At 43.5% G+C, this 144,179-nt stretch overlaps 1 protein-coding gene across 2 annotated transcripts; it reads left to right on the top strand.

Annotated features, from left to right (window-relative positions):
• Positions 1-53,395: 53,395 nt before the first annotated feature.
• SNX14 (sorting nexin 14) lies at positions 53,396-138,580 on the top strand. 2 transcript variants are annotated; one of them, XM_075862107.1, is made up of 29 exons: positions 53,397-53,585; positions 57,952-58,072; positions 59,773-59,846; positions 59,920-59,998; positions 61,573-61,616; positions 64,561-64,648; positions 67,017-67,101; positions 68,504-68,660; positions 69,372-69,447; positions 70,741-70,785; positions 70,873-70,953; positions 77,683-77,797; positions 79,738-79,893; positions 81,201-81,325; positions 92,157-92,215; positions 92,546-92,572; positions 94,857-94,992; positions 102,656-102,863; positions 102,988-103,071; positions 103,330-103,430; positions 104,206-104,317; positions 108,862-108,902; positions 108,982-109,101; positions 109,203-109,326; positions 123,996-124,160; positions 127,588-127,683; positions 134,427-134,518; positions 135,518-135,574; positions 138,263-138,580. In XM_075862107.1, the coding sequence occupies exons 1-29, from the start codon at positions 53,464-53,466 to the stop codon at positions 138,299-138,301; spliced, it is 2,829 nt and encodes a 942-aa protein (XP_075718222.1). In that variant the 5' UTR covers positions 53,397-53,463; the 3' UTR covers positions 138,302-138,580. The 2 variants fall into 2 exon arrangements, with proteins under 2 accessions (XP_075718223.1, XP_075718222.1); XM_075862108.1 differs by lacking the exon at positions 92,546-92,572 and having other exon boundaries at positions 53,396-53,585.
• The last annotated feature ends 5,599 nt before the right edge of the window (positions 138,581-144,179 follow it).

Here is a 144,179-nt window from a genome sequence, read left to right as displayed (position 1 = left end):
ATCTACTGTCCCTGCTGTGACCAGCTCTTGCAGTAGACTATTCCATAGATTCACAGTTCTCACAGTAAAGAAGGCTTGTCGTCTCTGCAGATTGAACGTTTTTTTCTCCAGATGGAGGGAGTGCCCCCTTGTTTTTTTTAGGGGGTTTTACATGGAACAGGATTTCACCTATGTGCCATTCATATATTTATATAAGTTAATCATGTCCCCCCTTAGTCGTCTTTTTTCAAGGCTAAATAGGTTTAATTCTTTTCATCTTTCCTGGTAACTTAGATTCTCCATGCCCCTTATTAGCTTCGTTGCTCTTCTTTTATATTTTTTCCAACTCCAGGGCATCCTTTCTATGAACTGGAGCCCAGAACTGAACTGCTTATTCTAGATAAGGCCTCACTTATGCTTTGTAAAGTGGTAATATTATATCCCTGTCCCGCGAGTCCATGCCTCTTTTACTACACGACAATATCTTGCTGGCCTCTGAAGCAGCTGATTGACATTGCCTGCTGTTATTTAGTTTATGATCTATAAGTACACCCAACATTTCTACACCTATAAATAAAGATAAAGTTCTCATTATACCACACACTACGCCCCTAAATATAATAGCGCCATACACTGCACCTCTTATAATAGCACCACACACACACACACACACACACACACACACACACTCTGTGCCCCCTGTAGATAGTGCCCCCATAGAGCCCACTGTAGATTGTGCCCCCATATAGCCCACCCCTGTATATAGTGTCCCACAAATAGCTCCCCCTATAGTGCTCTACAGATAGCCCACCCCTGTATATAGCCCCCCAGTAGATATAGCCCACCCCTGTATATAGTGCTCCACATATAGTCCACCCCTGTATATAGTGCTCCACATATAGTCCACCCCTGTATATAGCCCCCCTGTAGATATAGCCCACCCCTGTATATAGTGCTCCATAGATCGCCCACCCCTGTATATAGCCCCCCTGTAGATATAGCCCACCCCTGTATATAGCCCCCCTGTAGATATAACCCACCCCTGTATATAGTATCCGACAAATAGCTCCCCCTATAGTGCTCCACAGAAAGCCCACCCCTGTATATAGCCCCCTGTAGATATAGCCCACCCCTGTATATAGTGCTCCACATATAGTCCACCCCTGTATATAGTGCTCCACAGATAGCCCACCCCTGTATATAGCCCCCCTGTAGATATAGCCCACCCCTGTATATAGTGCTCCATAGATCGCCCACCCCTGTATATAGCCCCCCTGTAGATATAGCCCACCCCTGTATATGGTGCACCATAGATAGCCCACACCAGTATATAGCCCCCCCTGTACATAGACACCCCCCCATAGATAAAGTCCCCCCGTAGATAAAGTCCCCCTTGTAGATAAAGTCCCCCTTGTAGATAGAGCCACACACTTTTTTATTACAATAAAAAAAAAATGATTCAAACTCACCTTAATCCCGTTCCCATGCCGGCCAGCAGCAATGGAGACCTGCTCTCTTCTGCGCAGGTCTCCTGGGGGTTGAACGTAGTGTCTATGAAAGGTGCTGATTGGCTGGGCAGAATGACTTTGCCTGTCATTCAGCGCCTTTCAGAGACAGAAGCGCGACTCGCACAAAAGAGCTGAAACGACAGGCACGGAACGTACCCGGCCATTCATTGCTTCTAATTGTACCTGTGTCCTATAGACACAGGTACAATTATAGTGCAGGAGGAGGTGGCGCTGGCGCCCCCCTCTAAGTTGCGCCCGGGGCACATGCCCGCCTGCCCCTCCCCCAGCTACGCCCCTGACTTTACATTTATCTACATTAAACTTAATTTGCCAAGTGGATGCCTAACCACTTAGTGTGTTCAAATCAGCTTGCAATTTACGAATATAGACTGAACAATACTGCATAGCTTGGTGTCATCTGCAAAAATAGAAATAGTGCTATTAATCCCATCCTCTATATCATTAATAAATTAGTTGAAAAATAGTGGTCCCAGCACGGAACCCTGGGGAACACCACTTATAACCGGGGACCATTCAGAGTAGGAATCATTGACCACAACACTCTGGATACAGTCCTTGAGCCAATTCTCAATCTAAGTACAAACTATACATTCTAAAGTCTTTAATTGACCCATTAGACGTCTATGAGGGACAGGGTCAAATGCCTTTGCAAAGTCCAAAAACACTATATCCACAGCGGCCCCTCTGACTAGGCTTCTGCTCACCGCTTCATAAAAACAAATGAGGTTGGTTTGACAACTTCTGTCCTTAGTAAAACCGTGGGGGCTGTCACTTATAATACTATTTTTTTGTCATTTTCCCCACGATGGATGTTAAGCTTACTGGTATATAATTACCCGTGGAAGACCTAGAGCCCTTTTTAAAAATAGGCACCACATTTGCCCTGCGCCAGTCCCTTGCCACTATACCAGTCACTAGAGAATCTCTAAATATGATGAAGAGGAGGACAGAAATAACTGAACTAAGCTCTTTAAGAACTCTAGGGTGTAACCCATCTGGTCCCGGAGCCTTGTGTACATTTATTTTATTTAACTTGGATTGGACCATATCTACATTCATCCAATTCAGTATATCAACTGATATATTAACAGCATCGGCTACATTAGCTGCTCTTTCTTCTGTTGTATATACGGAGCTAAAGAACCCATTTAGTAACTCTGCCTTCTCTTGATCCGCTGTGACCAACTCCCCATTACCACTATTTAGGGGTCCTACATGTTCAGACCTTGGCTTTTTTGCATTTACATACACTACCGTTCAAAAGTTTAGGGTCACTTAGAAATTTCCTTATTTTTGCAAGAAAAGCACAGTTTTTTTCAATGAAGATAACATTAAATTAATCAGAAATACACTCTATACATTGTTAATGTGCTAAATGACTATTCTAGCTGCAAACGTCTGGTTTTTAATGCAATATCTACATAGGTGTATAGAGGCCCATTTCCAGCAACCATCACTCCAGTGTTCTAATGGTACATTGTGTTTGCTAACTGTGTTAGAAGGCTAATGGATGATTAGAAAACACTTGAAAACCCTTGTGCAATTATGTTAGCACCGCTATAAACAGTTTTGCTGTTTAGAGGAGCTATAAAACTGACCTTCCTTTGAGCTAGTTGAGAATCTGGAGCATTACATTTGTGGGTTCGATTAAATTCTCAAAATGGCTAGAAAAAGAGAGCTTTCATGTGAAACTCGACAGTCTATTCATGTTATTGGAAATGAAGGCTATTACATGCGAGAAATTGGCAAGAAACTGAAGATTTCCTACAACGGTGTGTACTACTCCCTTCAGAGGACAGCACACACAGGCTCTAACCAGAGTAGAAAGAGAATTGGGAGACCCCGCTGCACAACTGAGCAACAAGACAAGTACATTAGAGTCTCTAGTTTGAGAAATAGACGCCTCACACGTCTTCAACTGGCAGCTTCATTAAAGAGTACACGCAAAACGCCAGTGTCAACGTCTACAGTGAAGAGGCGACTCCGGGATGCTGGCCTTCAGGGCAGAGTGGCAAAGAAAAAGCCATATCTGAGACTGGCTAATAAAAGGAAAAGATTAATATGGGCAAAAGCACACAGACATTGGACAGAGGAAGATTGGAAAAAAGTGTTATGGACAGACGAATCGAAGTTTGAGGTGTTTGGATCACACAGAAGAACATTTGTGAGACGCAGTACAACTGAAAAGATGCTGGAAGAGTGCCTGATGCCATCTGCCAAGCATGGTGGAGGTAATGTGTTGTTCTGGGGTTGCTTTGGTGCTGGTAAAGTGGGAGATTTGTACAAGGTAAAAGGGATTTTGAATAAGGAAGGCTATCACTCCATTTTGCAACGCCATGCCATACCCTATGGACAGCGCTTGATTGGAGCCAATTTCATCCTACAACAGGACAATAACCCAAAGCACACCCCCAAATTATGCAAGAACTATTTAGGGAAGAAGCAGGCAGCTGGTATTCTATCTGTAATGGAGTGGTGCCAGCGCAGTCACCAGATCTCAACCCCATGGAGCTGTTGTGGGAGCAGCTTGACCGTATGGTACGCAAGAAGTGCCCATCAAGCCAATCCAACTTGTGGGAGGGGCTTTTGGAAGCATGGGGTGAAATTTCTCCCGATTGCCTCAGCAAAACGAAAGTTTGAAGGAGAAAATTATTATTTGAAATAAAAATCATTATTTCTAACCTTGTCAATGTCTTGACTATATTTTCTAGTCATTTTGCAACTCATGTGATAAATATAAGTGTGAGTTTTCATGGAAAACACAAAATTGTCTGGGTGACCCCAAACTTTTGAACGGTAGTGTACGTAAAGAATTTTTGGGGATTTGTTTTACTATCATTGGCCACCTGCCTTTCATTTTGTATTTTTGCTGATTATATTACATTTTTACAGATTTTATTAAAGGGAATGTGTCGCAAATTAAACCTTTTTTCTTTAAGTGTCGTTACTTATTTCTATTATATTGTTTAAGTTTTTTGCTGTATTTTATTTTTTTTCCGTATGGTGGAAAGTATTAAAAATTAAATAATAATTTGACATGTTTTCCAATGTTGGCCACCAGGGGGAGCACTTCCCAGAATTACAGCAAGGTGAATAAGGCAAAGCAACCTGACTCACAGCTGCTGTAAATGTGGGAGGGAACCTCACCCCCCCTCTCACAAGCCAGGTAAAGGTGTCTTCAAATTGCTAAGCAGTGTCTGGCAGCCATATTGGGTGTGATTCTGCAGCTGGAAGAAGTTATAGGACACACCAAAAGGCTAAGTGTATGTTCACACGCTTACTAAACAAAGGGAAAACCGATCCTGATTTTCAGCCATTTTTTAATCAAACTCGCGTTTTTTAACGGCCGTTTTTGGAGCTGTTTTTCTATAAAGTCAATGAAAAACGGCTCCAAAAACGTCCCAAGAAGTGATGTGCACTTCATTTTGTTCGGGCGTCTTTTTACGTGCCGTTTTTGGAAAACTACCACGTAAAAAACGCCCTGTCGGAACAGAACGCCGTATTTCCCATTGAAACCAATGAGCAGATGCTTGTAGGCGTTCTGCTTCCGATTTTTTCAGCTGAAAACATTGTGTGTGCACATACCCCTAGGGTATGTGCACACACTAACTGCATTTACGTCTGAAATGACGGAGCTGTTTTCAGGAGAAAACAGCTCCGTCATTTCAGACGTAATTGCTCGTACTCGCGTTTTGCGAGGCGTCAATTACGGCCGTAATTTGGAGCTGTTCTTCATTGAATTCAATGAAAAACGGCTCAAATTACGTCCCAAGAAGTGTCCTGCATATAATGTATATAAGTGTCCTGCACTTCTTTGCCGAGGCTGTTATTTTACGTGCCGTCTTTTGACAGTGACGCGTAAAATTACAGGTCGTCGGCACAGTACGTCGGCAAACCCATTCAAATGAATGGGCAGATGTTTGCCGACGTATTGGAGCCGTCTTTTCAGGCGTAAATCGAGGCGTAAAACGCCTCGTTTACGCCTGAAAATAGGTCGTGTGAACCCAGCCTTAGAATGATGAAAGTGAAGTGAATGACTTTTCAGTTGACCGGTTCACACGCCATGTATTTGATATGTTTTTTTTTGTGCACATTTTACGTGCAAAAAAACCACATAAAAAACGCTTGATTACACTTGATTTTGTGTGTTTGGGGGATGTGTGTGTGTGTGTGTGTGTGTTCTCGTCGCTGATTCTTCAAAACAGCTGATAAGCGGCTATGAAGTATCAGCGGCGCCCGTGCACACTCCACTCTGACACACACACGGGAAAAGTCTTAAAGGGGTCGTCCAGGAAAACATGGCGCCGCACCTTTCCTCAGGTCGTGTGTGGTATTACAGCTCTGTCCTATTCACTTCAATGGAGGTGAACTGCAATACCAGACACAACCTGAGGACAGGTGCGGCGCTGTGTCTCCAATCCGGACACCCCTTCTGTCCTGAGATGACCCGACGGGGGAGGCGGGTGTCAGAGCCACCCACCGCCATCACCGCAGACAGAACCACAGAACTATGGCATGAGGGCAGGGCTTGTGCTGAGTGCACGGTCTCTTGTTATGGACAGAGTTATACTCACATGAACCCCGTCTGATGAACCGGTAACCTAGGTCCGATCACATGACGGGGGGGATCACCAAAAACCCTGTGCACCCTCAGCCCGTCCATCCAGCCCTTTCCTGGTTATATCTGCGTCTGGGAAAGCTGGGTGACCACCATTACCCCTCATACTGGAGTGTTTAGGGATGTGACTAATGAACCTCTCACACTCCAGTAGGAGGGGTAATGGTGGTCACCCAGCTTTCCCAGACCCCTGAACGGTAAATTTCTCTAGTTGTCCTGAGACTGTTTCGGGATGTGACTAATGAACCTCTCAGTCTCAGCACAACTTGAGAGATTTATCATTCAGGGGTCTGGGAAAGCTGGGTGACCACCATTACCCCTCCAAGTGGAGTGTGTTTGGGGATGTGACTAATGAATATCACACTCCAGTAGGAGGGGTAATGGTGGTCACCCAGCTTTCCCAGACCCCTGAACGGTAAATCTCTCTAATTGTGCTGAGACTGAGAAGTTCATTAGTCACATCCCCAAACAGTCTCAGCACAACTAGAGAGATTTACCATTCAGGGCTTTCCCAGTACAGTTTCATCGTGTGTCCTTCACACAAGGGAGGGGGGGGCCGTTGGCGGAGGGGGGGCGTCGGGTGGGGGGCCCGTCGGGGGTCACGAGAGCAGGGGTCTGTAAGGTAGAGAGTGGGACATGCAGAGACACACATCTTACCTGCAGTGCAGCTGGTCTTCAAGATGGCGCCTGCTCTCTCCCTGCAAACAGCTGCTCTGCGCTGTCTGACTCTGACCTGCGTCTGCGCAGGACAGAGCCATAGTGCAAAGTCAATGGGACGGGTCCCGTTCATTGACTCCTATGGACTGGAGCTGCCGTATTCCATGTCTGTATGTGTCGTTAATCGACACATACAGAAATGGAGATAAAAAATGGCAGCCCCCATAGGGAAGAAAAAGTGTAAAAATAAAAAAAAGTAACACACAAACACACAAATTAATACAAACGTTTTTAATAAAACACTAACATCAAACTGATATAAAAAAAAATTTTTTGGTGCCACTGTTCCTTTAAGCTCTTTATAATTACCAAAGGCTACAGCTGTACCATAAGATTTGTATTTTTCAAATGCCCTTTTTCTGTCAAGTATTGCCCTTCTTGCAGAAGGTGTAAGCCATGTGGCGTTTATTTTAGTCGTTTATACTTGTTACCTATAGGAATAAATTTTGCACTATAAATTACCCAAAGTAGATTTTAAAATCTCCCATTTATCATTTGTACCGTTATTTGACATTAGTTCTTCCCAGTCTATAACCTGAATTGCTGCCCTCATCCTGGGGAAATTGGCTTTCTTAAAATTAAGTGTTTTTGCCCTCCCAGCCTGCGTTTGTTTTTTACAGTATAGGTAAAATGTAACTATATTATGATCAGTGTTACCAAGGTTTTCACGAACATTGACATTCCCAACAAGCTCTGCATTATTAGAAATGACAAGATCCAACAGAGCTTCACCTCTAGTCGGGTCTTCCACAAAATGGCCCATAAAATTTTCCTGCATCAGGTTGAGGAAATTTCTCCCCTTTGCAGTTGAAGCCGAACCATGACACCAATTAATATCCCGGTAATTAAAATCTCCCATTATCAGTAGTGTACCCGCCTGTGCAGCCCGCTCCATCTGTTTATACAGCTAACCTTCCATCTCAGTTATATTGGGAGATCTATAGATTACACCAAAAGTAAATTTTTTCAGTGTTTACCTCCATTTGTAATTCCACCCACAAAGTTTCAATCTCCTCAGAATCTTCACCCACTAATGTCTCATTCATACTCACCTGCATATCACTTCTCACATACTGTGAAGGATTTGCCTCATACAGCTTCTGTGTTGATGCCCGTGGTTAATCAGCCTGCATCTGTTCCTAGGTCTGCTAGAGTGACTCGATCTGCTACTACTCAGGCTGGTAGGCTGAGGAGTGGGAGAGGCTATAGCAGCCTGGCCAGACGGTTCTAGCTCCCGCTCTTGGTCCACTTATACCTTCATTTGCTGCTTGTCCTTTGCCTGTGATTCTCCTGTTTCCTGGCTCTGCTGTTCCTGCTGTTACTATTGACCTCTGCTTCATATTGACCCTGGCTTGACTGACTATTCTCCTGCTCTGCATTTGTTACCACGTACACTCCTGGTTTGACTAGGCTCGTCCACTACTCTTTTGCTCACGGTGTTGCCGTGGGCAACTGCCCCACATTCCTTTGCTTTTGTGTTCCCTTGTCTTGTTTGTCTGTCGTGCACTTATTGAGCGTAGGGACCGTCGCCAAGTTGTACGCCGTCGCCTAGTACGGGCTGTGCAAGTAGGCAGGGACTGAGTGGCAGGTAGATTAGGGCTCACCTGTCTGTCTCCCTATCCTGACATTACATAATCAGAGGCCCAAATACCTTTTCTACCCCGGTCCCTGACACACTATGGACCCCCTTGAGGCCCTGGCTCAGCAAATGCAGGGTCTCTCCCTACAGGTCCAAGACCTGGCTCAGAGGTGCAACCTGCGTGATGCTACGCAGGTAGTGCCCTCCACCCCACCTCTTGAACCCCTCCTCAAGTTGCCTGACTGGTTCTCAGGGGACCGGAAGACTTTTTTCTCCTTTCGGGAAAGTTGTAGGCTCTATTTCCGTTTAAGGCCCCACTCCTCAGGTTCTGAGAGCCAGCGAGTGGGTATAATTATGTCCCGGCTCCAGGACGGCCCCCAGGAATGGGCCTTGTCCTTGGCCCCTGACGCTCCTGAACTCTCTTCTGTTGACCTTTTTTGCTCTCGGACTCATCTATGACGAGACTGACAAGACTGCCTTTGCCGAGAGTCAGCTGGTGACCTTACGTCAGGGTAAGAGACCCGTTGAGGAGTACTGTTCTGACTTTAGGAAGTGGTGTGTAGCTTCTCGGTGGAATGACCCTGCATTGAGGTGCCAGTTTAGATTGGGTCTGTCGAACGCTCTGAAAGACCTGTTAGTTAGCTATCCCTCTTCTGACTCTCTAGATCAGGTTATGGCTTTAGCGGTACGTCTTGACCAACTTCTCAGGGAACGGCGACTTGAACGTTTTTGTGCATTCTCCTCTGGCTCCCCTCTGATGGCCCCCGAGGCTCCGTTGCTTTGTTCTTCCATGGAAAACTCGGATGAACCAATGCAACTCGGGGCCTCCGTGTGTAATGACGGGGGTAAGGAAAAAGACAAGTGAGCCCTAATCTACCCGCCACTCAGTCCCTGCCTACTTGCAACGACCCGCCCTAGGCGACGGGGTACAACTGGGCGACAGTCCCTACGCTCAATATGTGCACGACAGACAAACAGACAAGGGTACACAGAAGCAAGGGAAAAGGGGCAGTTACCCACGGCAACACCGAGAGCAACAAGAGTGGTGAACGAGCCGAGTCAAACCAGGAGTGTACGAGGTACCAAACGCAGAGCAGGAGAGTAGAGAATGAGCCGAGTCAAACCAGGAGTGTACGAGGTACCCAAACGCAGAGCAGGAGAGTAGTCAGTAAGCCAGGGTCAATATGAAGCAGGGTGAAATAGATCAAAAAGCTGCAGCAGGGCCAGGAAACCAAATGAGAAGAATCACAAGCAAGGAGGAACAGGAAAGGCAGGTATAAATAGACAGAGGGCGGGAGCTAGCTCCGTCTGGCCAGGCTATGATAGGCTCTCCCACTCCTAAGCCTGCCATCCTGAGTGGTGGAAGATGGAGTCAGTCTCCCAGACATAGAAGCAGGTGCAGACTGATTACCTATGTGCGTGGATACAGAAGCTGTGCCTGGCAGATCCTTAACAGTACCCCCCCTTTTATGAGGGGCCACCGGACCCTTTCTAGATGGACCTGGTTTATTGGGGAAACGAAGGTGGAACCTCCTGACCAATACCCCAGCGTGAACATCCCGGGCGGGTACCCAAGTCCTCTCCTCAGGCCCGTATCCTCTCCAATGGACCAGGTACTGGAGGGAGCCTTGGACCATCTTGCTGTCCACAATCTTGGCCACCTCGAATTCTACCCCCTCAGGGGTGAGAACGGGGACAGGAGGTTTCCTCGAGGGAGCCAAGGATGGAGAGCAGCGTTTAAGGAGGGAGGCATGAAACACGTCGTGTACTCGAAAAGATGTGGGCAACTCCAGTCGGAAGGAGACAGGATTGAGGACTTCAATGACCTTGTGCGGCCCTATAAACCGGGGAGCAAACTTCTTGGACGGGACTTTAAGGCGCAAATTCTTTGACGATGGCCACACCAGATCCCCAACCATAAACAAGGGGTTAGCAGAACGTCTTCTATCTGCCTGAGTTTTTTGTATGCTCTGGGACTCCTCTAGGTTCTTCTGAACCTGGGCCCAGACTGTGCACAGTTCCCGATGAACGACCTCTACCTCAGGATTGTTGGAACTACCAGGTGAAACGGAGGAGAACCGTGGATTAAACCCAAAATTACAGAAAAAGGGGGAGACCCCTGACGAGTTACTGACCCGGTTATTAAGGGAAAATTCGGCGAGGGGGACGAATGAGACCCAATCATATTGACAGTCAGAGATAAAACACCTTAAATATTGCTCTAGAGACTTATTAGTCCTCTCAGTTTGGCCATTAGTTTCAGGATGGAAGGCAGAGGAGAAGGACAGATCAATCTCCAACTTTTTACAGAAGGCTCTCCAAAACAAGGAAGCAAATTGTACCCCTCTGTCAGAAACAATATTGACAGGGACCCCATGGAGGCGCAGGATATGTTTGACAAACAAGGTAGCTAACGTCTTAGCATTGGGTAGTTTTTTGAGGGGCGCAAAGTGGCACATCTTACTGAAGCGGTCTACTATAACCCACACCACCTACTTGCCTTGAGATGGAGGCAAATCGGTGATAAAAATCCATGGAGATATGGGTCCAAGGTCTCTGGGGAATGGGCAAAGAACGTAGTAAGCCCGCTGGTCGGGACCTGGGAGTCTTGGACCTAGCACAAACCTCACAAGCGGCGACGTAGGCCTTAACGTCCTTAGGCAACCCAGGCCACCAATAGTTTCTGGCAATGAGGTGCTTGGTACCCAGGATGCCTGGATGACCAGATAGAGCGGAGTCATGATTTTTCCTAAGTACCCTTAGACGGAATTGCAGGGGAACAAACAGCTTGTTCTCAGGAAGGTTCCCGGGAGCTGAACCTTGATCAGCAGCAATTTCTGAAACTAAATCAGAATCAATAGAGGAAATGATTATACCTGGAGGCAAAATACAAGCAGGATCTTCCTCCAAAGGAGGGCTGGCCATGAAGCTACGCGACAGTGCATCAGCCTTAATATTTTTAGACCCAGCCCTATAGGTAACCAAAAAGTTGAATCTGGTAAAAAATAACGCCCATCAAGCTTGTCTCGGTTTTAGCCTCCGGGCAGATTCTAGGAAAACCAGATTATTTTGGTCGGTAAGGACCGTTACCTGGTGCCTAGCCCCCTCCAGGAAGTGGTGCCACTCTTCAAATGCCCATTTAATGGCTAATAGTTCGCGGTTGCCAATATCATAGTTACTCTCAGTGGGCGAAAACTTCCTGGAGAAGTAGGCACAGGGACGGAGATGGGTGAGGGACCTGGTACCCTGGGACAAGACAGCCCCCACTCCCACCTCGGACGCGTCAACCTCCACGATAAATGGCTCCATTTGGTTGCACTGAACCAACACCGGGGCCGAGATAAAGCACTTCTTAAGGACCTCAAAAGCCTGGACAGCCTCAGGAGGCCAGCGGAGGAGATCAGCACCCTTGCGAGTGAGATCCGTAAGAGGCTTAGCGATGACCGAGAAGTTAGCAATAAATCTGCTGTAATAATTAGCGAACCCCAAGAATCACTGTAACGCCTTCAGGGAGGCAGGTTGGACCCATTCCGCCACAGCCTGGACCTTGGCGGGGTCCATGCGGAAATCATGAGGAGTGAGGATTTGACCCAAAAATGGTATCTCCTGCACCCCAAACACACATTTTTCGGTCTTCGCAAACAGTTTGTTTTCCCGAAGGACCTGGAGCACCTTCCCGACATGCTCAATGTGGGAGTACCAGTCCTTGGAAAACACAAGTATGTCATCAAGGTACACTACAAGAAATACCCCCAGGTAATCTCTTAAAATCTCATTTATGAACTTCAGGAAGACCGCGGGAGCATTACACAGCCCAAAGGGCATGACGAGGTATTCGAAATGACCTTCGGGCGTGTTAAACGCAGTCTTCCACTCATCCCCCTCTTTGATGCGGATAAGGTTATACTCCCCCCGTAGATCAAACTTAGAGAACCATTGGGCCCCCTGAACCTGATTAAAGAGATGAGGAATCAAAGGAAGGGGATACTGGTTCCTTACAGTGACCTTATTCAAGTTACGGTAGTCAATGCATGGCCTAAGACCACCATCCTTCTTCCCTACGAAGAAGAAGCCAGCACCTACCGGAGAAGTAGAGGGACGAATGTAACCCTTGGCCAGGCATTCCTGGATATACTCTCTCATGGCTTCACGTTCGGGACAAGGGAGATTAAATATCCTACCCTTAGGGAGCTTAGCTCCTGGTACCAAATCGATAGCGCAATCGTATTCTCTATGAGGAGGTAACACTTCGGAGGCCTCCTTAGAGAAAACATCAGCGAAGTCCTGAACAAACTCAGGTAGCGTGTTCACCTCCTCAGGGGGAGAAATAGAATTAACTGAAAAACATGACGTCATGTATTCATTACCCCATTTGGTAAGATCCCCAGTATTCCAGTCAAACGTGGGATTATGCAACTGCAACCAGGTAAGGCCTAAAACCAAATCGGACGATAATGCCTGCATCAACAGTCCCTACGCTCAATATGTGCACGACAGACAAACAGACAAAGGTACGCAGAAGCAAGGGAAAAAGGGCAGTTACCCACGGCAACACCGAGAGCAACAAGAGTGGTGAACGAGCCGAGTCAAACCAGGATTGTACGAGGTACCAAACGCAGAGCAGGAGAGTAGTGAACAAGCCGAGTCAAACCAGGAGTGTACGAGGTACCCAAACGCAGAGCAGGAGAGTAGTCAGTAAGCCAGGGTCAATATGAAGCAGGGTCAAATAGATCAAGAAGCTGCAGCAGGGCCAGGAAACCAAATGAGAAGAATCACAAGCAAGGAGGAACAGGAAAGGCAGGTATAAATAGACAGAGGGCGGGAGCTAGCTCCGTCTGGCCAGGCTATGATAGGCTCTCCCACTCCTAAGCCTGCCATCCTGAGTGGTGGAAGATGGAGTCAGTCTCCCAGACATAGAAGGAGGTGCAGACTGATTACTTATGTGCGTGGATACAGAAGCTGTGCCTGGCAGATCCTTAACACCGTGTCTCCCCAACAACGTAGAGAGTTCCGCAGGAAGAATGGTCTCTGCTTCTACTGTGGGGATGGCAAGCATCAAGTGAACGACTGTCCTAGACGTAAGAATAAGCAGCCGAAAGAACTTCCGCGCCTAAGTGACCATCGGGGAGGTCGCTTGGGCGCACATGTATTTCCCGTATACATGAAACCTAATAAGATCTCGCTTCCCTTTCAGGTCTCTTTTTACGGTAGGTCTGCCACCAGCAGTGCCTTCGTGGATTCAGGGTCTTCTGCTAATATTATGTCTGTGGAGTTTGCTATGTCTCTAGCTATGCCATTGATTGATTTACCTAAACCTGTCCCAGTAGTGGGTATCGACTCCACCCCACTTGCTAATGGTTATTTTACGCAGCATACCCCTGTTTTTGAACTCATTGTGGGCTCCATTCATTCGGAGCAGTGTTCGGTGTTGGTGATGCAGGGATTATCGTCCGATTTGGTTTTAGGCCTTCCTTGATTGCAGATGCATAATCCCACGTTTAACTGGAATACTGGGGATCTTACTAAATGGGGTAATGAATGCATGACGTCCTGTTTTTATATTAATTTGGTTTCTCTCGCTGAGGAAGTGAACACTCTACCTGAGTTTATTCAAGATTTCGCTGATGTTTTTTCTAAAAAAGCTTCCGAAGAGTTACCTCCTCATAGAGAGTACGATTGCGCTATCGATTTGGTACCAGGAGCTAAGCTTCCTAAGGGTAGGATATTTAATCTCTCTTGTCCCGAACGTGAAGCCATGAGAGAATATATCCAGGAAAGCCTGGCCAAGGGTTACATTCGTCCCTCTACTTCTCGTGTAGGTGCTGGCTTCTTCTTCGTAGGGAAGAAGGGTGGTTACAACAATCCCGAGGTAGATGTCTTTCATCGGGAACTGTGCACAGTCTGGGCCCAGGTTCAGAAGAACCTTGAGGCGTCCCAAAGCATACAAAAGACTCAGGCAGATAAAAGACATTCTGCTAACCCCTTGTTTGCGGTCGGGGATCGGGTGTGGCTGTCTTAAAAAAATTTGCGCCTTAAAGTTCCGTCCCAAAAATGTACTCCCCGGTATATAGAGCCGTACAAGGTCATTGAGGTCATTAACCCTGTCTCCTTCCGGCTGGAGTTACCCCCGTCTTTTCAAATACACAACGTGTTCCATGCCTCCCTCCTGAAATGCTGCTCCCCGTCCTTGGCTACCTCAAGGAAACCTCCGGTCCCTGTTCTTACCCCTGAAGGGGTAGAACTCGAGATGGCCAAGATTGTGGACAGCAGGATGGTCCAAGGCTCCCTCCAGTACCTGGTCCATTGGAGAGGATACGGGCCTGAGGAGAGGACTTGGGTACCCGCCCGGGATGTTCACGCCGGGTTATTACTCAGGAAGTTCCATCTTCGGTTCCCCAACAAGCCAGGTCCACCTAGGAAGGGTCCAGTGGCCCCTCATAAAAGGGGGGGTACTATGAAGGATTTGCCTGACATAGCTTCTGTGTCGACGCCCGTGGTTAATCAGCCTGGATCTGTTCCTAGGTCTGCTAGAGTGACTCGATCTGCTACCACTCAGGCTGGTAGGCTCTCCCACTCCTCAGCCTATCGTAGCCTGGCCAGACGGTTCTAGCTCCCGCCCTTGGTCCACTTATAACTTCATTTGCTGCTTGTCCTTTGCCTGTGATTCTCCTGTTTCCTGGCTCTGCTGTTCCTGCTGTTACTATTAACCTCTGCTTCATATTGACCCTGGCTTGACTGACTATTCTCCTGCTCTGCATTTGTTACCACGTACTCTCGTGTTTTGACTCGGCTCGTCCACTACTCTGTTGCTCACGGTGTTGCCGTGGGCAACTGCCCCACATTCCTTTGCATTTGTGTTCTCTTGTCTTGTTTGTCTGTCATGCACTTATTAAGCATAGGGACTGTCGCCCAGTTGTACGACATCGCCTAGGACGGGCTGTGCAAGTAGGCAGGGACTGAGTGGCGGGTAGATTAGGGCTCACCTGTCTGTCTGCCTATCCTGACATTACACATACAGACATACACCACCGCCTTTCCTATATGTCCTGTCTTTCCGAAACAGTGTAAAACCCTGTCGATTTACAGCCCAGTTATGAGAAGAGTCTAGCCATGTGTCAGCAACACCAACTATATCTATATCTTCCTCCAATACCAAGGCTTCTCCAATTTTGCTTTCTAGACTTCTGCCATTTGTGAACATACACTTTAACTTGCCTTTCAGAAATGTGATTATAGTATCAGAAATGTGATCACAATGGGGTTTAGATCCATACAATGACTTGGCAATTTAAAGAGGCTCTGTCACCACATTTTATCTGCTACATAATGTGATCAGCGCTGTAATGTAGATAACAACAGTGTTTTTTTATTTTGAAAACATTTTTGAGCAAGTTATGCACAAGTTATGCACAATTTTAGATTTATGCTAATTACTTTCTTAATAGACAACTGGGCGTGTTTCTACGTTTTTACCAACTGGGCGTTGTAAAGAGAAGTGTATGACGCTGAGATCACACAGTGCTGTCACATACTCCCACATTAACTTTACCAAAGTGTCTTGAGAGTGAATACACTTCGGTAAAGTTTCTTGGGGACTTACACAGCACGGAGTGGACTTGCGAGATCGCGCTGTGCTGTCGTTCACAGAAACTTTACAAAAGTGTCGGGAGTGTGAATAGACATTGCGTCCTGGCTGGAGGCAATGTCTATTCACTCTCAAGACACTTCGGTAAAGTTAATGTGGGAGTATGTGACTGCACAGCAAGATCACTCTGTGTTGCGAGTACTGCTAAAAATGAATGGAGAGAAGTGTATAACGCTGATTGGTCAGCGTCATACACTTCTCTGCCCAGTTGTCTATTAAGAAAGTAATTAGCATAAATCAAAAATTGTGCATAACTTGCTCAAAATTTATAGTTTTTCAAAATAAAAAACACTGTTGTTATCTACATTACAGCGCCGATCACATTATGTAGGAGATAGGGCACTTATAATCTGGTGACAGAGCCTCTTTATGAACCTTCTTTTTCTCAGCCATTCCTTGGTGGGTTTACTGGTGTGTTTAGGATTAGACTGTTTGAGTAAATTCAGCCCCAAAGGAAGAACGCAAGATGCTGAGAGAAGTCTCTAAGAATCCTGGAATTTCATTATAGGACCTACAGGTAGCTGTACTATCTATGTCAAAGTGCCTGAGTCTTCTATTAGATTAATCGAACTGTTAGAACCCATGCACACGACCGTAGTTTTCATCCATAATTACAGATCAGGTAATTACGGATGAAATTGCGAACCCATTAATTTCTATAGGCCACGGAGACCCTTCCGTATATTTAAAGATGCGTGTCCGGGCCGTAGAAATGATCCGCAAAATACAGAACATGTCCTATTCTTGTCCGCATTTGTGGCACATACTTCCACAATTGCGGATGGCTAAGCATGTGCATCCAAATTTGCGGACAGTAAAAATCCTTATGGTTGTGTTCATAAGCCTAAGGGTAAGTTCACACAGGACGAATACGATGTATAAAGATGCACAGCGTTTCCGCCCTGTTGCCCGCAGGGAATCCAGGGTGAAAAACCACACCAAATTGTGGTGCAGTTTTTCGCCCGGAATGTCTGGTGCAGAAATTCTGCAATGAAAAGAAAAATGGATATACTTACCATGGTGACGCATCCCTCTGACATCCTGACGTTCTGCAGCCCTGGGATGACGTTTCATCCAATGTGACTGCTGCAGCCTGTGATTGGCTGCAGCGGTCACATGGGATAAACCCTCCTCCCAGGAGGCCGGCCTGGATGAAGAAGCAGATTTCTGGGTAAGTATAAGATTTGTATTGTTTTTCCTAGAGTTGCGATCTTTGCAGTGGAACCGCAGCTTTTCCGCCACAAAAATTGTGACATCTGCGGGTTTTACCTCCCCATTCAATTCAAAGGGGAAAACCTGCAACAACAAAAAAGCAGCGATTTCGCAAATACAGATGACATGCTGCGGATTAAAAAACTGCACTGCAGGTCAATTTCTGAGCGGTTTCCCCGCTTATCATTTGCACAGCATTTGCATGATATTTGTTAAACTCTTATCTACTTTGCAGCTACTGTATTATGCTGCGGATTTTCCGCAACCAAATCGGTTGCAGAAAATCTGCAGTATTTACGCTACATGTGAACTTGATTTTGCTTGATAAAGACCTCATGGAGGTTGAAACGTTGTACATGTTTGAGTGAATAAATGACTCACTTTTGATCTATATATAGAGTGCTACGGTGTTTCTCTGCAGGAGGTCAGGGTATAGTGGCTGTTATGAATGCTAAAATACGCCAAAAATTACAGCAAGATAGGATTGAGCAATGCAAATATATTCAGTTTTGGAAGGCTTTGCTGTAGTTTCCATAACAACAAGAAATTCATGCTTATACCAATAATCTGTGTGTCATATACATCAATACGATCACTCATAAGTTGTCACCTTACACTGTGCTGTATTCCTCAGAATCATACAGAATGGGACTTACATTAAAGATTACAGGGATATTTTAGTTTCCACAATTAAGCTTAATAGTTTTATAATAAAAAGTTTCATTTATTTATTTATAACAAACTTGCGTACTGTGCTGGAAAAATAGATATCTTTCAATAGGAAAGGCAAATCTTCTGCAAAGGCTACTGGTAGCAGCCACTTGGTGGAGCTAGCTGCCTATGTAGACCAGTGGGAACAGTATAAATCAGTAAGTTTCAGCCTAGTGACAGCTGCAGACAACAAGAATTTTATTATTTCATTATATGGCTTTGCAAAGCAGAAGATATGGAGCTCTGTAACAGAAACACAGAGCTCCATCCCATATAAAGATAAATTATTAAATTCAAAAGCTCAGTTTACAATCCAAAACACCAGTACCACTTAATGCACAGTTGTGAGAAATCTCATGGATAGCCATGGTCATTGAAAGGCTGAAACAGCTTCCAACATACAGTTAGGTCCAGAATTATTTGGACAGTGACGCAATCTTCATGATTTGGGTTCTGCATGCCACCACATTGGATTTGAAATGAAACAACTGAGATGCAATTGAAATGCAGACTTTCAGGTTCAATTCAAGGGGTAGAACAAAAATATCCTGTGAAACGTTTATGAATTGCAAACATTTTTCTACACAGCCTCCTCATTTCAGGGTCTCAAAAGTAATTGGACAAATTAACATTACCATAAATAAAAAAAATTGTTTTAATACTTTGTAGAGAATCCTTTGCAGGCAATGACTGCCTGAAGTCTGGAACCCGTGGACGTCACCAAACGCTGGGTTTCCTCCTTTGTGATGCTTTGCCCAGCCTTTTCTGCAGCTGTCTTCAGTTGTTGCTTGCTTGTGAATCTTTCTACCTTAAGTTTTGTCTTAAGCAAGTGAAATGCAGCTCGATCGGGTTGAGATCTGGTGATTGACTTGGTAATTGCAGAATATTCCACTTCTTTGCCTTAAAAAAAACTCCTGGGTTACCTCCACAGTATGTTTTAGGTCATTGTCCATCTGTACTGTGAATCGACGTCCAATCAACCTTGCTGCATTTGGTTGAATGGGGGCAGAAAGTATATCCTTGAACACTTCAGAATTCATCCGGCTGCTTCTGTCTTCAGTCACATCATCAATAAACACTAGTGACCCAGTGCCTTTGGCAGCCATGTATGCCCATGCCATCACACTGCCTCCATCATGTTTTACAGAGGATGTGGTGTGCTTGGGATCATGAGCCGTTCCAAGCCTTCTCCATACTTTCTTACTCTCATCATTCTGGTACAGGTTGGTCTTAGTTTCATCTGTCCAAAGAATGCGTTCCAGAACTGGGCTGGCTTCTTTAGATGTTGTTTGGCAAAGTCTAATCTGGCCTCTCTATTTTTGAGGCAGATTAATGGTTTGCACCTAGTGGTGAACTCCCTGTATTTGCTCTCATGCAGTCTTCTCTTTATGGTAGACTTAGATACTGACACACCTGCTTCCAGGAGAGTGTTCTTCCCTTGGGTAGATGTTGTGAAGGGGTTTTTCTTCACCATGGAAAGGAATCTGCGATCATCCACCACTGTTGTCTTCCGTGGATGTCCAGGCCTTTTGGGCTTCACGAGATCACCAGTGCGCTTTTTTTTTTTTTCAAGAATGTAACAGTTGATTTGGCCCCTCCTAACATTTGTGCTATCTCTCTGATGGATTTCTTAATTTTTTTCAGCCTAACGATGGCCTGTTTCACTTGCATTGAGAGCTAATTTGACCTCATGTTGTGTGTTCACATCAAAAGCTTGCAAGTGCCACACCTGGAATCAACTCCAGACCTTTTACCTGCTTAATTGATGATGGATCAATGAGGTAATAGCCCATGCAGCCCATTGAATAGCTTTTGAGATAATTGTCCAATTACCTTTTGGTCCCTTGAAAAAGAGGCAGCTACATATTAAAGAACTGTAATTCCTAAACCCTTCCTCAAATTAGGATGTGAATACCCTCAAATTAAAGCTGAGAGTCTGCACTTTAAGCCCATATTGATTATATAACTATATATTTAATATGTTTTGGTAAACAGCTAAAATAACACCTACTAAGATAGTTGGGCTAATACATGCATATAGCAACTCAAATGAACTGTGTTATACACGAATATGATCACCTATATAAGAAATCACACATGAACCATTATTAGCGAAAAATAGACAATATTTTATTGAAAGACAAAATAGTTAAAAATAAGTACATTGGCAGTAACATTATCCATAGAAAAAGGATCCCCACATAGGTCGAGTCCCACAGCCTCTATAGTAAAGTGCAAATAGTGCATGCAAAGACTGGTACATAAGTAATACAATGAGTATGGATAGAAACCATCCAAAGCAAAGTAGTATAAAAAAAAAACAGACAGCAGAAAGGTACAATTAAGGAGCCATACAGACCAGAACTATGGGGGGATCAACCCCAACACGTGTTTCGCACGTTGCTTCTTCCAGGGGCTATACCAAGGAGCACAGATATGTGGGTATATAAAGCACAAGCCACCAGTGAATGGCTAAAACATACAGCTGGTAACATAAACCGCAATTTACCTTTAAAGTCCTACATGATATAATCCCATTGGTAGATACCTCCCAAGTGTCATTGCATGGAAACAAGAGGGTGTGGATCTGTGAGTTTGTTCACAGAACAAAACCCAGGTGCAGCTAACCGCACACACGGGCCTGTCCCTCACAAAGGGAGGGGCAGGCGAGTGGGAGCACAGTCATCCGCCCGGGAAATACTGATCATAAGCACATTGTCAAAATGTGTGCATTGGAACGCAGGCAATTTTGCCACCATCACTAGATGCCGTCCCACCACGAGGGTGGACGGAGGGGTGAATGGGAGGGCGGCCAGGATGCCGTGCATTCACATAAAGTACAAGAAAAAACAGGAAAACATAGAATGAATGTCACGATTAATATAAGATCCGAACATCAGGATTAATGTGACCGCTAATGAAAAAATTGTTTTTCATCCACCGATATCCGAATACACAGCGTATAACATTATATACAGTCATTATTACACATTCAGGACACACTAATACAGATCTGATGACAATAAGTAAGATAAAAGTCCCCGTGCTGGTAGAATAAAATATTAAAATTCAATCCAAAATAAACAAACGCGGAACAATTAGTGTGTGCATAGGGACATGTAATGCAGCATCATATTATACATCATGTCCAATCCATATTTAATGTGTACAAAATTTGGTAAAAACATATATTTATAATAATGCATAATATGGTACTCAACAGTACAATCAAATAATAGTGCATAATAATAATAAACAAAATATGTTTACCAATAAGAAGTGAAACACAAATAAGTGAACATGCAGTGAAACACACAGTGATAAAAACCCATAAATAATCACAATAGTAGAAAAAACATAAAATACAGTGATCTTAGTGAGAGTCACCCAAACCGAAGTATAAACATAAAATTAAGATCCAATATACCAAACGGGTATTTAAAATGAGAATTGTCCCATGAAGAATGGTGACAAAAATGTCAGATGTCGAGGATCCTACGCCATATCCATCATACACGTAATAGAGGAAGAAAAATAGGGCAACACAAAGGGGTGGAGCCATATTAAACTTGAATATATCTGTAGGACAAAGATAATAAATTAAAAAATACAGAGATTAGTAAAATAAAAACATATAAAACCAACTTAAAAAGCCATTTCCAAAGACCTTAGTAATGGTGTTATGAAGCACTGATAACATAGATTCTATCAATTAAACATGGACATACAGGGTGGTTATGAGTGTAAGAAAATAAATAAAGGGATCTGTAGAGCAATAAACCACTATCAGTAGCAGATAATTCCCGTATTCAAAAATATCTTAGTCAAAATAAGATGTTATAAAGCTATAGAAACGGCGCAAAACAAATTTTCTCATTTAGTCCTTTAGGGGAAGCAGTATCAAGTGTATAAATCCCTCTAGCCTCCTCCTGGGCCAGAATTCTCTTCCAATCCCCTCCCCTACCATTAATCAATACCCGATCAATCCCCCTTACCTGTAAGTATTTACTGTTGCAGTTATGATGTATCTTGAAATGCCTAGCTAGAGCCTTCAACTTCGATAAATCAGTTTCATTTTCTGCTGCTTCAATATCCAGAACATGTTCCCTTACACGACGTCTTAATTCACATGATATCCGACATAGACTTTATCACACAGGCACGTTGCATAATATATTACACAAATTGTGTTGCATCCAATGGAATGTTTGATTTAAAATTCTCTGTTCCTACATGAATTGAGGAAATGATCAGCAGTTTCCACATTTGGACATGCAACACATTTACCACAAGGCTTACAGCCCCATTTGGGGCCTTTTGTCCCAAATATTTTACCTGGGAACTTACCTGGGTAATAACTCCGGACCGATAGATCTTTCAAATTTTTCGATCTTCGATAACTTATCGACGGTACCTTTGGTATGTATCGGTTCAGTATTTTATCTGAAACATATACTGGATCCAAGCCATTTGAGGAGTTGGAAAATAGTCCAAAATCTACTATCTCAGAATTGGAATCTGCTATCACTAAAAGCAAAAAATTTAAATTTCAAAGAGATCTTTTTGATTACAATACGGATGCAGTATACGAATGGGGTCGTTGGGAGAAATATACCCCTAAATCTATCCTCGAAAAACAAACACGCAAACAATTGCAATCAATAGATAATGTGAGAAAGTCTGTTAATTTCAGCTCACGGAAGCAGAAAAGGGTCAATCTGACCATTCCCCTATGTCTATGAATTTACAGAAACCCCCCTCCTACTACAACAAGTCAAAGAAAGGACAAAAAAAATCAAAAAACTACTAAGTAGGGCGGTGAGAAAGCATCGCAGGAAGATATCCGCAGAGGAATCGCACGTGAGCGAAGAACAATAAATAAATGTCATTAACCATTCACAGATCTTGAACATGGATGAAATATCTATTTTGTCCAAAGGACTTTCGTTTGCTCCAACTAATCACTTTAATCTGTACAATACTATCGTGGATGTCAATCGATTTATTAGGCTACTTACTGTCAAAAGACACTTATTGGATCATGACTCATATACCAATAACATGGACGACTCCAAGGACTACATGCACATGACCCAGGAGTTGTCTTTTACTAATGATATGCCATTTTTTTCATTCCAAGATCATATATGTGTCACAAAGCGGGTTAGTGGACCCACTAGGCCGTACCGCCGTAGCGGGGAGGCAGCTGGCCAAACAACAGGAAACCCCAGCAATACAATGTCCCGCACAAGGGTACCTGGATAGTCCGGACAGTGGCCGCAGCTCTGGCACTGATGTAGATGGGTGCAGCAGGTAACGCCAAACCTGGCGGATGACAGAGGTGCCTCAGGTTGCGCCAGACGTGGCGGATTCCTCCAGACGTGGCAGATGACACAGATGCCGCAGGTTGCGCCAGACGTGGCGGATTCCTCCGGACATGGCAGATGACACAGGACGTGGTGGATTCGTCCAGACGTGGCAGATGACACAAGACGTGGCGGAATCCTCCGGACGTGGCAGATGACACAGGACGTGGTGGATTCCTCCGGACGTGGCAGATGACACAGGACGTGGCAGACTCAATACTAAAGGCACAACACGGGAAACAGGAACTAGGCACGGGTAACAACTGGAATTGGAAACACTGAGGTACCATTTGCAAGACAGGCTGGGAAAACTAACAACGCTCAGGCAAGGATCAGAAGGCCTGGGGCCTTCTTATAGACCAGGAAATCATGGCAGTTGATGATGATGACGATTTCCTAAGTGCGCGCGCTGGCCCTTTAACGGGACACAGCCGAACGGAGCGGAAGTGAGCGCTGGCGTTTCCTAGGAAGGAGATGGGGACCAGCGCTCACGGATACATGGGAGGTGAGTAAACCCGACGGCCCGCGGCCATGGACGCTACAGTATCCCCCCTCTTACGCCCCCTCTTCTTGGGGCCAGAGCGAGAGAGGAATTTCTTAATAAGTGCAGGGGCACTGAGGTTCTCTTCTGGCTCCCAGGACCTCTCCTCAGGACCAAACCCTCTCCAGTCCACCAAATAGAAAATCCTTCCTCCTACCCTCTTGCAGTCCAGGATCTCCCTCACCTTGAATATATCAGAAGAACCGCTGGGAGCAACTGTGGAACTAGAAGTCTTGCTGTAGCGGTTCAGGACCACTGGCTTCCAGAGGGACACATGAAAGGAGTAGGGGATTCTGAGGGTAGGAGGCAGCCGTAGCTTATAGGAGACCGGGTTTATCTGTTGCAGAATCTCGAAAGGACCAAGGAACCTGGGAGCAAACTTGTATGAGGGTAACTTCAAGCGAAAGTTCAGAGAGGACAGCCAGACTTTAGTCCCCGGAAGATACTGAGGCGGTTCTCTTCTCCTAGTATCTGCTTTTAGCTTCATGCGATCGACTGCCAGTAAAATAGAGGACCGGGTCTGTTGCCAGATTTGCAAAAAGTCCCCATATGCAGAGTCAGCAGCGGGTACTTGAGATGTGGTCGACACTGGAAGAGGGATTCCTGAGGGGACAAAACAGTGGAAACCCCCCACAAGTGACCCCATTTTGGAAACTACACCCATTGAGGAAATTATCTAGGGGTATAGGGAGCGTTTTGACCCCACAGGTTTTTTGCAGAAATTATTGGAAGTAGGTCCTGAAAATGATAATCTAAATTTTTTCAAAGAAAATGTAGGGTTAGCTAATTTTTTCTCATTTCTGCAAGGACTGAAGGAGAAAAAGCACTGTAAAATTTGTAAAGCTATTTCTCCCGAGTAAAACAATACCTCACATGTGGTAATAAACGGCTGTTTGGACACACGGCAGGGCTTAGAAGGGAAAGAGCGCTATTTGGCTTTTGGAGCTCAAATTTAGCAGGAATTGTTTGCGGAGGCCATGTCACATTTACAAAGCCCCTGAGGGGACAAAACAGTGGAAACCCCCCACAAGTGACCCCATTTTGGAGACTAGACCCATTGAGGAAATTATCTAGGGGTATAATGAGCGTTTTGACCACACAGTTTTTTTGCAGAAATTATTGGAAGTAGGCCCTGAAAATAAAAATCTACCTTTTTTTCAAAGAAAATTTAGGTTTAGCTAATTTTTTCTCATTTCCACAAGGACTGAAGGAGAAAAAGCTAAATTTGTAAAGCAATTTCTCCCGAGTAAAACAATACCCCACATGTGGTAATAAACGGCTGTTTGGACAACCGGCAGGCTTAGAAGGGAAAGAGCGCTATTTGGCTTTTGGAGATCACATTTAGCAGGAATAGTTTGCGGAGGCCAGGTCGTATTTGCAGAGCCCCTGAGGGGACAAAACAATGAAAACGCCCGAAAAGTGACTCCATTTCGGAAACTACACCTCTTGAGGAATTCATCTAGGGGTGTAGTAAGCATTTTGACCACACAGATGTTTCATAGAATTTATTAGAATTGGGCAGTGAAAATAAAAACAATCCTTTTTCTAAAATAAGACGTAGCTTTAGCGCAAAATTTTTCATTTTCTCAACAAATAAAGGAAAAAAAGAACCCAACATTTGTAAAGCAATATCTCCCGAGTACGGCAATACCCCATATGTGGTCATAAACTGCTGTTTGGGCACACGGCAGGGCTCAGAAGGGAAGGAGCGCCATTTGGAGTTCAGATGTTGCTGGATTGGTTTCTGGGCTCCTGTGGGCCCAAAACAGTGGATACCCCCCAGAAGTGACCCAATTTTGGAAAATACACCCCTCAATGCATTTACCTAGGGGTGTAGTGAGCATTTTAACCCTGCAGATGTTTTGTAGAAATTAGTGTGCACTCGATGTTGCAGAGTGAAAATGGGATTTTTTTCCATAGATATGCCAATATGTGGTGCCCAGCTTGTGCCACCATAACAAGACAGCTCTCTAATTATTATGCAGTGTTTCCCGGTTTTAGAAACACCCTACATGGGGCACTAATCTTTTGCCTGGACATTCGACCAGGCTCAGGAGTGAAAGCGTGCCATGTAAAATTGAGGCCTAATTTGGTGATTTACAAAGTATTGGTTCACAAATGCAGAGCCTCAGATGTGAAATAATAAAAAGAAATCCCTGAGAAGTGACCCCATTTGGAAACTACACCCCTCAAGGCATTTATTAAGGGGTGTAGTAAGCATTTTCACCCCACAGGTCTTTTCCATAAATGATTGCACTGCGAATGGTGCAAATTAAAAATTTATATTTTTCCCTAGATATGCCATTTCAGTGACAAATATGTCATGCCCAGCTTATGCCACTGGAGACACACACCCCAAAAATTGTTAAAAGGTTTCTCCTGGGTATGATGATGCCATATATGTGGAAGGAAACTGCTGTTTGGGCACATTGTAGGGTTCAGAGCGGAGGGAGCGCCATTTGCCTTTTGGAGAGCGGATTTTGCTTGGTAGTAGATTTGTTTGAGTATTGATGGTGTTTCCATTTATAATGTGGGGGTACATGTAAGCCGGGCGGAGTATATAAGGGGCATAGTCAGGTGGTATAATAATGGGGTAAAAAAACAATAAAATGATCCATAGATGTGTGTTACGCTGTGACACAATCCTTTCTGCACAGGCCGGTGTCGCACTGATATATGGCGTCCTTTCTTATGCCCCTTTTGGTCCACACTCCGCACCTTTGCTCTTTGGGGAATTTTGCTGGGAAAGTGTTGTCCTAGTATAATACGGGCACCCTTCCAGCAGATATGTTTGGACCCTCCCCTTCCTGGTTCCCTAATTTTAGGTCCTTGATAAATCGCCTCTTGAAACAGAAGAAATGTTCCCCTCGGGCCGGCACAACTGCATAGTTTTTTATTTCCTGACTTATTGGAGCCTTAACTAATTTTATTTTTTCATAGACGTAATGGTTTGAGGGCTTTTTTTTGCGGGACGAGCTGTAGTTATTATTGGTACCATTTTGGGGTACATGCGACTTTTTGATCACCTTTTATCCTATTTTTTGGGAGGCCAGGTATACAAAAAACTGCAATTCTGCCATTGGTTTTTTTTATACAGCGTTCGCCACGCATTATAAACTACATGTTCACGTTATTCTGCGGGTCAGTACGATTCCGGCGATATCTAATTTATAGAACTTTTTTATGTTTTACAACTTTTTGCAAAATAAAATTACTTTTGGAAAAAGAATGTATTTTTTCTGTCTCCAAGTTGGGAGAACCATAACTTTTTAATTTTTTTGTCGACGGAGGGATTGTTTTTTGCCAGACATGCTATAGTTTTTATAGGTACCATTTTTGGATACGTGCGACTTTTTGATCACTTTTTATTCCAATATTTGTAGGGCAAAGTGACCAAAAAACAGAAACTCTGGTATAGTTTTTTACGTTTTTTTTCACGCTGTTCACCGCGTGCAATAAATAATATAATATTTTGATACCTCAGTTAGTTACGGTGATACCAAATACGTATGGTTTATTATTATTTTTTCAATAGTAAAGGACTTGATAAGGGAAAAAGGGCGATTGTGTTTTATCTTATTACTTGAAACTTTTATTGTTTTCAAACTGTTATTTTTTTCACTTTTTTTTACATTTTTTTTCAAGTCCCACTAGGGGACTTGAAGTTCCAACAGTCTGATGTTTTTTTTCTAATACATTGCACTACCTACGTAGTGCAATGTATTACATCTGTCAGTTATTCATTGACAGCAAGCCGAGCAGGCTTTGCCTCCCGGCAGGGCCTAGTCGGCTTCCGTAATGGCAGAGCAGGAGGCCATTGTGTCTCCTGTTGCCATAGCAGCAGTCGCCAGTCCTGATTGCCTGTCACGGCTGGCGATCTGCTAGTAACCGCTACGATGCAGCAATCGCTTTCGATTGCTGCATAGAAGGGGTTAATGGCAGGGGTCGGAGCTAGCTCCGGTTCCTGCCATTACAGGTGGATGTCAGCTGTAACATACAGCTGACTTCCACCGCTGATAACGCCGGATCAGCTCCTGAGCTGGCGCCATCTTGCCGGCGGCTACGGAAGCCGATCAGGCTTCGCCGCCGGGCGGATCTTGACCGGCTTCCATGCTAGGCAGACCGGGAGGCCAGTATTAGGCCTCCGGTTGCCATTGCAGGCACCGGAACCCCGGCAATTTCATTGCTGGGGTTCCGATGAGCTGCAAACAGCTTAAATGTAGCTGTAATGGCAGGAAGGAGGTGAAGGGAAAGTGAGCCCTAATCTACCCACCGCCCTGTCCCTGCCTACTTGCAACGACCCGCCCTAGGCGACGAGGTACAACTGGGCGGCGGTCCCTACGCTGGCTAAGTGCACAGGAAGACAAACAGGGAACACGCAAGGGAAGGGGCAGTAGCCACGGAACGCCACGAGGAAACGGGGCGGCGAACGAACAGTCAGGACCAGGACGAAGTGAGTACACCCGAGCAGGCACGGAGACAGAAGCAAGCCAGGGCAAGCAAGCAGGTCAAGCAGAACTGCAGCAAGGCAGAAGCACGGCAGAAGCAGGCTGGAGCAAGCAGCAGTGGGGCCAGGAATCCAAAAGAATTACAAGCACTGAGGGAGAGCACAGGGCAGGTAATAAAGGGCAGGGGGCGGAGCTAACTCCGAGAGACCAGGCCGCGATAGGCTCTCCCACTCCTGAGCCTGCCACCCTGGTTGGTGGGAGATGGTGTCAGTCGAGCAGGTCTGGCCTCAGGTGTGGATTGATTAATCCCAGGAGTATAGCTAGATGAAGTACCTGGCAGATCCCTAACAGTACTCCCCCTTTTATGAGGGGCCACCGGACCCTTACTAAGGGGACCCGGTTTAGTGGGGAAGAGGAGGTGGAACCTCCTGATCAATACCCCAGCGTGAACATCACGGGCAGGTACCCAAGTCCTCTCCTCTGGCCCGTATCCTCTCCAATGGACCAGGTACTGGAGGGAGCCCTGGACCATCCTACTGTCCATAATCTTGGCCACCTCGAATTCCACCCCCTCAGGGGTGAGAACGGGAACAGGAGGTATCCTCGAGGGGGACCAGGACGGGGAGCAGCGTTTAAGGAGGGAGGCATGGAAGACGTCATGTATGCGAAAGGATGGGGGGAGCTCCAGACGGAAGGATACAGGGTTGAGGACTTCAATGATCTTATAAGGTCCAATAAATCGGGGAGCAAACTTCCTGGACGGGACCTTAAGGCGCAAGTTCCTGGACGACAACCAGACCAAATCCCCGACGACAAACCGGGGGTTAGCAGAACGTCTACTATCCGCCTGAATCTTTTGTGCGCTCTGGGACGCCTCTAGGTTCTTCTGAACCTGGGCCCAGACAGTGCACAGTTCCCGATGAACCTCCTCTACCTCAGGATTATTGGAACAACCAGGGGAGACGGAGGAGAACCTTGGGTTAAACCCGAAATTACAGAAAAACGGGGAGACCCCTGACGAGTTACTGACCCGGTTATTCAGGGAAAATTCAGCAAGGGGAAGGAATGAGACCCAATCGAATTGACAGTCAGAGATGAAACACCTTAAATATTGTTCCAGGGATTGGTTGGTCCTTTCCGTTTGGCCGTTAGTTTCGGGATGGAAGGCGGAGGAGAAGGACAGATCAATCTCCAACTTTTTACAAAAAGCTCTCCAAAATAAGGAAACAAATTGTACCCCTCTGTCAGAAACGATATTGACTGGGGCCCCATGGAGACGCAGGATGTGTTTCACAAACAAAGAAGCTAACGTCTTGGCGTTAGGTAGCTTCTTAAGGGGCACAAAGTGGCACATCTTGCTGAAGCGGTCGACTACCACCCACACCACCGACTTGCCCTGAGATGGAGGCAAATCGGTGATAAAATCCATGGAGATATGGGTCCAAGGTCTCTGGGGAATGGGCAAGGAACGTAGTAGGCCCGCAGGTCGGGACCTAGGGGTTTTGGACCTAGCGCAAACCTCACAAGCGGCGACGTAAGCCCTAACATCTTTAGGCAACCCAGGCCACCAATAGTTTCTGGTAATGAGGTGTTTGGTGCCCAAGATGCCAGGATGACCAGATAGAGCGGAGTCATGGTTTTCCCTGAGTACCCTCAGCCGGTATTGCAGGGGAACAAACAGTTTGTCCCCAGGGACGTTCCCGGGAGCTGCACCCTGATCAGCCGCGATATCAGAAGCTAAATCAGAATCCGTGGCAGAGACGATTATACCAGGGGGTAAAATACAAGCGGGATCCTTCTCGGAAGGAGGATTGGCCATGAAACTACGTGACAGAGCGTCAGCCTTAATATTCTTGGACCCAGCCCTATAGGTAACCAAGAAATTAAATCTGGTAAAGAATAGTGCCCACCGAGCTTGTCTAGGATTAAGCCTCCGGGCCGATTCTAGGAAAACCAGATTCTTGTGATCCGTAAGGACCGTTACCTGGTGTCTGGCCCCCTCCAGGAAGTGCCGCCACTCCTCAAAAGCCCATTTAATGGCTAGAAGTTCGCGGTTACCAATATCATAGTTACTCTCCGTGGGCGAAAACTTCCTAGAGAAGTAAGCACAGGGGCGGAGATGGGTGAGGGAGCTGGTACCCTGGGACAAGACGGCCCCCACTCCCACCTCGGAAGCGTCAACCTCCACAATAAATGGCTCCTCTTGGTTGGGCTGAATCAGCACGGGGGCCGAGATAAAGCACTTCTTGAGAGTCTCAAAGGCCTGGACGGCCTCAGGGGGCCAATGGAGGACATCGGCACCCTTGCGGGTAAGGTCCGTAAGAGGCTTAGCGACGACCGAGAAGTTGGCAATAAATCTCCTGTAATAGTTGGCGAACCCTAAAAAACACTGTAACGCCTTAAGGGAGGCAGGTTGGACCCATTCCGCCACAGCTTGAACCTTGGCAGGGTCCATGCGGAATTCATGAGGAGTGAGGATTTGCCCTAAAAATGGTATCTCCTGTACCCCAAAGACACATTTTTCAGTCTTAGCAAACAGATTATTCTCCCGAAGGACCTGGAGCACCTTCCTGACATGCTCCACGTGGGAGGACCAGTCCTTGGAAAACACCAGTATGTCATCAAGGTACACAACAAGAAAATTACCCAGGTACTCTCTCAGGATTTCATTAATAAAATTCTGGAAGACAGCAGGGGCATTACACAACCCAAAGGGCATGACCAGGTATTCGAAATGACCCTCGGGTGTGTTGAACGCAGTTTTCCACTCATCCCCCTCTTTGATGCGGATAAGGTTATATGCCCCCCGTAGATCGAACTTAGAAAACCATTGGGCTCCCTGAACCTGATTAAAAAGATCCGGAATCAAAGGAAGTGGGTACTGGTTCCTTACGGTGACCTTATTCAGGTTACGATAATCAATGCAGGGCCTAAGACCACCATCCTTCTTCCCCACGAAGAAGAAGCCAGCACCTACAGGAGAAGTCGAGGGGCGAATGAAACCCTTGGCCAGGCATTCTTGGATATACACCCTCATCGCTTCACGTTCAGGACATGAAAGATTAAATATCCTACCCTTAGGAAGCTTGGCACCAGGCACCAAATCGATAGCGCAATCGTAATCTCTATGGGGGGGCAACACCTCGGAGGCCTCCTTAGAAAACACATCGGCGAAGTCCTGAACAAACTCAGGAAGCGTGTTTACCTCCTCCCGGGGAGAAATAGAGTTAACAGAAAGACATGACATAAGACATTCATTACCCCATTTGGTGAGATCCCCAGTATTCCAATCAAATGTGGGATTATGCAACTGCAACCAGGGGAGACCTAATACCAGATCAGACGATAATCCCTGCATCACCAGTACAGAGCACTGCTCCAAATGCATGGAGCCAACCAGGAGTTCAAAAACAGGAGTATGCTGAGTAAAATGACCATTAGCAAGGGGGGTTGAGTCGATTCCTACTACAGGGATGGGATAAGGTAAATCAATACAAGGCATCTTTAGAGACATAGCAAAATCCACAGACATGATATTAGCAGATGAGCCAGAATCCACGAAAGCACTGCCTGTGGCAGACCGGCCAGCAAACAAGACCTGAAAGGGAAGCAAAATTTTATTGCGTTTCACATTAACGGGAAATACCTGTGCGCCCAAGTGACCTCCCCGATGATCACTTAGGCGCGGAAGTTTTCCGGCTTCTTATTCTTGCGCCTGGGACAGGTGTTCAGTAGATGCTTGTCGTCCCCACAGTAGAAGCAGAGACCATTCATTCTGCGAAACTCCCTACGTTGTCGAGGGGACATGGAGGCCCCGAGTTGCATAGGTACCTCCGAGTCCTCCGTGGAGGGGCGAGGAGACGGGACCTCGGGGGGAATCGCAGAAAAGTCAGAGGGGAGCACACTGAAGCGTTCTAGCTGACGTTCCCTGAGACGTCGGTCAAGTCGTACTGCTAGGGCCATAACCTGGTCAAGGGAGTCAGGCGAGGGGTAGCTAACCAGCAGCTCCTTCAGGGCGTCAGATAATCCTAACCTAAACTGGCACCTTAGGGCCGGATCGTTCCACTGAGAAGCTACGCACCACTTCCTAAAATCAGAACAGTATTCCTCAACCGGTCTCCTACCCTGACGTAAGGTCACCAGCTGACTCTCGGCTAAAGCAGTCCTGTCAGTCTCGTCATAAATGAGTCCGAGGGCAGAGAAAAAACGATCAACAGAGGAAAGTTCAGGGGCGTCAGGAGCCAAGGAGAAGGCCCACTCTTGGGGCCCTTCCTGGAGTCGGGATATGATGATACCCACCCGCTGGTTCTCGGAACCTGAGGAGTGGGGCTTTAGGCGGAAATACAGTCTGCAACTCTCCCGGAAGGAGAGAAACGTCTTACGGTCCCCTGAAAACCGGTCAGGTAACTTGAGGTCGGGTTCTAGAGGTGAGGTGAGGGGTACTACTAAAGCAGCGTCACCCTGATTGACCCTTTGGGCCAGGGCCTGGACCTGTAGGGAGAGGCCCTGCATCTGCTGGGTCAGGGTCTCAAGGGGGTCCATGATAGCGTCAGCGTAGGAGAAATGGTAGACTAGGTAAGGGCTTGTAATTATGTAATGGCAGGAAGGAGGTGAAGGGAAAGTGAGCCCTAATCTACCCACCGCCCTGTCCCTGCCTACTTGCAACGACCCGCCCTAGGCGACGAGGTACAACTGGGCGGCGGTCCCTACGCTGGCTAAGTGCACAGGAAGACAAACAGGGAACACGCAAGGGAAGGGGCAGTAGCCACGGAACGCCACGAGGAAACGGGGCGGCGAACGAACAGTCAGGACCAGGACGAAGTGAGTACACCCGAGCAGGCACGGAGACAGAAGCAAGCCAGGGCAAGCAAGCAGGTCAAGCAGAACTGCAGTAAGGCAGAAGCACGGCAGAAGCAGGCTGGAGCAAGCAGCAGTGGGGCCAGGAATCCAAAAGAATTACAAGCACTGAGGGAGAGCACAGGGCAGGTAATAAAGGGCAGGGGGCGGAGCTAACTCCGAGAGACCAGGCCGCGATAGGCTCTCCCACTCCTGAGCCTGCCACCCTGGTTGGTGGGAGATGGTGTCAGTCGAGCAGGTCTGGCCTCAGGTGTGGATTGATTAATCCCAGGAGTATAGCTAGATGAAGTACCTGGCAGATCCCTAACAGTAGCGATCACGTTTGAACGCTGCATTGAAGGGGTTAATGGCGGGGATCGAAGCTAATTTAGGTCCCCGCCATTACAGTCGGATGTCAGCTGTAAGATACAGCTGAGATCCGGCGATAATAGCATCGGCTCAGCTTCTGAGCCGGTGCCAAACATTTGTCGTAAGTATACAACATTTTGTGGGAAGCACTGGCTTTCCATGACGTATACTTACGACAAATGTCGGGAAGGGGTTAAAGGGAAGGTGTCACAAAAAAACATTTTTTTTATATGTTTTTGCTTTTAGTATGTTATTAAAATAAATTTTATTTATTTGTGTTTTACTTTTTTCTTTCTTTTACTTCTCTATGGGTGCCTGCCATTTTTTTTTTCATCTCCGTATGTGTCGATTAACGACACATAGAGATGGAATACGTCACATACATCCCCATACTGAATGCGAACGGGAGCCGTTCCATTCACTATAGCGTGGGAACGTATTCACTACTGTGTGGGAACGGCGCATGCGGGGATTGTTTGAGTACACTAGAGCGAGTGTGTCTTCTCCAATTTTGCAGCATAAAGCAATGAGGTTGCTTTACCACATGCCAATGCTGCAATTTTGGGAATTGCTCCCTCTAGTGACCAGCACATGGAAATGTTATAAATTAGAATCTAATTTATAATATTTCCTGACTTGTGAAAAAAATAAAAAAAATTAGAACAATGTGTAATCATTTATATACTAACAGTTTAGCAAAAAAAATAATATTTTTCTAGCGACACATTCCCTTTAGGACAAGTATATTAATGCTGATTTCGTATGATATTAAAATTAGTTATTTTTTACCTTGGTTCTCATGCGAAACTCAAAGGGAAGAAATATTGCTTAGTGATTATTGATGTATTCACCAAATGGGTAGACCATTTGTAATACCACAGTTAAATGTATTCTCTAGGATGGATGAAGAGTTTGATTTTACACTTGCTAAATATATGGCAAAAATGCTAACCAACAGGGAAGTTTATATATCTAATTGTATTCCAGGGGACCCTGAACCTGAACCTGTGAAGCCAGGAAATTGGATATTATTTTGATTGAAAAAGACCATATTAGGTTCTGCTTACCACACCTACGGCCATAAAGATAGCGGAACATACCTCTTGGATACACTTATCACACTGTAGGGTCGTTAGGGAATTGCCACTATGCTCCTAGGCTACAAAAGACTGATTACAAAGGGTGGTCATTTGTTAGAAGTGACTGGTCTCAAACGTCAGCGAAGAAAACATCCAGAGCCTGGGAGGAGACAGGGCAAAATGTTATTAGTTATTCTAGGTATCCTATGGGGGTACAAGTTGTGTTTACCTAAGGTATGGGATCCCTGGGAAACAGGGTGGAAGTATGATTCCCTAAAGACTTAGCCTGGAGAGTTACATTTTTTCATTTCACTGACGGTAAGACTGCAACATATGAAATAGATTTCTGCGCTGTGTTATAGATCAATGCAAGGATAGAAACATAGCTTATAAACTAGCATATTCAGATAAGTACATTTGTACTATCTATGTAAATACCCTAATAAAAAGGATAAGGGACTATATGCTATAGGAGCTGATGTTTCAGGTATAGACCCTATATGGCATTTCCTTATTGAAGTTAATAAGATAGACCTACTGTCTATAGTCTATCTGGCCAATTTCACTTATGAAGATAAATTGGCATTAGAAACAGGTTACAGTGATAAAAATGAATGATTAGTCTGGATGAGATGCACTGAAATACAAAATAATAGAACTAACTGTATTCTTGTGTAAAAGCTAGGCCACATCTGGCTACTATACCTTTCAGGCTATCAGATAAGGAGAACCCACAGGGTCTGCAATGCATGTTATCTTTATATAATGCATCATATAATACAGGTGATAAATGATGTATATATATATATATATATATATATATATATATATATATATATATATTCACATGTAGAGCAAAAGGAAGATGTTTGCATGTGGTTTATCATTTGTATATAATATAGCCTAAAGTTGAAAGCTGTTAGTATCATTCACAAATAATTATGTCAAAGTTTCTAGAGAAGCTGTAGATGAAGGAAATGAAGTAGTGCTCAAGGACATTTTTCTGACTTTATGTTGTGATCCTATTGAAAAATACACTGTGTTTTCTGTGAGAATTTTTGCCAGAAGAACATTTGTAAGGTCAGACACTGATGTTGAATAAGAGGGCCTGGCTCACAATCTCTGTTCTAGTTCATTCCAAAGTTATATACGGGTTTGACTTCAGGGCTCTGTGCGGATCAGTCAAGTTCTTCCACACAAAACTCCCCCAACCATGCTTTATGGACCTTGCTTTGTGCACAGGGGCACAGTCATGCTGGAAAAGACAAGGGCCTTCCCTAAACTGTTCCCAGAAAGTTGGAAGCAAACAAGTGTCCAAAATGTCTTGATTTTGTCATGACTACGGGGTATGTGGACCTGTAGCGGAGTAGCAGCTGGCCAGACAACTACCAACGATAGTCTTTAGGACAAGAATACCTGGATAGAAGATTTAGCAAAAACTCGGCATAGCAGACACTTGGCGTAGCAGACACTTGGCACAGATGACCCTTGGCACAGATGACACTCTCAACTCCGACACTAGATTCTCTCTATTGTAACCAACTGTGTGGAGAGATGAAATCCCTCCCTTAGTGGTTGCTTACCCAGGCAACTGCACCTGCTTTCTCAGGAATGGGCAAGGTAAGAAAGTAGGGAACCTCACTGAAGAGTTTTGTGACCGATAATGGTAATTACTCCTCTAATTCGTTTACCAACCAGACAAGGGCAAGGACTGATCTCTGGTGGCTATGTGGAGACAAGAAGGCCAAGTGGCGGGGAAGTTGTACTCTGTTTCAGCTTCTGACGCCAATCCACTTGTTTTCAGCCGCAGAGTTTCAGAGAATGAGAAAAAGCCCTGGAGACTATCAGAATCACTACAAGCGGTCTATCCCTGGAGCTTCCCTTTACCATAGAATATACATAGATGGAATAGGAGTACCCCGAGTGGTGCTAAATGAGCTTAAGGCCCGAAATCAGATTGCATCAGGCTTCGAGTCTGTATTTTGCTGGTGGTCTACGATAAATGAGAATGTCGACTGGATTAATTATATTTATCACAATCAACAGAGAGTTGTTAATTATACCTGAGATGCAATAAAGGGCATTGCAGATCAGTTGGGACCTACATCTTTAGTGACATGGTGAAATAGAATGGCCCCTGGATTTGTTACTAGCTGAAAAAGTGGGTATTTGCAAAATGTTTGGTATCTTCTGTTGTACTTTTATTCCCAATAATACAGCTCCTGATTGCAGTATTACAAAGGCATTGGAAGGACTCAATTTACTGTCCAAAGAGCTTGCGGAAAACTCTGGAATAAATGACATCTTCACCTCATGGATTGATGGGTAGTTTGGAAAATGGACTGGCCTGGTAACGTCTGTACTCATGACCATTGCAGTGGTTGCCAGTATATTGACTGTTTGTGGATGTTGTGTGATACCCTGCATAAGAGGATTGATCCAAAGGTTAATTGAGACCTCAGTGACAAAGACAATGTGCCAAAAGATTCAAAAGAAGAGTACCTATCCTGGATATTTTACAGAATATTTCTTGATAAATCTACAACAAGGGGGGATTGTTAGGAAAGTTTTATTATACATTTTTTTCTTACTTCATGTAATAGATACTAAATGTGCATGCAAGCTTCTCAGAAAATGCTTTAGTTGACAGAGTTAAATATGCTTTAGTTTTAAGTGGGTGAGACGGTTGAACTTCTGAATAAAGATTGCAATCTCCAGAGGAAGTCCAACTGTGGCCTAATCTCATTCTGTGGTGTAAAATATTTCATATGACAGGAAAGCCACAAAAGGTTTTCAGTTAGTCTGTATTGCAAATATGCCTTGATATGTGTATATAAACCTGTGCTCATGTAATGAAGTCAGACAACTGCTGATCTGCCACTTGTCTCCTCGCCGGCGAGAATAAAGCTCTTATTGAGGTGAAAACTTGAATCATTTTTTATGAGTATGGAAAATTCTTCTAACATCTACTGTCTGGGTGGTGGTGGACCGGTTTTCGAAGATGGCACATTTTATCCCACTGACCGGCCTACCTTTGGCTCCCCAACTGGCGAGTCTCTTCATTCAGCACATCTTCCGATTGCATGACTTGCTCCTTCACATCGTGTCCGATCGGGGGTTCAATTTACCTCTAAATTCTGGAGAGCCCTTTGTAAGCTCCTGGATGTGAGATTGGACTTTTCCTCAGCCTATCATCCCCAGTCCAATGGGCAAGTAGAGAGGATGAACCAGATCATGGAGAATTATCTCCGCCACTTCATCTCCTTGCAGCATGATAACTGGGTACAGCTTCTTCCATGGGCCGAGTTCTCGTATAACAACCACACGAGTGAGTCCACCCCTTCCACACCATTCTACATTGCGTACAGTCAACATCCTAGTGTCCCTCTTCCTGTGTTGACTACTTCGCAGGTACCTGCTGCTGACTTTCTGCAAATCTGGCAACAGATTCCTCTATTTTGCTGGCAGTAGAACGCATGAAGCGAAAAGCGGACAGAATAAGAAGGGAGACGCTTCAGTATATTCCAGGTACCAAAGTCTGGCTGTCCTCACGGAACATTAGTTTAAAGGTGCCTTCTTACAAGTTTGCTCCCAGGTTCCTCGGACCTTTTGAGATATTCCAACAAATAAACCCTGTCTCCTATAAGCTTCGGCTGCCTCCTACCCTCAGAATCCCCAACTCCTTTCATGTGTCCCTCCTGAATCCTGTTGTCCTGAACCGCTACAGTAAGACTCCCAGTCCCGCAATTGCTCCCAGCGGTTCATCTGATGTGTTTGAGGTGAGGGAGATCCTAAACTGCAAAAGGGTAGGAGGAAGGACTTTCTATTTGGGGGACTAGAGAGGGTTTTAGTCTTGAGGAGAGGTCCTGGGAGCCGGAAGAGAACCTCAGTACCCCTGCTCTCATTAAGAAGTTCCTCTCTCGCTCTGGCTCCAAGAAGAGGGGGCATAAGAGGGGGGATACTGTAGCGGGCATGGCCGCGGACTGTCGGGTTTACTCATCCCCCTGCAGCCATGGATCTGTGAGTGCTGGCTCACATTTCCTTCTCAGAAGACGCCAGCGCTCACTTCCGCTCCTCCAGTCCGATGTATCCCGTAGGGTGCGCGTGCACAAATGGAATCATCATCATCAACTGCCCATGATTCCCTGGACTATAAAAAGGGCTCTGCCTTTCTGATCCTTGCCTGAGCATTGTTAGTATTCCCATGTTAGTCTTGCAAATGGTCCCTTAGTGTTATCCCGTTCCTGTTGTTACCCGTGCCCTGTTATCTGTATCCCATGCTGTGTTCTTGTTCCTGAGCATGTAAGTGTTGGAGTCGTGTCCCACTGCATCTGTCGTCTGCCACGTCCAGTGTCATCTTCCACGTCCAGTGTGATTCGCCATGTCTGGCGCAACCTGCTGCACCTGTTGTCATCCGCCACGTCTGGCGTAACCTGCTGCACCCACCTCCATCCGTGCCAAAGCCTCGGCCACTGTCTGGAATATTCAGGTACCCTAGAGCGGGACTTTATATTGCTGGGGTGCTCTGTTGTTGGGCTAGCTGCCTCCCCGCTACAGAGGTGCGGCCTAGTGGATCCATGTACCCACAGACCGTGACAGTTGGCTTTGCGCCAAACAAACCTTTTGGAATTATGGCCAAAAAGTTCAACCTTGGTCTCATCAGACCATAACACATTTCCCCACATGCTTTTGGCAGACTTGATGTAGGTCTTTGCAAAACATAGCCGGGCTTGGATGTTTTTTTTTTTGCTAGAAAAGGCTTTTGTCTTGCCACCCTACCCCACATTTCAGACATATGAATACAAGAGATCGTTCTCACATGCACTACACAACCAGTATCTGCCAGAAAGTCCTGCAGCTCCTTTAATGTTGCTGTAGACCTCTTGGTAGCCTCCCGAACCATTTATCGTCTTGTCTTTTCATCAAGTTGTGAGGGACGCCCTGTTCTTGGTCACTGTTCTGCCAAACGTAATACACTTCTTGATGACCGTCTTCACTGTGTTCCATGGTATATCTAATGCCTTGGAAATTCTTTGGCACCCTTCTCCTGACTGATGCCTTTCAAAAATCAGATCCCTTTGATGTGTTGTAAGCTCTTTACGGACCATGGTTTTTGCTGTCACTTGCAACAAAGAAAATGTCAGAAAAATGCTAATAGAACAGCTGAACTTTATATATACTTTATACACTACCGTTCAAAAGTTTAGGGTCACTCAGAAATTTCCTTATTTTTGAAATAAAAGCACAGTTTTTTTCAATGAAGATAACATTAAATTAATCAGAAATACACTCTATACATTGTTAATGTGCTAAATGACTATTCTAGCTGCAAACGTCTGGTTTTTAATGCAATATCTACATAGGTTTATAGAGGCCCATTTCCAGCAACCATCACTCCAGTGTTCTAATGGTACATTGTGTTTGCTAACTGTGTTAGAAGGCTAATGGATGATTAGAAAACACTTGAAAAGCCTTGTGCAATTATGTTAGCACCACTGTAAACAGTTTTGCTGTTTAGAGGAGCTATAAAGCTGTCTTTCCTTTGAGCTAGTTGAGAATCTGGAGCATTACATTTGTGGGTTCGATTAAACTCTCAAAATGGCTAGAAAAAGAGAGCTTTCATGTGAAACTCGACAGTCTATGCTTTTCTTAGAAATGAAGGCTATTCCATGCGAGAAATTGCCAAGAAACTGAAGATTTCCTACAACGGTGTGTACTACTCCCTTCAGAGGACAGCACACATAGGCTCTAACCAGAGTAGAAAGAGAAGTGGGAGGCCCCGCTGCACAACTGGGCAACAAGACAAGTACATTAGAGTCTCTAGTTTGAGAAATAGACGTCTCACAGGTCCTCAACTGGCAGCTTCATTAAATAGTACCCGCAAAACGCCAGTGTCAACGTCTAAAGTGAAGAGGCGACTCCGGGATGCTGGCCTTCAGGGCAGAGTGGCAAAGAAAAAGCCATATCTGACACTGGCTAATAAAAGGAAAAGATTAATATGGGCAAAAGCACACAGACATTGGACAGAGGAAGATTGGAAAAAAGTGTTATGGACAGACGAATCGAAGTTTGAGGTGTTTGGATCACACAGAAGAACATTTGTGAGACGCAGAATAACTGAAAAGATGCTGGAAGAGTGCCTGACGCCATCTGTCAAGCATGGTGGAGGTAATGTGATGGTCTGGGGTTGCTTTGGTGCTGGTAAAGTGGGAGATTTGTACAAGGTAAAAGGTATTTTTAATAAGGAAGGCTATCACTCCATTTTGCAACGCCATGCCATACCCTGTGGACAGCGCTTGATTGGAGCCAATTTCATCCTACAACAGGACAATGACCCAAAGCACACCTCCAAATTATGCAAGAACTATTTAGGGAAGAAGCAGGCAGCTGATATTCTATCTGTAATGGAGTGGCCAGCGCAGTCACCAGATCTCAACCCCATAGAGCTGTTGTGGGAGCAGCTTGACCGTATGGTACGCAAGAAGTGCCCATCAAGCCAATCCAACTTGTGGGAGGGGCTTCTGGAAGCATGGGGTGAAATTCCTCCCGATTACTTCAGCCAATTAACAGCTAGAATGCCAAAGGTCTGCAATGCTGTAATTGCTGCAAATGGAGAATTCTTTGACGAAAGCAAAGTTTGAAGGAGAAAATTATTATTTGAAATAAAAATCATTATTTCTAACCTTGTCAATGTCTTGACTATATTTTCTAGTCATTTTGCAACTCATTTGATAAATATAAGTGTGAGTTTTCATGGAAAACACAAAATTGTCTGGGTGACCCCAAACTTTTGAACGGTAGTGTATATACAACCACATCCCCAATTATAAGAGGGTGTTCACACATATGCAACCGCAGTATTTTTTTATTATAAATCTAAAATATTTCAGTTTGTTTTTCAATGTAATTGTACAGATTACACATTAAAGGTGGAAAAAGTTCTGAAATGATTAATCTTGTACTGATTTTTTGACGTGACAAAACCCGGCATTTTAACAGGGGTGTGTAAACTTTTTATATCCACTCTATCTATCTATCTATCTATCTATCTATCTATCTATCTATCTATCTATCTATCTATCTATCTATCTATCTATCTATCTATCTATCTATCTATCTATCATTTTTTGGTTATACAAATATAGATGATTATTATTTATATCTACCTATCTCTTTGTATATCTTCCATATCATATCTATATACATATATATATATATATATATATATACACACACACACACACACACACACATATATATATATATATATATATATATATATATATATATATATATATATATATAAAGTGTAAACTTTGGGTGTCTGTACATTGCAGATATTTTGGGAAAAAAATAATTGGGGGGTTAAAGGATAAGTGATAGAATGCATTAAGATCATTTTCGGAATTTTTATCTGTTTGTGCACTCATCACGTAAAAACTACTGACCCAATTCGGATGGTTCAGCAATCACAATCGGTTCACTCATTCAGAAGATATGCGAATTTAATATTTTCAAAAATTCATTTACATTGCATTAGTATAACAACAACAACAAACACATGGAAACCATGGCAACAAATCACATTTTTACTTTAATTTTGTATTTTGTATTGTCTTGGAAAAATAGACACCAGTAGGTTGCTATGGGCAACTGCTCCAATTTCAGTTATACTGATTGTTATATAAGAGAGAGGTTGCAATCAATCAATCAGATTGCTGCAAATTTTTCAAGCTGCCTCAGACAAATTACAGCTGTGATCTGATTGGTTGCTAAGGACAACAACTCCAACTTTCGTCTATATTGGGTTTTTTTATGCATCGGAGGCATCGTCTATATTGGTTGTTATGGACAACAGCTCCAACATTTGTCTACATTGATTTTTACACATAGTAAGGAGATATAGCAACCAATCAGATCGCTGATATCATTCACCTGCTGCCTCACGAGAATGTAAACTACAATCTGATTGGTTGCTATGGACAAAAGTTCCAACATTTGTTTATTTTGGTTCTTACACATAGAAGGGAGATAAAATAACCAATTAGGTTGCTGCTTTCATTCTCCTAGCTGCCTCACAAGAATCTAAACTGTAATCTGATTGGTTGCTATGGACAACAGTTCCAACATTTGTCTGTATTGTATATTACACATAGAAGAGGCACCTAGCTGCCTCAAAAAACTGTAATTTGATTGGTTGGCTCAAAGGGCTCGGACAGCGGCCTCTCGGTCTCAAGAGAGTAAATGCCTTCCAGAAAAAGATAAAATATTTCTCAATATAGCAGAAATGCAAAATGAATGAGACTAATTAGGTCTCAAGAATCTGAAGACGATCATGAGGCGACACTTACTGCAGCTCAAGAACGTCAGGCCAGTAGTCGCGCATCAGAAGCTCCTACCCAGCGTGAGTCTTGGTTAAGTACACAGCATGCTCGCATGGCGGCCTCTCGGTCTCTGGAGAGTAACGAGGAACACGAAGCACGACTATCTGCTGACCGACAGTGCCATGCATCGTCACGCGAGTCTGAAACTTTCTCCCTTCAGTTGTCAGAGAGCTTGAAAGTAGTGAAGAACGTGAAGCGCGATTAACCGCTGATTGCAAACGTCACAACTATGCCAGAGCTCTCGAAAATGAAGACCAATATCAGCGACGATTGGAATCAGCTAGAGAGAATTATGAAAGCAAGCGCCAAGATAATGAAAGTTATTTATTGACTGAAAGGGAAAGTGTAGATGAAATATGGCAGGCAGAAACAGCAGAACAACATCAATCACGCTTAGAGGCAGATCGAATTTGACACTCTCTCAATAGAATGTCTATTTTATCAGAAGATTCAGATGAGTCTCAGGAGTATGGTGTTGCAAACAATGTTGTTCCTTGGGTCAATTCTTTAATTTATTGCCACGGCGAAGATGGGTACAATTTTGGACTCTACCAAGTTAATCCTACTACTAGGGTAACAAATTTTCATTAAAATATATCAGCCCAGCAATTTTATTCATCCCTGCTGCCCTACTAAGGCGTAATCGTTTTATCTATTTGCAACGATTTCGAGGATTGTTCATCCAATTTGTTGTGGACATGTATGCGAAAATGGAGCGTTTAGTGTACATACGCACTAACCAGACATGTTTACGCACTGAAGATTACATGCATCTGCGAGACGCCATGCAACAAGATAATAACGTGGAAAACCTAGGGCGATTAGTTATCCTGCCATCCAGTTTAACCGGTGGTCCACGTTACATGCATGAACGTACACAAGATGCTTTCTGCTACGTCCGAAAATACGGCCGGCCTGACCTTTTCATAACGTTCACAACTAATCCAAAATGGTACGAAATTTCCAAAGAACTTCTCGCAGGACAGGCGTCTTATGATAGGCATGATATTATAACCAGAGCTTTCCACTTAAAACTAAAGTTAATGATCGACCTGATCACAAAACATAAAGTTTTCGGTTCAGCTCTTTGTTTCATGTACAGCGTTGAGTGGCAAAAGCGTGGCTTGTCACACGCCCACATTCTCCTGTGGCTGCAAGGAAAAAATTAGTCACGATGCTGTTGACACGGTCATAAGTGCTGAATTTGCTGACCGGATCAAGGATTCGATATTGCATGAGATTGTAAAGACGCACATGGTTCATGGGCCATGCAGCGCTTTAAATAGAAACTCTGCTTGCATGCAGGAGGGTCATTGCTCTAAAAGATACCCTAGAGCGCTATTAGAGCAAACGATGTGGGGGGAAAATGGGTATCCGTTGTATCGTCGAAGATCACCCCTGCAAGGCGGTTTCACAGCTACAGTCAGGTTACATGATCAAGAAATTGTTTTGGACAATCGATGGGTTGTACCCTATTCACCGGTGTTATCAAGAACATTTCACTAGAATACTGGAAAGACCCCAGTAGTTGGCAGGTATATGAATGAATCAAAGAACTAATGTGCCAATGGCACAATGAAACCCAATTTCCCAACTACTAACTGAACAATAGTAAAATATTACTTTTAATGATATGCTATAAAAATGTCCAAGGAAAGACAAACGACTGACACAAAGAATTAAAATTTATAGCTAAAGTTAGCTGGCACATACTCTGTAGGAACTATGCCTTCACTGTGGCAGGATAGAGTGTGATAAATGCAAGAGTATAAGTGCTTAGATCAGCAGTTGAGAGAATATATCCAGGAAAGCCTGGCTAAGGGTTACATCCGCCCCTCTACTTCTCCGGTAGGTGCTGGCTTCTTCTTCGTAGGGAAGGATGGTGGTCTTAGGCCATGCATCGATTACCGGAACTTGAATAAGGTCACTGTAAGGAACCAATATCCCCTTCCTTTGATTCCTGATCTCTTCAATCAGGTTCAGGGGGCCCAATGGTTCTCTAAGTTTGATCTTCCTGGGGCTGATAACCTTATCCGATTCAGGGTAGAGGATGAGTGGAAGACTGGGTTTAACACGCCCGAAGGGTTATTGCTTAGGAAGTTCCATCTTCGATTCCCCAACAAGCCAGGTCCACCTAGGAAGGGTCCAGTGGCACCTCATAAAAGGGGGGGTACTGTAATCGATTTGCCTGACACAGCTTCTTTGTCGACGCCCGTGGTTAATCAGCCTGCATCTGTGCCTAGGTCTGTTAGAGTGACTCGATCTGCTACTACTCAGGCTGGGAGGCTGAGGAGTGGGAGAATCTATCATAGCCTGCCCAGACGGAGCTAGCTCCCGCCCTCTGTCTATTTATACCTTCATTTCCTGCTCCTCCTTTGCCTGTGATTCTGTCTGCTTCCTGGCTCTGCTGCTCCTGCTAATACTATTGACCTCTGCTTCAAATTGACCCTAGCTTTACTGACTACTCTCCTGCTCTGCGTTTGGTACCTCATACACTCCTGGTTTGACTCGACTCGTTCACTACTCTTGTTGCTCACGGTGTTGCCGTGGGCAACTGCCCCATTTCCCTTAGCTTCTGTGTACCCTTGTCTGTTGTGCACTTATTGAGCGTAGGAACCGTCGCCCAGTTGTATGCCGTCGCCTAGGACGGGCCGTGCAAGTAGGCAGGGACTGAGTGGCGGGTAGATTAGGGCTCACCTGTCTGTCTCCCTACCCCGCCATTACAGCAGAAAGGTGTTTTCAACCGTAGAAGACATGGAAAAGCTGTGACTGGTGAGCCCGGCATCTTAAAAGAACACGTCATTGGGAGAGTCTAGAAGGTGCATCCAAACAACTCCGAATGCTATTACTTACACTTACTTCTACATACAGTGCGAGGACCTACTTCTTTTGCCGAATTGCGAAAAGGTTGACGATATTGAATATCCTACTTATGAGGCTGTTTGCCGAGTGTGTCACTTGCTAGATGGTGATCAGCATTGGGTTGGCGCAGGCTGCTTGCCGAGTGCGTCACTTGCTAGATGGTGATCAGCATTGGGATGGCGCTCTGGCTGACGCATGCGTCAGCAATAGCCCACATCGCTTGCTTCATTTGTTTGCCATTTTGCTGTTTTTTTGTGGACTTTCGGATGCTGCACAGTTGCGGCAAAAATATCGGGAAAAATTTGTTTCATTATTTTTTAGGGATGCACAACTAAACAATAACGGCGAACTAAATGACACGTTGCGTGAAAGTAATATGAATCGATGTTTTCTGGCTATCCAAGACATAGTTACATCTATAGGGGTAATCCTGTCTCTCAATATGGTATGCCCGCACCAGCTTTAGACGGGGAACGCATTAACAGGGAGTATGCGGCAGAAATAAACTATAATCCAGCGGAACTGGCTGAAAGATTGCAAAATGGTGTCTCGAGTCTGACAGCGGAACAGCGTATGATATTCGATCACGTGTGTCATAGCGTAGATGGTACTTTGGGAGAAATCCTGTTTTCAGATGCACCCGGTGGAACGGAAAAAACATTTCTCACCAAAGTCATCTTGGCCCAAATACGCAATCAAAGCAAAATTGCTCTTGCTGTCGCTTGATCGGGCATAGCAGCCACATTGTTGCCCGAAGGCAAAACCGCCCATGCAATGTTCAAGATTCCGATTGACTTGAATTTTACGGAAAGCTCAGTGTGTAATGTTTCTAGAAGCAGCGATAAAGCAAGGGTTCTACGCGATTGCTGCTTAGTAATATGGGACAAGTGCACTATGGCAAACCGTAAAGCGGTAGAAGCAGTAGATAGAACCTCGCAAGATATCAGACAAAATGACCAGCCCACGGGTGGTATGACAATGCTTTTCTGTGGCGATTTTAGGTAGACTTTGACAGTCATACCACGAGGAACGAGGGCAGATGAAATTAGAGCCTGCCTAAAGAGCTCAAGTCTGTGGTGCAACGTTATACCGATGCATTTAACAATAAATATGCGAGCGCGAACAGGGAGCAACCCAAATGCACAAGAGTTTTCAGATTTATTATTAAAATTGGTGACGGCACCTATCCACAAGAAGAAGGGAAAGTTATTTTGCCTGATAATTTATGTTGTACTGTTACATCCCTGCAAGGCCTCATTTCTTTTGTGTATGGTGACCCAACGCAAATAACAAATCATGAAAACTCTTGGCTATGCAAAAGAGCTATTTTGACCACTAACAACGACCAGGCAGCAGCGATAAATGCTGAAATATTGATGTGTGTTCATGGGGAAAGTGCAGAATATATCTCTATCAACAGAGTCATTGAACAACAAGACGCTACCAACTATCCAGTGGAATTTTTACATTTCCTAAGCACAAAATTAATTTAAAAGTCGGCGTCCCCATAATTCTCCTTAGAAATTTAAGCCCACCAAAACAATGTAATGGCACTCAACTAAAATTCACAAATCTACAACAAAACGTGATAGAAGCTGAGATTTTAACAGGATGCGGCGCAGGTGATAGCGTTTTTATACCCCGAATCCTCCTCATTCCAAATAATTTTCCCTTCAGTTTTAAACGTGTACAGCTTATGTTACACTATGACCATCAACAAAGCGCAGGGCCAAACGCTGCGCGTTGCGGGCGTGGACCTCAGTTTTAGCTGCTTTGCGCACGTCCAGCTCTATGTGGCTCTCTCCCGTGTTAGCAACTCCACCAATCTTTATGCACACATCCCTGGTGGTTCTACTGATAACATTGTTTACAGGGAAGCGTTGTCGTAGTGAACCTACTGAAAGAAAACTATTTTTATTGAAGTTTGTTTATTGTCTTTGTTTTTTTTTCACTTTGTTTTGAGTGTGGTCCCAGGCTAGGAGTATATTTATAAAAAAAACGGCATCGGTACGTTTTTCAGTGGTCTGCGTGTACGAAGTCGCGGGCACAGTTTTTCAGTGGTCCACGCGTACAAAGTCACGGGCACAGCTAGTATATATATATATATATATATGGATGTAGATCATATGTAGATGTACAGTTGTAGGCCCCATGAAAACGGCCATGAGTACGGACACATTAATTTCTATTACTCAGGGACGCCTTCCGGTATATTTACGGGAAGGTTTCCGGGCCATAGAAATGACCCGCAAAAAAAGGACATGTCCTATATTTTGATTTTACGAGCCGTGCTCCTGATTTTACGGTCTGCTAATGCGAGTGTCTGTCTGTCTGCGGCTGGTCATGCCTGTAATCACCGGACAAATGCTGGGGCTACACGGCGACTTTGGCCGCGACACTGGTCGCATACACAAAGATCACTTTAGAATCAGGTTTGGAAAATATGCTCTCCAAAAGCCAGTTTGCGCACCCTTCATTGTAAGCTCCGCCTTGCGCCCGGTGTGTAAGAAATGCGCGCTCATTTAGTATTGCTGAAGTTGCCAAATATGTATTCAGGTGTGTTCACCCAGTGGCATGCACCAGATGTAAAAAATAATCACCTAAAATCACACATTCACATTTCTTTAATTTTTTTTCCCTTTTTTCCTTTGACATTTTTAAAAAAGTAAAATATAGCTATTATTTTTTTTATACAATATGGAAGCTCAACATGTTCTGAGAAAAACAAGACCAAATACAGGTAGGTTGGAAGAGTAATAGAAGAACAATTCGCTTTTAAATTGGCACATTGGCTAAAACTTGAAAATGGGTCTGGTCGGGAAGGGGGGTAAAGCCTCTAGTCAGGAAGTGGTTAAAGGGAATGTGTCGCTAGAAAAAAAAATAATTTTTTTTTAGTTAAACTGTTAGGCTTCATGCACACGACCGTAAAAACTCCCGTTATTACGGGTCGTAATTACGACCCGTAATAACGGGCTCATAGACTTCTATTGCCCACGGGTACCTTCCTGTTTTCTTACGGGAAGGTGCCCGTGCCGTTGAAAAAGACAGAACATGTCCTATTTCAGGGTGTAATAACGGCACGGACAGCCAATAGAAGTCTATGGAGCTCCCGTAATGACGGATTTTCTACATGTGTGCACCCGTCATTACGGCAGCGTTGCTGGGCGACGTCAGTAAATAGTCACTGTCCATGGTGCTGAAAGAGTTAACTGATCGGCAGTAACTCTTTCAGCACCCTGGAGAGTGAATTCCGATCAGAATATAGAGCAACCTGTAAAAAAAAACAAAAAAAACGTTCATACTTACCGTGAACTTCCAGCTTCCTCCAGTCCGGTCTCCCGGCCGTTGCCTTGGTGACGCGTCCCTCTCGACATCCGGCCCGACACCCCTGGATGACGTTTCAGCCCATGTGACCGCTGCAGCCAATCACAGGCCACATGCTGCAGCGGTCACATGGACTGCTGCATCATCCAGGGATGTCGGGCTGGATGTCAAGAGAGGGACGCGTCACCAAGACAACGGCCGGGTAAGTATGAATTTCTTTTACTTTTACCTCGGAAAGGGCTACTCCTTCTCTCTATCCTGCACTGATAGAGAGAAGGGGCTGCCGATTAGTGCACTGCAATTTTGCATCGAAAACGTGCCCGTAAATATGGGTGGAATACTGGTGACACCGGAACCGTATTTACAGGCACGGGTCCGTAAATACTGGTGCAAAACGGGTCGAATACGTGTGACATCAAACCTGTATTTACGCCAGTATTTACGGGTGGGAAAAAATACGGTCGTGTGCATGAGGCCTTAGTCAATAAATGATTACACATTGTTCTAGTTTTTTCACAAGTCAGGAAATATTATAAATTAGATTCTAATTTATAACATTTCCATGTGCTGGTCACTAGAGGGAGCAATTCCCAAAATTGCAGCATTGCAATGTGGTAAAGCAACCTCATTGCTTTATGCTGCAAATTTGGTGTAGACACACACGCTCTAGTGTGCTCACACAATGCCCCCTCCTTTAAAGGAGTGGGTTGAATGTTCAAATCTCCTACACTGTGTGCCGCCATTTTTTGAGCGAATGCAGTGTAGGAGGATTAGATACAGTGTAATCACACAGTATAACACGAACATACACAAACATAACTTACCTGCTCCTGCCGCCGCCGCTGCCTCCGCTCCTAGTCCTTGCTTCTGAACATATGGACAGAAGCCGCGACTGGAAGTAGTCATCTTACTGTCCGGCCGCGGCTTCCGGTCCACATGAAAATGGCGCCAGATGTCGCTCGGCCGAAGACCTTCCTTTTGGACTGTGTGGGACACAGACGGCGTACGCTATAGTGAATGGAACGGCTCCCGTTCGCATTCACTATGGGGATGTATGTGCCGTATTCCATCTCTGTATGTGTTGTTAATCGACACATACAGAGATGAAAAAAAAATGGCAGCCCCCATAGAGAAGTAAAAGAAAGAAAAAAGAAAAAAGTAAAACAAAAACACAAATAAATAAAATTTATTTTAATAACATACTAAAAGCAAAAACATAGAAAAAATATTTTTTTCGCGACACCTGTCCTTAAGATGGTACATTGGATAATGGAGATAGTTTAAAGCAAAATTTAGCAAAGAATTCTTTATAGGGGTCGGATCTCCTCTTTTTTTTTTATAAAAAGCTCCAAATCCCGAAACAGCAAAAGTGTAACATGATAAAATTCTGTCTGCCCGCAACCAATAGAGGGAGCTCACTGCAAATGGATTTATACAGTTCTCATTGATCTCAATAATAAAGTAGTATGCAGTGAGATCCCCCTAGTGGCAGCAAAAATAATAAAAATAAATAAAATAAAATGCAGGGAGTCAAAAAATTATCCAGTCGCTAATAGAGGTTGTATGAGATTTTAAAAATACGGCTGCTTTCTTCCCGAAACAGCACCACACCAGTCCATGGGCTGTGTCTGAAATAGCAGCTCAAGAGAATGGGCATCAATTCCACAAACAGCCAGTGGCGTAACTACCGCTGTAGCAGCCATAGCGGCTGCTTCGGGCCAGCGGCACGAGGGGATGGACGGAGACAGGCCCCCCCCATGCCCGGTGGCGCCGCTAGCAGCCGCTATGGCTGCTACAGCAGTAGCGACGTCACATTCAATAGTATCTGCGTCCTTAGGATGCAGATACTATTGTCCACTATCACAGAGCATCACTATCACAGAGCAGGGCAGTATCTCCCTGGTCTGCTATAGGCTACAGGCCAAATTCGGTCTGCAGCCTATAAGGCACATGGTCAGGATCCCTGTGCAGGCCGGCGTGATGACGTCACTGGATCACGCCGGCCTACGCAATGATCCCATCGGTGTTGAGAATCTGCTCCGTTCGTCGGGGAATGGGGCCTAGGTGAGTATCATTTTTGTTTGTGGGCGATATATTGCACTATATACAAGGGAGCGCTATCTACAAGGGGGGGCTGTATAGGGAGGTGTCTATGGCACTGTACAGGTGGGACTGTATAGCACTGTCTACGGGGGGTTGTATAGTACTGTCTACAGGAGGACGGGCTGTATAGTACTGTCTACAGGAAGACGGGCTGTATAGCACTGTCTACAGGGGGCGGGCTGTATAACACTGTCTACAGGGGGGTGGGCTGTATAGCACTGTCTACACGGGGGCGGGCTGTATAGCACTGTCTACACGGGGGCGGGCTGTATAGCACTGTCTACAGGGGGGCGGGCTGTATAACACTATCTACAGGGGGGCGGGCTGTATAGCACTGTCTACAGGGGGTGGGCTGTATAGCACTATCTACAGGGGGTGGGCTGTATAGCACTATCTACAGGGGGGGCGGGCTGTATAGCACTGTCTATAGGGGGGCGGGCTGTATAGCACTGTCTACACGGGGCGGGCTGTATAGCACTGTCTACAGGGGATGGGCTGTATAGCAGTCTACAGGGGGGCGGGCTGTATAACACTATCTACAGGGGGGCGGGCTGTATAGCACGGTCTACAGGGGGTGGGCTGTATAGCACTATCTACAGGGGGCGGGCTGTATAGCACTGTCTATAGGGGGGCGAGCTGTATAGCACTGTCTACAGGGGGGTGGGCTGTATAGCACTGTCTACAGGGGGCGGGCTGTATAGCACTGTCTACAGGGGGGCGGGCTGTATAGCACTGTCTACAGGGGGGCGGGCTGCATAGGGCGGGCTGCATAGCACTGTGTACAGGGGGGCGGACTGTATAGCACTGTCTACAGGGGGCGGGCTGTATAGCACTATCTACAGGGGGGCGGTATTGTACAGTACTGTCTACAGGGGGGGCGGGCTGTGTGGCACTATCTACAGGGGGGTGGACTGCATAGCACTGTCCACAGGGGGGCCGGCTGCATAGCACTGTCTACAGGGGACGGGCTGCATAGCACTGTCTTCAGGGGGCGGGCTGTATAGCACAGTCTACAGGGGGGCGGGCTGTGTAGCACTATCTACAGGGGGGCGGGCTGTATAGCACTATCTACAGGGGGCGGTACTGTATAGTACTGTCTACAGGGGGGGGCGGGCTGTGTGGCACTATCTACAGGGGGGTGGACTGCATAGCACTGTCCACAGGGGGCCGGTTGCATAGCACTGTCTATAGGGGACGGGCTGCATAGCACTGTCTACAGGGGACGGGCTGCATAGCACTGTCTTCAGGGGGCGGGCTGTATAGCACTGTCTACAGGGGGGCGGGCTGTGTAGCACTATCTACAGGGGGGGCGGGCTGTATAGCACTGTCTACAGGGGAGCGGGCTGCATAGCACTGTCTACAGGGGGGCGGGCTGAATAGCACTGTCTACAGGGGGGGCGGGCTGAATAGCACTGTCTACAGGGGACGGGCTGTATAGCACTGTCTACAGGGGGGCGTGCTGCATAGCACTGTCTACAGGGGGCGGGCTGCATAGCACCGTCTACAAGGGGGCGGGCTGCATAGAACCGTCTACAGGGGGGCGGGCTGAATAGCACTGTCTACAGGGGGGGCTGTATAGCACTGTCTACAGGGGGCGGGCTGCATAGCACTGTCTACAGGAGGGTGGGCTGCATATCACTGTCTATAGGGGGCGGGCTGCATTGCACTGTCTGCAGGGGGCGGGCTGCATAGCACTGTCTACAGGGGGGCGGGCTGCATAGCACTGTCTACAGGTGGGGGCGGGCTTATGGCACTATCTATAGGAGGCGCTATCTACAAGGCTGTGTGTGGCACCCAGGGGAGGGGGACCCAGTCAAACGTTTGCTATGGGGCCCAGTGTTTCCTTGTTACGCCCCTGCAAACAGTCTATGGAATGGCGCAGTTCACAGAGGAAATCGGCATGGTTTTTTTTTCTTTATATCTCATACCTCTATTACATTTCATCAAAGTTTTTCTTCTTTGACGAAAAAACAATAAAAACCGTAGCAGCAAAACGCCACATTATAGCCCATACGTCCGTGTATTATTAGCGTATTTGTCTCTACAGTGAGGGTTCGTGAAGCAACTACATACACACGCTTAGGGGGCGGCGCCTCAGGTAGTGACGTATGTGGTCACGTTCCAGGAAGAAGGGAGCCGAGAGTTACGGTCGGGCGCCGTCATGTCCGCGGCCTGGAAGATGTGGCTGGATGGGAGGCAGCGGCTGCGGGACATATGCCGGCAGTATCCTGTGCTGTGCTTTATTCTGGTCGTCCTCTCGTTGTCCACCGTCCTGCTCCTAAGGTAACGTGGACCCGAGCTGTGTGCGCTGCATCTGATGTCAGCCGGGTTGTGTTCTGGAGGATCACTTTTTGGCAGTGTGTGGATTGCCCCTATACTACTGCAATGGTAATGGGATATTCATATTTACATGTGGATGGATTACTGTACAGTGATGATCCCACAACTCTTGGCCGGCCATCGACTATAATATGCTGATCTTGTGGTACAGCGGTTTCCTAGCACCACTGCCTGCGATCAACCTAATGAGACAAAGGTACTTGAATCTGTCAGATCTTCGTCCACCAAACTGCTGACAGAGCTGCAGGTCCTGTGGAGTTTACACGTTTCTATATCGATGATCCTAATGCACTGAAAAACAAAAAGTTAACTTCCATGCAATGTATGTTGTATTATCAGGCAAGTGTCCGCTGGGCGTTCCTGAAACCCTAAAGCATCCTGACTCTTATGCTATGAAGCCGCCCTAACACCTCCTATGTGCTGTTGATTGACGTAGCTAAGGGTGCGCAGCATCCATACGCCCTGCTTTGTGGCGAGGGTTAAAACAGGCTTACAGGAGAAGAGTCAGGACACTTCAAAGTTTCAGGAACACTTAGCGGGACGCTTGCTAATTTGCGTGTGGCGTGTAAGGTATTAAAACTTTATTTTCCAATTATTCAGTTCATCATTATTCAGGACCTATGAGCTGTCCGCAGTCTGCTGGGCTAAGATCTGCTGACAGATTCCCTTCAATTAAGTAGTAAATTTTGCTCCATCATGGTACGTTTTTGTATCCAAGCCCCTGTGATGCATCTTTTTTAAAAACTGTCAACCGATGTGCTGCAGCCCTATAGTAGTGGCCACCCACATTCAGCTCCTACATGTCCGACAAGACCGTAGTGGCCAGAACAGGAGAAGTATTATCCATTTTTTAATTGCAGATCAGAGTTGTCTGTCTTTGCTCCATAGTTATAACATGTAAGGCTGTGTTCACAACCGTGTCCTGGGCCCATTCCGTCACGCATCTTTGCTCTTGAAGGGAAAATTACTTAGGCCCCATGCACACGACCGTATTTTTGTCCACCCGTAAATACGGGTCCTGGGTCACACTTATTAGACCCGTACTGTACCAGTATTTACGGACCCGTGCCTGTAAATACGGGTCCGGTGTCACCGGTATTCCACCCGTATTTACCGGCACGTTTTTGCTGCAAAATTACACTGCAGTAATCGGCAGCCCCTTCTCTATATCAGTGCAGGATAGAGAGAAGGGACAGCCCTTTCCGCAGTAAAAGAAATTCATACTTACCCGGCCGTTGTCTTGGTGACGCGTCCCTCTCTTGACATCCAGCCCGACCTCTCTGGATGACGCGGCAGTCCATGTGACCGCTGCAGCCAGTGATTGGCTGCAGCGGTCACATGGGCTGTAACGTCATCCAGAGAGGTCGGGCTGGAGGAAGAAGCAGGGAGCTCTGGGTAAGTATGAACGTAATTTTTTTTTTTTTTTACAGCTTTATCTGTATTGCGATCGGTAGCCACTGTCCCTGGTGCTGAAAGAGCTACTGCCCATCGTTAACTCTTTCAGCACCCTGGACAGTGACTATACACTGACGTCGCCTAGCAACGCTCCCGTAATTACGGGTGCACACACGTAGTCACCCGTAATTACGGGAGCCCCATAGACCTTCTATGGGCCTGCCCGTGCCATAATTATGGCCTTGAATAGGACATGTTCTATATTTTTCAACGGCACGGGCACATTCCCGTAAGCATACGGGGAGGTACCCGGGGCCAATAGAAGTCTATGGGCCCGTAATTACGGCCCGTGATTACGGGCGTTTTTACGTTCGTGTGCATGGGGCCTTAGTCTGTGGCAACATTTTACCTGGTTATAAAAAAGAATGGAAACCTGAGTGACCTATGATAAATCAATAGGATTTGACAGTATTTATTAGACAACGGATCCGTCATATCTGTCAGGGATTCTGTTTTATAACGGCACCAGTGACCCCATGATGAACAAAGCCCGACAACTTGTAACAAGTGATAACTCATAAAATGTATATTCAGGTGTTCCAGATTAATGAGGAGTTATATGTATATTTTACAGAACATTAATTCAGGATCTATTCTTTAGTTCTATTTTTACACGATTCCTTTTGATCTGTTTTGCAGTGGATCGTAACAGATCCTATTGAGTACATCTGGTGTCATTTTCTAAAATGTCTGTCTGAAAACCTAAATGGAATCATTTCTTGCTCCAATTGAAACAATTCTTTCATGACAATTTAGTAATTTTAATTTTAGTAATTCCCAACATGGAAAATTCTTGATCTGACCCGCGCAGCTCTCTCCATTCTATTGTACGGGAGTTACGGAAACAGCCGAGCAGCGTAGCTCTCATTAAACGGAATAGAGAGAGAAGAGCGCATGCGCGGCCGCCTCTATACTAGTCTCCGCCTGGAATCAGCAGCTTGTGGTCACCACACCAGGCAAAACGGGGGTCAGCTGACCCCCGTTCCCAATATAGGTGCGGGTCTCAGAGCTGGTACCCACATCTATCAAACGTTTCTGGCGTATTCTGTGGATATGCCATAAATGTCTAAGTTGGGAATACCCCTTTAAGGGGATTTTCCAGGAAAACACCTCAATAGCTTTACCAGTAAACACCCTTCAATAATTGTTCTTTAATGTCTTGTTTGCTGTAGTAGCTAGTCATATTACATATATACACTACCGTTCAAAAGTTTGCGGTCACCCAGACAATTTTGTGTTTTCCATGAAAACTCACACTTATATTTATCAAATGAGTTTCAAAATGACTAGAAAATATGGCCAAGACATTGACAAGGTTAGAAATAATGATTTTTATTTGAAATAATAATTTTCTCCTTCAAACTTTGCTTTCGTCAAAGAATGCTCCATTTGCAGCAATTACAGCATTGCAGACCTTTGGCATTCTAGCTCTTAATTTGCTGAGGTAATTGGGAGAAATTTCACCCCATGCTTCCAGAAGCCCCTCCCACAAGTTGGATTGGCTTGATGGGCACTTCTGGCGTACCATACGGTCAAGCTGCTCCCACAACAGCTTTATGGGGTTGAGATTTGGTGACGGCGCTGGCCACTCCATTACAGATAGAATACCAGCTGCCTGCTTCTTCCCTAAATAGTTCTTGCATAATTTGGAGGTGTGCTTTGGGTCATTGTCCTGTTGTAGGATGAAATTGGCTCCAATCAAGCGCTGTCCACAGGGTATGGCATGGCGTTGCAAAATGGAGTGATAGCCTTCCTTATTCAAAATCCCTTTTACCTTGTACAAATCTCCCACTTTACCAGCACCAAAGCAACCCCAGACCATCACATTACCTCCACCATGCATGACAGATGGCGTCAGGCACTCTTCCAGCATCTTTTCAGTTGTTCTGCGTCTCACAAATGTTCTCCTGTGTGATCCAAACACCTCAAACTTCGATTCGTCTGTCCATAACACTTTTTTCCAATCTTCCTCTGTCGAATGTCTGTGTGCTTTTGCCCATATTAATATTTTCCTTTTATTAGCCAGTGTCAGATATGGCTTTTTCTTTGCCACTCTGCCCTGAAGGCCAGCATCCCGGAGTCGCCTCTTCACTGTAGACGTTGATACTGGCGTTTTGTGGGTACTATTTAATGAAGCTGCCAGTTGAGGATCTGTGAGGCGTCTATTTCTCAAACTAGAGACTCTAATGTACTTGTCTTGTTGCTCAGTTGTGCAGCGGTGCCTCCCACTTCTCTTTCTACTCTGGTTAGAGCCTGTTTGTGCTGTCCTCTGAAGGGAGTAGTACACACCGTTGTAGGAAATCTTCAGTTTCTTGGCAATTTCTCGCATGGAATAGCCTTCATTTCTAAGAACAAGAATAGACTGTCGAGTTTCACATGAAAGCTCTCTTTTTCTAGCCATTTGGAGAGTTTAATCGAACCCACAAATGTAATGCTCCAGATTCTCAACTAGCTCAAAGAAAGGTCCGTTTTATAGCTCCTCTAAACAGCAAAACTGTTTACAGCGGTGCTAACATAATTGCACAAGTGTTTTCAAGTGTTTTCTAATCATCCATTAGCCTTCTAACACCGTTAGCAAACACAATGTACCATTAGAACACTGGAGTAATGGTTGCTGGAAATGGGTCTCTATACACCTATGTAGATATTGCATTAAAAACCAGACGTTTGCAGCTAGAATAGTCATTTAGCACATTAACAATGTATAGAGTGTATTTCTGATTAATTTAATGTTATCTTCATTGAAAAAAACGGTGCTTTTCTTGCAAAAATAAGAAAATTACTAAGTGACCCTAAACTTTTGAACGGTAGTGTATATCATACTTCATTTAACCATGTTCTTTCCTTTTTGCAGGTACCTCCATATTCTTATGATTTTCTGGTCGTTCCTTGCTGGAGTTGTTACATTATACTGTACTCTGGAACCTGAATCTCTCCTTCCTAATATTCTTTTTAATATAAAACATAAGCCCAAGGTACAGTATTTAAATACATTCTTCTTGCACTTTTGAGCTTCTATTGAAAATAATGTGTCATAAGGCTGGGTTCATACGATGCCGTCAAAACACGTAAAAAAAAACAGTCTTAGGGCCTTATAGAGGCAGTCCGTCTCTAACTCCATGGCCTAGTTCACACAGAGTTTTTTCGTTCTGTTTTTGACACAGAAACCGCACCAAAAAAGGCTAAAATCGCCTCCCATTGATTTAGAAAAGCGTCATGCTCTTTCTTTCCGCAGTTCCGTCTCTGACCTTCCATTGAAATCAATAGGAGGCAGAGAAAGAGCAGGCCAGGCAGGTCAAAATCTACCACAAAATTCCTGAAGGAATTTTGAGGCAGATTTTTCTGCCTGCAAAAAACTGTGTGAGCATGCCCTAAGGCCCTGTTCACGGGAAACCGCACCAAAAAACGGCCGAAAATGCTTCCCATTGATTTCAATGGGAGGCGGAGGCATTTTTTTTTTGTCCTGCGAGCGGAAAAAAACGCTCACGGGTAAAAGCGTCATGACCTTTCTTAAAGCGTTTCCGTCTCTGACCTGCCATTGACATCAATGGGAGGCAGAGAAAGTGATTTTCGCTGCGTTTTTTTGCCCGTGGCGCTCAATGGCCGCAGCCGAGAAACGCGGCGAACGGAGTGCAGTCAGGTCCTGAAGGAATTTGGAGGCAGATTTTTCCACCTGCAAAAAAACTCTGTGTGAACATACCCTAAAAGTCTCATTAGTTCTAACAATACATAGTCTCTCATAGACTACAAAGACATTATCCCAGTAAGCCAATCACAAGCCTCTGATTGTCTAAGCTGCTCTGTGATTGGCTGATATCTGTGACTGTAGACTGCATCAGTTGAGGGGCTTGCAGCCTTTAGTACCGATAGTTAACCCCTTCACCACACTATCCTAGACCACTAGGGATATTTTCATTAACTTCTTTTAATATTTAGACCACAGTGGGTTGCTGTCATGAACCTTTTCACTGCCTTAACCCACCATGGATTTGTGCCAGGAAGACCTGTCGCTTGTACAAAATAAAAGTACATCTATTTACTTGGGCCCTGAAAGACTAAGGGACTGTCTAATAAAGTAACCAATCCAATCGAGTCCAATAGGAAAGTGCCTCTCCAGAAATGTAAATAAAATAACAGAAGAATTTATTATTTTTCTACGCCAGTTTTCTGGTGTAGAGAAGTCACACGGCCTAAGTCGCAATATGAGGGAACAATTGCAACTTTTGTGCCATTTCTGCTTTTTCGAAACAGTGGGTAGAACTTAATGGAAGGGAGAGGGGCCGTCTGCTTGCCGACATATTTACTATAAATTAGGCCAGCTACTAGGTGGTGTAGATTTGACTCTGTGTATAAAACGCTAGTCTGAATATATTTCACCCAATCTGTTCTTGTTCGTTTCTGTCATGATATGATAAATTAGCTTGTCGTGACATTAAAAAAGGGCACCGACAAGAGTTCACAAAAATAATAAAAACAGCAGGCCCTCAGGGCGGTGTTGGATGGGGGGGGGGGGGGGCGGCTGAAAAGGATATGCAAGATGCGGTTTGGAGAGAGAGCTCAGTCTGGCATCCGCTCTCTTCCGATAAGTGTTGCCATTTATTGCAATATTTCTTTTAGTAGCTCTTTAGTTCCAATAAAGTTTCACATAATAGAGCGTGTAAATCTTCTCTCTCAGACAGAACTACAAGAGCTTTTCCCACAAGGCCACAGCTGTGCAGTGTGTGGTAAAGTGAAGTGCAAAAGACATAGGTACGTCATGTCACATGAAGCCAAATCTTATTCAGCAATGGTGTTCTACAATTAAATGATGTCATGATTTCAGGCCAACGCTGCAGCTGGAGAACTATCAGCCGTGGCTGGACCTGAAGGTTCCTTCCAAAGTTGATGCATCTCTTTCTGAGGTATTACCGTTTTCTGTGTGTGTCTACATTCATTATACTTGCAAAGCAATTGAGTTTACCTAGAAAGGCTAAGTATTTTCCCAATATCACCATTTGCCTATTCTTAACCCCTTACTGACCAGCCTATTTTAGGCACTAATGACCAAGCTATTTTATTAGTTTTTCTATAGTCGCATTCAAAGAGCTATAACTTTTTTTTATTTTATTTTTCCGTCGACATAGCTGTAGGAGGACTTGTTTTTTTGCGGGATTAGTTGTACTTTTTAATAGCACCATTTTAGGGTACATATAATTTTTTGATTGACTTTTGTTAACTTTTTTTTAGGGGGATTAGAAAAAAAACCTGAAATTCCACCATTGTTCTATGCGTTTTAAATTGACGCCGTTCACTGTGCGGCGTAAATAACACGTTACCTTTATTCTATGGGTCGGTACGATTACGGCGATACCACATATGTAGAGTTTTTTTTGTTTTACGACTTTTGCACAATAAAAACTTTTGAACTAAAATTATTTGTTTTTTGCATCGTCGCTTTCCAAGAGCCGTAATTTTTTTTTATTTTTCCGTCAATCTAGTGATTTTTTTTTTAGCTTGTTTTTTGCGAGACGTAGTTTTGATTGGTACTGTTTTGGGGTACATGGGACTTATTGATTAATTTTTATTATGACTTTTTTGGGGGGGCAATGGAAAAAAATAGCAATTTCGCCATGGTTTTTTGCGTTTTCTTTTTACGGTGTTCACCTTGCGGTTTAAATTACATGTTAACTTTAATTGAGTCATTACGGTCGCGGCGATACCACATATGTGTACTTTTATTTATTTTTTTACACTTTTATTAACTAAAACCACTTATGGAAAAAAAATGTTTTCTTTTTTTTTTTTTTACTGTCCTTTTTATTAATAATCTTTATTTCACGTTAATGATTTTTTCAGTCTCACTAGGAGACTTCACTATGCGATCTTCAGATCGCTGCTATAATGCTGTGGTATACTTCGTATACCAGAGCATTATTGCCTGTCAGTGTAAATCTAACAGGCAATCTATTAGGACATGCCTCCGGCTCATCCTAATAGGCATATGCCATGGGCAGACCCAGGGGCCTTTATCAGGCCCCCGGCTGCCATGACACCCCATTGGAGACCCGCGATTGCATTTGCGGTCCGCCGATGGGTGACAGAGGGAGCTCACTCCCTGTGCAAACAAGTTAAATGCCGCAGTCGCTATTGATGGCTACATTTAACGGGTTAAACGGCTGCGATCGAAGTAAACTTCGATCGCGGGTGTTGGAGCAGGAGCCCAGCTGTCATCAGACAGCTGAGCCCCGGCTCCAGCCTGCACGGGAGACCCGTGCAGGACTTAGACTAGGCTAACGTGAAAAGGCGGCAGCCTAGCCTAAAGCCCCTTAGTGACCAACGTGAAAAGGCGTATTGGTGGATGCTCTGGGCAAAACCATAAATAGTCTTGGTTATGCCTAGTACAGAACTTCAGGGGGCAGGTATATAAGATATATAAATATATGCTAAAGTTGTGGGGTCATGACTGTTCATAGGTTTATCATCATTTTCTTTGTAGGTGTTTGAACTTGTGCTGGAAAACTTTGTTTATCCCTGGTATCGGTATGTAGATCTACACAATAGTTACATAATCGATTAACTTGTGCACCACTTTAAAGGGGTTGTCCAGTCCCTAAAAATTAATGGCCTATTCTCAGGATAAGCCATCAATAACTGATGGGTCAGAGTCAGACTCCCAGGGTTCCCGCTGATCAGTTGTTCTCGAGGGCGTGCAGCGCTTGTGCAAGCACTGCTTCCCCTTAATTTCTACTTGCTCACTGTGAATCGTCAACATGGATGTAGCAGCGAGTCACAGGTATTGCAGCCTTCTCCTCCATTCACTTAAATGGGAGAAGAGGCTGCAATACCTGTGAATCGCTGCTACATGCGCGTCAATGATTCACAGTGAGCAAGTAGAAATGAAGTTGAAGCAGCGCGCGTAAGAGCACTGCACCCCCTTCAAAACAGCTGATCGTGGAGGTCCTGGGAGTTAGACCCCGATCCCATCGGTTATTGATGGCCTATCCTGGACTGGACAACCCCTTTTTTAATTGTTTTTTTGTTTTATTTAAATACATCTGTCTAAAGGGTTATACATGTGGTGCTGTTTGGTTTTGATACATGTCCTGCAATTATTTTATAATGCAAGCCTAAACCAGCGCTGATATCAATGTTCAGCACTAGTAAACCCACTCGCGTAATCCTGACTTGTGAAAAAATTAGAACAATGTCTAATCATGTATATAATAACTGTTTAACTAAAAAAATATATATATATTTTCTAGCGACACATTCCCTTTAAAGAGGTTATCCACGACAGGACAACTGATGACCTATCCACAGGGTAGGTCATCAGTATATGACCGGTGGGGCTCAGACACCCAGACCCGCACCGATCAGCCACTCCGCCTGCCTCCAGGTGTCGGATGTTTTGAACGATATGCAGTATTTGGAGCTGGAAGGAGATGGCACCGTTCACGGAATAGCGGCCGATCTACAGTACAGCAGCTCTGCTCCTATTCTAGGAGCAGAGCTGCAGCTCTGCCGCTATTCAGTTACTCGGAGCCATCGTATCCGGCACACGGAGGTAGACTGAGAAGCTAATCGGTGCGGGGTCCCGGTGTCATACCCTCACCGATCATATACTGATGACCTACATTGTGGATAGGTAATCAGTTGTCCAATCATGGAAAACCCCTTTAAGGATGCCGCTATTTTGGGCCTTTAAGGCACACCGATTTTTTTGTTTTTTCATCGATGCGTTCTAAGAACCATAACTTTTTTTAAATGTGTTTGTCGGACTTGTGTTCTTTGTATTTTTTGGGGTACATATAATGTATTGCAAACTTTTACACATTTTTTTTTTTGGTGGGGGGGATGGAGAAACCCCCCCCCCCCCCCCCCCAGCAACTTAGCCATTCTTCGGGAATTTCGTTTAAACGGCCTTCACCGTGCAATATAAATCACATGTTTTATATATTCTGCAGGTTATTATGATTACTGCGAGATGAAACTTCTATATAGACCAGGGGTCCTATAGAAGGCCGTCTGTCATAGTTGCTATTGAGGCGACATCTGAGAGGGTTAAACAGCTGGGGCTAGTCATCGCCGATCCCCGCTGTTGCAGTGGAGTGTAAGCTGTAATATACAGATGACCCCCAACTGCAAGATGCACAGCTCCTGAGCCCACACCATCATCACCCCGTACATTTATGGCGATTGGCATTAACTACATACGATTTGTCACTTAAAGAGAACCTTTCACCTGCCCATACATGTGCATCTGAGTGCAGCATGTAATGGGCAAGGCTTCACAAGCACTGTCTCACTTTACACTTTTTTACTATCTTCCTCCGTTATTGACATATCGGTGCTGTTATATTTGGAGCCCGATATGTAAATAAGCCCCTAAACTCTCAATGGGGGGTTTCTAACTAAATGGCAAGGGGGCGTAAACTCTTCGCTCTGACACTGTCCAATCAGCTACGGACAGTGTCGGGACGACTTGCGCTTTGCTTGCTTCCGCGAGAACACACACAGACTGGTGGTTCTGCAGAGAGCGCTCTCGCAGTCTGTGTGTTCCCGCGGGAGGGAACACAGCGCAAGCCGACCTGACACTGTCCGTAGCTGACTGGACAGTATCAGAGCGAAGACATCACGCCCCTTTGCCATTTAGTTAGATAGAAACGCCCCATTGACAGTTCAGGGGCTTATTTACATATCGTGCGCCAAATATAACGGCAAAAATCTGTAAATAACGGAGGAAGATAGGAAAATTATTTCAAGTGAGACAGTGTTTGTGAAGCCCTGCATATGTACGGGCAGGTGAAAGGTTCTCTATAATTCTTTTTCCTTTATTGCCAGCGAGAGGAGCGAATATCCCAAAATAAGTGCCCCTGATTGCCATGAAAACTCGTGTCTGACTCTCTGAGGTCTTTAAGGACTGTATCCAACCACTAGCATTTCCTGTTTGGGCTTTTTATAGTGGATATGAGGCATTCACCTATACCTCTCATGATTGGCTGTGCTAGAGGGAGGGATAGCCACTGTATTATGGGAAAGCCTGCCAGGGCCATGTTACCCTTTTTAATCTGTAAAATGGCAGCTGGGTGATTTTGCGAATCTGAAACTTGTGAAATTGAGACCAAATTAGATTAGTGTAGAATCGATTCACTCATCTCTATTGCCAATTATTCTTTGGCAGCTCCCTATTACAGCATTTTCTGGCCGCATTGTGTGGGCTTGTAATAAATGGGTGCCCATATAACCTTCTGTTGGACGCCTGATTAAGGCCTTGTCCACACGTAACGAAATTGCGGCCTATTTTCCATCTGGAATTGCAGACGGAAAATACGCAGCAGAATACAGTAGAGTAGCAGCAAAGTGGATGAAATTAAACAAATCTCATCCACACGCTGTGTAAAATTTGGAGCAGATATTGACCTGCATAGATTGCTTTTATCCGTGCCAGTATGCTTTATTATGATTTTGCTTTAACTCATGGCAGGGACATAACTGAAGATGAATCCTCGGTGGATGAACTGAGGTTGACATTGAGATTCTTTGCATCAGTTCTCGTGCGAAGGATACAGAAGGTGATTTTGTTTTTTATGCTTTAACAATACTATTGGTTTTTATACTAAAATAGACCGTGTATTTTTAACTTGTTTGTAGGATTATTATTTTTTAGGACATTTATGTGCCCGTGTACAACATAATCACTGCATTCTTTTGTTATATATGTCCTCGGCTGCCAGCTCTAAGCCTTTTAGGTAAATTGAAATGGTAGGAAGAGCTGTCTACGTCTTCCCTCACCGATGTCTCTATTAAGTAAAACTTCCCAGCAGTCCTTGTTTTTAAACATAATGACTGCTCTGTCTGACCAGATGGACCTCATGCAGAACTTTCGATCACTAGTACCGGATGTTTCATAGTCTACAGACATAGATTCGCTCATGTCTGCACTGTGAAAGTGATGAGAGAGGATGTTCTCTCCTGGCAACTAACTACCAAGGATATCTCAGGGAGGGAGGGTAATACTCTGGGGAACAAATAAGGACTAATATAACTGCCAGTGGTTCATGTCAGCCAGCTACTTCCTGTCTAAAAGACACCGCACAAATAAATTAACTTGCAAGAAAAAGTAACTACAAGTAGTGATTCAATAGGACGGTCAAGTTTTTGTGTTTTTTTTTAGCTGCAGGTACTCTTCAAAGTGAATTTCCACCTTTTTATAGTTATCATTTTTATTAAAAAATTTTTATGGACCCTGTGCTGATTAATTTCTTCAAATATCTGATATCGAACTCCAAATCTCCTTCATGGACATAGATTTAAAAAATACCATTCTGACTGCCTGCAGCTTAAGGGGGCTCTATCACCATATTATAAGTGCCCTATCTCCTACATAATGAGATTGGCGCTGTACTTTAGGTAACAGCAGTGTTTTTTTATTTAGAAAAACGATCTATTTTCACCAAGTTATTAGCGATTTTAGCTTTATGCTAATGACTTTCTTAATGCCCAACTGGGCGTGTTTTTACTTTTGACCAAGTGGGCGTTGTGGAGAGAAGTCTATGACGTGGACCAATCAGCGTCATACACTTCTCCCCATTCATTTACTCTGCACATAGTGATCCTGCGTTGTTCACTATGTACAGTCACATACTCACACTTTAACGTTACTAAAGTGTCTTGACAGTGAATAGACATCACCTCCAGCCAGGACTGGATGTCTATTCACAATCCTGACACTTCGGTAACGTTTGTGTGGGACTTACAGCATGGAAACCGTGATCTCACGAGATCACGCTGTAAATTACCTTTTACAGCGAGATCACGCTTGCCTTGCTGTAAGGGTATGTTCACACGTAGTCAACCAAAACGTCTGAAAATCCAGAGCTGTTTTCAAGGGAAAACAGACCCTGCTTTTCAGACGTTTTTTACCAACTCGCATTTTTACCAACTCATTTTTTTACCAACTCGTTTTTGGAGCTGTTTTCATTGGAGTCTATGAGAAAACAGCTCCAAAAACGTCTGAAAGAAGTGTCCTGCACTTCTTTTGACGAGGCTGTATTTTTACGAGTCGTCGTTTGACAGCTGTCAAACGACGACGCGTAAATAACAGGTCGTCTGCACAGTACGTCGGCAAACCCATTCAAATGAATGGCCAGATGTTTGCCGACGTATTGCAGCCCTATTTTCAGACGTAAAACGAGGCATAATACGCCTCGTATACGTCTGAAATTTGGCCGTGTGAACATACCCTAAGTCCCACACAGACGTTACCGAAGTGTTGGGATTGTGAATAGACATCCCATCCTGGCTGGAAGCGATGTCTATTCACTGTCAAGGCACTTCAGTGAATTCAATAGGTAGGTAAATCCCACATCAAATAACAGTTCTGTTTTTTGCTGCCGCAAGAAACTGAACTCCGAACAAATAGGAGTCTGTGTTTCATCCTCCTGGGATGACGCTTTATCTTGTGACCGCCGCTGCAGCCAATCACAGTAGCCATGGTCACATTGATGAAACGTCATCCCAGGAGGCTGGCCTGGATGACGTCAGGGGGCCAGGCTCCTGGGATGACGCTTCATCCCATGTGACCGCCGCATCAGCCAATCACAGGCTGCAGTGGTCTCCTGGGATGAAACGTCATCCCAGGAGGCCGGCCGGGTTTAGTGCTGCAGTTTTTCGCAGCGGACATGTTTTCGCCCAGAATTCCCTGCGGCTGACAGGGCGGATGCACTGCGTACTATTACACAGTGTATCCGCCACGTGTGAACTCCGCCACAAGGTTATAAAAAACGCAGCATAAAACCGCACGTATTTCCGCATCAGAATGTAAAAACCGCACTTAAAAACATATAAAAAATGCAGCATTAGTGCGGAATTGCCTGCATGCAACGTGTGTATGTAGCCTCAAAGTGCAGATCATATCATTTTATTTTGTGTCACTTATAGGTGGATATTCCATCTGTTATAACAAGAAAATTGTTGAAAGCTGCTATGAAGCATATTGAAATCATTTCAAAAGCCAGGCAGAAAGGTAAATTGAGCCGCCTTGGTTTTCAGTTTGTCACCATGCTCCCAACAGTCTCAGCCTATACTTGAACATTAAACACACTTTCCCAGAATCCTAAATTATCACCTATCCACAGGATAGGTGATAAGTTTCTGATCGCTGGGTCCCCCACCGATTGTGAGAACGGTGTCCTGAACCCCCAGGTTTTCGTAACTGCAACCCCCTCAGTGAGAGAGAACTTGGAGCTCCATTCAATGTCTGAGAATGACGGAAACAGCCATACTCTGCTGTTTCCGTGATTCCCATAGACTTTGAATAGAATGGCAGCGCATGCTCAACCACTGCTCCACTCAATGTCCTCCTCACTTCGGTCGAGGAGTGAGGAGGAACGAGGGGTTCGGGACACTGTTCTCATGATCGATGTGGCCCCTAGTGATCAGAAAATGCGAAACCCCTTTTAATGACTGGGACATTTTATATACACATCAAATTAAAAAAACAAAAATCCTACATGTGGGCAGGAATTGGGACACGATGCAACGTTCTAAAACGTACCCTGTCCCAATTTTGCACCTCTTCGTCTGTTTTAGGTCTTACTGAGGGGCAGATTTCCAGATTTTGGAGAGCAAGCCCAAGAATGGTGTGGGAGGCATAATTGAAACAAAGTGTATTTTAGGAAGTTGCACCCTATTCGAATTGTTTCCTAGGCGGCATCTTTAAAGTACTGAACCCCCCCCCTCCCTTATAGCATATATTAACCCTTTTGATCATCATTTTGGAGATTATATATAGATATAATTTAGATGGATAAGTAAATCTGTAACTTTTTTTTCTTTTCTTTTACAGGGTTTATTTACATGTTGAAGTTTTGTTACTTGGTTTGTAAGACACTTTGGCAAATCCACTGTTTTGCGGAAATCACAGCAACAAAACTGACATGTGAATAAGCTCTTATGAACACCTGAAAATATTTATACAAACAGTAGGTTATTTTGCATGGATCTGTCAGCAATGCTTTGTATGGTCTGGCCTATTTGGCTTTCGCATAGATTTATCAATGGATTATAAAATTGCAAATGAAGTATTCAAAGTACTCCCTGTGTTGTGAGGGACGATGTCCACAGCGCTCGCAGCATTCACTTGATATGTATAATGACTAGGGTCAATCATCATCTTTTGTGGTTTTATTGATTCTGCATCTGGTCTACAATAAGCAAGATTATTCTTCTTTTCTACACCCCATCATTTTTAGTAGTAATCTATAGTAAACTGTTCTTCTGACCACTGCAGTGTTGAAAGCAATGTCGCCCTTCTGTGGGGTTACATGCCTGTACTACTGTGCGTTATCAAAGGACTAGTCTATATATAATGACTGACTGAAATCATTCATATATATATATATATTTTTTTTTTTATTCCCAATTAGTAAAAAATTCTGAGTATCTGCAGCAAGCCGCGCTAGAGGAATATGGACCAGATCTTCACGTTGCATTGAGAAGTCGCAGAGATGAACTTTGCTACCTCCGAAAACTTACTGAGCTTCTTTTTCCATTTATTTTACCACCCAAAGCAACAGATAGCAGGTGAATTGCAAATGTTTTCAGTTTTTTGCATCTTTTATTGTTTAGGTGTATATGACAACGTTCTCCGTTTATTAGTTAAGCTAATCGCATCAGAGCATCCTCACTATGTAGCAGGCTCTTTTGCAGAATGTTATAGACAAAATTGTAATACTTAGTTGTCGGTTCACTTGGCATTAAAGAAGCACTCTGGCTTTTTTTTGCAGACATGATGTAGTGTAAGGTAGTCATGTGTATCGTCTATCCCGGTGTTGTATATCACGGGTAGCTGCTTTGTTCCAGGCCGTCGTTGGGTCACGTAATCTTCAGGCTGACTCCCTGTATCCTACAGTGTCTTCTGTAGGGACTGGAAGCAAGTTTATGGGAGCCTCAATGTGAGTCTTTAAAGGGGTTCTCTCATGAAGACCATCCTTTCTCTAAGAGCAGCAACTGCGACGATCATCTGATTTCTGTGGGACAGCTCCTGGAACCCCCTTGAGTTAGCTGTTCTGGCCGAGGAAAGCTGCCGCTGTCCATACATTTCCCACCCACTGCTGGCAACGTGTAGTATTTTACATTTCAGTCATGGCTTTGGATGGGCAAGTTCGCCAAAGCCATTTTAAAATCACTTTAATCATATTTAATAACCGCATAAAAATATAAACTTTTTCTTTTCTTCAAAATATGCTAAACAATTGAAAAACAAACATATTATTGTAATGTTCATTTTTTCAGACCTCTGACATTGCTTGTGAGAGAGATTCTTTCTGGTTCGGTGTTCCTCCCCTCCATGGACTACTTGGCTGATCCAGTAGGTTTTCATGAATGTATTGCAGATTTATAACTTTTTAGTTGCTGTGCGTTAATATTATAAGCTCACACGGTAAAATAGATCTTTGCAGCCATATTTTAAATAAACAATATACTAACCTTAAGTAAAACCGGAAGATAAAAAAATGATCTGCACAAATGTTACATTTGGTTGTAGTTGTTAAAGTTATTCACCATGGTCAAATGCTGCTCTTCTTCCTATGACTAGTAAATGTGTGTATTAGGCCTCGTGCACACTTCCGTTGGTTGTCGTACGGCCGTTGATGACGGATCCGTGAAACACAGACCGCACACAGATGGCTTTCACGTGCAGTCTGTTGTTTCACGGACCAAATCAATGTAAAGGCTGAGACTGTTCCGTCAAAAACAGACAGGAGTAGGACCTGTTTTTTTTTTTTACTGAACGGCCACACGGTTTTGTTAAAACAACGGACGTGTGCATGGCCCCATTGAAATGAATGTCAGGGTGCTATGAGTTAAAAAAAAACAAAACTGATAGCACCCTGACGAAAATAACTGAAGTGGGCATGAGGCCTTATATCTCGGCTGTGTAAATAGTTTGAGATCGTCTGTCCGTCTGTCAGTTGGTTTAGGCTGCCTTCAGACTAGCAGTTTTTCTTCGCTAAAGCCAGGAGTGGATGCGAGAGAGAGGAAAAGTATGAAGGTTGGACTTATTCTTCTCCCCTTTTTTTTTTATCCACTGTTGTGTTTTGCTAAAAAAAAAAACAAGAAAAATCAAAACTGCATGTGTTGAAGCTAGACTTAAAATCGGCGAAAAAGCTTTATAAATTGGATTAAACCTCCTTTCACTTGTGTGATATGTTCTTTTGTGTTTTTTTTGTTTTGTGAATTCGCGTTTAATGCAATAATATAAAGTTAGGCTTCGATCACATCTGCGCCGGGGTTCTGTCAGACCTTTCCGCCAGGGGAACCCATGAACAGAAACCATAGCTTTCCGTTTCTCTAAGGTTTCTTTTTTTTTTTTTTGGTGGAATTAATAGCACAGTCGACTACGTTATTGTTTCCGCTAAAAACTTAAGCCTTACGAAACAGAGATAAACGGAAACCATTAGCAACGGAAGCATTACCATTGAAATCAACAGTATTGCCAACTGAAAGCTATGGTTTGTTTGGTTTCCGTTCATGGGTTCCCCCGACAGAACCCATGAACGGCACCCCGGCGCAGATGTGAACGAAGCATTGTGTAACTAAATAAACTCTTGTTTAGTTTCTAGTTTTTTATGTGAATATACATATATTTTTTTTTCCCTAGGATAATGTTAACCGGTTACTGCTCATTTTCATTGATGATAATCCTGTGAGTATTCTTTTTGTCAAAATATTTACTCTCCTAGTCTTCTAAGTTTTTATTTATTAACATGTGTCCATTTCATTTTTTTCTTAGCCTGAACGAGCAACAGAGCCAACGTCCGTTTTGGTACCATTCCTCCAAAAATTTTCAGAGCCTAAAAACAAGAATCCTTCGGTATTTACCATGCTTTGAATTACTGTTATTGTAGGTTGCTGTTATTTAACTTTTTTTTTTTTTTACATAATTTTGAAGTGAATGACAATTGAACATATATTACTGATTTTTATGAATCCTAGCCAGAACATTGTGATGCCTGGTCCTCACCACTGATCATATCCTATATATATATAATTTTGCCAAAAACTAAAATCTACATTTTTCTTTAAATAAATAACTTTTAACATGTATTGCTATAATAATTGTGCATAACTTCAGAACTTTTAACCTCTGCAAATACTTTACCAGAAATACTATTGGAATAATGTATATCTAATTGATTAACTTCTGTGTTCCCTGCAGGGTACAGGTTAACGGAACCTATAATGAATTATGCGCTGCATTTACTAACATCCCTCTCTGCCCGTCACCACCTCAGCGGTCTCCGACATTGCAGACGGGAGCCGTGGCAATTGCCAAAGGGCCTGGCAGATAGCGCAGAGCGGGCACTCTGAGGCGAGATTACATTATAGTGTCTGAAGTGTGGGCAGGACTCTGGGCAGTACTGGCCCCACGATGGGGTTTTAAATAAATTACATTAAGGCCCAATTAATAATGATCGTGAAAAACAGCCTGTGTGTCAGCCAAACACGGTACATGTGAATGGGACTCCTGGCATCATAGTCATTTAGTCTACAGCCACACGAAAAAATGGCCATTAAAATGTCCGTTTTGCATCAGTGTGTCTACAAATGGATTTTCTTTGTCAGGGTTTTTTTTTTGTCCCAATAACCTTAAAAGACCACAGTGCCTATGTAGATAGTGCCGCAATGTCCCTGAGGATAGTGCCGCAATGTCCCTGAGGATAGTGCCACTGGGCCCCCATATCGTAACCATGCTACACACCCTTGCAGATCGCAGCACCACCAGCCTCCCTTGTAGATTACACCCACACATGTAGATCGCACTCCCAACCCCCTTTGTAGATTACACCCCAACCCCATCCTTCTTGTAGGTAGCGGCCACTGTAAATAGTGGTGTTGCCACTAAGGGCTGAATACCCGACCACTAAGGGCTGAATACCCGACCACTAAGGGCTGAATACCCGACCACTAAGGGCTGAATACCCGACCACTAAGGGCTGAGTACCCGACCACTAAGGGCTGAGTACCCGGCCACTAAGGGCTGAGTACCCGGCCACTAAGGGCTGAGTACCCGGCCACTAAGGGCTGAGTACCCGGCCACTAAGGGCTGAGTACCCGGCCACTAAGGGCTGAGTACCCGGCCACTAAGGGCTGAGTACCCGGCCACTAAGGGCTGAGTACCCGGCCACTAAGGGCTGAGTACCCGGCCACTAAGGGCTGAGTACCCGGCCACTAAGGGCTGAGTACCCGGCCACTAAGGGCTGAGTACCCGGCCACTAAGGGCTGAGTACCCGGCCACTAAGGGCTGAGTACCCGGCCACTAAGGGCTGAGTACCCGGCCACTAAGGGCTGAGTACCCGGCCACTAAGGGCTGAGTACCCGGCCACTAAGGGCTGAGTACCCGGCCACTAAGGGCTGAGTACCCGGCCACTAAGGGCTGAGTACCCGGCCACTAAGGGCTGAGTACCCGGCCACTAAGGGCTGAGTACCCGGCCACTAAGGGCTGAGTACCCGGCCACTAAGGGCTGAGTACCCGGCCAGAGGTTGCTGACACTTTGACCAGGGATACAGCTCCTAGTGGGAGCTACAGTGGCGCGATCTGCGAGGGGGCGGGGTGCGATCTGCAAGGGGGGGGTGGTGTTGCGATCTGCAAGGGGGGGTTGTGCGATGTGCAGGGGGGAGTGTTCTCTACAAGGAGGGGTAGTATCTACAGGGCGGTTTGGCTATATATACTAGAAGTCACTGCTGTTCCGTAATGTATTATTTTGTTCACTACAGAACAGCAGTTCCGTAGGGAAGCAGAGAGAGAACGGGGCGCAGCTTGTCAGACGGGGCAGATCAGTCAGTGACGAGGCGATGGGGCGGAGCTTCCTCCTGCAGCACGGCGCCGTTTTTTCCGGCCGATTAGGACCCGATTTGCATCCGTTTTTTTCCCTGTCCGTTTTTAAAATCGGATGAATTTCATTTAAATTTGTTGCCACACACAGCCCTTTGTAGATAATGCCACAGCCCCCCTGGTAGGTAATGCCACCCAGCCCCCTGTAGGTGATGCCACCCAGCCCCCTGTAGGAAATGCCACCCAGCCCCCTGTAGGTGATGCCACCCAGCCCCCTGTAGGTGATGCCACCCAGCCCCCTGTAGGTGATGCCACCCAGCCCCCTGTAGGTGATGCCACCCAGCCCCCTGTAGGTGATGCCACCCAGCCCCCTGTAGGTGATGCCACCCAGCCCCCTGTAGGTGATGCCACCCAGCCCCCTGTAGGTGATGCCACCCAGCCCCCTGTAGGTGATGCCACCCAGCCCCCTGTAGGTGATGCCACCCAGCCCCCTGTAGGTGATGCCACCCAGCCCCCTGTAGGTGATGCCACCCAGCCCCCTGTAGGTGATGCCACCCAGCCCCCTGTAGGTGATGCCACCCAGCCCCCTGTTGGTGATGCCACCCAGCCCCCTGTTGGTGATGCCACCCAGCCCCCTGCAGGTAATGCCACCCAGCCCCCTGCAGGTGATGCCACCCAGCCCCCTGCAGGTGATGCCACCCAGCCCCCTGCAGGTGATGCCACCCAGCCCCCTGCAGGTGATGCCACCCAGCCCCCTGCAGGTGATGCCACCCAGCCCCCTGCAGGTGATGCCACCCAGCCCCCTGCAGGTGATGCCACCCAGCCCCCTGCAGGTGATGCCACCCAGCCCCCTGCAGGTGATGCCACCCAGCCCCCTGCAGGTGATGCCACCCAGCCCCCTGTAGGTGATGCCACCCAGCCCCCTGTAGGTGATGCCACCCAGCCCCCTGTAGGTGATGCCACCCAGCCCCCTGTAGGTGATGCCACCCAGCCCCCTGTAGGTGATGCCACCCAGCCCCCTGTAGGTGATGCCACCCAGCCCCCTGTAGGTGATGCCACCCAGCCCCCTGTAGGTGATGCCACCCAGCCCCCTGTAGGTGATGCCACCCAGCCCCCTGTAGGTGATGCCACCCAGCCCCCTGTAGGTGATGCCACCCAGCCCCCTGTAGGTGATGCCACCCAGCCCCCTGTAGGTGATGCCACCCAGCCCCCTGTAGGTGATGCCACCCAGCCCCCTGTAGGTGATGCCACCCAGCCCCCTGTAGGTGATGCCACCCAGCCCCCTGTAGGTGATGCCCCCCAGCCCCCTGTAGGTGATGCCCCCCAGCCCCCTGTAGGTGATGCCCCCCAGCCCCCTGTAGGTGATGCCCCCCAGCCCCCTGTAGGTGATGCCCCCCAGCCCCCTGTAGGTGATGCCCCCCAGCCCCCTGTAGGTGATGCCACTAAGTCCCCTGTAGGTGATGCCACCAAGCCCCCTGTAGGTGATGCCACACAGCCCCCTGTAGGCGATGCCACACAGCCCCCTGTAGGCGATGCCACACAGCCCCCTGTAGGCGATGCCACACAGCCCCCTGTAGGCGATGCCACACAGCCCCCTGTAGGCGATGCCACACAGCCCCCTGTAGGCGATGCCACACAGCCCCCTGTAGGCGATGCCACACAGCCCCCTGTAGGCGATGCCACACAGCCCCCTGTAGGCGATGCCACACAGCCCCCTGTAGGCGATGCCACACAGCCCCCTGTAGGCGATGCCACACAGCCCCCTGTAGGCGATGCCACACAGCCCCCTGTAGGCGATGCCACACAGCCCCCTGTAGGCGATGCCACACAGCCCCCTGTAGGCGATGCCACACAGCCCCCTGTAGGCGATGCCACACAGCCCCCTGTAGGCGATGCCACACAGCCCCCTGTAGGCGATGCCACACAGCCCCCTGTAGGCGATGCCACACTGCCCCCTGTAGGCGATGCCACACTGCCCCCTGTAGGCGATGCCACACTGCCCCCTGTAGGCGATGCCACACTGCCCCCTGTAGGCGATGCCACACTGCCCCCTGTAGGCGATGCCACACTGCCCCCTGTAGGCGATGCCACACTGCCCCCTGTAGGCGATGCCACACTGCCCCCTGTAGGCGATGCCACACTGCCCCCTGTAGGCGATGCCACACTGCCCCCTGTAGGCGATGCCACACTGCCCCCTGTAGGCGATGCCACACTGCCCCCTGTAGGCGATGCCCCCCAGCCCCCTGTAGGCGATGCCCCCCAGCCCCCTGTAGGCGATGCCCCCCAGCCCCCTGTAGGCGATGCCCCCCAGCCCCCTGTAGGCGATGCCCCCCAGCCCCCTGTAGGCGATGCCCCCCAGCCCCCTGTAGGCGATGCCCCCCAGCCCCCTGTAGGTGATGCCCCCCAGCCCCCTGTAGGTGATGCCACACAGCCCCCTGTAGGCGATGCCACACAGCCCCCTGTAGGCGATGCCACACAGCCCCCTGTAGGCGATGCCACACAGCCCCCTGTAGGCGATGCCACACAGCCCCCTGTAGGCGATGCCACACAGCCCCCTGTAGGCGATGCCACACAGCCCCCTGTAGGCGATGCCACACAGCCCCCTGTAGGCGATGCCACACAGCCCCCTGTAGGCGATGCCACACAGCCCCCTGTAGGCGATGCCACACAGCCCCCTGTAGGCGATGCCACACAGCCCCCTGTAGGCGATGCCACACAGCCCCCTGTAGGCGATGCCACACAGCCCCCTGTAGGCGATGCCACACAGCCCCCTGTAGGCGATGCCACACAGCCCCCTGTAGGCGATGCCACACAGCCCCCTGTAGGCGATGCCACACAGCCCCCTGTAGGCGATGCCACACAGCCCCCTGTAGGCGATGCCACACAGCCCCCTGTAGGCGATGCCACACAGCCCCCTGTAGGCGATGCCACACAGCCCCCTGTAGGCGATGCCACACAGCCCCCTGTAGGCGATGCCACACTGCCCCCTGTAGGCGATGCCACACTGCCCCCTGTAGGCGATGCCACACTGCCCCCTGTAGGCGATGCCACACTGCCCCCTGTAGGCGATGCCACACTGCCCCCTGTAGGCGATGCCACACTGCCCCCTGTAGGCGATGCCACACTGCCCCCTGTAGGCGATGCCACACTGCCCCCTGTAGGCGATGCCACACTGCCCCCTGTAGGCGATGCCACACTGCCCCCTGTAGGCGATGCCACACTGCCCCCTGTAGGCGATGCCACACTGCCCCCTGTAGGCGATGCCACACTGCCCCCTGTAGGCGATGCCACACTGCCCCCTGTAGGCGATGCCACACTGCCCCCTGTAGGCGATGCCACACAGCCCCCTGTAGGCGATGCCACACAGCCCCCTGTAGGCGATGCCACACAGCCCCCTGTAGGCGATGCCACACTGCCCCCTGTAGGCGATGCCACCCACCAGCCCCCTGTAGGCGATGCCACCCACCAGCCCCCTGTAGGCGATGCCACCCACCAGCCCCCTGTAGGCGATGCCACCCACCAGCCCCCTGTAGGCGATGCCACCCACCAGCCCCCTGTAGGCGATGCCACCCACCTGCCCCCTGTAGGCGATGCCACCCACCTGCCCCCTGTAGGCGATGCCACCCACCTGCCCCCTGTAGGCGATGCCACCAAGTCCTCTGTAGGTTGCACCCATCCCCCCCCCCTTTTCAGGAGAAGTCACTGACTTCAATGTCCATATATGGACAGTGTAGTCACTGACTTCTCCTGAAGAGGAATTCCCTGCCACAGGTCGGGGATTCCGCTTCAGAAGTTAGTGACGTCACTGTGTCCATATATGGACAGTGTAGTCACTCACTTCTCCTGTAGCGGCATCCCCGGCCATAGAGTCGGGGATTCCGCTGCAGAAGTGCGTGACTTCGCTGTGTCCATAAATGGACAGTGTAGTCACGCACTTCTCCTGTAGCGGCATCCCCGGCCATAGAGTCGTGGATTCCGCTGCAGAAGTGCGTGACTTCGCTGTGTCCATAAATGGACAGTGTAGTCACGCACTTCTCCTGTAGCGGCATCCCCGGCCATAGAGTCGGGGATTCCGCTGCAGAAGTGCGTGACTTCGCTGTGTCCATATATGGACAGTGTAGTCACGCACTTCTCCTGTAGCGGCATCGCCGGCCATAGAGTCGGGGATTCCGCTGCAGAAGTGAGTGACTTCGCTGTGTCCATATCTGGACAGTGTAGTCACGCACTTCTCCTGTAGCGGAATCCCCAATCCCCGGCCGGGGATTGGGGATTCCGACTCCTACAGCGAGCAATAAAAGACCCTCCTCCTCCTCCTCCTCCTCACATGCACTCTGCACTGTGAGGAGGAGGAGAGAGAGTGCGCGAGCGACGGTAGACCCGGCCATCACTCGGGACACATTCCGGTGATGGCCGGGTATTACCCGGCCCCATAGACTTCTATGGGAGCCGGGCGGCCGGGCACCCGGCTGAAAATAGAGCATGTCCTATTTTTTGACGGGCGGTTTTCCCGGCCGTCAAAAAATCGTTCGTGTGAATAGCCCCATTAGGGGTCTATTATTCCTAATGCAGCCGGGTGCCGGCCGATTTATGAACGGCCGGCACCCGGCCGGGAAACCCTGTCGTGTGAATCCCGCCTTAATGTCCCCCTTTGGTTGGTGCTCCTTCAGCACTTTTGCTAGAGCATGCTTGTTGTGTCGAATCTATATATTATCTGTTATTTATTAAGGGGCTAGCTTTCCAATGTTTTAGTGGATTAATTTGTTTTAGGTACTAAAACTTGAATTGAAGGAGATCAGGGCAGAACAGGATCTTCTTTTCCGCTTCATGAATTTCTTGAAACAAGAAGGAGCTGTACATGTTTTACAGTTTTGCTTGACAGTGGGTAAGTCATTGACGCACGTAGAAAGCATTGCATTGTAGAAGTCTGTTAGTTGAGATCCACACCAATGGATATCCAGCATGATGACAGCAATTCCCCTTCAGCATTTCACTCCATCGCTTCTCCTATTTCCAAGCTATGTAGACCGCAACATTATTGAAATCATTAGAGCTTCAATGTGTGTATTTGCCATGGACGTGTTTGCCCACTTGTGGTTTTACACTATTACAAGTGAGAAATGACACCACCAAGACTTTTTGTAATTATCCGCAATATTCTATCATGCCTTTACGCCTTTTTTTCTGTAGACACAGGGAAAGTTGCCTGTGTTGTCTGAACTTTGGAACACATTGGTATTGGGTACTCTATTGAGCTTCTGGCTGCATTTAGAATGAACAACATCTTCTCTGACATTCCCTTTTTAAAGTGTTTATCACGATTACTGCTAATCTATGTTTGAATCCTTCTTAAAGGGGTTATCCCATCAGAGACATTAATGACATATCCACAGGTTATGTCAGATAGATGTGGGACCCACCTCTGGGACCCACACCAATCTCTAGAACGGTGCCCGCTAAACCCCGTTCTCCGACTCTGTGTTGTGGCTGATGCGTGCGATTCCTGACCGTGAATTACGGAAACAGCGTAGCGTCGAGAATCACGCGCGTCCTCCACAACATAGAACGGTAGAATGGGGTTTAGGGGGCCCCTTTCTAAAGATAGGTGCGGGTCCCAGAGGTGGGACCCGCATTTATCTGACATTTATGACGTATCCTGTAGATATCAGAGAAAAGGAAATTTTTGAAGCAGCACTAGTCCCGAGTATGGTGCGGTGCACGCTGTCAAGCCAGGCAAACCCACTCCAGCACGATGTATATCCAAAGAAGTAGTAGGACAACAGCACACGTCTTCAAATCATCAAAGTGGTTTTATTGTCAAGACATCCACAAACGACAAGCAACGTTTCGACCCATAGTGAGTGAAGGGTCTTTGTCAAGCCTAACATTATGTCTAAAAACATCGTTATAAATGGGTGAATACAAATGATCACATGGCCCATTCCAACCAGTGAACATCGATGTTCACTGGTTGGAATGGGCCATGTGATCATTTGTATTCACCCATTTATAACGATGTTTTTAGACATAATGTTAGGCTTGACAAAGACCCTTCACTCACTATGGGTCGAAACGTTGCTTGTCGTTTGTGGATGTCTTGACAATAAAACCACTTTGATGATTTGAAGACGTGTGCTGTTGTCCTACTACTTCTTTGGGTATCCTGTAGATATGTCATAAATGTCTCTGATGGGAAAACCCCTTTAAGTGTGAAAAGGGGCAACCTAGATACTAAAGGATTTGCCATTTCAGTGTTCATTTTTAAGGATGCCATGTATCTAGATTATCTGATTTTTTTTTTAGATTTTTTTTGGTGTATCTCACTATTACTTTTCCTAACTTTGCACAAAATTAGACACTGTTTTAACTGATCTAGTGGTTACCAATCACAACGAAGTTCATAACTTAGATCTGATCGGTAACAGGTGGATCTGACACGCAGGACCCTTTGACACTGAACCCTTCAGTTCTAGAGTGAACTTGGGTGGCACTACCGACGGGGGGTTGTGTGTGGCGCTATCTACAGTGGGTGGTGTATTCTGGGGCTCTTAAAGCCCCGGCAGACATGAGTACAGTGCTGCACTCATTAAACCCCGTTCCAGGCTGCCAATGTTTATATACGTGACAACTGCGCAGGGCAACGGCAGTTGGAGCGTATATAGCTGTGTATGGCAGTTACAAAGGGGTTAAAAAATACATGGTTTGAAGTTTTTAAGTGAGGCCTTGTATTTGTCTGTATTGAATTCTTCATATAGTGTGTTACCCTTAAATATTGGATTTTTTTTTTAAATAGAAGCTTAATATACAATTTTCTTCTATATATAGAGGAATTTAATGACAAGATTTTAAGGCCAGAGCTGTCGGATGATGAAATGCTCGCTCTTCATGAAGAAGTAAAGAAGATCTATCATACTTATTGCTTGGAAGAAAGCATTGACAAAATCAGATTTGACCCTTTCATTGTGGATGAAATCCAAAGAAGTAAGTGTATACGTGTTCCATAAAATACAGCAGCTTGTGTTTTGCTAAAGCAGAGCGGGATACAGTGAAAGGACATCGGGATCTAACATACTTTTTGGAACATAAGAAAAGACTAAATATGGGCCCTAAGAAGATTGAAAGCATAAAAGTCTGTCAAGCAAATTGAAAAAAAAAAGGGTTGTCCAACCTAATGAATTTTTTGAAAAACTGCTTTCAATGGTGTAAAATAACAAAAATAGAAATACTTCCCGAGCCCGTGCCAATCGTTGTTCTCCATGCAGTAGCGTTGACACGATGTGACTGCTGCAGCCAATCATGGACTGTACAGGGGACGGGCTGACACCACTGAGGTCACAGCTACCGCCAGTGATTGACAGGGACCGGCGCGGTATTGGGAAAGCAGCAGAAGAATGAATAGTATTACTCTTTTTGTTATTTTACACCTTTTGTAAGCACGATTTACTGGCCACCTAAAAAAAGTACTAATACAAAGTTGAATGTTTATTCACTATTTCTAACTACAAATTTTCAACCTTCATTAGTAAGAACTAATGAAGCTATTAATATCACATTTCAGTGTGTAAAAAATGTCTGCAGCAGTGATAATGTGCTGGGGCAAAGTCTTGTTCTACAGTGCTGAATGTAGTGCCAGGTGTAGGGTATATGATCCTGACCTAGGAGGCAAGTGCCCGTGATCCAACCCTGCTGCCAAGCTTTTTAGTACTTTGACATCCCTGGTTTTGAATTTGCTTCTGATACTGGTATTGAGTTGTTTAGTAGTTTTTGAAATATTTAAAAGTTTGTCTATTATTTGAATTGGTAATTGTAACGAGAGTTAGTGCGTTTATCAAAGCTTATTACATGACATTCTGCTAAGAATCTGTCTGACTCTTGGTCTTGTATGATTCTCATAATTATTTCAATGGCGCTGTTCAATTGGGCCCTGCACGGGGAATATGACAAGCCCTTCTAACCGATCATCATGCTTCTTATGGATCACAAATATTTCATATTATGTTGAAAAAGGTCTTTTGTTCTTTTTCCTATTCTCGTAAAGTGTAGGATGAGACCTACAATATATGATATTTCTTGTCCGCAACCTGGAGTGGCTGATGTCCCACAGTCCATTAACATTGATGAGCTATCCGCCCGTTGATGCAAGATTAAAAAGTTCTTGCTTCCGTTGTATCAGCGCTGCTGAATGGTTGTCCTTTTATAAGTCGCATTTCTGTCCGGTTTTGTCATGCTTGTGTTTCTTCCGTTTTTTTTCTTAACATGGGTTTGTAAACTTTAACCTCATATTTTAGTTGCAGAAGGTCCTTACAATGAAGTGGTGAAGCTTCAAACTATGAGATGCCTGTTTGAAGCCTATGAACATGTCCTCTCCCTCCTTGAGAATGTTTTCACGCCTATGTTTTGTCACAGTGATGAGGTAATTTATTGGCATAGGGCTACAGGTATTTGTTACAATATCTGTACAATGCAAATATATAATGCGTTAAAATTGCTTACTTCATTAGTCCAAAAGTTGATCAGTAGATTGATCAATACACAGAAGACTTTTTAATGGCGGTCATTAAGGGCCTTCTTCATGCTGGGTTTTCATGGTGTTGTAGAATAATGACCGCACAAGTGAACATACGGCCATGGATCAGGTGCCTCGGTGTCAGAGACAAACGGGCACCTTCAAGAGAAGGCATAAATAACACATTTTACTACTCCTGCTATCGCGAATGCTTCATACAGGGCGTTCAAATGAAGGAGGCCGCTCCACTGCTCACTGGGAGACTTCTACACCCGGCACAGACCTGATAGTGACTTCTATAGTTAGTGCGGTTTTCCCCTTTAACTATTACTGCTATGGCAGCAATTGCTATAGGGGAAAGTTAAAAAAAAAAAAAATAATAATCTGTAAAATAATGACGTTTCTGACACATCATAAAAAAAAAAAAAACTTTTTAAAATAACTATAATTATTTAAAAAGAAAAAAAATCAGTCCACCTTGTTCGGGCCTGTTCACATCAGCGTTTGGTTTCCGTTCATCGGTTCCTTTCAACCGTCGGAGGAACCGATGAACGGAAAGCCGAACAGAAAACATAGCTTCCATTTGCATTACTATTGATTTCAATGGTAATGCTTCTGTTGCAGTTTGTTTCCGTTCTGTAAAGTTTCCGTTTTTTTCAAGGAAACAAGAATGTAGTAGACTACGCTATTGTTTCTGTGAAAAAAACAAACTTTACGGAACGGAAACAAACGGAAGCCAACTGCAACAGAACCATTACCATTGAAATCAATACTAATGCAAATGGAAGCTATAGTTTCCGGTCAGTTTTCCGTTCATCGGTTCCTCCGAAGGAAAGGTTGAACAGAAACCAAACGATGATGTGAACAGACTCTTATATGCTATAATAAACTATGGACTATGGTGTCAAAATATATAGTTTCTATTTTGGAAGTTTATTGCACATTATAAAAAAAAAAAAATAATGTTTGAACTATTCAATATTGAATTGAATATCACATAAAGTCAATATTTTGTGACATAAAAAGGCCCGAAAATCACTTTACAAGCTAAAAAATGTAAACATTACAGCGATTAGATCAGCACATGCAAAAAAATTGTTAAAAAGGTCTGGTCATCAAGCCTCAAAATACTTATTTTTCTGACTTTAACCCCTTAAGGACGCAGCCTAGATTTGGCCTTAAGGCTCAGAGCCCATTTTTCAAATCTGACATATTTCACTTTATGTGGTAATAACGTCGGAATGCTTAAACCTACCCAAGCGATTCTGAGATTGTTTTCTCGTGACACATTGGGCTTCATGTTCATGGTAAAATTTGGTCGATATATTCAGTGTTTATTGGTGAAAAATTGCAAAATTTAGAGAAAATTTTGAAAAAATTGCATTTTTCAGAATTTAAATGCATCTGCTTGTAAAACAGACGGTTATACCACCCAAAATAGTTACTAGTTCACATTTCCCATATGTCTACTTTAGATTGGCATCGTTTTTTGAACAGTCTTTTATTTTTCTTGGACGTTACAAGGCTTAGAACATAAACAGCAATTTCTCATATTTTTAAGAAAATTTCAAAAGCCTTTTTTTTAAGGTACCTCTTGAGTTCTGAAGTGGCTTTGTGGGGCCTATGTATTAGAAACCCTGATAAAACACCCCATTTTAAAAACTAGACCCCTCAAAGTATTCAAAACAGCATTTAGAAAGTTTTTTAACCCTTCAGGCATTTCACAGGAATTAAAGCAATGTGGAGGTGAAATTTGCAAATTTCATTTTTCTTGCTGAATTTCAATTTTATTCATTTTTTTTTCTGTAACACAGAAGGTTTTACCAGAGAAACACTACTAAATATGTATTGTCCAGATTCTGCAGTTTTTAGAAATGTCCCACATGTGGCCCTACTGCGCTCGTGGACTAAAACACAAGCCCTAGAAGCAAAGAAGCACCTAGTGCATTTTGAGTCCTCTTTTTTATTAGAATATATTTTAGGCAGCATGCCAGGTTTGAAGAGGTGTTGAGGTGTCAAAACAGTAGGAATCCCCCAATTGTGACCCCATTTTGGAAACTACACCCCTCAAGGAATTCATTTAGGGTTGTTGTTACCATTTTGACCGCACCGTTTTTTCACAGCACGTATTTGAATTGGGCTCTGAAATGAAAAAAATTTCATTTTTTCAAATAAAATGTCATTTGTGATCAAAATTTCTTATTTTCACAGGGAACAAAATACCCCATTTTGTTGCCCAATTTGTCCTTAGTGTGGCAATATCCCATTTGTGGTGATAAACTGCCGTTTGGGCCCATGGGAGGGCTCAGAAGGAAAGGAGCGCTATATGTTTGTTGGAGTCCAGATTTTGTTGGATTGGTTTTCGGGTGCCATGTCGCATTTGCAGAGCCTCAGAGGTATCAAAGCAATGGAAACCCACCAAAAGTGACCCCATTTTGGAAACTACACCCCTCAAGGAATTCATTTATGGGTAATGTGACCATTTAGACTCCATAGTTTCTTCACAGAACTTATTTGAATTGGGCTGGGAATGAAAACAAAATTATTTTTTCCAATAATATGTAGTTTTGGCTGAAAATTTCTTATTTTCACAAGAAACAAAATACCCCATTCTGTTGCGCAATTTGTTCTGAGTGCCGCAATACCCCATTTGTTGTGATAAACTGCCGTTTGGGCCCATGTGAGGGCTCAGAAGGAAAGGACCACCATTTGGCCTACTGGGGATTTTCTAGTGCGAAGTCATGTATGCAGAAGCCCCTGAGGTGCCAGTACAGTTGAAACCCGCAAGAAGTGACCCCATTTTAAAAACTACACCCTTAAAGGGAATGTGTTGCCAGAAAAACATGTTTTTTTTTTAAAAATTAAAAATTTAGTGTGTGGGTGATTAAACATTGTTCACATTTTTTTTATTTTTTTCGCGAGTCAGGAAATATTATAAATTTTTTCTAATTTATAATACTACCCATTTTTGGTCACTAGATGGAGCTAGTTCCCAAAATTGCAGCATTGCAACATTGGGTTAAAAGCCCTCGCTCTAGTGAGCTCTCAGCTTCCCCCCCTCCTTTATCCTGGCTAGTGCCGGGATAAACGAGGGGTTTGAACGGTGTAACCTCCTACGCTGTGTGTCGCCATTTTTTGAGCTAACACACAGTGTAGTAGGTTTACATACAGTAGTAAACACACACAAACACGAACATACATTGAAATCTCTTACCTGCTCCTGCCGCCGCGGCTCCCTCCGGCCCGTCCGCTCCCTTTGCTGCCGAGGTTCCATGTGCACAAGTCCGGAAGCCGCGACCGGAAGTAGTAATATTACTGTCCGGCCGCGACTTCCGGTCCACAGGAAAATGGCGCCGGACGGCGCCAATTTCGAATAGGACTGTTTGGGAGCGGCGCATGCGCAGTTCCCACACAGACGCCGTACACGGCAGTCAATGGGACGGGAGCCGTTCGCAGTCCCTATGGGACTGTGGCTGCCGTATTCCATGTCTGTGTGTGTCGTTAATCGACACACACAGAAATGGAACAAAAAATGGCAGCCCCCATAGGGAAGAAAAAGTGTAAGAATAAGAAACAGTAAAACACAAACACACAAATGAAAATAAACGTTTATATTAAGGCACTAACATCTTTAACATATAAAAAAATTATTTGTGATGACACTGTTCCTTTAAGGCATTCATCTAGAGGTGTAGTGAGCATTTTGACCGGAGACCTACACCCCATAAACTGTAATGTGGGTTCTCCCGGGTATGGCAATACCCTACATGTGGCTGTTATCAGCTGCCTGGACACACAGCAGGGCCCAGAGGGGAAAGACGAGGGGGGGATAAGCTGTGCGGAGTGCATCAGGGTAAGTAAAATTGGGGTAAATTATAAACCAAGGGATGTATGATAAATTTTAAAACACTTTCATACAGAGCTCTGGTTATTCGGGACACGTGTCACATTGATATATTGTGTCATCCATTATCGCCCTCTTATAGCAGACTTTGCACCTCTTTTGACTTTTTCCCTTCTTGCCAGTTTGGGGAACTTCTCCTGGAAAGTGTTGCCCTGGTACGATGCGTGTGGGCTCGCTTCCAGAAGTACTGGGTGCCCCCCCTTCTTGGTCCCTAAAGATTAGGTTCTTGATAATCACCTCTTGAAATTCCAGGAAAGTTCCCGTCTGGTCTGCACATCGACGTAGCACGTACGCATTGTACAATGCCATCTGTATGATGTGCCCGGCCAGCTTCTTATACCACACCGCATGGCGCTGTAGGGCTTCAGGGCTTGATCTTACAAGTCCATCCCTCCCATTTACCTATTGTAGTCCAGGATGCAGTCTGGTTTGGGGGTGGCCTTTCCTTCATATATCCTAAACCTGTAGGTATACCTGGATGCACTCTCACAGCTTATACATCTTCACGCCATACCTTGCCCTCTTACCCGGCAGGTACTGGCGGAATTGAACCCTCCCTTTAAAATGTACCAGGGACTCATCAATGGAAATACACTTCTCGGGGGTGTATGCTTGGGAAAACCGTGCACTGGAACAGTCTAATAGGGGTCTCCGTTTATACAAACGGTCAAAACTGGCGTCATCTCGGGGTGGGCACGGCTCATTATCAGTATAATGTAAGAAGCGAAGTATTGCCTAATTTATTTATTTTTTTAGGTTCCAGTTCAGTTCTGAAGTTGCTTTGAGGGGCCCATATATTAGAAACCCCTATCAAATACCCCATTTTAGAAACTAGACCCCTCAAAGTATTCACAACAGTATTTAGAAAGTTTATGAACCCTTTAGGTGTTTCACAAAAATTTAGAGCAAAGTAGAGGTGAAATGTAAATTTTTTTTTTTGTCAGAAAATCCTCTTTATACCATTTTTTTTTTATAACACAAAAGGATTTATCAGTGAAACGCAACTTAATACGTATTGCCCAGATTCTGCAGTTTTGAGAAATATCCCACATGTGGCCCTCGGGCGGTAATGGACTGAAGCACCGGCCTCAGAAGCAAAGGAGCACCTAGTGGATTTTGAAGCCTCTTTTTTATTAGGCACCATGTCCGGTTTGAAGAGGTCTTGTGGTGCCAAAACATTGGGAACCCCCCAAAAGTGACCCCAATTTGGAAACTAGACCCCTTGAGGAATCCATTGTAGTTTTCTTGGGGTGCATGCGGCTTTTTGATCAGTTTTTATTCTATTTTCAGGTGGCGTGGTGACTAATAAACAGCAATTGTACTATTGTTTTTTTTTTTCGTTTTTTTTACAGCGTTCACCGTGCGCTATAAATGACATATTCATTTTATTCTGCGTGGCGATACGATTACGGCGATACCAGATGTTTATATTTTTTATGTCTTATGGCTTTTGCACAATAAAATACGTTTTGTAAACAATCATTCACTTTTTGTGTTACTTTATTCTAAGAGCCAGAACTGTTTTATTTTTCAATCAATAAAGCCGTGCGAGGACTTATTTTTTGCGTAACGAACTGTAGTTTCCATCAGTACCATTTTTAGGTACATGCGACTTTTTGATCTCTTTTTATTCCATTTTTTGGGAGGTGAAGTGACCAAAGAATTGTGATTGTGGTTCGGTTTATTATTTTTTTATTTTACGGCGTTCACCGCGCGGGATAAATAATGAAATAATTTTGTAGTTCAGGCCGTTACGGACGCGGCGATACCAATTATGTATAGTTTATTTGTTTGTTTATATATTTTTATTAATAATAAAGGACTGATTAGGGAAAAAGGGGGATTTTTACTTTTATTACTTTTAAAACTTTTATTTTCTTATTTTTACACATCTTTTTTTAACTTTTTTTTTACTTTATTACTTTGTCCCATTAGGGGACATGAGGGCAGGAGGCCCTGATCGCTATTCTAATACACTGCACTACATGCGTAGTGCAGTGTATTCGAACTGTCAGCTACTCACTGACAGCAAGCATAGTGGGTCCTGACGTTGTCAGGACCCACTAGGCTTCCGTCTATGGCATAGCCGGACGCCATTGTTTGGTGTCCGGTTGCCATAGTCACCATCGCCGGCCGCTATCGTGTAGCAGGCCGGCGATGGCAGCTTAACCCCTAAAAAGCTGCGATCTCTATAGAACGCGGCTTTTAAGGGGTTAATCAGCGGGGACACAGCGATCGGTCCCCGCTGTAGGAGCTGTGACAGCTGCTGAACAAGACAGCAGCGTCACAGCTCCTGTATGTGTCGGGAGGACAGCCGAAACGGCCGTTACTCCCGAGACGTACTATTACGTCATGGAGCGCGAACGATACAGCTGCCATGACCTAATAGTACGTCCAGGAGCGGGAAGGGGTTAAGACGCACCTGACTAGGACGCACCCAGGTTTTAGACAACAGAAATAGGAGAAAATGCCATATTACTACTTTTACAAAGAAAAAACTATTGGTTAAAATAAAAAAAAATTTGTTCGGTTTCACCACGTTCTAAGAACTTTTATATTCTATCGTTTGGTGTGAGGGCTTAGTTTTTGCGGGACGAGCTGTAGATTTTATTAGCACCATTTTTTGGTGCATATGATTTTTTTTATTTCATTCTTTTTAGCGCTCAGGTGACCAAAAAACAAAGATTCTGGGGTTTTAAATATTTTTTTTTTTTCACGCAGTTTTTGCTTTTTACATGGTGTTTGGGGAAAAATGTGAAAAGTTGTTGTTTTTTTTTTTTTTTATTTGAACTTTTAATATATTTTTTTTACACTCCTGAAAATGTGTAACTTTTAATTTTTTTACACGTTTTATTAGTTCCCCCTAGGGGACTTGAACCAGCGATCTAATAGATCGCTGGTACAATACACTACAATACGTGGATGAGTTACGGAAACAGCATAACCCTCTAAGCTACGCGGCTTCCGTAACTACCATAGTAGTGAATGGCAGTTACAGAAACAGCATAGCTCGGCGAGTTCCGGAAACAGCATAGCTCACGGTGCTATTCGGTTTCCGTAACTCCCATTCACGTCTATGGGAGTTATGAAAACAGCGTAGCTCAACAAGCACTCGGCTATTTCCGTAACTCCCGACCACCTAACCAGGAAGTGGCTGGGAGACAGCGGAGCCGGGTAAGATTTAACAGGATATAGGGGGCTCCGTTCTAGAGATAGGTGCGGGTCCCAGGGGTGGGACTTGCATCTATCTGACATTTTTTACATATCCTGTGGATATGTCGTAGATGTCATTCATGGGAAGACCCCTATAAATGCCGCAGTCGCTATCGACCGCGGCATTTAACTAAACGGCCAGGAACAGCGCTATCGCTGTTCCTGGCCTTTAGAGCAGCGTGTTTGCTGTAAAACACAGCTGACACACCATCCCCTCCCACACATCATCCCCTCCCCGCTCCATGATGTGCCTTCACATTATGGGTCGGGAAGGGGTTAAGTAAGAAGCTGTCATGGGGGCCCGGCGCTGCCGGATCCCTTGACTGCCGTCTATAAGGGTATGTTCACATACACTAGCAAATTACGTCTGAAATTACGGAGATGTTTTCGCCTGAAAACAGCTCCTGATTTTCAGACGTTTTTGTAACTACTTGTGTTTTTCGCGGCGTATTTTACGGACGTTATTGGAGCTGTCTTTCAATGGAGTCAATGAAAAACGGCTCCAAAAATATCCCAAGAAGTGACATGCACTTTGATGCGGGCGTCTTTTTACGCGCCGTCTTTTGACAGTGACGCGTAAAATTACACCTCATGGGAACAGAACACCGTAAAACCTATTGAAAGCAATGGGCAGATGTCTGTAGGCGTAATGGAGCCGTTTTTTTCAGGCGTAATTCGAGGCGTAAAACTCCAGAATTAAGTCTGACAACAGTGCGTGTGAACATACCCTAAGACACGGGGACTTTTTAGCAAGATTTATTCTTGCTAAAAACTGCGTTTTATAATTAGAAAAATACTTATTAAAGGGCTCGTCTGTAAAATTCATAGTCAAGTGCCGCTGATATTAGATGCTGCCGTTCTTTTCTTTGCGTTAATGCTATTAATTATTTGGAAGCACAAATATGAATAATGTAGCGGACACCAGCGCAGCAGGGTGCCCCTCTCTAATGGTTTTCAGTCTCTCGCTGTCCTCTAGAAGTTACTGTTACAAGAAAGTACATAATAAATCCAGCCCAAGTTTCAATTTCTTAATAATGATTTCACTATGATCTAAGGCTATCTGACTGTATCAATAATCCATTTGTGTAGGTGCTCTTATCTGCATCAAAATGTATTACACCATTATAAATGTATCGTTATTGCTACAATAGAAAATAGGGAATAACAATAGGGAATTCATATTGCTAGGCTGGGAAAACACTTACTGCTGTGAATGCTTATACCAATGTCCGGAGAATTCATTGGGTATCCATGTATGTGAAACAACAATAAGATGGTGGGGCAAGGCTGGTGCCCCCAGCTAGGTAGATTCTCACCTATGCACTTCGAGCAGTAGAAGGGCTATTGACACTTTGGCTCAATGCACACAATGCGTATTACGTGCGGCGAATCTGCAGCGAAATACAGTACCAGCAAAGTAAATGAGATTTCAGGATATCTCATCTACACACTGCGGTTTTTTTCGGCACGTAAATTGACCTTCGGTGCGTATTTTAAAATCTGCAGCATGTCAATTTATCTTGCGTTTCAGCTTGGGAATGATTTGTGCCTAGTTCTAAGGAAAAACGCACCAAAACCTGCAACATGAAAACTTACGTGTCAAAATATGCAACGTGTGCATGTAGCCTAAGGCAGAATTCACACACAGTGTTCTGCTGCGTTTTCTGATGCGGTTTTTTGTTAGTGTGGCCAGATGTTACATTAACGTCTACAGTAAAATATCAAGTTTACCACATTGTTAGTGGCGTTTTTGAGGCAATTTTGTGGTCAGTGGCTTTTTTTTTTTAAAGAATGAAATGCTCTGGTTATGGCGCTTATTCCATAAGCTTCTTTAGAGGACTTCAATAACCATAAAAAACACACGTACAAAATAAGTTTGAAAAACATTAGCTTTTTTTAGGAGCGGTTTTTGATTCAGTTTAAAGGGAATGTCGCTAGAAATTATTATTTTTATTTTTTTTAATTAATCAGTTAGTATATAAATGATTACACATTTTTAATTTTTTTAATTTTTTCACAAGTCCGGAAATATTATAAATTTGATTCTAATTTTATAACCTTTCCATGTGCTGGTCATTAGAGGGAGCAATTCCCAAAATTGCAGCATTGGCAATGTGGTAAAGCAACCTCATTGCTTTATGCTGCAAATTTGGAGTAGACACACTCGCTCAAGTGTCCTCAAACAATCCCCCCTCCTTTATCCTGGCTAGCGCCAGGAGAAAGGAGGGGGTTGAATGTTCAAACCTCCTACACTGTGTGCCGCCATTTTCTGAGCGAATGCACAGTGTAGTAGGATTAGATACAGTGCTAATCACACAGTATAACCTTAACATACATACATACACAAACATAACTTACCTGCTCCTGCCGCCTCCGCTCATAGTCCTTGCGTCTGCGCTGCCTTTAACATATGGCCGGAAGTCGTCATCTTACTGTCCAGCCGCGGCTTGCAGTCCATAAGAAAATGGCGCCGGCTGTCGCTCTACCAAAGACCTTCCTTTTGGTCTGTGTGGGAGCGGCGCATGCGCCGTTCCCACACAGACAGCGTACGCTATAGTGAATGGAACAGCTCCCGTTCGCATTCTCTATGGGGATGTATGTGCCGTATTCCATCTCTGTATGTGGCGTTAATCGACACATACAGAGATGAAAAAAAAATGGCAGCCCCCATAGAGAGAAAAAAGTAAAAAGTACAACACAAAAACACAAATAAATTTTATTTTAATGACATACTAAAAGCAATATTATATAAAAAAAACATTTTCTCCGTGAGACCTTCCCATTAAAACGCCAGAAATTCACACTGTGTGATGGAGCTCTAACAGGTTATATGAAATTAAAACATATAGCTATAGCTTAATTTTTCTGGCCACTTGCTCTCACTTTTTCCATTTTCTATGGCTCCGTTTAAATTCGCATCGTGGCTTCTGTTTATAACGGAAGCCACACCGCTCTGCCAGATGTACAGCGCCCGACGTAACCCATTCATCTATAATGCTTTCTTTTGTGGTATAGACGGAATGTATGACCTAAGCCTCTGACCCACATGTGAACAGAGCCTCAGTGGATTGCAACAGTTAATGCCTCCTTACCATATATTACGGTTTTTAGCAGGAGTGCCTTATCACTGAGACGAGGTGACTGCACGTGGCGTTGTTGTGGCAGATATACAGCCCATCTCAGCGCTCTCGTACCTAATTTGGAGAGGGCATGGGGGGGGGGGGGTCCTTTATCTTTCATCTGGGGCAGCAAAATGGCTAATTCTCCGGCTGTTCGTTTCTGGCCACCTATTCTACTTTTCAATTAGGAAGCAAAATAAAAAAAGACAACTAATCGCCTTGAAGCTGCGATCGCCTGGAGCCCTTCTAACGTATTTGGGTCTACTCTGACATTGGCCATCTACATATGATCGCTGTTGGTCAATATCTGTCTTATCTTATGGCTTGGAGAGGAAGTGAAAGCATGTTTACTGCTATTGGAAGAGAAGGATAAGCTGCGGCCACACAACGGCAGACCCCATAATATTAGATTTTTATATTTTTTTTTAAATTTTGTTTCATTTATGTTTTAAATAAATATTTAAAATCTTTTCTATGCTTTCTTTTTCTTTTTTTTTTAAAGTATTTCAGGCAGTTGCTTGAAGGAGCAGAGTCCCCTACACGCAGTTCAAAATTTAACAGGTATGTTTTTTATTCTCTATAATACTTTTTATTTTTTTCTGTTAAATATCTTAAGATTATAACGTTAGTGTTTACGTATTGACAGTAGTGTTCCTCTAAGCTTGCTCCGCAGCTCCAGAATAGGTTCAGCTGCCTCGCAACAGGCTCCACTTTCAAAGGTGACCAGCTGGACCTTATGTAGAAACCAGCGTGGTCACCTTGTGTTCTACAGAAGTGTTGGTGGCATGCATTGCCAGGGAAACCACACCAAAAATGCTCTTGTAACTAGTATTGACGTGTGCTGTTTTTAGTATTCTAACATTGATTGTGAATTATATGTACTTATTGCAGAAATAGCCTCAGTTTGGATGATATACGGTGAGTTTCCACACCGCATGTTGGAATGGCTTCACTGTGTAGCTTTGTGGTTGCATTTTTGTGCTATATTACTTGTGTGAATTTCTTGGTTTTTAACGGAAATTGTGTCCTATTTACTACATTTCCTACTTAGCGCGTTCATGATGCAAATGACACCAAAACATGAATGGTACAAGTACATTATGACCTGATTATATTCCGCCTTTCCATGTGATTTCACGTAGGGAATTACGTCCTCTTCCAACCTCAGCGACCATCCAGCTTAATAATGATACGCCCATCGCTAATCATGATGTTATAGCATATCCCCGGCTATTATATACTGGAAATATTACTTTTAGCCCTTTTGAACAATTTAGTCTGCAACGGATGCAAGTTGTGAGTTTGAACAAAAGGTTACACTTGTCAAACCTACACAAGCCTTAGTTCAGAGAAAACATATCGGGCTAAGTTCACACTTTCTTTGTATAATCTGTTACTCTGAGAGTTACACACAGACTATATACTCCTGAATGAAACCATATGATATTCTTTTCACTCAAGGCGTTGTCAAACATTTATTTGAATTAGAGTAGGCCTCCCCCTCCCCATTTCTAAGGCATTACATATGTATGGTACCAAGGGTATAAATTGGACACCGCTTCTCGTTACACAGTAATATACTGCCTTTACGTAGAACATCTTGTTATGAAAATCTTATTTCAATGCAGGACTATTTATTTTATATCTAAAACAAAAAAAATAACCTATATTTTATTAAATATAATGTATTTTCTATATGTGCCTCAGTACACAGAGGTTCACCATATCACTCTTTTGTGAAGGCAGTATGTCTGGCTCTTGCATCATTACACTGAATGCATGACCGGTAAATGGAAATGCCCAGTTCTCTCCCTTTTTGATGCATCTTTCGTCTTGACATGGCTGCCTGGATGACCCGGTTATCCTATAACATGGCTGTATGCACATTCTCCAGATTGTTATTGTGACTACAATTATTTGTCACTTTGGCTGTATTAATAGATTCTGGGCTTTTTCTGCTGTGCCCCTTTACATACTAACTGCTGGCCTCTTCAGTTCTCTTTGATTGCTTTCTTTTTTTTTTTTTACTTGTTCTGAGTCATGAGCCTTACACCGGGTAATGTATCCTTGTCCAGATGTGTAGAAGAGGATTTCAATGCCAGTCGAAAAGTAAAGAAGCCGCGTGCAATTGGAATGGGGTGTATTAAAAGTGGTGCAAATCTCTGGGATCAGTTGCCCATTAAAACAATTAGGCTGCAGCTTTCAAGGGTCTCTGATAAATGACAGCTGGAGTTTGGTTGCTATGAACAACTGCTCCACTTTTCCCTTTCACTAGTTTTAAGAACTTACCCTCCAAAGGTTTTTAACTTCTACATCTTTTCACAAAGAAAATACTTTAAAGGCTATGTAATCCTTTTGAATGGCATTTATTTTTTAACATAAAAAGGTCAATCAGTGTGATTGGTGCAACTTTATAAATAGTTTTTTATTAAAAATGATTTTTACTTTTTGAGATGCAGCTGCTCTGTATCTTGTATACAGAGCAGCTGTATCAGTCGCTTAGACATGAATCCATCAGTCCCATCGGACCTGTATCAGCGGGTGCTTCGTATCGCTGACACGCAGTATCGAGCTGTTACCGATCACAACGAAGTTCATAACTTAGATGTGAAAGCTTACAGGTGGATCCTGAGTGTCAGACAGGCAGCACCCGCTGATACTGAACCCGTCGGGTCCGATGGGACTGACAGATTCATGTCTTAGCGAACGATGCAGCTGCTCTGTATACAAGATACAGAGCAGCTGTATCTCAAAAAGTAGACATCATTTTTAATAAACTATTTATAAAGTTGCACTAATCACACTGATTAACCATTTTATTTTAATAAAAATGCTATTCAAAGGTTTACATAGCCTTTAAAGAATTCTCAAATGGTCCAAAAACACCAGATCAAATCGTACTCTAAATGGATTTCCAGTAGAAGTATATTAAATGGTGCACTGCATGTCTTTGCACTTTGTAATTGATTATAAAACAAATAGTTCTTGATTTACTAAAGTCTTAAAATTGTTATTTTTTTCATTGTTTATATGTCACAAATAATGAGGTAAAATCCCTTTTCTGTTTATGCTAAGGATTTTTTTCTTTGTCTTTATGTGAAATAGATTGTGAGTCCCTTTGTGGGCGAGGACTGAAGTGAGGGATTATAACATGTGTAGCATTACAGAATATGTATAATAATTATGATTCTTTTTATCTCAGGACAACACAAAAAAGAGGTGGTGAGCCCTCGGGAATTGGGAAGATTGGCAGCAGACTAAAAGGCGTATTTAAGAGCACAACGATGGAGGGGGCAATGTTGCCTAATTATGGGATGGCTGAGGGAGATGAGTATGCGGTGCGTAAAAGGTTTTTCACTCTTCTCCTCAAATACTGTAAATGGTTTGTGCTCCAGCATCTAAGTATGAGCGGCTCCCACTCATACTTAGATGGACCTGGCCTTCCATGTATTAGAGAAAATAATAAGGCTAGAACAGAAAATGTTTGGTGTATATGTTGGGACATTCTACTGATGTATACACTGAATGCATGGCTCTGACTTATGCAACTGTATGTCTTACAGATGTTTACTTCGCCTATTGACTTTCATTGTAAAAGAACATATACTGTGGGGTATACATTTATTTTTTTTATTGAAAAGCATAGTCCACTACGTAGTCATTTTTTGTTACAGTTAACCTTTTCCCGACATCCACCGTATATATACGGCACACATCGGGTGGGGGTGTATGGAGCGGGCTCACTGGCTGAGCCCGCACCATTGAACGAGCGTGTCAGCTGTATCTTACAGCCGACACTACAGCATTCAGTCCAGTTGAAGGCCGCAGTCAATATCGACCCTGGCATTTAAATCACTAAAAGCAGGGGGGGCCCCCTGTAATGTTGCAACGGCCACCCCGCAACGCGATCGTGTGAAGCCATTGGTTGGCATGGCAGCCTGGGGGCCTGATGAAGCCCTGCAGGCCTGCCATCTTTGTACTGCTTCCGGCAGGGCTTCATAGGAATGTCAGTATCATAAGAATGTCAGTAATACATAGGTATTGCAGTATATCATGCAAACGATCCAACGATCACTGGTTCAAGTTTTCTAGGGGACTTTAAAAAAAAAAAAACCCCCGTAAAATAAAGTTGTTTCTTTTAATAAAAAAAATAAGTGTGTGAGTGTATATATGCACGCATGCGCAGAGCGGCGGCACTCACCACAGGAAAAATTTAGACGGGTGCCAAGAAAGCGGTCCTGATCCAAAGTCCATATAGATATGTGAAGAAAATCTTGCAGCACTCCGATCTCAAGTATGAAAAAGTTTGGTTTATTTTGCCAACATCAAACCGTGTTTGTGGCACTGTTTGATGTTGGCTAAATAAACCAAATTCTTTCATACTTGATATTGGAGTGCTGCAAGATTTTCATATATATGTTAAAAATGTAAAAAAAAAACTTCCCAACTTTCCCTCAAGCACAATGTTAAAAAATTACATTAATGGTATCGACTCGTCCGTAAAAGTCGGAACTATTACAATATATAATTATTTAGTCCGCACAGTAAATGCCGTAAAAAAGAAAACCGCCAGAATCCGTTTTTTGGTCACTTCATCTCCCACAAAAATTGGAATATAAAATCTCATGTACCCCAAAAACCACAGCTTGCCCGACAAAAAACAAGCCCTCATACCGTTCAATCTAAGTTAAAAATAAAATGTTTTGTTGCCATAGACAGAGCCATTTATTTTTCCCATGTTTTTTCATTGTAAAACAAAAAAAACGATATAAATTAGGTATCACCGTAATCGTATTGACCCGCAGCATACTGTTTTTACCGCACGGTGAACGCCGTAAAAACAAAAGATTAAAGAATCGCTGTTTTTATACCTATTCCACCCCACAAATATCTTTTCCCCAGTTCCCCCTTCATTAAATGGTACAATAAATGGTGCCATGAAAGTCTACAACTCGTCCCGCAAAAAACAATCCCTCATACGGCAATATTGATGGAAAAATCTAAAATTTATGGCTTTTGGAAGGTGGGGAGGAAAAAGCGAAAGTGAAAATCCAAAAAATGGCGACGACGGGGAAGGGTTAAAGTGAAACTCCAGGCACTTTTTCATAAATAGTATAATGGACCTACTTCACACCGTAGGCGATAACAAAATTGCTGCCTGTTACTGTGCTATACAGGAGAGGTTACCAAAACAATGCCCCCTTCCCTGAGATCACTCTATTGCTTCTGGCTGGAGTTTCACCACACAGACTTTCTGCTCTGTAGCTTTTGGCTCCAGCTACATACACCTCATAGATTTCCTGCTCTTCTCAGCCCTTGCATTGTACAGTACATAATACTGAAAGCTTTCTTCTCCTTTTTCTGGTAATTCATCCTGCTTCCTGGTCCACGTGCAGAAGTAAGTAGCTGAAAGGGGGCAGAGAGCTCTTAGTATAATGTAGAGGGAATGCAGAGGGCTGGCAGAGCAGGAAGTCTGAGAGGTGAAGCTTAAGCCAATAGCTGCGGAGCAGGAAGTCATTTACGAGAAGGGCCGGTCGTTTTTTCAACTTCTCCTTTACAGCCCATTAACATGCAGCCATTTTACTATTTCCTGCGGTTTTAAGTTCCTATAGTGTACAGACCTCCTAGAAACTTGCATTTGAGGATCCAGAGTGAAAGAATTGCCGGCCCTGATATGTTAAATGACCCTAGTAGTTTTACTTTTACTAATTCTAAAACTTGCCCGGAGTTTCATTTAAAAAAAAAAAATAATAATTGCCAACACATACAGCCTGAACGTAAGCCAAAACGAGACAGACAGCAACCTCTTATAACCAGGGGCGTAGCTAGAGGCTCATGGGCCCCGATGCAAAAATTCTTACTGGGGCCCCCCCCCCCGAAAACTTCTCATGGCCGAAGGTCCGCTTTCAGCTGCATCGCTGGGTCTCCTAAGTGACCCAACAATGCAGCACTAGCAGCCGGGGCGTCACTAAGGCTAGGTTCACACACACTATTTACGGACGTAATTCGGGCGTTTTAGCATTGAATTACGTCCGAAAATGCGGCTCAAAAGCGTCGGCAAACATCTGCCCATTCATTTGAATGGGTCTTACGATGTTCTGTGCCGACGGTCATTTTTTTTTACGCGCCGCTGTCAAAAGGCGGCGCGTAAAAAAGTGCCTGTCACTTCTTCAGACGTAAATGGAGCCGTTTTCCATGGAAAACCAGCTTCAATTACTTCCGTAATGGACGCAGCGAAAGACGCCTGCACATGCCATTACGGCTGAAATTACGGTGCTGTTTTCTCCTGAAAACAGCACAGTAATTTCAGCCGTAACGGACGCTGCCGTGTGAACATACCCTCAGGGCTTAAAATGTCCGGGAAATAGCCCCAATACATATGTGCCCGCCCAAAAAAAAGTGTGTATATGAGACAGCATAGCATATCTATAGAACTACGACCCTATAAACTATGGATAGGATTAGATACATTGGCTCAGCAGACAGTATCACACATGATAGGATTAGATACAGTGGCTCAGAAGGCAGTATCACACATGATAGGATTAGATACAGTGGCCCAGCAGACAGTACCACACATGATAAGATTAGATACAGTGGCTCAGCAGACAGTACCACACATGATAGGATTAGATACAGTGGCTCAGCAGACAGTATCACACATGATAGGATTAGATACAGTGGCCCAGCAGACAGTACCACACATGATAGGATTAGATACAGTGGCTCAGCAGACAGTACCACACATGATAGGATTAGATACAGTGGCTCAGCAGACAGTATCACACATGATAGGATTAGATACAGTGGCTCAGCAGACAGTACCACACATGATAGGATTAGATACAGTGGCTCAGCAGACCGTATCACACATGATAGGATTAGATACAGTGGCTCAGCAGACAGTATCACACATGATCAGATTAGATACACAGCTCAGCAGACTGTATCACACATGATAGGATTAGATACAGGGCCCAGCTCGCTGACATTGCGTCTCCAACGCTGGACCCAGGATAGGTAAGAATAATAATTTTGCTTCTTTATGAGTTACTGATTATTTTTGTGTTTTTTTTTACAGGTTCGGTTGTTGGACTTCGAATACGAGGACTACAATGACGGCGTTTTTTTTTATTCTCAATAAAATGTTTAATGAGGGTTGTGTGTTTTTTTTTTTTATTTCAATAAAATATTTTTTCTATGTCTTTGTGTTTTTTTTTTTAAACTATATTACTACCGCCTTAGTAATGGCCGCCGGCTGATTGGCAACCTCCATTACTAAGGCGGGGCTTAATGTTAGCCGGTGCAGAGGCTACACTAACCCCCATTATTACCCCGGTACCCACCGCCACCAGGAGTACTGGGAAGAGCCGGGTACAAACCAGTACCCGACCATCTGTAGTGATGGGCAGGCACCGGGGTGGCCGCAGGCTGGTAGTATTAGGCTGTCGAAGGCCAAAAACAGTGGCCCTTCCCACCCTTGTAATGCTGCCTGCTGCTGCTGTGTTGTATCTGGCTGGTTATGAAAATTGGGGGGGACCTGACATCGTTCTTTCCAATTATTATTATTTTTTTTTAAATGACGTGGGGTCCCCCCCATTTTCATAACCAGCCAGATACAATAAAGCAGCAGCAGGCAGCATTACCAGGATGGGAAGGGCCACTGTTTTTGGCCTTTCCCCTCCTGATAATACCAGCCTGCGGCCACCCCAGTGGCCGACCATCACTACAGATTGTCAGGTACTGGATCGTACCCGGCTCTTCCCAGCACCCCTGCTGGTGGTGGGTACCGGGGTAATAATGGGGGTTAGTGTTAGCCTCTGCACCGGCTAACATTAAGCCCCGCCTTAGCAATGGATGCTGTCAATCAGCCGGCGGCCATTACTAAGGCGGTAGTAATATAGTTTAAAAAAAAAAACACAAAGACATAGAAAAAATATTTTATTGAAATAAAAAAAAAAACACACAACCCTCATTAACCATTTTATTGACCATAAAAAAAAAGCTGTCATCGAAGTAGTCCTGGAATCCGACGTAGTCCAACGACCGAACCTGTAAGAAAACACACAAAAATGATTAGTAACACATGTGTTAGGGTATGTGCACACACACTAATTACGTCCGTAATTGACGGACGTATTTCGGCCGCAAGTACCGGACCGAACACAGTGCAAGGAGCCGGGCTCCTAGCGTCGTACTTATGTACGATGCTAGGAGTCCCTGCCTCGCTGCAGGACAACTGTCCCGTACTGAAAACATGATTACAGTATGGGACAGTTGTCCTGCAGCGAGGCAGGGACTCCTAGCATCGTACATAACTATAATGCTAGGAGCCCGGCTCCCTGCACGGTGTTCGGTCCGGTACTTGCGGCCGAGATACGTCCGTCAATTACGGACGTAATTAGTGTCTGTGCACATACCCTAAGGCTTAGATACAGGGCCCATGTGTGATACTGTCTGTGGGACCCTGTATCTAAGCCTACCACAAGGTAGGCTTAGATACAGGGTCCAGCAGACAGTAATCTTATACAGTATAAGATTACTGTGTGCTGGGGCCCTGTATCTAAACCTACAGTGTGGTAGGCTTAGATACAGGGCCCAGCAGACAGGATCACGCATGGGCCATGTATCTAAGCCTACCATGTGATTGGCTTAGATACAGGGCCCAGCAGACAGGATCACGCATGGGCCATGTATCTAAGCCTACCATGTGATTGGCTTAGATACAGGGCCCAGCAGACAGGATCACGCATGGGCCATGTATCTAAGCCTACCATGTGATTGGCTTAGATACAGGGCCCAGCAGACAGGATCACACATGGGCCATGTATCTAAGCCTACCATGTGATTGGCTTAGATTCAGGCCCCAGCCGACAGGATCACACAATCTGTGATCCTGTCTCATGGGCCCCCTAAGCCTGCTACATCGTAGGCTTAGGGGTTGTGCAGTCCCTAAACATTGATGGCCTATCCACAGGATAGGCCATCAATAGCTGATGTGTCGCCCGGGACCCGCAAATCAGCTGTTTTGAAGGGGCCGCAGCACTCCTACGAGAGCTGCTTCCCCTTCATTTCACTACTCGCCCACACTGTGAATCGCCGACACCGATTCACAGTGTGACCGGAATGAAGGGGAGCAGCTCTCGTACGAGTGCTGCGGCCCCTTCAAAACAGCTGATTGGCGGGTCCAGGGAGTCGGTCCCCGCCAGTCAGGGCTAACCTTACCTTCCTCTTCGGCCGCGGCGGGAGTTCTGTAGTCTCGATGCTGTGCGCGGCGGCATAGCGCTGTGACGTCATGCGCTGCGCACAGCGCTTGACGTCAGGACCTCCGCTACGATCCGGAACCAGGAAGGTAAGTAAAGTATGTTACTATAGTAACAGGGGCCCGTGGCCCGAGTTACTATAGTAACTTTTTATTGATGTGGTGCGGGGGGCCGTGGGCCCCCCTGGCTTCGGGGCCCGGTCGCAATTGCGACCGCTGCGACCCCTATAGCTACGCCAGTGCTTATAACCTATGGAAACGTTTGACCTGTGTACTTCAGGAGCATTTCCTGAGGTTTACCCACAATGTAGAGAAAAGCAAAGTGTAAACATAGCCTTACCCAGTCTGCCATTGATTTATATAATGCGATGACCACTGCAGGCTGAATGTATAGACAGCTGCAACTTCCCCGATGACAACCGCTGATTGCCAGGGTTCCAGTAGATGGACCTGTGTGATCAGCCTATCGCTGAGTCCGCTGTTTTTAGAAGGCGTCTCATTAAGACAACCCCTTTAAGCATCTACACTGGGCTTTCTCTGTAATGCTTCTGGGGTGTTGATGCATGTGACTTAGTATTCTGCTTTAACCAGTTAAGCACTAGATACCGTTTTATCTGTTTTTAGCATGTATTATTTAAACGCCTTGAACTTTTTTTTTTATTTGTTGTGCTAGCGAAGTGATTTTTGCAACATTTTATTTTCATAAATAATGCAGGTTACTTTTATTTTTATACACCTAATTTTGAAGCTTTATAGCTTGAAAAAAAAAAGTAAAATAATATACTTTTTTAGCTAATTTTTTTTTCTAGTAATATTATAGTATTACCCTAAAATAGACTTTTTATTTGTGATAGGCATTGTCTACCATACATTTTGATGTATTACTACTTTATTTTAGGGTAATAAGTTCAGGGCTAGCCTTACAACAATGATTGGAGGGGGGAGCAGTTTTTTTGGGGCGGAGGTATTTTGTCTGCATTTTTTTATATAATTTTTGCGTTTTTGTTTTAATTTTTCTTATGATCTGTCCCTCAAAGGTCAGAAAAGACCATTGGTGGACCTTATTTCAATATTTTATTTTCACACTGTACTTTGTCCACTGTAATATAACTGGGGCTACATTTACAGGGGAAATTAGCCCTGTTAAAGTGACTATGGTCACGAATTCGGCTGGGTCTGGTTGGACCCAGCAGCAGCCTCCCTACTAACGGCATCGCAGGGACCAGTCACCTGATCAATGGGACCAATAGAGGCATCGCGCAGACACTGCCTCTATTCTACACACAGCGCTCATTGAGTGCTGTGTATGTGAAATCAGAGACGACCGAAGCATCAGGAGCCACTTCTATCTTCTCTACAGGGCCCGGCTTATGGCCTGTTCACATCCGTGTCAAACTGAAACTACAACTTCCATTTCTGTCACCATTGATATCAATGGTGACGAAAACGGAAGCTGTGGTTTCAGTTTGACTTTACGTTGCGGGGTTCACCCGACGGAAACCTCTGACGGGACCCCGGAACGGAAAGCCCACGCTGATGTGAACAGGCCCTCAGATATACTATGGCACAGGCTTTAAGGACCACATCTGCCCACGTAAATATACTAAACCAGAGTGTGTTTTTCTTAAAACTAATCCACCCCAAGTGAACGTGCCCTAAAGTAGCTTTTACAAACAGCTGGAAATACATTTTCTTTATGCCACTCTGGAACTCCACTGAATATTTATTTTTTCTTTTAGATTGAAGAAGGCATTATGGTATTAGAAGACGATTCTCCTGTGGAGGTTCTCACTGCAACTACTCCAAACACACCTCGCAATCTCTCTGCATGGAAAATCAGCATTCCATATGTAGATTTTTTTGAAGATGCGTTTCTTGAAAAGAGAGATCGAAAAGAGAGAATTCCTGTGTTTTGTATAGATGTAGAGAGGAATGACAGAAAAGCAGGTATTGAGTAATATCAACATGTATTTATTCTCCACATATACATGTCCATGTCGTAAAAATTGCTTTTTTTTTGTTGAGGAATTGAAATAAAAAAAAACTATATTTTTTTTTTTTTTTTTTTTAGTTGGACATGAAGCTGAACATTGGTCCGTCTACAGGAAGTATATCGAATTTTATGTTTTGGAGTCTAAACTCACAGAATTCCATGGTATGTTTTAATTTAATTATATCCTGATATCCCTATTCTGAGTTCATGTCTGCTCAATATACCTAAAAGAGCAGCTTCACGCAGAGCTTTTAGGTGTAGTGTTGTGAGGTGTATATAGCTGGTGGTAGCGCTAAACAAATATCATTTCCCTTTGATTCAGCACTTTAGTTGCACAATGCCTTTAATGTGTACAAAACACTGTTGTTTTTTTTGTTGTTTTTTTAACGTTCTATATGTAATTTCAAATATAATTAAAAGGGACCTTTCCGGATACCCAGCTTCCATCAAAAAGGATTATTGGGCCCAAAAACTATGAATTTCTAACCTCAAAAAGAGAAGAATTTGAGGAATATTTACAAGTATGACCTTTTTTCCTATCACTGTATAATGTATTCATTGAAATGTTTGTATGCATGAAAAATATGGCTGAAACTGTATACTATTCTGACTGAGTTGTCTCACAAAGCTGGCCCAGGGATTAGGTGATGGCAGCGGGCCTGTCTTCTCAGACCTGTGACCTAGCTGGGGTTGTCAACCTGATTTTTATTTCATATTTTCTGGACAACTTGTGCAAAATTCAAGGATAACAGCTGTTTTTACAGACAAATTGGAAAACCAAACTGAATCCTAAAGTAATATATGTCTAGAGTTCAAACTACTGATATGAACATTTACTGTGAACTGTAAAGTTACATTTACAATCACCGTAACCTGCACAAGCTCCTCCAGCTTCAAAATAATTCATGGATGCTTCAATGTTTTGTTTTTTTTCTTTGGTTAACACTGGAAAATGTTCCCTATTTTTGCAGACTGTGTATGAATTTATGGTCTTTTGGCAACCCTTCCCCTAGAGATCAGCTCAGATTGCTGGGGAAGCTGGATCTGGCAGGGATAATATAACCTTCCAGCCAGATTAATAGCCATCCATGTAATGCATTGATGTGCATGGTCCGTCACAGCAGGAGCCACTCTTACAGAGTGGCTCTAGATCCTGGCTCAAAGTAGGGGGACTCCTGAGTCGGAGGAACCCAGTCTGTGACACCCATATGTCGTAATCGGACTGCCCCAGTAATTTTATTAATAATTTAGTGATACGAGAATGTATATATTAATTTATTGGTTCTTTTGTTCTAGAAACTGCTGCAGCATCCAGAGCTGAGTAATAGCCAATTGTTAGCAGATTTTTTGTCACCTAACAGTTTGGAAACCCAGTTTCATGACAAAATCCTTCCAGATGTCAACCTTGGTATGTGATGCTGTTTTTAAAATGTAAATATCATCCTCATGATCACACTCTGAATAGTGCCACTTTTATCCCACTAAGGCTTCACATATAAGATTGCCTTAGTCTTCAGAGTCAAAGTTTCAATGTTTTTGGGAACTAAAACATTTAAAAAAACGTACTAAATATAATCGGATTGAGATCTCTGAATAATTTTTGCAGGGTGTTCTCCTGCTGAAAGAGTCTACTGCCATTAGGGAATACCATTGCCATGAAGGAGTTGTACTTGGTCTACAACAATGTGTAGGTAGGTGTCAAAGTAACATCCATATACAGTTAGGTCCAGAATTATTTGGGCAGTGACACGATCTTCATGATTTGGGCTCTGCACGCCACCACTTTGGATTTGAAATGAAACAACGGAGATACAATTGAAGTGTAGACTTTTAGGTTTAATTCATGGGGTTGAATAAAAATATCCTGTGAAACATTTAGGAGTTGCAACCATTTTTCTACAGAGCCTCCTCAATTCAGGGGCTCAAAAGTAATTGGACAAATGAACATTACCATAAATAAAATGTTTTTTTTTTTAATTTTTTTAAATACTTTGTATAGAATCCTTTGCAGGCAATGACTGCCTGAGGTCTGGAACCCATCGACATCACCAAATGCTGGGTTTCCTCCTTTGTGATCCTTTGCCGGGCTTTTACTGCAGCGGTCTTCAGTTGTTGCTTGTTTGTGGGTCTTTCTGCCTTAAGTTTTGTCTTAAGCAAGTGAAATGCGTGCTCGATCGGGTTGAGATCTGGTGATTGACTTGGCCATTGCAGAATATTCCACTTCTTTGCCTTAAAACTCCTGAGTTGCTTTTGTAGTATGTTTTGGGTCATTGTCCACCTGTACTGTAAAGCGACGTCCAATCCACCTTGCTGCATTTGGTTGAATCTGAGCAGAAAGTATATCCCTGAACACTTCGGAATTTATCCGGCTGCTTCTGTCTTCAGTCACATCATCAATAAACACTAGTGACCCAGTGCCTTTGGCAGCCATGCATGCCCATGCCATCACACTGCCTCCACCATATTTTACAGAGGATGTGGTGTGCTTTGGATCACGAGCCGTTCCAAGCCTCCTCCATACTTTCATCCTCCCATCAGTCTGGTAGAGTTTGATCTTAGTTTCATCTGTCCAAAGAATGTTGTTCCAGAACCAGGCTGGCTTCTTTACATGTTGTTTGGAAAAGTCTAAACTGGCCTTTCTATTTTTGAGGCTGATTAATGGTTTGCACCTTGTGGTGATCCCTCTGTATTTGCTCTCATGAAGTCTTCTCTTTATGGTTGACTTAGATACTGATACACCTAATTCCAGGAGAGTGTTCTTCACTTGGGTAGATGTTGTGAATGGGGTTTTTCTTCACCATTGAAAGGATTCTGCGATTATCCACCACTGTTGTCTTCCGTGGACGTCCAGGCCTTTTTGCAGTTCACGAGATCACCAGTGCGCTCTTCGTTTTTCTTTTTTTTGAAGAAGAAGAAGAAGAATGTACCAAACTGTTGATTTGGACACTCCTAACATTTGTGCCATCTCTCTGATGGATTTCTTCGTTTTTTTTCAGCCTAACGATGGTCTGTTTCACTTGGGTTGAGAACTCCTTTGACCTCATGTTGTGGGTTCACAGCAACAGCTTCCAAATGCAAATGCCACACCTGGAATTGACTCCAGACCTTTTACATGCTTCATTGATGATGGATTAATGAGGGAATAGCCCATGCAGCCCATTAAATAGCTTTAGGTCCCTTGAAAAAGAGGCATCTACGTATTAAAGAGCTGTAAATCGTAAACCCTTCATCAAATTAGGATCTGAATACCCTCGAATTAAAGCCGAGAGTCTGCACTTTAAGCCCGTATTGATTATATAACTGTGTTCTACGGTTGTCACGACACAAGAATTTGGACTTTGATACCGATGCTTTGTGTAGTATTGCGATTTCGATACCAAATACTGTTAATACTAACAGTAATAAGAAAAAAAAAGTTCTTCTATTTTCTGTTAGGCATGTGAGTGCAATTTAGCAACCACTACGCCTTGAGTTCAATCCAGCTCCAAATTAGCTTTTAAAAATCATTTTATGAGTACGAGCAGCTCGGAGTAGCAAAAACACACAGACACGTTACTGTATGAAAATGCTTCTACTTTATTCTTATCAGCACGGATATTTATAACAAAATTGCAACAACAAATGAGTCAAAGTTTAGATAAAGTTCCACAACTTAATTGTCTCTTAGGGGGGGCCGTTCCCTCATCTTCCCAATTATTGCTGCGTAGTGCTTTGCACACGCACTATAATTCTCCATTTTAATTATTATTATTGCTGCGTAGTGTTTTGCACACGACACTACGCCTTAAAGTCCCAGAACATCTACTTCTAATATAACTAACTTGTACAAACATATAAGGATATGAGTATATAAGGTATACAGTAAGTCTAAACACTTTGGAAAATATTTTTGCTTTCACAGGCACGAGGTGTGATGATAAATTTAACTTCCATTTGCCTCACATTAATAGTAATTGACCCCATCATGTTTCTCAGTCATAATGGGTTAATATGTAAGGTACATGATGGGGTTAATTACTATTAATGTGAGGCACATGGAGGTTAAATTCATCACACCTCGTGACTCACAATAAGTGAAAGAAAGCAGTTTTTATTTTATTTTTTTACAGCGTACACATCATAAATGACGCAAACAAAATTGTTGTGCAGGTTATTACGGCCGCCACAATACCGAATATGTATATTTTATGTATTGACTTATTTTAATGTTTATCGTAAAAAAGGTGTATGGGTTTTTTTTTTAAATTTAATATTACTTTGTTTTTACTTTATTTTTAAACTTTAATGTACTGGCATATATCTATATACGGATAGTACACAGGCAGTTGTTAGGACATACCTAAGAAAGCCCTAACTTCAGGAAATATGGTAAGACAGCCCTGGGGTCATTCAATGGACCCTGGGCTGTTTTCCCATATATGGTATGTTCCTCAATCGCGTCACAGGGATTCATGTGACGCAATCCAAGGGGCACCCCCCCCCTTCTCATTTTCCTCTTGAATGCTTCGTACAGCTTTGATCGCAGCATTCAGGAGAATAGCGGCGGAGATGAGAGGTTTCTCTGATCTCCGGCGTTATAGGGCGGGGCTGCGGCTGCGTAATACAGTCATTGCCCCGCTCCTGACAACAATTTCACGCGGTCAGCATGAGGTGATGCGGCCGGTGCTGCACTAATGAGCGGCGGTTCAGGCACTGAAGACAGAACATGGGGGTGTTTTGCAGTGCGCCCGCCATGTTCGGTCTTCAGTGCCGCCACTCATTAGTGCAGCGCCGGCCGCATCGCATCATGCTGACCGTGCTGCACTAGTCAGGACTCAGGAGCGGGGCTATGGCTGTATTACACAGCCGCAGCCCCACTCTCATACATTCATGTGTTAGAATGCTAAGCTGTGCAGCAGCACAGCTTAGTTTTGAAATACATGAAATAACGGTATCGAACCGTTTGGGGATGCACGGTATCGAAACCGTATCGAAATTTCGATGCATTGTGCATCCCTAGTATGTTCAATATGTTTTTGTAAACGGCTAAAATGCCAAAACTTGTCACTGTCCAAATAATTCTGGACCTAACTGTAAATGCCAGGATCCAAGATTTCCCAGCAGAACATTGCCCAGAGCATCACACTGCCTCTACCAGCTTGCCTTCTTCCATAGTGCATCCTGGTGCCACCTCTTACACACGTAATCGACACACATGCACCTGGCCAGCTACATGGTGTAAAAGGAAACGAGATACATCAGAGTAGGCCACCTTCTTCTATTGCTCCGTGGTCCAGTTCTGATCCTCATGTGCCCATTGTAGGCACTTTTGGCGGTGGACTGGGGTCAGCATGGGTAGTTTAGCCAGTTTGCGGCTACACAGACCCACGCAGTAAGCTGCGATGCACTTTGTGTTTTGACACTTTTAGATTATAGCCTGCATTAACTTTTTCAGCAATTTGTGCTGCTGTAGCTCTTTTGTGGGTTCGAACTAGATGGCTATGACCTGGTCACCAGTTCCTTCCCTGGACCACTCTTGGGAGGTGCTATCCCCTGCATACCAGGAACACCCCACAAGACTTGCGTTTTGTAGATGCTTTGACACAGTCTTCTAACCATCACAGTTTGGCCATTGTCGGTGTCACGGAGACCCCTGCATTTGCCCTTTATTCCTGCTTCCAACACAACGTTTTGATAAGCACCATTGTAACAAGATAATCCATGTTCTTCACTTTCCCAGTGGTTTTAAAGTTATGTTTGAACAATGTATATAAATATTTTTTTTATGTTTTTTTTTTTTTTGTAATTCTGCCCTACCGCGTTTCACACTAGTTGACGGGCCAGCCGCCAAAGAACATATTTATCTGGAAGGAATATAATAATGTTTGACACAGAGCCGCTTTGGCAAATGACAATGTTTTACTGTTACTATAACAATGTGAATATTTATTTTCTTTCTGTTCTAACTTGCAGGCAAAATGATCAAGTCTGTGCCAGGCAAATTAATTAAAGAGGTGATATTTTAGATTTATTTTGTAGGCATTTGAGCTTTATCTACCATGTTCCAAAGTTATAACATGTCCTTTTTTGCAGAAAGGACAACATCTGGAGCTCTTCATTATGAATTTCATCAACTCCTGTGAATCTCCAAAGCCTAAACCAAGCAGACCAGAATTAACGATACTTAGTCCTACTTCAGAAAACGACAAAAAGGTTTGTGAGGAGATTGAGACGTTGTACAGAATTGTTTGTGCTTGTTATATATGTTATTTTTATATCATACAGATTTTATGTTTTACTACTTTTAAACATAGCTTTTCAATGATTTGTACAAGAACAACGCCAACCGCTCTGAGAATATAGAGAGAAGACATAACCAGAACTATTTCATGGAGGTTATGACTGTTGAAGGAGTTTATGACTATCTTATGTATATAGGTAAGTAAAGAACAAGGTTATTGTGTTGAGATATATACTTTTTATTGACTGTCTTAAAAATAATGTATCATGGAGAAAAAAAGATGACTAGGCTAAAAATTATTTTTATTACTGTCCATTTTTATATGCTTTTTGTGTTTAAAAATATATTATTACAAATTCCGCGTATGACCACTGGAGGGCAGCAAACCAGAAACCTATGTTCTGCATCGGCTCAGCATACAACTGCTGTACTCCATGGGTCACTCCCCTCTCACTGTAACAGTCAGGTCACACAAGACAGTGTGTCATAAAACATGACGGAGAGTAGGTCTGTGCTGGTGAATTTAGGACCTGAAAGAAAGGGGAGGGGAGGGATGCAGGCAAAGGTCCCTTCCCACCCCGGGATAGAATGTAATGCTACAATGACTGGATGTCTAATAAAAGCCCCTATATTGTTTGGACTTAATGTATTATTTAGTAAATATAGCCTAAATCAAAAATTTTGACTCATCCACGTTGTCTTAAACATGCAGTACATATGTGTATTTGGTCTCTGCACCTTCTAGAACAACAACTCTCAGCCTCCCAGCATACTCTGTTCAACCCTCTGCTGTAGGACATGCTGGGAGTTTCTCATGTATAATATTGCCCCTGCTTTCCCAAGTATAAACTCCGCTTTTCCTCCCTTGCTGCTGGGAAACGATGGGGACACCACTCACCAAACCACTGCGGCACACACTGTTTACATGCAGCATATCCGTTATGAGGAGGAAAAGCTAGTAAATTACGGGCCACTGTGTTTTCTGTTGTCTCTGGAGAACTTTCCAAACTCCGCTCACTAACATCACTCACTTAGTATTCACCATTACAGAAACTCTAGGCCTGACACAATGCACAAATATAATATTGAGTAAGCATGTTGTATTTAGCACCAAAATTCGGATTAATTTTTATAATTATATCGCAGGTAGAGATAAAAAAAAAAATTCTGTCAGCGAGCCAACACTAGAGGGAGATCCGTAGTTTACTGCATACTTTTTTTTTTTTTTATCATTGAGGTCCATCAGTAATAAAGCTATATTAAGAAATTAATAAATCCAGAATTTCTGACCTATTTGTATGAATGTGTTTAAGTGAGATAGGGCCTTTCCGCATGGTGTTGATCTTTCTGATGGTTTAGGTTTATAATAACACTCTCTCAGACCATATCCATAATTGCTCACTGTTGCCAGTTCTTGTATTCCTTTGAGAAATGTAAGGAAATGGGGCCCTCGGGGGTGGAATTGGGACCGGGTTTTACTGTCTAAGGCTGTGTTTACATCAGCGTTGTCTTTCCGTTGAGGGGTTCCATCGGAGTTGACTGTGCTATTGATTCTGTCAAAACAACGGAAAGCTGTCAACGGTGACAAACGGAAACAGTTAGCAACGTTTTTGTCACCATTGAGATCAATGGTGATGCCAACGGAAGCGAAGGTTTGCCTTTCCGTTGAGGGGTTTCCCCGATGGAAACCTCTGGCGGAACCCCTCAATGGAAAGACAACGCTGATATGAACAGGTTCTATTACCCACCTTGCCCTGGTTCATCCTTTTGTGCACTGCTCACTAGGCTGTGGGGACAGGAGCAGAGATTCTTAGTAAGAATGCCCTTTGTTGTTTTGTTGAAGTAAATGTACTCCCTTGTGTAGAGGCATTTGTTACAGAATAGGCGATACTACACACAGGAAAGCACTTCCTGGACAAGACGTCCAAAAAGTTTTCTTATGCTCTATTCACGGTGCATTAAAGCACTGCACTTCTAGTGTGTCCATAAAGTCCTCTGAATACTGGGAAGACCCCAGCAGTTGGCAGGCACGTAATGGATACAAAAAGGAACTAAGTGTACCAAGGTACACTGAAAGCCAATTTCCCAACTGCTGACTGATATTATTAAAAAATAACTTTTAATGATTTTACCACTAAGAATGTCCAGGTGGACATAAACACTGTATACGAACAATTTAAAAGTTATAGCCGATATTGCTGCCACACACGCTCAGTTTACACTCCGTCTGCATGTATTGCCAGACAGAGCACAAAGTGCTAGAAATTGTCCAGTGACAGGTATGACAGCTGGATAGCTGCAGACTGCCGTACTGGGACGGATTCAAGTTAAATTCAAAATTGGATTCGTGTGCTGGATTTGCTAGACAAATGGGCTGTTTAAAACAATGAATTTAGCCCCCCCGACATGTTTCGCTGTCAACACAGCGTCCTCAGGGGATCAAAATGGGGCTAGTAAGCGCGTGTACGTGTTGTTACTTCCTTTAAAGACTTCCATTTCGTAATTCACAGTGTCCACCTGTGTCGGAACCAATGGAGTGTCGATTACGAGGACGAGCCTCCACATCCTAAGATTGACATGGGAATTAGCCAATGTGAGGGCTATATCAGTGTAGCCAATAGGGGTGCGCCAAATGCGCATGGGCACTGTGTCCAGAATCGGACACAGTAAAATTAGCTACTCCTCTGGTTCTCTTAGCGGCGCATGGGCACTGTGTCCAGGATCGGACATAGTAGAAATTAGCTACTCCTCAGATTCTCTTGGCGGCGCATGCGCATTTAAAGACCGATCGGACTTAGTCAGTTTTGACATTTATGGAATACTCATTTGGTTCTCTTAGCGGCGCATGCGCATTTAGAGACCGATCGGACTTAGTCAAATTTGACATTTATAAAATATGTAAGCATATGTCTTGGATCGCATAGCTTACAGAGGAGGTGACGTGGAGCGCATTTGCGCACTGGGGACATGGAGGGACTTAGATGAATTTTGTAATACAGATCTGGATAAATAGCAACATTGATAAGTCTCATTATTTAACTTAACTTAACCAAATCGAACGGATATATGGATAAGTGCACGTCTCTGGATGCCTAGATAAGAGATCGAATGGGAATCAGGTATGTATTCCAATATATGTGTATGCATTGTCTACACTCCAGATACGTGTGTAAGAATAATGTCCAGATGCTTGTATAAGTCCAAAGGGGTGGTTTCTTAGGAAGAAAAAAGGAAGAGAAAAGGAAGATAAATAGTGGTACAAAAGGGCATGTAAAATAGAAGGGTATGTGGAGAGATAAGCTGTCATTTTAATAGATAAAAATGTAGGATTTCTAATTCGCTATCTAGCGAGTGATGGTGATTAGAAAGTAATCTATCTGACATTTGAGATCATAAAAGACTATAGGAAGGCAACATAAGTGAAGCCCTCATTTAGTCCATTGGGGCTCAATGATCCAAGCCTATGGATCCATTTGGCCTCTTCTTGTAGAAGTTTTTTATCAAGGTTGCCTCCCCTGGGGCCCAGTTTAACTTGGGTGATACCCCAAAATTTCAGGGCATTAATGTCACCTTGATGATGGAATCTAATATGTTTAGATAAAGGTGTATCTTCTTTTGTGTTAATTGTACTTTTATGTTTGGAAATTCTTCTACGGAGTTGTTGAATAGTCTTACCCACATATAGTTTTGGGCAGGGACACCGTGCTGCATAAATGATACCACTGCTTTGACAGTTTATAAATTGTCTGATAGTAAACATCTTGCCGTCACTTGGGTTTACAAAAGTTTTAGTTGTCGGCATTAAAGGGCAGAAGGAACACCTGCCACATGGAAAGGATCCCTGTACTGGGGGTGGAAGCCAACTCGTGTGTGACGTGGAAGGTTTGGAGTAGTGGCTATGTATCAAATGTTCACGGAGGTTCTTGCCTCTCCTATAGGTAATGTTGGGAATACTAGAAATAATATCACAGAGGTCAGTATCTGTCTGCAGAATAGACCAGTGCTTTTTAAGAATGTCTTTAATCTGATGTGAGCAGTTATCAAAGTTCCCTATGCATCTAATAAGGGAAGATGGTTCAGTATTAACGGACTTCGATTTGTTAGTCTCCCTTGTACCATGAAGTAGTTCATCCCTAGACGTTGCCCTAGCTCTAGCATAAGCTCTATGCAGAGGTTTTTTTGGGTATCCTCGTGCGAGAAATTTATTGTATAGGATATCACATTCCAGTTGGAAGGTAGCTTCTTCCGAGCAGTTTCTTTTAGCTCTTAAATATTGCCCAATAGGAATGCCTTTTTTGAGGGCCGGAGGATGAAAACTTCCCCAATGCAAGAAACTGTTGGTTGCAGTCTCTTTTCTAAAAATTTGGGTTTGAACAGCCCCACCAGGATCCAGGGTAATTTTTAGGTCCAAAAAATTAATTTCTTTTGTGTGTATAGTATAAGTGAATTTCATCCCGATTTGGTTGTTATTAATGATGTCCATAAAGTCAGAGAAAAGGTGGGGGTCCCCCTCCCAAAAAACAAGTATGTCATCTATATATCTTCCCCAAAATAAAATGTGACAAGTGAAAAAAAGTAAATCATCGTTAAAAATTAAAGTGTCCTCCCACCACCCTAAAAATAAATTAGCGTATGTGGGTGCACAAACAGTGCCCATGGCTGTACCTTTAAGTTGGTGATAAAATTTGTTGTCGAAAAGAAAATAATTGTGTGTAAGTAGGAATTGTAATAAAGATAGTGTGAAATTATTATGTGCCTGAAACTGAGTCCCCTTAGTGCTCAAAAAGTGTCGAACAGCATTGAGGCCCAGATCATGATTGATGTTCGTGTACAATGACTCGACATCAATGCTGGCTATTAGTGTCGTGGAAGAGACATTAATACCCTGTATCCTGGTGAGGGTGTCTTTGGTATCTCGTAAGTATGAAGGTAGGGCTGTAACAAAAGGAGATAAAATTTCGTCGACATATGTACTAATGCCCTGCGTTAAATTGTCATTACCGGAGACAATTGGTCTACCAGGCAATGGTGTCGCGTTTTTATGTATTTTTGGCAAGGCATAAAAAGTTGCCAAAGTAGGGGTAGAGTTATACATAGATTTAAATTCCTCCAGTGAAATCAAACTACTTTCTCTTGCATCATTTAGAAGGATATGTAATTCAGATAAGTATCGTTCAGTCGGATTACCGTCCAGTATTTTGTATGTGGATACATCATTGAGAAGTCTGTGGACCATGGCGACATAGTCTAATCGATTAAGGATGACAATATTGCCCCCTTTGTCAGAAGGTTTAAATATAACTTCCTCATTTTTGCTAAGTTCTTCCAATGCTATTTTCTCTGATTTACTGAGATTGCTACAGATTTTTGGTTTACTCAGTTGAAGTTTCTTTAAGTCTGCACTGACCATTTTGACGAATATATCAATATGTGGATATTGTGAGATGGGAGGTGTTAATCGTGACTTGGGTCGTAGTGTAGAAAAGGGGCCCGTGGCCCTATCGGCAGTGTATTCATTTTCCTTCGACAAATCTTCTAGTGCACGTAGAGTGGTAAGTTCAGTGTAATTTAAAGAAGTGGTGTCATCGAATTTGTACTTAAAGAATTTATGTAAGGCAAGTTTTCTTGCGAACAAATTAATGTCTTTTGTCCACATAAATTCGTCAAAATTTGGAGTGGGAGTGTACGATAGACCTTTGTGTAACAATAGATTTTGCTGCGGATTCAGTTGGAATTCTGATAGATTTATTACTTGCATATCATCTGGGCGGCATGTGCCGCTATGCATTATTTGGTCTGGCTCCACGGTGTCTTGTGCGTTCCTAAAAAAGGAATCACAGGAAAAGTATTGGTTGGTGCTGAGATTTGAAGGCCCATATTTCCAGCATTCACAGTATTCCTCAAAGGGCCGTCTATATGTTTCCCTACGGGAAATGGAGTATTGGGTGTCCCTATTGGGGGTATGTGAGATGCTGATGATATTGAGGAGGTAGCCTGTGCAGAGGAGGTAAAAGAGGAAGCAGTCCGTTGCCCGTTGTATGCTGGCCATAATGTAGAGGTTCCCTTAGGACCAATAGATGTCCTTTTCGATGGATTATATTTTCTATTTTTTAATTTCCGTTTCGCTCCCAGTCTATTATCGTCAGGAGGTATCCTGGATTCCTCAGTACCAGACACATCCGACTCGGAGATGTCTATAGATCTGTTATCACGATTTTGATATGGAGCAGGAGGGGCACGACTGCGATATGTATATATTTGGCCTGTGTCAAAGTCTCTACGGTCTCTGATATATTTTCTATGCTTTCTCTCCTTTATTTCTCTCTGTAGGTACTCAATATTTTTTTGTAACTTTATTTCACATTCACTATATTCTGGAGTTGAACTGAAACTCTGAATATCATGAATTTCTTTTTCTAACTGTGAGCCTACTTTGAGAAGGTCTTTTTTCTCAAAGTCCAAAAGGTATTGCATTAGACGTAGGGAGCTTTCAGTTAGTATTTGCTCCCATCCCTTAATGAAGTTTGTATCACTACGATATAGATTAGGGATTAGATTGATGCGTAGACCTCTGTATATTATTTGTTGTTGGATGTAGGTTTCCAAGCTCGTGATTTCCCAACATGATCTAACATATTGCTTGTACGTTTTTTGTAGGTCTTTAAATGCCGTTTGCACGTCAAATTGATGCAGTGGTATGCTTTCCGTAGAAAAAACAAATAGTGCTTCAGACGCCAAATCATCTGGATTAAGTTTTCTAGATAAGAAATTTGCCATCACCCAGAGTGGGGAATTGATATAGATATTAACAGCAGGATCTCTCAATAGAATACAGACAAGGGGTCAGAAGTTAGGTGATTAACCTAATAGGAGCATGAATACTGGGAAGACCCCAGCAGTTGGCAGGCACGTAGGAGAGGCAGTAGGAGCAGTAGGAGAGGCAAGAACCTCCGTGAACATTTGATACATAGCCACTACTCCAAACCTTCCACGTCACACACGAGTTGGCTTCCACCCCCAGTACAGGGATCCTTTCCATGTGGCAGGTGTTCCTTCTGCCCTTTAATGCCGACAACTAAAACTTTTGTAAACCCAAGTGACGGCAAGATGTTTACTATCAGACAATTTATAAACTGTCAAAGCAGTGGTATCATTTATGCAGCACGGTGTCCCTGCCCAAAACTATATGTGGGTAAGACTATTCAACAACTCCGTAGAAGAATTTCCAAACATAAAAGTACAATTAACACAAAAGAAGATACACCTTTATCTAAACATATTAGATTCCATCATCAAGGTGACATTAATGCCCTGAAATTTTGGGGTATCACCCAAGTTAAACTGGGCCCCAGGGGAGGCAACCTTGATAAAAAACTTCTACAAGAAGAGGCCAAATGGATCCATAGGCTTGGATCATTGAGCCCCAATGGACTAAATGAGGGCTTCACTTATGTTGCCTTCCTATAGTCTTTTATGATCTCAAATGTCAGATAGATTACTTTCTAATCACCATCACTCGCTAGATAGCGAATTAGAAATCCTACATTTTTATCTATTAAAATGACAGCTTATCTCTCCACATACCCTTCTATTTTACATGCCCTTTTGTACCACTATTTATCTTCCTTTTCTCTTCCTTTTTTCTTCCTAAGAAACCACCCCTTTGGACTTATACAAGCATCTGGACATTATTCTTACACACGTATCTGGAGTGTAGACAATGCATACACATATATTGGAATACATACCTGATTCCCATTCGATCTCTTATCTAGGCATCCAGAGACGTGCACTTATCCATATATCCGTTCGATTTGGTTAAGTTAAGTTAAATAATGAGACTTATCAATGTTGCTATTTATCCAGATCTGTATTACAAAATTCATCTAAGTCCCTCCATGTCCCCAGTGCGCAAATGCGCTCCACGTCACCTCCTCTGTAAGCTATGCGATCCAAGACATATGCTTACATATTTTATAAATGTCAAATTTGACTAAGTCCGATCGGTCTCTAAATGCGCATGCGCCGCTAAGAGAACCAAATGAGTATTCCATAAATGTCAAAACTGACTAAGTCCGATCGGTCTTTAAATGCGCATGCGCCGCCAAGAGAATCTGAGGAGTAGCTAATTTCTACTATGTCCGATCCTGGACACAGTGCCCATTCGCCGCTAAGAGAACCAGAGGAGTAGCTAATTTTACTGTGTCCGATTCTGGACACAGTGCCCATGCGCATTTGGCGCACCCCTATTGGCTACACTGATATAGCCCTCACATTGGCTAATTCCCATGTCAATCTTAGGATGTGGAGGCTCGTCCTCGTAATCGACACTCCATTGGTTCCGACACAGGTGGACACTGTGAATTACGAAATGGAAGTCTTTAAAGGAAGTAACAACACGTACACGCGCTTACTAGCCCCATTTTGATCCCCTGAGGACGCTGTGTTGACAGCGAAACATGTCGGGGGGGCTAAATTCATTGTTTTAAACAGCCCATTTGTCTAGCAAATCCAGCACACGAATCCAATTTTGAATTTAACTTGAATCCGTCCCAGTACGGCAGTCTGCAGCTATCCAGCTGTCATACCTGTCACTGGACAATTTCTAGCACTTTGTGCTCTGTCTGGCAATACATGCAGACGGAGTGTAAACTGAGCGTGTGTGGCAGCAATATCGGCTATAACTTTTAAATTGTTCGTATACAGTGTTTATGTCCACCTGGACATTCTTAGTGGTAAAATCATTAAAAGTTATTTTTTAATAATATCAGTCAGCAGTTGGGAAATTGGCTTTCAGTGTACCTTGGTACACTTAGTTCCTTTTTGTATCCATTACGTGCCTGCCAACTGCTGGGGTCTTCCCAGTATTCATGCTCCTATTAGGTTAATCACCTAACTTCTGACCCCTTGTCTGTATTCTATTGAGAGATCCTGCTGTTAATATCTATATCAATTCCCCACTCTGGGTGATGGCAAATTTCTTATCTAGAAAACTTAATCCAGATGATTTGGCGTCTGAAGCACTATTTGTTTTTTCTACGGAAAGCATACCACTGCATCAATTTGACGTGCAAACGGCATTTAAAGACCTACAAAAAACGTACAAGCAATATGTTAGATCATGTTGGGAAATCACGAGCTTGGAAACCTACATCCAACAACAAATAATATACAGAGGTCTACGCATCAATCTAATCCCTAATCTATATCGTAGTGATACAAACTTCATTAAGGGATGGGAGCAAATACTAACTGAAAGCTCCCTACGTCTAATGCAATACCTTTTGGACTTTGAGAAAAAAGACCTTCTCAAAGTAGGCTCACAGTTAGAAAAAGAAATTCATGATATTCAGAGTTTCAGTTCAACTCCAGAATATAGTGAATGTGAAATAAAGTTACAAAAAAATATTGAGTACCTACAGAGAGAAATAAAGGAGAGAAAGCATAGAAAATATATCAGAGACCGTAGAGACTTTGACACAGGCCAAATATATACATATCGCAGTCGTGCCCCTCCTGCTCCATATCAAAATCGTGATAACAGATCTATAGACATCTCCGAGTCGGATGTGTCTGGTACTGAGGAATCCAGGATACCTCCTGACGATAATAGACTGGGAGCGAAACGGAAATTAAAAAATAGAAAATATAATCCATCGAAAAGGACATCTATTGGTCCTAAGGGAACCTCTACATTATGGCCAGCATACAACGGGCAACGGACTGCTTCCTCTTTTACCTCCTCTGCACAGGCTACCTCCTCAATATCATCAGCATCTCACATACCCCCAATAGGGACACCCAATACTCCATTTCCCGTAGGGAAACATATAGACGGCCCTTTGAGGAATACTGTGAATGCTGGAAATATGGGCCTTCAAATCTCAGCACCAACCAATACTTTTCCTGTGATTCCTTTTTTAGGAACGCACAAGACACCGTGGAGCCAGACCAAATAATGCATAGCGGCACATGCCGCCCAGATGATATGCAAGTAATAAATCTATCAGAATTCCAACTGAATCCGCAGCAAAATCTATTGTTACACAAAGGTCTATCGTACACTCCCACTCCAAATTTTGACGAATTTATGTGGACAAAAGACATTAATTTGTTCGCAAGAAAACTTGCCTTACATAAATTCTTTAAGTACAAATTCGATGACACCACTTCTTTAAATTACACTGAACTTACCACTCTACGTGCACTAGAAGATTTGTCGAAGGAAAATGAATACACTGCCGATAGGGCCACGGGCCCCTTTTCTACACTACGACCCAAGTCACGATTAACACCTCCCATCTCACAATATCCACATATTGATATATTCGTCAAAATGGTCAGTGCAGACTTAAAGAAACTTCAACTGAGTAAACCAAAAATCTGTAGCAATCTCAGTAAATCAGAGAAAATAGCATTGGAAGAACTTAGCAAAAATGAGGAAGTTATATTTAAACCTTCTGACAAAGGGGGCAATATTGTCATCCTTAATCGATTAGACTATGTCGCCATGGTCCACAGACTTCTCAATGATGTATCCACATACAAAATACTGGACGGTAATCCGACTGAACGATACTTATCTGAATTACATATCCTTCTAAATGATGCAAGAGAAAGTAGTTTGATTTCACTGGAGGAATTTAAATCTATGTATAACTCTACCCCTACTTTGGCAACTTTTTATGCCTTGCCAAAAATACATAAAAACGCGACACCATTGCCTGGTAGACCAATTGTCTCCGGTAATGACAATTTAACGCAGGGCATTAGTACATATGTCGACGAAATTTTATCTCCTTTTGTTACAGCCCTACCTTCATACTTACGAGATACCAAAGACACCCTCACCAGGATACAGGGTATTAATGTCTCTTCCACGACACTAATAGCCAGCATTGATGTCGAGTCATTGTACACGAACATCAATCATGATCTGGGCCTCAATGCTGTTCGACACTTTTTGAGCACTAAGGGGACTCAGTTTCAGGCACATAATAATTTCACACTATCTTTATTACAATTCCTACTTACACACAATTATTTTCTTTTCGACAACAAATTTTATCACCAACTTAAAGGTACAGCCATGGGCACTGTTTGTGCACCCACATACGCTAATTTATTTTTAGGGTGGTGGGAGGACACTTTAATTTTTAACGATGATTTACTTTTTTTCACTTGTCACATTTTATTTTGGGGAAGATATATAGATGACATACTTGTTTTTTGGGAGGGGGACCCCCACCTTTTCTCTGACTTTATGGACATCATTAATAACAACCAAATCGGGATGAAATTCACTTATACTATACACACAAAAGAAATTAATTTTTTGGACCTAAAAATTACCCTGGATCCTGGTGGGGCTGTTCAAACCCAAATTTTTAGAAAAGAGACTGCAACCAACAGTTTCTTGCATTGGGGAAGTTTTCATCCTCCGGCCCTCAAAAAAGGCATTCCTATTGGGCAATATTTAAGAGCTAAAAGAAACTGCTCGGAAGAAGCTACCTTCCAACTGGAATGTGATATCCTATACAATAAATTTCTCGCACGAGGATACCCAAAAAAACCTCTGCATAGAGCTTATGCTAGAGCTAGGGCAACGTCTAGGGATGAACTACTTCATGGTACAAGGGAGACTAACAAATCGAAGTCCGTTAATACTGAACCATCTTCCCTTATTAGATGCATAGGGAACTTTGATAACTGCTCACATCAGATTAAAGACATTCTTAAAAAGCACTGGTCTATTCTGCAGACAGATACTGACCTCTGTGATATTATTTCTAGTATTCCCAACATTACCTATAGGAGAGGCAAGAACCTCCGTGAACATTTGATACATAGCCACTACTCCAAACCTTCCACGTCACACACGAGTTGGCTTCCACCCCCAGTACAGGGATCCTTTCCATGTGGCAGGTGTTCCTTCTGCCCTTTAATGCCGACAACTAAAACTTTTGTAAACCCAAGTGACGGCAAGATGTTTACTATCAGACAATTTATAAACTGTCAAAGCAGTGGTATCATTTATGCAGCACGGTGTCCCTGCCCAAAACTATATGTGGGTAAGACTATTCAACAACTCCGTAGAAGAATTTCCAAACATAAAAGTACAATTAACACAAAAGAAGATACACCTTTATCTAAACATATTAGATTCCATCATCAAGGTGACATTAATGCCCTGAAATTTTGGGGTATCACCCAAGTTAAACTGGGCCCCAGGGGAGGCAACCTTGATAAAAAACTTCTACAAGAAGAGGCCAAATGGATCCATAGGCTTGGATCATTGAGCCCCAATGGACTAAATGAGGGCTTCACTTATGTTGCCTTCCTATAGTCTTTTATGATCTCAAATGTCAGATAGATTACTTTCTAATCACCATCACTCGCTAGATAGCGAATTAGAAATCCTACATTTTTATCTATTAAAATGACAGCTTATCTCTCCACATACCCTTCTATTTTACATGCCCTTTTGTACCACTATTTATCTTCCTTTTCTCTTCCTTTTTTCTTCCTAAGAAACCACCCCTTTGGACTTATACAAGCATCTGGACATTATTCTTACACACGTATCTGGAGTGTAGACAATGCATACACATATATTGGAATACATACCTGATTCCCATTCGATCTCTTATCTAGGCATCCAGAGACGTGCACTTATCCATATATCCGTTCGATTTGGTTAAGTTAAGTTAAATAATGAGACTTATCAATGTTGCTATTTATCCAGATCTGTATTACAAAATTCATCTAAGTCCCTCCATGTCCCCAGTGCGCAAATGCGCTCCACGTCACCTCCTCTGTAAGCTATGCGATCCAAGACATATGCTTACATATTTTATAAATGTCAAATTTGACTAAGTCCGATCGGTCTCTAAATGCGCATGCGCCGCTAAGAGAACCAAATGAGTATTCCATAAATGTCAAAACTGACTAAGTCCGATCGGTCTTTAAATGCGCATGCGCCGCCAAGAGAATCTGAGGAGTAGCTAATTTCTACTATGTCCGATCCTGGACACAGTGCCCATGCGCCGCTAAGAGAACCAGAGGAGTAGCTAATTTTACTGTGTCCGATTCTGGACACAGTGCCCATGCGCATTTGGCGCACCCCTATTGGCTACACTGATATAGCCCTCACATTGGCTAATTCCCATGTCAATCTTAGGATGTGGAGGCTCGTCCTCGTAATCGACACTCCATTGGTTCCGACACAGGTGGACACTGTGAATTACGAAATGGAAGTCTTTAAAGGAAGTAACAACACGTACACGCGCTTACTAGCCCCATTTTGATCCCCTGAGGACGCTGTGTTGACAGCGAAACATGTCGGGGGGGCTAAATTCATTGTTTTAAACAGCCCATTTGTCTAGCAAATCCAGCACACGAATCCAATTTTGAATTTAACTTGAATCCGTCCCAGTACGGCAGTCTGCAGCTATCCAGCTGTCATACCTGTCACTGGACAATTTCTAGCACTTTGTGCTCTGTCTGGCAATACATGCAGACGGAGTGTAAACTGAGCGTGTGTGGCAGCAATATCGGCTATAACTTTTAAATTGTTCGTATACAGTGTTTATGTCCACCTGGACATTCTTAGTGGTAAAATCATTAAAAGTTATTTTTTAATAATATCAGTCAGCAGTTGGGAAATTGGCTTTCAGTGTACCTTGGTACACTTAGTTCCTTTTTGTATCCATAAAGTCCTCGTGACCAGACTAATTCCAAAAGGGTGTCCTTTGGCATATGTTTGTTAGTATACCCCTTTTTTGGTTTTTCAACTGTATTGCAAAGCATAGTCGAATACACTTTTCAATACAAATTTATCGCGCCAATAATGTATATATCAAACCGTGTGAACATAGCCTGACCACGTCAAGTCATGTGAACACTGCATAGTACTCCTAATAAGCTGCATATTCGAATCTGGCATTCCATCTTGATTTTGACCCTTGAGACACAATTTCATTATACTCTAGCACAGCTATAAACTGGTGGCGTAAGGGGTTTTACACTGGGCAATTATCGGGCAAATGACCGTTGATAGAACGCTCGTTGCCGATAATTGCCCTGTGTAAGGACGGCAGCGATCAGCAGATGAACAAGCAAACGCTCGTTCATCTGCTGTTCATATCGTTTTAACAAAGTAAAATAGTATAGTTGACGGCAGCGCATCTCCCTGTGTAAACAGGGAGACACGCTGCCGACCTGATGGTAATGTATGGGACGAGCGATCGGAGTAACATAGCTCCTTACTTTGTAATCCTTCCCTGTAGTAAGCAAAGGAAGACTTTATGAGGATAGTGTTTGTTCGCCAGTCTGAAAACCACGCTCTGTGTCTGTACAAGTTGAGAGAAATAAACTTAAAGTGAAACTAAATGTTCAACAAACTTCTGACATGTCAGTGAGATGTCAGAATTTTTGATTGGTGGGGATCCGAGCACTGAGGCCCCCACCAATCGCTAAAACGAAGCAGCAGAAGCGATTGGGTGAGCGCTCAGCTGCTTAGACTCTGTTTGGCTTTCTCCAGAAAGCCAATGTATCGGAGTACAGGCTCATGGGCTTTCTATTGAACCCGTACTCCGATACATTGATTTCCGGAAAAGGCTTAACAGAAACGAAGCGGCTCATCGCTCACACGATGCTACGTTTTAGCGATTGGTTGGGGTCTCAGTGGTCAAACCCCCACCAATCCAAACTTCTGACATGTCACTGTGACATGTCAGAAGTTTGTCGAACGTTTACTTACACTTTAACATTGAGTTCAAAAAGTCCTTTCTTCATTTTCCAAGTCTCTATCTGTGTTTTTGTTCTGTATTCTTCCTTTTTCATGTTTATTATGAATTACCAATAGGACGTGTTGTTTTCCACATTTCTGATTGGCTTCATCACCTATTAATGGGAGGTCGAATCCTTTTAAAGAACACCCTTGAGACTTACACGGATTACTACCTGCAATGTAAACTTGAACAGCTTAGTCAAGAGCATCGGCTTGTTTCACTTATTACACTTCTTAGAGGTATGTGTTCTTATACTTTTCTCCCCAATTAAAAACTACCTGCAAATTCTTTAAATATCCTATGTCCTTAAACTCAATTTGTGCTCCTAATGTAAAATATATTCAATACTAGCGTCTTAATTTTGGTATACGTTTGTATTATTGCCTCGTCAATTAGCTTCAATATTTGCATTTTATTTTTGTTACTTGGTTTATCGCAATAAATGTATTGAACCAGCTGCAGAAAGCGCTTTATTAAACACCTGCAATAAAATTCCCATGTCCCCTGCCAAATACAGTATCAAAAACACTGATTAGAAATATATCTAGTAATCCTATTCCTTTTATAGTGACTTTTGCATATTGTCATTTAAAGAACTCTGGGGGAAAAAAGGGCGAAGTCAAGCACCAGCCTCTTTACAGTCTTCTGAAAAAGTATTTTCCCCTCACCCGATTTCTTTTATTTTTGCTAATCAGATCATCCAACTAATTTCAATAATAAAGACCACACGAGTAAACACAAAATGCAACTTTTACCAATGTTTCTATGGTGGTTACAGCAGAGGAAGCGTGATCTCGTGAGATCTCGCTGTAAATGACAGGTTACAACGAGATCACGCTTCCTCTGCTGTAACTACCATAGAAACAGTAATGAAGTGCCAGGATTGTGAATAGACATCCCGTGGGATGTCTATTCACTGTCTAAACACTTCAGTATTGTTAATGTGTCAGTATAAGACAGCACATAAGGATCTAGCCGGATCCCTATGCGATGAGTAAATGAATGGAGAGGAGTGCATGACGCTGATTGGTCAGCGTCATACACTCCTCTGTACAACGCCCACTTGGTCTAAAGTAAAAATGCCCCCACTTGGGCATTAAGAAACTCATTAGCAGTAGGATGTAGGGCACTTATGTGGTGACAGAGCCTCTTTAACCTTGGAGACGCAGCCAATTTTGCGGCTTGTAATTTTTGTTTTTTCCTCCCCGCCTTCCAAAAGCCATAACTTTATCTTTCTGTTGGCATAGCCGTACGAGGGTTTGTTTTTTGTGGGACGAGTTGTAGTTTTTTACTGCATTATTTAATGTGCCTTATAATGTATTGGGGAAACTAAAAAAAAAATCTTTGTGGGGTGAAATGGCCAAAAAACAGCAATTACACCTTAGTTATTTTGGGTCTTCTATTTACGATGTACATAGTGCGGTAATTACGATATGTTAACTTTATTCTATGGGCCGATACGATGTGTCTTACCACCTTTTATAAAGAAAAAACTATTTGTTAGAAAATAAAATAGTTTTAGGTCTCTACATTGTGAGAGCCATAACTTTTTTTTTTGTCTGTCTATTTCAACGGTGTGATGGCTTATCTTTTGCGTGACAAGCTGTAGTTCTTAAATGTACCATTTTGGGGTACATGCATGTTAAAAAAATTTAACACTACTTTAGGGAAAACATGGGTAAAGGTGGGTAGGGGGACAGGTTTTTTTTTTTTTTCTCTCTCCTTGCCTCACCGTGCTAAGAGCCATAACCTTTTTAGTTTCCCATCAATGTAGCTGTATAAGGGCTTGTTTTTTGCAGAATGAATTATATGTTGCCCAAAATGGTGACCTTTAAAAATACAACTAATGAACTTTGCCTAAATCAATAGTATAAACCCTTATAAGAAACTTTGCAATATATGTAATTAGATTATTATTATTTTTTTTAAATGCCTCTTTCCCAGCCACTCTTCCTCCTCCCCGCCTCCCTCACTCTTCCTCCTCCCCGCCTCCCTCACTTACCATTATCTATCAATCCACTACTGAAATCCTTAGCCGGTCACTGAGGTATCAGGTTAGATGCTGCCCATAGAAATCTGGGGAGGAGGGAACGTCAGAGAGGCAGAATAAGAAGCACGCATGCGTATGTGCACATTCAAACTCAAAAGCGTCTTAAAAAAACAGCTTGAAAACGGCTCCGTATTTTCAATCAAACTCGCGTTTTTTACGGACTTTTTTGGAGCAGTTTTTCTATAGTCAATGAAAAACGGCTCAAGAAGTGACATGCACTTCTTTTTCGCGGCCGTTTTGAAAAACTGCCGTGTAAAAAAAAGCCCCGTCGTATTTTCCATTGAAATCAATGGGCAGATGTTGGTAGGCGTTCTGCTTCCGATCTTTCTGCCGTTTCTCGGGACGTTTACGGCCAGAAAAACCGCTGAAAACACTACGTGTGCACATACCCTTAGGTTTCACCCACTATCTCTAGAAAAACTGAAAATTAGAGGCAGAGCCTGCAGATAGGAAAACTGCAAAAACAAAATGCCGTATGCAAGTCCTATAATAGCCAGAAATTGTTAGTCCTCATGTACATACCTATGGCAGCTTATTCCGTAAACTCGCCTTAAAGGTTAGCTACACTTTTATCAAACTTTTGATATGTCATAGAAACATATCAAAAGCTGGGATCGGTGTGGGTCCTGGTGCTGAGACTCCCACCGGTGCTGAGACTCCCACCGTTGCTGAAACGAAGGCGTAGAAGCGCTCAGCTGAGCACTTTGCTCCTTTGGCTGTGATCAGCGCTCGTTGACAGGATGATGACTGCTTTCCTAGAATGTTTATGAAAGCCGTCTCCAGCTTGACAGGGAGCACCGATCACAGCAGAAGGTGTAGGGTGCTCAGCTGAGCCCTTCTGTACCCTAGTTTCAGCAACTGTAGGTGTCCATGCACCAGGACCCCCACTGATCCAAACTTTTGATATGTCTCTGACATATTAAAAGTTAAACGAATGTATAGTTACTCTTTAACCTTTGTAAAGAATAAAATTGGGGGGGGGGGGGGGGTTGAATGGGTCGTTAAGATTATGGTTTTGCCAAATGCGTACTTTTTTACGTTCTATTTTTGCACATGAAATGCACTTTTACAGAAGCAAAATCCAATACATATTTGCTATCCATGTATTCGTAATGACCAATAGTTTTTGATTTTTATCCCATTCCCCACCCAAAAAACAAAATGAAGTAAAAACAAAACTTAAGTCCTATGTTATACCCAGATGGTGCTATTAACAGAAAAAATAACTCGTCTCGCAAAAACCAAGGCTTCGTACAGCCGCACTGAGGAGGGAAATAAAAAAAATGTTAAGGCTCTCGGAATGTGGCAACATTAAAAACTTTATTTTTCATTAACATGTAACATATTTTTTTAGGGAGCTTCCCAATGCGATTGTTTGATTGCTTATATATGGCTATAATATACACCGTATACCAAAGCGTTATTTCTTGTCCGTAATAAACTGACCGCCAGTCCGTAGGGCTGTGCAAAGGTCTATTGAAGGATTATTTTTCTTGAAACCTTTTAAATATCTTTTGGTTTTTTTTCCTTGTTTCTGCAATGAATCTCAATAGTTTCTCATTGTACTAAATGATCATCTTTCCACAGAGAATTACTGGAACTTATTTTCTTTGTAGATGCTGTGTTTTGTGAAACCACTGAACCACGATCTGCAGTAGCTAAGCAGAAACGGGCCAAGCAGACGTTCGAAGAAATGATGGCTTACATTCCAGGTTTGTGAGCTTTTTAAGAGCATTTGCCTGCTCCTAATGGCTGATCTATTTCTAGATCTTTAGAATTATTATTTTAAATTCACAGATTTTGGTATTTTTCTGCCTTCCCTCTAAATTGGCAGAAATCAAACACACTGCCCTTGCTTAACCAACCGATCGAAAATACTTTTGGCCTTAGGGTGGTCTCCTCCCTACTTGGATGTTGTGATATCCCCTTATCCTGAAAAATTTATTTCACTTATTCTGACGCCTTATATTAAGTAATAAACTTCCGACTATGGGGTATGTAAGCTTTTTTAAAAATGGTGGTTCTATCTCAACTTTCGTATTTTTTTCAAAACTCTCCAATATGGCTACCGGACACTGGGTTCAAAATTCAGAGAATTATTACTATTGAACTTATATGGCATAACCGTAGAATAAGAATGAAAATTGATAAGCTATACTGTAGAGTGGACGGGTATGTTCTTGGTGTACCCAACTTCAAGTATTATTTCTGTGCTGCCCAACAATGCCAGATTATCAATCATGAGGAAGGTCGGAATGTGGGTAGCTGGGGTCTGGTTTTTGGGGGCAATTCCTGGCTAGCTGCATGCTTTCTCCTCAATGCAAATGCTGTTTATTCTAGAGGGTGTGGGTTGAAATTAGGAAAATTATGGGTCTGAAAGGCTTTGCATAGATCTCCTGAATCATTGACCATAAAAGATACAAGGAGCTTATCTAAACCTAGTAGATGGGTAATTTAATGGGTTCCAATACATTTATCAGATAATTTCCTCTACTGGGCTGAAGGACTTTGAGAGTATTCAGAAGAAATTTAATATTACCAAAAGGGATTTCTATAAATATTTACAACATAGATATGCAGTACAGTGTGAACCTTAACCTCTACCCTCACGAGTCCGTAACTATACGTCGTCGCGGGAGGTTACTTCCCGCATGAGGACGTATAGTTACTGAGTTGTTTCCAGTGCAGCTTTCAGCGACAGCTGACACTCCACTCTTGCCGGCCAGCGGTCCTTTGCCGCTAATTTTGGCAATTAACTCCTTTAAATGTGGCAATCGCTTGCGATCGCTGCATTTTAGGCAGACCCAGATCTGAAATCACTAGTTTTCCCGATAGCATGGCAAACAGAGGCCAAACAATGGCCTCCGTGTCTGCCATGGACGGAGTCGGAGTGACATGAAGTCACTGTGTCGTTCCCGATGCACACTGTCGGCGACAAGGTGTGCATCGGGAACCGGGAGTTCAGCTGTCCCTGACTCATCGCCGCTGATTTCGGCAATTAAAACCTTAGGGTTTTCATAAGCACATCGGCAGCCCCCATGCAATTGTGGGGGTTGCTGATGCTTGTGATGGCATCCGGAGGCCAGACAACGGCCTCCGGGTCAGCCATGTATGGAAGCCTATGAGGACCAGCCCCTGGCTGGTCCTCGTAGACTTACTGTTAGAGTGACTTTGACGTCACACTGACAGTTGGAATACATTACACTACCCAGGTAGTGTAATGTATTATAGCAGCGATCAGAGCTGCAGGTAAAAAAGAGTGTAAAAAGTTGTTAATAAAAATGTTTTATAAATGAAAAACTATGCCAGCATTGCTATTTTTTTGGTCACCACCCCTCCCAAGATATAGAATAAAAAGTGATCAAAAAGTTGCATGTACCCCAAAATGGTACCAATAAAAACTACAACCCGTCCCGCAAAAAACAAGACCCTCCCACAGCTTTTTTGACTAAAAAATAAAATTTACCTCTCTCAGAATATGGTGACACAGAAAAGAAATTATTTTACAGAAAAGTAATTTTATTGTGCAAACGCTGCAAAACATAAAACTATATACATATGGTATCGCCGTAATCTTACCGCAGAATAAAGTAAAACATAATTTATTGCGCATGGTGAACGCCGTAAGAAATAATGAATTTAAACCGCCAAAATCGCTATTATTTGGTCACCTTAGCCCTAAATTTTTTTAAAATAAGAACTGATTAAAAGCTACAGCTTGTCCCGCCAAAAATAAGCCCTTACACCGCTCAATAAACCAAAAATCAAAAATATATATATATAATTTTAACAAATAGACTTTTCTTTGTAAAAGTAATGAAATATAAGAAACCTATATCAATTTGGTATCACCGTAATCGTATTGAGATGCAGAATAAAACGAAGTTGTCATTTTTACCGCACGGTGAAAGACGTAAAAACACAATCCCAAAAACAATAGAGGAATCCGTTTTTTCCAATTTCAGCCTGCAAAGAATTTTATTTTCAGTTTCCCAGTACATTATATGGTACTTTAAATGGTGTCAATAGAAACTACAACTCCTCCCGCAAAAAATAAGCTCACACCACTCTATTGAAGGAAAAATAAAAAAGTTATGGCTCTTGAAAGGCGGGGAGTGAAAAACTAAAATGAAAAAGCAAAATATCAGTCCTGAAAGGGTTAATTGATTTCTAATTAAAAAAAACACCCCGTTTATGACCACATATGGGGTATTGCCGTACTCAGGAGAAATTGCTTCACAAATGTTGGGCGGCTTTTTCTCTTAACCCTTGTGAAAATTAAAAAATGCAACATTTTAGTGGGCAAATATGTTGATATTCATTTTCACGGCCTAATTCCATTAAGTTCTACAAAAAAAACCTGTGGGGTCAAAATGATAACTATACACCTAGAAAAATTCCTTAAGGGGTGTAGTTTCCAAAATGGGGTCACTTTTGGGGGGTTTCCACTGTTTTGGTCCTTCCACAGCTTTGCAAACACAACATGACACTGAAAACCAATTCAGCAAAATCTGCGCTCCTTCCCTTCTGAGCACTGCTGTCCAAACATCAGTTTATGACCACATACGGGGTATTGCTGTAATCGGGAGAAATTGCTTTACAAATGTTGGGGTGCTTTTACTCTTTGCAAAAATGAAAAAATTCTATGTTTTCGCTGAAAAATAAGGTGATTTTCATCCGACTAAGGGCGGATTTACACGAGCGTGTGCGTTTTGCAAAAGTTACTTGACAGCTCCGTGAGTCATGATCATATGGTGCGCGGCTGCGTGCTTTTCGCGCATCCGCCATCATTATGACACTCTGTTTGTAAACAGAAAAGCACGTGGTGCTTTTCTGTTTACATTCATAGTGTTACTGCTGTTGCGCAAATCACGCGCGTCCCACGGAAGTGGTTCCGTGTGGTGCGCGTGATTTTCACGCACCCATTGACTTCAATGGGTGCGTGATGCTTGAAAAACGCAGAAATAGAGGACCTGTCATGAGTTTGACGCAGCGGACTCACGCGGCGCAAAAATCACTGACAGTCTGCACTGCCCCATAGACTAGCATAGGTCCGTGCGACGCGCGTGAAAAGCACGCGCATTGCACGTTCGTGTAAATCCGCCCTCATTCTGCGGATAAACTGTGGGGTTAAAAATGCTAACTATACCCCTAGATACGCCTTGAGGTGTATAGTTTCCAAAATGGGGTCACTTTTGGGGGGTTTCAACTGTTTGGGCACCACAAGACCACTTCAAACTTGACATGGGGCCTAAAATATATTCCTAACAACAGGAGGCCACAAAATCCACTAGGTGCTCCTTTGCTTCTGAGGCCGGTTCTTCAGTCCATTAACACACTAGGGCCACATGTTGGATATTTCTAAAAACTACAGAATCTGGGCAATAAATACTGAGTTGCATCTCTTGTGTAAAACCTTCTATTGTACATAAAAAAATGTATTACAAATGAATTTCAGCAAAAAAAATTTAATTTGTAAATTTCACCTCTACCTTGTCTTAATTCCTGTGAAACGCCTAAAGGGTTAAAATACTTTCTGAATGCTGTTTTGAATACTTTGAGGGGTGCCGTTTTCAAAATGGGGTAATTTATGGCCACTTTCTAATATATAAGGCCCTCAAAGCCACTTCAGAACTTAACTGGTCCCTGAAATAATAGCCATTTAAAACTTTCTTGAAAATATGAGAAATTGCTGCTAAAGTTCTGAGCCTTGTAACATCCTAGAAAAATAAAAGGACGTGAAAAAAACGATGCAAACATAAAGTAGACCTATGGGAAAGATTAACCAGTAACTATTTTGTGTGGTATTATTATCTGTTTTACAAGTAGATGTATTTAAATTTAGAAAAATACAAATTTTCACTAAAATTTGAAGTTTTTCACAAATAGTGAAAAAATTTGGTAGAAAAATTCAATAACCTAAATTACAATATGTCACGAGAAAACAATCTCAGAATTTCTTGGATAGGTAAAAGCATTCCCAAGTTATTACCACATAAAGTGACACATGTCAGATTTGAAAAAAATCATCTGTGTCCACAAGGCAAAAACAGGCTGTGTCCTAAAGGGGTTACATAGTTCGTACGGTGGAAAAAGACACATGTCCATCAAGTAAAGTAAAGAATACTTGTCGCCTCTGCAGGTTGAACCTTTCTTTTTCCAGACTGAGGGAGTGCCCCCTTGTTTTTTGAGGGGGTTTTACATGGAACAGGATTTCACCATATTTTTTGTATGCGCCATTCATATATTTATATAAGTTAATCATGTCCCCCCTTAGTCGTCTTTTCTCAAGGCTAAATAGGTTTCGTTCTTTTAATCTTTCCTCAGAACTTAGATTCTCCATTCCCCTAATTAGCTTTGTTGCTCTTCTTTGTATTTTTTCTAACTCCAGGGCATCCTTTCTATGAACTGGAGCCCAGAACTGAACTGCATATTCTAGATGAGGCCTCACTAATGCTTTGTAAAGTGGTAATATTACATCCGTGTCCTGCGAGTCCATGCCTCTATTAATACACGACAATATCTTGCTGGCCTTTGAAGCAGCTGATTGACACTGCATGCTGTTATTGAGTTTATGATTTACAAGTACACCCAGATCCTTCTCAACAAGTGACTCCCCCAGTGTAGCTCCCCCTAGGACATATGATGCATGCAGGTTGTTCGTACCCAGGTGCATAACTTTACATTTATCTACATTAAACTTCATCTGCCAAGTGGACGCCCAAACACTTAGTTTGTTTAAATCTGCCTGCAATTCACAAACATCTTCCATAGTCTGAACTATATTACATAGCTTGGTGTCATCTGCAAAAATAGAAATCGTGCTATTAATCCCATTCTCTATATCATTAATAAATAAGTTGAATAATAGTGGACCCAGCACTGAACCCTGGGGTACACCACTTATTACCGGGGACCATTCAGAGTAAGGATCATTGACCACAACTCTCTGGATACGGTCCTGGAGCCAATTCTCAATCCAATTACAAACTATACTTTCTAAACCTATGGTCCTTGATTTACCCATTAGACGTCTATGGGGGACAGTGTCAAATTCCTTTGCAAAGTCCAAAAACACTATATCCACAGCGGCCCCTCTGTCTAGGCTTCTGGGTTAAGATCTTACACAATGGTGTACCTCTCAGGACTGGCTGATTTTTGAGACTATCCTTGTAACTCCATCTAGCAAGTGTATATCTAGAATTTATATTTAGTTGGGGCCTTCAGGGAGAATCTGCACACACGATCGCTACGATAAGTGGTATGAACAAGATGTTGATCTATTTCTTAATGCGTGGATGGAAGTTGAAAATACAAGGCTTCTTTCTCTGAGTCGATCAGATAGTCTTGATTAAGAAGAATTAATCTTACTCCCGGTAATTTTCATAAAATTGGATATTATGAAAAACATACATGCTATAATCTGTCAAATGGAGACTTTATTCCTCAGCTCTGGCGTTGCTCCAGGCTGTCATATAGAGCTCTATCTTGGAAATATTTAAAACTAGTTCTGGTGACACTTGATATCTCTGATTTTTTTTAATCAAAATTGCGATCTCTCAAATCTTATTTGCTTCAAGGAATTTATTGACTAGACATTGGAAGAACAATTTAAAAAATTGACATATATCCATAGAGGTAAACTACAGCTTTTTTATTTTATTTTTTTCAATAAAATTTGGAATCCTTGTATTAAAAGAGGCTCTGTCACCAGATTATAAATGCCCCATCTCCTACATAATCTGATCGACACTGTAATGTAGATAAGTGGTTTTTGTTTTGAAAAACGATCACTTTTGAGCAAGTTATGAGCAATTTTAGATTTATGCTAATTAGTTTCTTAATAGACAACTGGGCGTGTTTTTACTTTTTACCAACTGGGCGTGGTAAAAAGAAGTGTATGACGCTGACCAATCAGCGACCAATCAGGGTCATACACTTCTCATTATTCCAGCTTCTCTCACTGCACAATCACACTGGAACAATGAGCAGTGTATGATGCTGATTGGTCACCCTCATACACTCCTCTGTACAACGCTCAGTACGAGCTACAGTTTTCCTGGCTCTGCAGTGAGAGAGTCTGTCTTTCAGCCACAGTTTGCGTACCTTGTCTTTTGCATGCTGCAATCTCTCACATGCTCTATACAAGCTGCAGTCTCCCTGGATTTGCAGTAAAAGAAAGCAGCAGATGGAGTTAGAAGCTTTAATTCCACATTGAAACTGCTGCTGGAAGTACATTCGGTAGTGGCTGTGCCTGGTACTGCAGCTCTTTACAGCTCAGTCCATTCAAGTGAATGGGATTATGCTCCAGTACCAGGTACAGCCACTACCAGATCGTGCTTGGGGAGATGGAGTATTTTTTGTGTAAATAAAAAGAGAATACAAATGTATTGTGTGATGTGACTGAGTACTTTGTCACCCATCAACATCTTATCCTTTGTACTGTTTTCTCTAGATTTAATAGGAAAATGTATCGGGGATGAAGTGAAATATGAAGGAATTCGATTATTATTTGATGGTCTACAGCAGCCCGTACTCAACAAGCAGGTAATTTTGTTTGTGTGATAAACCTTTTTAGAGTCTCCCAACGTGACATTTCCATATTACAGACCATTCCTGTCACATGGTTTTCCAACCTCAGTAATAGGATTAGTCTGTTTAGTCAGCTATATATTTACATCCTTGCACTTTAATTTTTTCCTAGTAAAATCTAAATATTTTCAGACTGCACTTTTTTGTGGTCTTCCATAATCAGATTGACACCTTCTATCTCATGCATGCTAGCATTATGCCCTAATGATACACCCAGTGGATGGCACAAGAACTGTGCCCGCACTATTTGCAGTGTGTGCCGGCTGTAATATAGAGCTGACATCCTGCTTCAAGGGCTGGGATCTAAGTCACCTCCGATCCTGGCTGTTTAACTTCTGTCACCCCATCGTTGCCCTGTCACGGGATTCCGATTACAATTGTGGGCCAAACCAAGGCTATATGTCTATTAGGCCATGCCTCTGCCTGTCAGTTTTGACAGGCAATTGATTCTTTGGTAAACGGAGTATGCCAAAGCATTTTTAAGTCCCCTAGTGAGACGAAAAAAAAATAGTTAAACAAAGTTTATTAGGAAAAAAAAAGCGTTCACAGTAAAAATAAAATAAAACCGTTTTTAACCTTAAGTGGTTTTATTTAGCAAAAGAAAAAAAATAAGTTTCTTCCCTAGTTCTCTTATTTGCACCCCAAAATTTTTGATTATACATAATCTATTTTTTATTATAAAAAGAAATTGGAAAATTCCTCCATACAATTTTAGGATTTACCTGTATAGCACACATTATCAGCCTTCCCTCATTTCTGTATCCTATCATCTCTGTTATCAACTGCTTTCCACAGCATGGAGGTTAAAATGACTAAATAATTACCGTAGGTGTTAAAAAGCAAGATAACTATTAATAGATGTTTACACTCTGGCGCTGAATTCTCGTTTTGGCCATATACATAATGCTGTAATTGTAATCTATTACGTTACATTAATACCAAGTGTCATTTCAGCTATCATATGTTCTACTAGATATTCTTCTGCTGGAGATATTCCCAGAGCTTGGAAAGGTACAGTGTATTTTTAGATTTTTTTTCCTGTTCTAAAGTTTTTTTCCTTGAATGTCATAAACATGATTTTGGATAACTTAGTGGTGTAAAGTAAGTCACTAGAAGTCTATGTTCACACCACGTTTGCGCTCTACACCAGACGTATAATGCAAAGGAAGCGATGTAACGGTTTTTGTTTTTTATTTATTTATAAAATGGATATTGTTGATATTCCTTTAACATATATTGTTTTTGGGATTTCTTTTAAAAGGAACATATGTTCTGCTTTTTTTTTTTTTTGGAGGGGGGAGAGTAAGGACAGAACTTATGTGAAATGGGCAATATTAGGGCTAGTTCACACTGAGTATGTTCACGCTGTTTTTGATATGGAAACCACTTCGGAAATGGTGCCGAAAAACGTTTCCCACTGATTTCAATGGGAGGCGGAGGCGTTGGCGTTCTTTTCTTGCGAGCGGTAAACAGAAGCTACATGCCCTTTCTTCGGGCGTTTGTCTCTGACCTCCCACTGACATTAATGGGAGGCAGAGATCGCGCTTCTCACGGCGGTTTTTGCCCGCAGCGCTCAAAGCCCCGGACGTAAAACACTGAAATGCTGCAAATGTGTTCTGCCGACAGCTCAAACTCTGCCTCAAAATCCTTGAAGGAATTTTGAGGCAGGTATTTTCTGCCTGCAAAATACATAGTGTGAACAGGGCCTTGTAGTCTATATCAGGAAGGCGCGGTCTAAAGTCCTGGGACATGTTGCAATAAAACCTTTTTATAAAATATTGTATTCAGAGAGCAAGTACAAATTCTTTTCAAGGCTGGGTTGTGTTTTCCCTGGCAGTAGATTCAACAGTAAGGCGCTGTTCACATCACATGTGTGGTTCATGTATGGCATATGCATACGTACGAACCATTATAGACTGGACCGTTTGGCATATATGTTGGGAGCATTTTCAGTCACAAGGCAAAGGTACAGCACAAATGTGGTGTGAACATAGCCTAAAAGTTTTCCACTTAAATGGATTATCTCATGCATTTAACTTTTAGTTTTATTAATTAGATTCAAAAATATATATTTTTTGCCATAGTGGAGACAAACACTTCTTTCCTGTATGGTCTGTATAGAAAGTGCGGCAGGGTATGTGCTTTATGGCGGCTGCAATGAATGGGAATCAATTGGCAGAGGAATTTCATAGATGTCTACAGGAGTGGTTCCCAACCTTTTCTATACTGTACACGCCTAAGAAATGTTGTGCCCAACCCTATAATGAATAGAAGATGCTCAGTCTATATAGAAAGTGAGCTACAGAAAACTGGAAGTGTCTGTTCTAGTGGCCAGTGTGAATATTTCAAAGTTGTTGTTTTATCTGGATAGTAACAAAAAAATGTAATAGAAAAAGGGAGGAAAACTCCAGCTCACCGGTTTGTTGCGTCTCCAGACACTTCACTCGGATCCCCGCAACCGCCAGCGGTAAACAATGCAGAAAAGAAAGGGATGATCCAGCGCGGTCAGGTTTTAAAAAGGAAATGGCATTCCCACTTTTATTTTAGAAATTCGATTAAAAGATGAAAAGGAGACGCAGTCTCAAGATGAGGAGTAGTAACCGTGCTCTTAATCATGGCAGAAAGTGTGACACACTTTCTGCCATGATTAAGAGCACTGTACATGCTCGAAACGCGTAGGCTCGGGCAACAGCCCGTTACTACTCCTCATCTTGAGACTGCGTCTCCTTTTAATCGAATTTCTAAAATAAAAGTGGGAATGCCATTTCCTTTTTAAAACCTGACACCGCGCTGGATCATCCCTTTCTTTTCTCCAAAAAAATGTAATGTTTATCATTAAAGCCTGAATTAAACAATATTATTTAAATTTACTATTGCCATGCCATCCAAGAGGAAGTTTAGTAATTTTATTGAAATACATAATGAAGTTGGAAGTATTTATAATTACCCTTTTAGTTGGGCTTCGTTCACATCTGCATCGTGGTTCCGTTCATGGGTTCCGGCGGAGCTTTCCATCAGAGGAAAAAAACCGGAAACCATAGCTTTCCGTTTGCATTACCATTGATTTCAATGGTAACTCTTCCGTTGCTAATTGTTTCCGTTTGTCTCCGTTCCTTAAGGTTTCTGTTTTTTTTTGGCGGAATCAATAGCGTAGTACGACGGAACCCATGAACAGAACCCTGACGCAGATGTGAACGAATCCTGAAGGGGGTTTTACACAGGACAATTATCAGGCAGACAAGCATTCCTATAACGGTCTGCTGGTGGTATCGTTTTAAAAAAAGTAAAATATTATCATTGTCTGTAGCACATATCCCTGTAAACAGGGAGACGCGCTGCCAACATGATAATAATGGATGGGGACGAGCGATCGGAGTAACAACTGCTATTCCCCTTTGCATAGCTCCTTGAGACAGGAGCAAACGAGCACCGATCAACGATGTGTCGTTGATCGGCACTCGCAGCACTGGCCGCTTATTGGCCGGTGTAAAAGGGCCTTTAGTCGCGTGATTTCCTTTCCTGCATGTTGCTAGGATTGGTAAATAAATATCTAGGTGTGCAGATTTATTTTATAAAATAATAATTACATACAAATGTTTGATGTTCAAACAAGATCGTGTGTGTGTGTGTGTGTGTGTGTGTGTGTGTGTGTGTGTGTGTGTGTGTACACAAATAACGCCTATTTTTTTTTTTTTTAAGCCTCAAAAAGAGGGATCGTCTTTGCCAACCTGGATGTGACAGACAACTACAATTGAATTACATTTTGCTTTTCTTATCTGGCTGGTATTTCAAAAGCCTCAGCTATTTCTAGTCATTTGACCGGCTTTTATTGCTAAAGGAATTTTGAGGCAGATTTTTTTCTGCTTGACAAAAACGCAATGTGAACTTCCTCTAAATTGTCTCTTCCTTGTGTGGTATGCCATGTGTTGAAGTGCATTACCTTGTTGTACATTAGTTTGTAAATATTTTCACAAACCTATTACCACTCCTCAAACAAATAAAACTTTTAACAAATAATAGTCTTATGGTTTTATTTTTGTCCAATCATAATACTGCTTTCTCATGAAGCCGCCACAGGGAAGAGCCCCAGTTTGTTAATCTATTAAGACTTCCTTGTAACTGTAGACGGTCTTTATGTATTAAAGCCTTATTCATACGAATACACGTGTGTCACAGCGGCTGTTTTTCACGGCCGATTTGCATCTGTGCGTGACCCGATTTCACAGGTCCCTCATATGCTTGGGTCTATTAAGGGATCTGTGAAAACTGGCAAAAATGGGACATGTCCTATTTTTTCACGGGCCATTCACTTGATCCGTTAAAACAGCCGTTTGAACAGCCCCATAGAAGTACATTGATTTTTATGCAGTTGTGTGATGGCCGTTTCCAACGTTCGTGTGAATAAGGCCTAAAAGTTTTAGTACAGGTGTCACATCAATCTAAGTCCTCGTTTACACGAGCGTGATATACGTCCGTGCGACGCGCTTGCTTTTTACGCGTGTCGTACGGACCTATATAAGTCTGTGGGGCCGTGCAGACAGTCCGTGAGTTTTGCACACACGCTCATAACCCTAACACACACACACACGCTTATAACCCTAACACTAACACACACGCTCATAACACTGACACTAACACACACGCTCATAACACTGACACTAGCACACACACGCTCATAACACTGACACTAGCACACACGCTCATAACACTGACACTAGCACACACGCTCATAACACTGACACTAGCACACACGCTCATAACACTGACACTAGCACACACGCTCATAACACTGACACGAACACAGACGCTCATAACACTGACACTAACACACGCTCATAACACTGACACTAACACACGCTCATAACACTGACACTAACACACGCTCATAACACTGACACTAACACACGCTCATAACACTGACACTAGCACACACGCTCATAACACTGACACTAGCACACACGCTCATAACACTGACACTAACACACACGCTCATAACACTGACACTAACACACACACGCTCATAACACTGACACGAACACACACGCTCATAACACTGACACGAACACACACACATTTACCTCAAATGAGTAAGAAAATACATTTTACAGCTTATTTTTTTTCATTTTTTCAAATTAAATCTGATATTTTTAATTTTGTTTTTGCCTTTTTATATATAAACAACTTGGCATAAGTGACCAAATAAAAAGTTAACTTTACTAATATCCATTAACATAATCTGGCACACACGACAGACAATATAAATACATAAGCTGTTTTGTTTGTTTTTATATACATGGGCTCTGGTGGGTTGTAAAAATAGCTATGAGGCCGGAATCACACGAGCATGTGCGTTTTGCGCAAAAAGCCCTTAACAGCTCCATGTGTCATGATCATATGGTGTGCGGCTGGGTGCTTTTCGCGCAGCCGCAATCACGTGGTGCTTTTCTGTTTTCATTCATACTTTTCACTGCTGTTGCGCGAATCACGTGCATCCCAAGGAAGTGCTTCCGTGTGCCATGCGTGGTTTTCACGCACCCATTGACTTCAATGGGTGCGTGATGCGCGAAATACGCACAAAGAACGGCCATGTCGTGAGTTTTACGCAGCGGACTTATGCTGCGTAAAAATCACGGACTGTCTGCACGGCCCCATAGACTAATAAAGGTCCGTGCGAGGCGCTTGAAAATCACGCGCGTTGCACGGACGTATATCACGTTACTCTGAATAAGCCCTTAAGGGGTTTCAAGATGGGGGTTGATAGGTGTAAAGATGGTGGGCAAGGGTTAAGAGAGTTGGACTGAGGTCAATGGAAAATGCGGAGTAATTTGGGGATAAGGGGTGGTCAAGGGAAAAATGTAGGTGACATGGTGGACAGGTACTAAAGGTGGGGCGCTGGACTGGCCCAAAGGGAAACAAGGCAGTGTGAATAGGGGTAAATCGTGGACGTGGGGGGTGTAAAGGGGAAGAATTACTTTTTTTTTTTTTCTGGACTTCCCTTATGACCCTTGACTCATATCCACTGCTTTTTTCCCTTACATTTTACATTTTATCTTGACTCCTGTACATCCACACCACTTTCCCATTCCACCTATTCACTTTCCCTTGAGCCCACCTCATGATTCTTTACTACTATCCACTCCTTTTTCCCTTTTTCTCTTGTCCCCTGTCCACTCACACCATTTCTCCCTTGACCACCATAACCCCCCTTTCCACCTTTTTTTTTTTTTCTTCATAAACTCCCATCCAACTTCTACCCCTTTCTCCCCGGTATTGTTTCAATTTAGTTAGTTATGAGGATGAAGTTACACACTCCTCAGCATCGGTGACTCTCAGCAGCACAAGGGAGAAGAGATAACTCATTGGCTTTAGTAGTGGGAAGGCAGTACAGGAATTAAGCTGTGCTGGTACATCAGATCTATGGAGGACTGCAGCATCCCGGACTCACAGACCTCACTTCCAGCATATATTACTGGGAGGGACACATCCATGTGAGAAAAATCTCAAACTAGGATCAGGTTGTAATGTGAAAGGGTATCTGAAAATAAATGAAGGAATGAAAATTGCAGCCATGTCAAAGGTGTCCATAGCCTTTAAATTCAGACGCAAAATACGGTTTGACAAAAAAATAACAAACCGTTCAGACGAGAGAGCACTGCCCAGACAAGAACATTTGCAATACCAGACACAGCCCATGAACAAGAGTGGCGCTGTTTCTAGAATTAAGCAGATCCTTATTTTTTCTATTTTTCTGCAATACATTTAAAGGACCAGTGTCACGAAAAAAATAATTTTTATATCAATTTGCTTTGTGTTTTATAAAAAAAAAATTGTTTGTTTTTATTTTTTTTAATTTTTTCACTTTTTCTTGTCCATGGGGGCTGCCATTTTTTTTTCCATCTCTGTATGTGTCGATTTACGACACATACAGACATGGAATACGGCACACACAGTCCCATAGTGAATGCGAACGGGGCCCGTTCCATCCACTATGCTGTACGCCGTCTGTGTGGGAACCGGCGCCATTTTCTTGTGGACTGGAAGTCGCGGCCGGACAGTAAGGTTACTACTTCCGGTCGCGGCTTCTGGACTTGTGCACTTGGAGCGGAGGTAGCAGACGGAGCGGAGGGAGTGGCGGCGGCAGGAGCAGGTAAGTTAGGTCTGTGTATGTACGTGTTTTACTGTGTGATTACTACTGTATGTTAACCTACTACACTGTGTGTTAGCTAAAAAAATGGCGACACAGTGTAGGAGGTTTGACCATTAAATCCCTAGTTTCTCCCGGCACTAGCCAGGATAAATGAGGGGGGATTCTGAAAGCTCACTAGAGCGAGTGAGTTTTCTCAAATTTTGCAGCATAAAGCAATGTGGTTGCTTTACCACATGCAATGCTGCAATTTTGGGAATTGCTCCATCTAGTGACCAGTGCTGGGAAATGTTATAAATTAGAATCTAATTTATAATATTTCCTGACTCGTGAAAAAATTAAAAAAATTAGAACAATGTTTAATCACCTATACACTAACTGTTTAACTAAAAAAAAAAATATGTATTTTTCTAGCGACACATTCCCTTTAAGATGGGTGAGCACTATATAAATATAAGAATATGTCTATGGCTTCACAAGTGTTTGTAAAGGCAGATTGCATAGCTAGGTGCTTGGTTTTATACGCCTGTGGCAATGGGACAGAATGAAACACTGAAATTAAATGTTTAGGAGGTGTCCCAATACTTTTGTACATATGCATATGCTTCTAATATAATTTGTAAAACTAGCAGAATAGTCTCTTGTTAGAAATTATTTTTGTTCTATTTCCAGAGTGTGGTTTGATCTTGTGTCCCAAGCAGTTCCTGTCTGACAAGTATATGAATTAAATTTGAGTGAGTAGACCCTTGCCAGACAAAAATACCCTGCGTCATTGCCAAGCCTGTTGTGGATGTCTGTCATCTGTTAAAGAAATACTCCAGGAAAAACGGAAGCGCTGTGTTCTATAATTAAAGGAACAGTGTCACCCAAAAAATTTTTTTTATATCAGTTTGATGTTAGTGTTTTATTAAAAACGTTTGTATTTATTTGTGTGTTTGTGTGTTACTTTTTTTTATTTTTACACTTTTTCTTCCCTATGGGGGCTGCCATTTTTTTTTCCATTTCTGTATGTGTCGATTAACGACACATACAGACATGGAATACGGCAGCTCCAGTCCCATAGGGACTGCGAACGGGGCCCGTTCCATCCACTATGGTGCACGCCGTCTGTGGGAACGGCGCATGCGCCGCTCCCACACAGTCCAATTTGAAATGCGCGCCGTCCGGCGCCATTTTCCTGTGGACCGGAAGTCGCGGCCCGACAGTAAGATTACTACTTCCGGTCGCGGCCGGACAGTAAGATTACTACTTCCGGTCGCGGCTTCCGGACTTGTGCACATGGAGCAGCGGCAGCGGACGGTCCGGAGGGAGCGGCGGCGGCAGGAGCAGGTAAGTGATTTCTATGTATGTTCGTGTTTTACTGTGTGTTTACTAGTGTATGTTAACCTACTACACTGTGTGTTAGCTCAAAAAATGGCGACACACAGTGTAGGAGGTTAGACCGTTCAATCCCCTCGTTTCTCCCGGCACTAGCCAGGATAAAGGAGGGGGGGATCTGAGAGCTCACTAGAGCGAGGGATTTTTTCCCAATTTTGCAGCATAAAGCAATGTGGTTGCTTTACCACATGCAATGCTGCAATTTTGGGAATTGCTCCATCTAGTGACCAGCAATGGGAAATATTATAAATTAGAATCCAATTGAATCCAATTTATAATATTTCCTGACTCGTGAAAAAAAGAAAAAAATTAGAACAATGTTTAATCACCCACACACTAATTGTTTAACTAAAAAAAAAAAAAATATTTTTTTGCGAACAACACATTCCCTTTAAAGGCTAGCTACACCTTTTTGTAAGCATTTTGTTTAAATCGTTGTACTTTATGTTTTTGACCAACTTTCAAATTCACGTACTACATTTTTTTTTTTTTACTTTTTAAAATTCAGCTTCTATGTATACTGTATACATACAAGTTGTATTCTGTCATAGCTGATTCCGTCAGTTCAGCTGAACTGACGTCTCGGCTGAGGGTGGGTCCTGCTAATAATGATCACATCTAAGTTCATAACTTAGATGTGATCGATATTAGCTGTATCCTGTGTGTCAGAAACATGCAGAATCCACTCTGTCGGGCTGTCAGGTTAACTGCATTGACTGAATTGTCTAATACAGAATGGTACAGCTTATATGTATACAGGATACATAGAAGCTGTATCTTAAAAAGTAATACATTTATTTTTTAATAAGTGAATTTGAAAGTTGGTTAAAAACACAAATTACAATCCTTTTAATAAAACAAAAAAGGAAAAAAAATCCCTAACAATGGAGTACGTAGCATTTAAGGCATGACCTGAAGAGGCAATGCTTGACTCAAATTCAAAGAACACCGTTACGTGAAGACACTAGTAATCCAACACCAGAAACTGAAGGGGAATAGAATAAGATTTTATATATTAATAGGCTAAACCAAAAGAACAACTTTTTTACACTGCAACAAAATACTTTCTGGAATCGGTTAAGCCAGGTAAGTTAC

This window comes from Rhinoderma darwinii, chromosome 4, assembly GCF_050947455.1.
Source record: "Rhinoderma darwinii isolate aRhiDar2 chromosome 4, aRhiDar2.hap1, whole genome shotgun sequence".
In the NCBI taxonomy this organism is placed as follows: Eukaryota; Metazoa; Chordata; class Amphibia; order Anura; family Rhinodermatidae; genus Rhinoderma; species Rhinoderma darwinii.
The sequence above is the reverse complement of the archived record's forward strand: the minus strand, read 5'-3'. Positions and strand labels throughout refer to the sequence as shown.

Bases quoted from the DNA above. Each gene is read 5' to 3' on its own strand.
- SNX14 (XM_075862107.1), top strand. From the start codon at position 53,464: ATGTCCGCGGCCTGGAAGATGTGGCTGGATGGGAGGCAGCGGCTGCGG. The intron at 68,661-69,371 runs GTGAATTGCAAA...TCATTTTTTCAG, and splicing joins CCCAAAGCAACAGATAGCAG to ACCTCTGACATTGCTTGTGA. The intron at 109,327-123,995 runs GTAAGTAAAGAA...AATTACCAATAG, and splicing joins TGACTATCTTATGTATATAG to GACGTGTTGTTTTCCACATT.